Consider the following 144,179-nt stretch of genomic DNA (forward strand, 5'->3'; position numbering starts at 1 on the left):
AATTATGTACGGAAGCAAACGGTTGATAGGTTTCGCGGATGTGTTGAAAAAGTTAGTCATTTTGTGTAACCCAGTTGCCGGTATAGTTTGTGATAAAAAGTGGCCAAAACCGTCCAGGCACGAAGTGGGAAAACAAATAACAAGAGAAGAGCAAACTCTTTTCCAAGAAAAAAAAAATGCAAAACGTACACTTCTGTTAAACTATCACACTTTCCTATCATTGCCCTAATAATGAACCATTCCTACTTATGCAAGGCCATTCGCCAACGGCACCGAACGGTTGCCTTCTCCTGCGCAGTACTGTATGTGATTTAATGTTACGGGCCCATCTTCTACCCCGCCCCAGCTCTCGTGTCTCGTGTCCGCCTTCCTCCAGCAAAAGATGCAAATTGAAGGCTTGTGTATCGTGGCACCACCGCAATCGTATGTATGCATCAAAGTGTGCCGCCAAGCCAAACACCCCTCATAAACATCGCGATGGTGGCAATGATTGCATTACGTTGGACGGATTTAGCATGATTGACTTTCTGCGTCCCTCCGCTCCGAAAGGGCCACAAGACTGCCACGCGAAGGGAACAGCAAAGCAGAAGAAACGGGGAAACAGCCTTCTCTGCCGCAGGTTCAAGGCTGCCACAAGCGTGAATGCAAATGTTTTTCATTCTTGGCATTTTCACTTATCGGTCCCGCTGTGTGGCAAGTAATCAGTCCGGTGAGATCATGCTACGTGTGGGTACGGGACGGGATGGGATTGGCGGACGACCGGTGGAATGGGGCGGTGATGGTGCAGGAAGCAGGAAATCATACCGTTTGCAGTGCCATGGTGTCGGTGTCCTCCGTCCGTGTGCGCTCTGTGTGTGTGAAGGACGATCACAATTGTCATTTTCCGATTATGAACTATGGGTGATTGTGTTGGGAAGTTGTTTTTTTTAAGAAAAAGTTTGCCTGATTGTTTGAAATGCATTCGAAACGTTCACCATTCACACATTAAAACGACTAAAAGAAAAAAAAAGTTGTAATAAATCAGCAGTAAAAGAGACAGTTCATTGCAAAAGCTAATGAAGTTTAGCTTTCAAAGCAGTAAAAAAATGTAAGGAATACAAGATATGAAATGAGCATAACAGAATGAAGAGCAAAAAAATGGAAAACAGAAAGGAATTAAATGAAAAGATAACAAAATAAAGAGGTGAGCAATGTGAAATAAAAGAGAGAAATTGCAAATAAAAAGATAAGTTTATAAGAATGATTAAAAAATAAGAAAAATGCTAAGAAAAAAAATAAGAGCAAAAAACAGACTAATTGCGAAAAAACTGAAAAACAGCTAAAAAGATGAGAAAAAGAAGAAAAAATAAAATAACTATTTTATGAAGAAATAGAAGAGAAAAAAAACAAATAATGAAGATTTCTTTAATATATTTGATTCAATTGAACTTAATTCTTCATTACTTTTAATGGTATAAGTATCAGCTTGCACAGAGTGTTCGCATACCTTCAAGCACAAGATTACAGCAGAAGCTTCTGTCAACCGGAGAAGCGATAAACCATAACCAAGCCAAAGGCTTGACTTTGCTCCGTATGTTTTATGCCCTTGCGCGGGTACTTGAGCTCACTTTGCGTCCGCTGTCCGCTGCGAACGACGAGGCCCTTGGAAACAGTAAACGTATCGAGCCGACAGCACTCGCCCGGTACCATTGGTGTCGCACTCTTTTTCTCCCGTCGACTTCCCATCGGCACAATTAATTGTCTCTCAGTGTTTGTGCACTAAGGCGTTGTGAAATCAATTTCCCTTCGCTGCTTCTCGCTGTTTCTTGCGAGACCAACAAGCCGTACCAAGCCGTGTGTCCTTTCCATCGGTCAAGGAACTGGCCGGACCATCAGGGATGAGACACATCGTGGACGGACACAACCTATCACGAACCTATAAGCGCACGGAGCACATTATTAACGCTTGGCATTGATTGATTCCTTCGGAGGATAGGACGGGCACACTGGCCCCGTTCGCGCCCGAGCACCCGAGCTGCGGAGAAATTGTTCGTCCCGTCCGTCAGTGCCGTCGGTCACAGCACGTAACCGACTGGCCACTGGACTGGCAATGATGCCACTCGGGGTGTAATGAAATGAAAGTAAAATTACACCTCCCATTCCCGTAGCTTTTCTTCGGGCGTTCTGGCCACCTGGAGGTGTACGCCAGAAACGTATGGTTCCTTTGGACGAGGCTAAATAAAGTCCACATGATCATTTCACTCGCCACTGCTGCTAGCTTTGTCCGTTAATTTGAACCAGCACGCAAAAAGTGCACGCAATGAACATTTCCAGAAAAGCAGCCAAAGCCGTGTTGGCCGGCCAAAAGTCACACAGACCAGCGGTAAAGAAAAACAAAGTGCGGGCCAAAGTGCGTAGCTTGGAAAAATTCATGAATAGCATAACATATCGGCTACATTTTTGATGCGGCCCACGGTTACATTGCCAGACAGTAGGCGGGCGCGGTTGGCTTGCCGGGCAGCCTCATTGCCACCTTGAAGCGAAATAAGCTTTCCTCCAAGTCGACGCTTCTTGCCTGTGAAGTGCGTGGCTCTCACATTAGCTTACGTTTGGAATATTCCTGACTTTTCTCTGACCCACCGGCAGCTTCATCTTCAACAAAGAGGCGTGCAACACATACGTCCCCACCCCCTCCACCCTCCACCACACCCTCCCTTTGCCGAAGAGAAGCGTGATAAGAGATGAAAAGCATTTCCGACCACACGAGTAGGAAAAGATGCCACCCTCCCCCCGGGGGCTACGACGCCGTGCCGAAATGCCGGCGAAACAGAGTGGCAACATTTAAGCTTCCTGCGGGGTTGGGAGAGGGTTGGGGGAAGGGCGTGGAAGGGACAAGATACAGCAAATGGAAACCTCGCCCCGATCTGCCCCGAGGGTTTACCAGGCCGGGGTGAGAATGTCAACCGAATGGCGTAAAGGCGAGCTTGCGGAACACAATGCACAACGTTACGTGGGAAATGTGAGCATGGGAGTTGGGAGCAGCTTGCCCTGCATGATTGGGCTGGATTGTGTGTATGTGTGTGTGTGTGTGTGTTGTTGCCCGTAGCAACCTGCCAGATGCTGAGTAAAGTTGAAAAATGATCGGTGGAATTTTCGTGCGAACGCAAACGGTAGCACATATGTGTATGTGTGCGTGCGTGTGTTTGGCGCACTTTTCCTTGCGTATTCTTCATGTTTCATGCCACTGCCAGCCAAGTTCGTAATAAATGTAATTGCGCTCTATCGTACAAATATTGGAAACTTGTCTCCGTGATTGAATTATTTGTTCCTTTCCAGGAAAGAGGTAGCCAAATTATTTTAAAGGTCATAGATATCAGGACGATCATATTGCTCTGCTCGTCATAAGGGTAGCTATTTGGACTTCCCTATTGACACAATTTCGTAAAAATGATTTCGTACAAAAGATTGAGAACAGCAAAATATCAACTATACATTCGCAGCAAAGGAAAATGTGCATTTATTTAGTTATTCTTATACGATCATTTTCCTGAATTATACTAACACTTGTATTAAGTTTACTCATTTGTTTAGCTAAGTTTTGTATATATTTATTATTTCAGGATAATTGTTTACCACAAATAACACCAGAAAGCCTAATATGGTGTAAAATAAGTGAGCTAAAAGGCTGAGAAATCATTTCAATTATTTTCCTGATTTTTTAATTTACTAGTTAATTTGGCCCGGTTGCAGGTTTCGCAACAGAATTTAAGACGTGTATACTAACTGCAGGGCATATTTAAATGTTTGCATGCAAACATGTAGATAAGCATTCCTGCTCTCTTTTGATGTCTTTTTACTTATACTTGTTATGACCGTGTTGCTATCTTGGTACAGGTTTCCATCCAATCCTTATCCCGGTTTATAGCCCTTCCATAGTTTTGTCTTATTTACTTATTTAAATGTTTTATTTACAAATGTTAGTATTTCCATTACATTAGCAATCGTGGTCAACTTTCTTTTTCAGTATGTTTGACTATCGGCTGGACTCGTGGTGCAGTCGTCAACTCGTTCGACTTAATTAAACATGCCTATCATGGGTTTAAGTTCCAGTATGACTGCCATTTACCTGCTATAGGTTATCAAAAAGTCACTAAAAACCAAGCCCCGATGTGGCGCAGGCAGGCCTTGGCCGACAACGGTTGTTGTGGTAAAGAAGAAGATGTTTGACTATTCCGCTATCATTGACCATTTTTACAACCATATAAGACATACGAAAATTTAATTTAGTTATGCTGAACTTATGGAATAGCTTCTATTAAATGTCATGACATGTTCATATGACATATGGGTCATCCATCCACAGGGCTCACTGTCACGGCTTATTATTGACCCGTGCCCTATCTTCTGCAAGACTATTTGTGTACCAAGCAGCCATGGATATCAAGGAGTGCTAAATGCAAATAAAATCAATTAAACTAACTTCATTCAACTTTGTTGCTTCATCATGTGCTCATATAAAAAAAAACCCATGGCCCAGGAATGTCCTTATTCCGTGTTTATTATTATTGTATATTATTCCGTGGGAAATATAAACCCGTTCTATGCATGTTTTAAAGTTGTTCACTTAGTCCTAGTTATGCAGCTCCGATGGTTTCACTATTTTGCATGGTACCACGCATTTTTGGGTTAATGTACAATGGAAAATTGTAATAGTTAAACGTTCATATGGTACGATTTGGCAATCCTGTCAAGCAAGCATTTGACTGCATTTGGATGATGGTACAGGAAGCAAGTACATGATAGTTCGAAGCAAGTCTTTTTATTTAAACGTTTTGAACTACACAAAAAAAACACTACTACGCATGATAAAACGGATGGAGTGAGGTAGAATCTCCACCACATAATTATTTAGAATCACTGAAAATAATTTGATAATTATTGATAGGGGAAGGTAGGTAAAGACGGACACTGCGGGTAAGATGGACACTTCTCATAAATGCATCAAAATGGTAATTTTCGAAAAAATCAACAATGCAGCATCCTAACTTAAAGTTGAACAACACATTTGAGAACATTTTTGGCAATATATATACAAAATTGGTTAAATCAGCGAACAAAATAAACTTTCAATCATGAGCATCCTTGTGGATCTAATTTGACTACTACGGATCTTAAGCTCTACAACTTTTATTGTTTATATTTCCGGAAGTTTTATTTCATGAATGGGTTGTCGTAATCATTAATGAAAAACTGGCGAAAGAACGAGGGTAAAAACAATACAAATTATTGTTTTCTTGTGGTTTAAACATTCTGACACCAAAGCGGGAAAGACGGACACCTTGTTGTAGGGAAAGATGGACACCGAATTTATTGATTTTTTTACTTCTTATATCAATTGGTGATGAATATATTTCTTCAAATACCTTAAATAAGGCTATTCCGGTGCTATAAATCAATCAGTAACTAGAGAAAGTATTTAAATAATCGAGGAATGAAACACCGGTCAAAATAGTAGCCATCCGTTATGTTATTACTCGCTCAACGCTGATTAGGCGCTTCACGAAATCCAATATCTTCTCACGACTTGGACATCTTTAAGCAATAAAAAGATGATGTATTGATACGACATTGTTCATGAATAGATGAGAAATTCTATGGGATTACAAACATCAAATGTTGAATTTTGACATGGTGGAAATGGATTAAACTATTAACAAGTCCCTCAAAAAATACTGGGGTCGTGGTCTTTTCGCGTAGTAATTTCCTTAAAGGCAGTTCTAGACTGTTGTTCTGTAAGCTGGAGCAACGTCAGCTGTAAGTGCGCGATATTTCTATAATGCTTTAGATGCTGCATTCTACGATATATTAGAAGCGGTGCTTACAATTTCTAAAACCACAGCTGAATGAATCGTCGTTCCAATAGGCCAAAAATTGGTACCAGGACGTGGAAAGCGATAGAATTTGTTAAAATACTGTAAAACTCTTCACTTTCCAACGTTTTCTACAGGTGTCCATCTTACCCTTCATGGTGTCCATCTTTCCCATATCAGGTGTCCGTCTTACCCGAACATTTCAAAACCGCACGAAAAAAACCATGTTTTTCATTCATGAAAAAAACGCAAAAATCGATGGAAACTCAAAAGTTTTAAAATATTTTCTGATAAAACATGAGTGTAAGATAATGTATGCACATTTTCATGGTCGTTGCACTTATATATCCCTAGATTTTTACCATTTCCCTTAAGGTGTCCGTCTTTACCTACCTTCCCCTACACTTTCAACACGTGTGTAGAAGAAAACAATGATGTCTTTTGATCTGAATATGAATATATCAATGATTCAATCACTCTACCATTGCTTGTTGCCTCGGAGAATGGAAACACCGCAAAGAAATAAAAATCATCCAAGCATCCATAATTGGTTAGCAAAACCGTTCTATAGTGAGTAACTTTTTCGTGGAAGGAAGATCCTATAGTGAGCAATCGTTTCACCTATGAGCGTAACGTGAGCGTAACGTGAGCGTCACCTCTTACTTCGTTTTGTATAGGGAGATTAGTTATTATCTCATTTTCTTACAATAAAGTCAAACTAAGAAAGATAAACGAATGGAAAATGTATTCTAAGTTATTTTGAAATTCTATAAAATGTACGTAAATGAATAAACCATTTCTAACCTCATTTAATCGCAGTTGTATTGCAACAACTGTCAGAGAGCAGCTGCCAAAATGCTTCAAACATATTTAGCTAGTTCATAATTCACGCCAGTGCGAACGAACTTTGACTTTCGCCTAATCCTTGCACGATCCACCGCATCTCGCACGACATTATTGCGTGGTTCGCGATGACAACTCCCGGCAAGACGTAAGCCACCGTTTCGCCATACGCGATTTGGAACTGCTTCTTCATTTACTCTTCCGAATGTCTTCCCACCGCTGTTCCGCTCACCCGATCGTGTGTGTTTTGTTTAGGAGCTTTGAGAAATTTAACAAATTCATTTTCCATTTCCCACGCAAACCAAAACACGTGCGAGGAGGGGGGGACGTTTTGTTTTACCCCATTTCCGCTCCGCTCCTTCAGCAACTGCTGCCTCTCTAGCTGCCGGTTAAATTAATTCAAATTTTACACTCATTTACGCCAGCTTAGACGGCTTCCCTCAATGCATTGTCGCCCTCGACATTGTCGCCCCACCGTTCATCGAAACACGGAGAACAGTTTAATGGTTTTTTCCTGTTGTGCGAATTGTGTGCGAATGTTGTTGTTGTCTGCTCGTGGTTGGTGTGTAGCAACACGGATATGTTGCTCAAGAAAGATCCACTCCGCTAGCTGACTTTGCAGCTTCTAGAGGGTGGGTTATGTTGTCGTGGTTTTCCGTTCGTTGCTGCTTTTTTGTTTGTTGCTGCTCCATTTTGGAGTTGAAATGTACAAACCAGCACACAATCGGAAGCCGGCTGGCGCGGGTTGAATGTGGCGAGCAGCTGGTGAAATAAAGCGTATTATCTGGCAGATGACAAATGCAACGAAATGTTTCCCGCGTAACGCAACCGAGCGGCGTGGTGTAGCTACGGGATGTGAAGCAGGCAAGTGCAAAGAAATGTTAGCTATTCGTTGCTGCTTGCGAGGATTGCTTTTCCCAAGTCGTGTTTTGTGCTGGCAGTGTTGGTTGGTTGGTTGGTTGGTTGGACAGCGAAACTACAATGGATGTGGTAATGCTTTATTTTTTGTGAAATCGCGATTTCATTACCATTGCCGCTGGATGACAGCTAGAAGCCTGAGCCTGAACACAACGTTGAATTCCTTAAGTTTGAATTATCGTGTAGCTCTACGGAGCGGGAAGTGATTTGTTGTGCGTTTCTTTTCCCGGTACAACTATTACATCGTTTTCCACTGTCACTGCTAAAGGTGGGTTAGCAGGTGGGTTAGCGCTTGGTTGAAGTGAATAAAAATTAGTTAAAGTGCAGCTGGGGTACGTTTTTCTAGATGATTTTTCTACCTTTGACATTGTTGCTATTTTTTTTATGTTGAGATTGCATAATACCCTTAAAAGCTATTTAAATTATTAATCCTAAAATCAATATTTTCATCTGAGCCACAATGTACTGCCACAACCATTACACGCTGCTGTAATTGAATTACATAAAGGACAGACAAATACCACATCAAAGCTGAAAATATGTTATATTTACCTTTTAAACATATGCAAACCAAACATTTGTGTGCACAATAAAAGTGAAATCAATTGCGGCAGTTCCCTGCTTAATGTCATCCAAATCAGATTATCCATCGAGTGGCTTTCCCCCACTGGTACCACGTGTCATTTGTTGAGCTCTTTTGCACACAAGTTTTTTTTTTATTCCGTAAAGCTACCACTATAAACATCGAAATTATTAGCTTTGGTGGATTAAATTTGTGATGGAGATTTCAGGCGTGTCATCAACTACCGAAGCCGTAGGCACGTTTTTTTGTAAAGGTCAGTGGTTAAAGTAAACCTTTTCTAAAGAGTATACATTTCGTTAGAGATAAAAAAACGAATTAATCCCTCTGCTTATCCGATTAAACACAATGACTGCAACTGCTGACGTATCAGTCGACATTAGCTTTTTTCTCTCTCTCTCTCTTTCTCTCTCAGCTTCTCCTAGCCACTCACCAACGACAGACAATTAATTCTATTGACAGAACAGTACCGTAATCAACGCAACGCACGACACCGGGACCTACCGAGGTACGGGTACTCCATCAACCTTTAACACAGGGCCCATTAGCCGTTTAAAAAGGGGAACAATGAACAAATGCAAGCAAAATCACTGCAGTGAAGTAATAAATCATTGAACCGCCTATCGGAAGCTTAATTTTCGATGCACGATAAAAAACGCACCTGCTTCACGTGAGCGAGCTGGACAAAGGGCTGCTGATAAGCTGAACTCTGAACTTCAGAGTCGGTCAGACAGACCGAGCGCGCTGTCCAGTGGAATGTCACAGTCGGCATTGGGATTGAACCGATAGAGCTAATCGCGATGGCAGCAAAGAGGACTCGAGAGAACGGGTTGATAAGAAAAGGGTAGTGTCTATTTTTTGACGTTTCATTTGTTATCTGTCGTTGGCAATAGTGTGCGAATTGTGCGGCACTGTCACAAGGTGATGATAGGGTTTGTTCCAATTTTATCCAGTGACACAATAATCGAGATAGCAGTCCAGAACAAAGTGGAACAATTGTAGAATTAGTTCCGTTCGAATGTGTAGAACTTGATGAATCACAACCCACTGGTTGTTATCAATGTTTATGGCAATCAGGGACACCTCCAATTTGGAGAACTCCTTCTAATTACTCAAAATTTATTATCGCTTTTTACCCCTTAAAGCAAGCAGGAGCGATCAGTGAATCATGAACTAGTATATTTATGCATCGGTATCTTCTTGGTAGACATTGATAACAGTCATAAACAAATCAGTTGCACCTTTGGCTCTGTACAAGACTCTGTGCATGACACGGCGAGCTGGGTGAGTCAGAAAAGGTGTGCGAATGTTTGATTTATTGGAGCAATCCAAGCGCAGCGTCACGCGTGTGGTTTGCTTCTTCATGCGTGTGAGTAATTGGGCGACACCTTTCAAGTGACTCTAATAGTTTATTGGTCATCGGTGATAGGAAGAAACCGAGTAAGTATATTACAATTTAATAATTTTAGGCTCCAATGAACTCTTCATGATCGCCTATCTAGAAAGCGACAATGTTTCTCAAAGTTTGTTGAAACAAAATTGACGAAATACGAGCCGATCGTGCGCCTATTCGGGCAGTCCATTGCAATTCTGCACCTCCTAAAAGTGTGATAAATGCAACTACGTTGGCGGACAAATATACTTACGATGTGTACGACCGACATTTCCCCCATTTTTCTTTCCACACTATGTACAATCCTTCTACGAAGTGTAAAACATTGCGACACATATTACATTTTGCATAGCATTTGACTTTTATTACTTCAATTAGTGGTGTGTGATTTTTGTTTTTTTTTTCATATATTTTTATATCATGTTTTTTTTGCTTCAATATCTGTTTGTTTGTTTATTGAAATTTTCTTTTCATAACAGTTTCTTTTTTCCGAGCATAAAACTACTCAACATTTCGATTCTTTGATTTTAGTATCGCATTCTTTTTTTGTTTTTGTTTAGTCTCTGTCTCTTTTGCTCCTATCCTTTCTGCTTCCCCTTACCTTTTTTCTTGTATCGCACGTCCTTCACCTTCTGCACCTTCGTCTGCGCAGTACACCTAATAGAGCTTTATACACTTACAGTAACATCGCGCATTATCGCTTCACTAAACACTTATCTTGTTTGCTTAAACACGTAAAACAGTTTTGCTTTGTTAAGGTAATAAGAGTGTGTGTGTATGTAGCCAAACCTTAACCCACAGCAATGGTATACGCCGCTGGTGCCATGGTGCGTGTGGCCATGGTTTAGAACCCCTTTTCCTCTTTCTGTCTCGCTCTCTTTCTCTCTCTGTCACCTTCACACACACACATACATACACAAACACACATAATTTGCCTATCTTAGTGCATTCTTGTGGGGAGGGTTACTAGAGCTACTTAAATAAATAAAACTCTCCATTTCTTGTGAGATACCTATCAATTTGTCCCTCACACGACCCGAATTGGCTAATGTTTCGTCTTTGTAGTGTGTGTTATATGTGTGTGTGTGTGTAAGTGTGAACCCTGAATAAGGACTAAGGTGGAACCCGCAATGTGATTCGTTCAAATCGCTTCCTACATTGGAGTTCCCTGCCCGTTTGTGCGTCACAACAAGAACACAGCGTGCGTATTGTGAGCGCTGTATCAAGCGGTTGTTTCGTGCGGTGCCGTTCAGTCAGTTAAAATTCCTGTCAGCACCTTCAGCAGCACCATGCGCAATAGAGTTAAGTGCATGCAGCTGTGCTGTTGCTCTTCAGTTATGCTCCAGCGTACCCAACACTGCCCTGCGCTGGTGTTAGTAGCAGCTCGAACTAGTTTGAAACGATTTACTTTCCCTTTTCTAGTGCCCCACCTCCAACCCCCGCGGTTGCACACCCTCACGGACGACCTTCAGTGGGAGGTACGCGGGAGGGAGGGGTGGTACGATAGGTGGCAAAACATGCACACAAGTACTCGCGATGGCCGCGCTCTTGATGTTCACCGTGGCCCGCTTGTACTGCTTGTACGGTACATGTGTGTTGTGCCCTTCGTTCTAGTTGCATATTGGCAAAAGTCACACACACACACGTACGTAGAAGCAGCGCGATCACAGGAAAAAAACCTGTTCAGCAGCAACAATGGCAGGCATGCAGGCAGAAGCTGCACCGGTGTTGCAATGCATGTCCACATTGCGTCCTGCTCGGTTTGCATCGGCGGTTCGGGCGCGCTTGCAGCAGGCTTCTTCACAGCCACAGGTTCTGGGGATCGATTGGCATGTCGGTGGTTGGTTCGGCTAACCACCGCTGCTGCACCACACGGGGATACCCCCAAAGGGTCAATGGCACGCGAAAGGGATGGAGTAGAGTTGGACGGGTGGATAAAAACAAACCGATATCAACTGGTTAAGGGTTTCTTTGTTTTGTGAACTGATTTAATTGGGGCGGTGGTTGCAATTGCCCTGACATTGTGAGCGTGAAGTGAAGCGATTCATTTAATTTGGTCAATTGCTGTTCTTTTTTTCGTTTTTATAGTTTTACCCTAGCAGTGATACCAGCGATAACAGGGGTAGAGAGAAAGATAGATAGTAAGTGTACGTGTGTTTGGTGTCATTCTAATATCAATACTTCCAATATTCAATGGCACGGGCGAGTGTTTTTACACTCACCATTTCTTTTAAAGCCCAAACACACACACACACCTGACTGTCCCTGTGTGGTAAGCCCTCGTCATGTTTAAGCACACACTTCAAACATCGTTTCCCTTTGATTGAAGGTGTCTCGCCGCTCTGTCCACCCCTAAATAGCTCTAACTATGCGCAGTTGCTTCTCTCCATCTTCAGCGGCATGGGATTTTTGTGTGTGCTATGTAGCTGAGTGACTAACTCTTCTCCAAGCGAGCGTTTTAAGGTGAAAATCTATTTGAATGCCCTCGATTTTTGACTAATTGTTAGAATAACACCGTCCTCGCCGCGGGAAGCTATAGCAAGCTCAGCGTTTTGGAGTACTCGTGCTCTCGAGTAGGTTACAATGTAAGTGACACGCTTTGTGTGAGCACAAGGCTGCTTACTTTGTTTGTTTGATTTTTTTGTTTCGTGACTCATATGTGTGTGAGTGTGTGTGTGTATGCCTTATAAGCACTCCTACTAGGTAGAGAGTTGACTGGCGGTTCGTTTAAAATATTTGCAGCATTTGTTTTAGTTAGTTTAGAAATAGAATGTTTTGTAGCAAAAATAATTCTCTTCCGCCGTAGTTTTAAAAGATCCTTTTCGCTTTGACCCGACCTTGTGTTACCCTGTTATCATATTACGCACCTTTTTTGCTAGATCTTACACACATACACACGCAGATCGGAAACAAAAAGGCAGCAATAGTCACACTCCAACGCTGGAGGTGGAAATCATGGAAGAGCCATCATTATTTGGTAACTTTGTTAAATGGGCGTGCTCGAAAGGCGCGTGGCTCTTTTTGCTTTAGCTTTTGTCCTATGTTTTTTTTAAACTCTCTCTCTCTCTTGTGACCACACAAAGCACCAGTACGATTAATTGATTTTGCTCCTAGATTCTGCTGCTAAGGGATGCTTCCTGCTTTGCCCTTTCTGTCGCTTAATGCTTACCTCTTAGCTCGCTTGTTTGTTTTCTACCACAGTGAGTTGAGCGTTTGTCTAACTGCTCTCTTAGGCTAAAGAATAATTTCTACACCATTGTTTTTTTTTCTTCTTCTTCTTCTAGTGTTCATGTCGTGTAGGTTGCATGGGTTTAAAGCATTATTACCAGTCAGTTTGAAGTAAAAATAGGGATACGGTGTAGAAAACGGAAACTCTTTAGGTATCGGTCCTCCGATCCTCCTTCTATCATACAAACGCACAGACACACACAGAAACACATGTACATTCATATACACTTATACTTATTAACTAAAGGGATTTGTTTGTGTTTTGTTAGCTTCGACTAAATTTCCCGTCACGTTTACCTGTACATTCGGCCTTATCTTATGCTATATGCCATCCGCCCACTGCTAAACAGTAATAATTTAGAGCTTATGGTTTGGTTTGTTTTGCTTTCTTAGCCGACCCTTCTTAACCGAGCACTTGCGATGACTTGCAGCATGAAAACTGCAAGCTTTCTTTCTTACGTTAAAACCAATCTAATACCTAACACTCTGTCACTGAGAACTGGGAGAGGGCTTGTAGGATGAGGGATAGATGATGGGTGTACGGGAAGCGTCTTTCGGTGGGAAGTTATCATCGTTCCGGAGTCATCATATTGGTTGCGTCATGTATTGTTTAGAGAGTCATTTTGAAGATTGCATATGCAACAACGAAACGGCGTTGAAGTTGACCTTCGAACCACATTGTCAAGCATTGCGTCACCAGCGATCCGAACCAATGTAGGACAGAAATTAGATACATATTAAAGGCACATTAACCATGCTCCATCATAAATGGATCCAATAAAAAAAAAAAACAAAAACCTTGTCTCCAACTGTATGACGTTTGTGTGCGCGTATCCCAAAGCCGATCGATAATCGATTCTTGACTCTCGATCGAATGTGATGAATTATTATCTGCACACGAGTGTTTTCATTCCCGGCCGTGCCGCGTCAGCCCGACCAAAAATAGACATCCGACGAAAAGCCTACCCATCGCGGACATCCTTTCGCACGAGCTCCCCCACGCCCCCACCGGCACCGGGAGCGGAAAAGGGCAAGAGGATCAGCCGGAAACGACCCGAAACGACAGGACAATAAGGTTATCCTCTTCGACAACACCAGCGTGTGTTGGGTGTGCCGGTATGCGTTCGGCATAGAGTGGAGAGCAACCTGTCACCAGTAATCAAGATGCTAGATGGCACGCATGAACGACTCCAGCGCGAACCGGGCGCAACTGCGAGGTGGGTGGCGGGCTGGCTGGCGTTTAGCAATAGCGCCTTGAGCACCGGAATTGGAATTGCGGTGTCCACCCACGGGACGAAGACGAAGTTTTCCATTTAGCAGTTTTCGGTGTGGTGGGTAGCGGAAGTGTTGTGATTGGTGCGACCTGATGGACGGGGCAGTAAAGCACGAGTTTGAAAGGGAAGCGACACAACATTTCAGTTGAGACTGCGTGTAGTAAATGCTATTTTTAAAAGTCACCATTATGGAAAGGCACATTAAAAAAATGCGTTTAAAAATGAGGTACGATGTGCTCATACCACTACTACCAACTAACCAATCAATAAAATCTAAACGAACCTCTTTCGGGTAGCGATACTACTTTACGTATTTAGCCTCCGTGTGGCTACAAATAGCCACTCATCGATTTTGGATGGAAAAACGGCTCCTGAAACAAGTGCCGGTAGTCGTCGAACAAACCGGTCACTTTCGGTAATGAAATCAACTCGAATTCCACTTAGTGATACCAGCCACTAATTACCTGCTCTATTCACTAACCCCCACCCCAAAAAAGCGGGACAAAGAACTCATTACTTGCAATGGGGAAAATCGTAACCCCCCCTCGCTCTCTCGTGCGATGATCGCTGTGTGCTAATGAAGTCAGACCATTTATCGCAGGTTCGCCTTTGCTTTTATATGTTTATCATGCATGAGATAGAGTGTGGCCAGTCGAAAGGACTAAAAGCAGAGCACGGACTGGTTCAAAAAGGCTTTGGCATAAAGGAAACACACCGAATTACAATCGAAACAATCATCGTTCTAATTACATTCGCTGATGCCGTATTGTATTAACTCTAGTGATGGGCAAAACGGCTCCGAAGCCGGAGCCGGCTCCGACCGGCTCCAGACAATTTCGGAGCCGGCTCCGGAGCCGGCTCTGAGCCGGCTCCGCTCCGACGGCTCCGGAGCCGGCTCCGCACCAACGGCTCCGGAGCCGGCTCCGCACCAACGGCTCCGGAGCCGGCTCCGCACCACGGCTCCGGAGCCGGCTCCGCTCCAACGGCTCCGGAGCCGGCTCCGCTCCAACGGCTCCGGAGCCGGTTTTAACACAAAGGACCAAAATAACTTTTTCAATGAAGTTTCAATCGAGAAAATCCGTAAATAGCGGAGTAAGTCATGTATAAAAGAATTTATCAAAAAAAAAAACATCGATGTCTTTTGAATATTGTTAAGAAAGGCGAGACCAACGAATGCTACACAACGTCATGCATGTCAATACTGCAATCACATCGTGTATTGGTTTCCACACGTGCGAGAAGATATATTAGTTTTTTATTACGCTATCATACAATGATGTCTCTATTGAACCGTTAGTTCGGAGCCGTTGGTTTGGAGCCGTTGATTCGTCGCCGGCCCCGGAACGGTGGGCCTGAAGCCGGCTCCGCAGCCATTGGAACGGAGCCGTGAGTACCGTTAGTCCGGAGCCGACTACGGAGCCGTCGGTCCGGAGCCGACTACGGAGCCGTTGGCGCGGAGCAGGCTCCGGAGCCGTTGGTGCGGAGCCGGCTCCGGAGCCGTTGGTGCGGAGCCGGCTTCGGAGCCGTCGGAACGGAGCCGGCTCCGGAGCCGTCGGAGCGGAGCCGGCTCCAGAGCCGTCCGAGCGGAGCCGGCTCCGGAGCCGTCGGAGCGGAGCCGGCTCCGGAGCCGTCGGAGCGGAGACGGCCCCGGAGCCGTCGGAGCGGAGCCGGCTCCGGAGCCGTAGGAGCGGAGCCGGCTCCGGAGCCGTCGGAGCGGAGCCGGCTCCGGGAAAAAGTCGGAGCCGGCTCCGGAGCCGTTAGTCCGGAGCCGGCTCCGGAGCCGTTGGTGCGCACCGAAACGCCCATCACTAATTAACTCCCTTAAGCTTGCGATCGGTTCACCATTTAAATGCACGTCAGCAATTTGGGATGTGAGGAAATGGCACCATTTGATTCTCTCTATTTCCCTCGCTCTTTCTCTCTCTCTCTCTCTCACACTTTCTGTCTCAATCTCTCTGTCTCTTTAGGCTGGACGTGTAATATTTTCGGCTTTCCTGTTACGTGTAGTGTGGTGTCGCGCTGCGTCACCGAGCCCGCGCACCGGGTACGCAACGTGTGCGGGCTACTAAAAAGCATACGCTTCTAGCCGCACCGTTCTAATCGGGGTGTCCACGGCCCAATGTCCTATTTTAATCCCCACGTGTCGTGTGATGTGAGCTACGCGCTGGGAGCTACTACACATGGCCGTCCACCGGCGCCTACATTACGCCAGCCAGTGCCAGTGTGGTTTGACAACGTGAGAACTGGCCGGTTTCCAGCCCGAGGCCGGCGTCCGTACACACACACACACACACACACACACACACACGCACACACGGACTGTATCATTTTGTTTTGTGCCAGCCGTGCACATTACGTGCACGCGGTCAAACGCACCCCCTTGCGCCCCCTCTCCCTTGCGCGTCTGCAGCGCGTGGTGGATGAGTCGAATGACAGTGACGCTTGGCTTTGCAAAACGTTTGTGTTTGTTTGTTCTTCCAGCACACCAACAGGGCGTTATTTTAAAACAAGAAAAAGGACACCCAAACCGGGGTGTCCGCGCATGGCAAAAAATGGGAATCAAACCCAAGCCCACCCGTTTCCCCACGTGGTGTTGGAGCATTAGTGCCGTAAGGATTGTCTGTTGCCGTTGGTGCACCAGAAATGCACAAGAATGTCTCAGCATGATGGCCGGTCGGGTTCGTCGGGCAAACACGTCGTAGCACGTGCCGCCTAGAGACGTCAGCAGTTTTTTTTGTTTTGTCCAATGCAACCAATAAATAAGCTAATACGTATTGCAAAATAGTGTCATTGCTGTGCAGGTAAGTGGTCAAAGTTGGATTGGAAGGCAGTAAATAAATAATGTAATGATAAGGATGAAATGGAAAGGAACACTCCCGCCCAGGTTCTCAGCGGTTCACTTCCAGCGCTTTTTGGCTTTTTGGCACCGTGCGCCAGCAAAAACAAACCCTAACCCTAAAGGCCACCCCCGTGTCTGTCACTCTCGCCCTCCCATTCCCTTAGATCAGCAGTTCCGCTTACAGCTACACCTCCGTCTGCTCGTCGTTGCTGGTGCAGGAATTGGTGGCAAAGTTGCAGCCCCACTTACGCGAACTATCACAGACCCGTTTCAGTATCGATTTCTTCTGGATGCAGAGACTATTGAGCTCGTCGGAGGGGTACCGCTCGAACTCGACGATGTACCCGTTCGCCACGGCCACGGCCGCCGCGTGATTTGGCGTGAGATACTTGCACGAACTATTGCTGCGCGTCAGCCCGCCGGCGCCCTGGCTGCCGGCGATGCGCACCTTGTGCGCGGACTTGTGCGCGATCACCTCCGGCAGCTCCTCCTCCTGCCCGACGGCGTTGGCCAGCGTAATGTTGGCACCGTAGTTGCCGTGCTGCTGCTGCTGCGGCTGCGGCTGATGCTGCCCCGGCGGATGGTTGTTGTAGTGCGTGTTGCTCGTGGTCAGCTTCTGGAGCCGCTCGTTCGTCTTCTTGTCGATGCCGAGCAGGCGCTTCACGCCCCGCCGAACGCGCTTGTTCCGGTAGGCGAAGATGAACGGTGAGCTGAGGTTCGCGATCACCACGGTGAAGATCGCGAGCAGCGCCTGGTCGGACACGATGATCAGATCGACGTGGCCCTGCATCAGCACCAGTATGCCGTACGGCAGGTACGACACGAGAAACATGATGATCACCAGGATGCTGATGCGGGCGGCGCGCGACTCCTCCCGGTACTTGAACAGGGAGGACGCGTTCGACAGCCGGTGCCGGATCGAGGTCATGTAGCTGAGCGCCTTCGGCGGCACGTGCACGGCCGGCAGCGACAGGATGTGGTGCGTGCCGAGGCTCTCGAACTCGCCGCCACTGTACTTCTGGAAGTTGGGCGTCGAATGGACCTGCCGCAGGCCGGCGACCGGCAGCTCGGTCGGCTCCTCCTGGCAGAAGCTTACCAGCCGGCCGGCGCTGTGATTGCGCCGCACCTTCCCCAGCCCAGCCGATGCGGCCGGCGGCGGACTCGAGTGGGTGGGAATCGGCCCGCTCGCACTGCTCTCCGCCGGGAGCTGCTGGTGCATCAGAATACTGTTGTGGTTGCGGTCGGGCCGCAGCGGCGACTTGAGCACACTGGGCAGCGAGGCCGCCACACCGGACGTTGGCGTAGCAATCTGCACCACCTGCGGACTGCGATCGGGCCGCTCGAGGGACGCATCGAGCGGCTGTAGCTGCTGGATCGGTTTGTGCGTTGGCGTTGGTGCGGGCGACTGCTGCAGCAGCGGCTTTAAACACGAGTCGCGCGGCTGATGATGGTGCGGTATGCTGCTGATCGTGATCGTTTCGTCCTCGTAGTGGATCTGCTTGTCGATCTTCATCGTCAGCCCGTCGCAGCAATCGCCCCTGCTCTCGCCCGGCCGCTCCGGAATGCTCGGCATCGGTTGAATCGGCTGATGCAGCTGTTGAGTCGGCTGCTGCTGCTGCTCCAGCATCGACTGCTTGTCGGCCGCATGGCACTGCTTCTGGGCGGACACGAGATTCAGCGCGCTCTGCAGCAGCGGCGAGGAGCCGTTCTGCCGCATCCGCTGCCCGCTTTCGCGCGCCTCGGAAAAGATGCGCCAGTACATGGCGCACACGAGCGCAAACGGGATCAGTATGACGATCACGAAGTACGCGTACGAGAAGATCGTGTTGTACAGATCCTCCGAGATGTTCAGATGCTGGATGAACCGGTCGCCGGCGGGCAGGCCGCCCTCGCCCGGCCCGGCGCCGCTCTGGTTGCGGGCCAGCTGACTAGATTCGATGGCGGCCACCTCCTCCGCCGTGAGCCGGTTCTTGAACAGCGTCACGTACTTCTGGTCCCCCCGGAACCCGGACGCAATGCCGAACGCAATGCCGAGCGCCCAGCTTGCGATGATGAACGCCCACGCCTTCAGTTCGGAAATGCGCGAGTGGTAGCGCAGCGGATCGGTAATCGCGCACCAGGTGTCCCCGACGACGAGCAGGACGGAGAGGGCCCCCAGGGCCACCACCAGGTCCAGGCCCCAGCAGCGTATCTTCGTGAGCGTCAGGTTGGGATGCAGCGCATCCACGCCCGAGCCCGGGTGTATCCGGCTCGTCCGTATGAAGGGCGTTTCCTCTTCATCCTCATCATTCTGCTCCTCCTGTCTATCACAATTGGACGGCCCATCGTCCCCACTGCCCATGGTGCCATTTTTGAAGCACCGCACGATGCGCGTCCGATTCGGTTGGGCTACCGTGGAGCTGGGCTGCTGGTACGCCAGCGCGACGGTCGTAGTCGTGTACGCCGGACTGCCATACTCGCCACCTGTCGTCGGCTCGTACAGTATCGGTGTGGCCGCTGCTGCCGGCAGCTCAGCGGTCGGCAGTGGCGTCGGAACCGCCGCCTTGCCGGTGAACGCGTTCAGCAGCAGCGACGGCCCGAGAATGATGCAGCAGACGAGATTCACTATCAGCAGGTTGATCACGAACCGGTTGGCGGTGGTGCGCAGACTTGGCGTCACCCAGAACGCACCGAGCGCCAGTATGTTCACGCCGATCGAGCTGAGCAGCAGACCGCCAACCAGACAGTCTATGGCTAACATTGTGCACGGTGGTTGTTCGTTTCACTGCCCCTAGTAGTATGGCTGCAGGCTGGCAACGGGCACACGGTTGGCCACATGGTTGTTTGTCCGCGGTACCGCGGCTACATCGGTTTCCCCACCGGGCACATTCAAACACACCTCCCCAAATGGTTTATTATTTCAACGGTGCGAAACACACGGACACGGGAACTTCTTCAAGAAATTTGCAACTTCTAAACGACCGGTCTAACACACACACACGCACAAACAGACACGTGCACACGTAAAAGAATGTCGTTCGACAAGAATTAGTTGCACCACACACTGTTACATTAAACACAGCATACTAACAAACACACACATAGACACTCGTTGTTGGGGGGAGGTTTAAGCTTGGCCAAGCAAATAAGGTTTGGCTTATTTGTAATTGCTCCACGCGGGTTTGGGTGTTTGGAAATCAGCGTAGCAAACGAGGGCCAGTCGCGGTTGGAACCACTTCCCCTTTCCACTAATTTATTCCCTCACAAATGTGTGTGTGTGTGTGTATAGTAACCCGCAAGTATCGCACCACTTTGGCCCCGTTCGAAGCCTTTCCCACGCGCGACAACGAGCAGGAACAACAACGTCCACACACTGGTTCGTCGTCGCTGTTGGTCTAACTCTTAAATGCGCTCTTCTGCCACACTTCCTCCCGTTTTGCACCTTTACGTGAGTATGTCAGAAGACGGGATAGCAGAAAAATGCACACACACATTCACTTATTTATATTCGTGGATTTAAAATATGTTTTCCCCAAGCCACCGGAGGTTTTTCTTTTGCTGCGCTTGTCAAACGGCACACGTATAAATTCACTCGCACGCAACTCACACGGCTGGTCACAAGAAAAAAAGGGAGAGATGTGTATTTGTACGATCTCGCACTGTGGCTCATAAATTATCGTTATGAGACGTTCTGCTGCTCTTCGTTTCCTTTCTGCGGCTCACTTCAAACACTTGCAATGATCGCTCCCGGCGTGATTCGATCACTGTTTTTCCCTTTTTTTCACTACCACGAAAAATTCGTCACCGCACTGCACATGGACGCTTCTTTTCTGTGGTCTCTTTGCACGGTCACACACACACTTGAACGGTCACACATAAACACACACAAAAAACACGGCGACTATCCGTGCGATTGTTTTGTGCTGTGTGCTGGCCGCCCTTTTGGCTTTGCCCTTTTGTTTTCCTCGGTTGTCTGTGTTCTCGAGTACGCGAAACACCCTATCTCGCTGGTACGCCCCAATAGCTGGCATTTGCGTGTGCGAGCGCCAGTGCGAACTGGGTCTGTGAACCGCGTGCAAGCAACTTTCCGACTGGTCGGCTTCGGGCGAGTGCAGGCAAGTTTTGTTCGGGGCCACGGTGCCGCCGCGGTTCGTCGTGTACGCACGAAAGCCGAAGCGCTCCCGAACCGGTTCGGTGGCCGTTTCGTGACCGCCTGGTTGGTTGCACCGCCAACCCCCGCGCTGGGGTGCTGCTGCTCCGTGCAACACCCTGCCACACACAACTGGGGGTGGCTGTTGTGGGAAAGTTGGGGGTTGGTTTCGTTCGTGCGTTCGGCTGCCGATCGGAATTATTCTTGATGCTGTTTTTTTTTGTTTCTTGCTGCTTCTTGTACGGCGAAGACCCGGGTGCCGGGGGGGGGGGGCTTGATGGGGGCAGGCCTCCCGATGTGGGGATGTGCCGGCCGGCTGAGCAGCAGTGTGGGGTGCACCTGTACCAACAAGTCGTCTCCGACCTCCGTCGTCTGCACACGCTGTGTGTTCCGTGCCGATGCCGTGCGGGAGATTGTCGCGGGAGCGGGGGTTGGTTTGGCTTCTTCAGGCCAGTCTTGCGATGTCGTTGAGCTTCGTCTTTCCGCATTCGGCCAAGTGTCTCGGTTTGTTTGTTTGTGTCGCTGTGTGCGTGTGGCTGTGTGCATCCAAATTGATTGACTTCTCGGTTGGCGACGGCTAGCGGTTTTCCTGCCGCTTCTGGTCTCGGGTCCGTGTGCCGTCGACGCTGTTGGCGATTCGCTGCTCCGTCCTTTGCGCGGTTCTTTATTCTGGGCAGCGCGCGGCTTGTTAGTATGATCCCGCCGGTCCCGCCCCCTCGCCCGGTCCCGTCAGGTCGGCCAATTTAAAGCGACATAATGAAACACGAAAAAATAAAGAAACCCCCCACACCAACCACAATACGGAAAACACACAGCAGTTAATCCGTTCGCGATATTATACTCGATTGTTGTAAGGCTTCATTATCGCGCAAACTGTGCGTTTGGGGTTTTTGTTCGTTTTCTTTAACTTCAGAGACAGGTAGCCGGTTTCGTTAACCTTGTCTATTATAAAGTGAAGCGTGCGTGTGTATGCTTTTTTTAAGCAACGTGTCTTAACTTTCAGTTTTTGTTGTGGGTCAATTGACATTTCATTACGCTTCGATGCGCACTGCCTAACGTTCCGGGCGCTCGGGTTGGTCTGAAAAGGGAAAGGGAAGGGAAGAAGAAGAAACAGTGTGATCATTATTATACAATTATTGTAACAACATGCACGGCTAGAACTCAGGATCCCACCCACTCTCTGGTGGTGAGATTTCAAAATAATGTCACGAAATCTTTCGCCCTCCCTCAGGAGCGGTATAACTCACTCCATCCGGTTCGAAGGACCAAAGCACAAACACAGCCAAAGCGGTCACGGTGCGCTACAACACCGGAATTCGCAATGGGAGCAAGTTAGTGCACAGTTTGCATGGAGGAAGAGGAGGCGGAGAAGAAGAAGGATGCACCATCCCTTCATTTTTCTTATAACAACTGAAGCGGACATTGCTGCTCTGCGCTGCCCTGCGTCTCGCTTGCGCTTTAACGAATTTCGGAACGCTCTATTGATTATTCATCAAGCAAAAGTGTTGGCCATTTGGCGTACCGTGCCAAATGGCCACCCGTTTTGTCCACGGGGGTCGAGGAACAGAACACAAAAACAAATAGTAACCGGGCAGGCGAAATAGGCAAGCGAAATGGCCATTCATTTATTGCCCCACACACACACACACACACACAAACGTGCAGCGGACACCAACACACAGGGCCCCTCTGGGTGTAGGACACCCCCCATTTGGTGGAATTGTGTTGGGAAGCTTCTATTTGCCGGCTACGTGTAGTTATTTATGCATGTAACTTTGCACCTTTCTCTCGCTCTTGCACTCTCTCTCGCTAAACCATCCTCTGCCTAGTGGCTTTGGGGATGTAAAAGTTAAAGGTAAAAGACACAGCGCTAGAATCAACTCTTCACCCTGTAGGCGCTACTGAGGGCATGGCTCTAGAAAAGAAGCACCAAGTACTCGACGCGCGCGCCATAAAATCGATCCCAGGCACCAAAGGCGATTCACTCTTGGCCTCGTTATGCAACGACTTTTGACACCGATTACTCCCTCTCGGGTGCCGGTATGAGGCGGAGACGAGCTGATAACGTAATCAAAAGGCGGAGATTGACACCTTGTTAAAATTTCGTAGCAGCCAAGTAACGGTGTGAACGGCGGATGATGAAGGCGTATCGATTATGGCGGGCGCGATCGTGAGTTGTTTTATTGATGCGTTTCATTGGCTTGCGTCTTCACAGCGCAAGGACGCGCATGATCTTGGGTGGCGAGTGTTTGAGTTTCCCCACCATTGCTTTACTTCACTATCATTTCGATGCCTTCAAACACTCTTCTATTTATATCTACTAATTCTGCCTCTGTATTCGTGAATTCTGGTGGACATTAATCTGTTACGGCTCGAGTACTCGCCGGTCAAAAGTGTCCCCTTTAGTGATGGAAATTTATTCCCACCGAACGGTAGAAGAAAGAAGCGTAACCGCTCAACCAGGCACAGGCAGGCACAAAGACATCACAGCCTGAAAGGGCGCAAGCTTTTCGCTTCACCCGCTGCAAAACTGCGGGTCTCATTAAATATACATGCGTTTCTGCTTTGTTTTGTCCATTTCGTGCCCCTTTCGGATGGGAAGCGGGTCCCGCCGGCAACACAAAGGGACACCAGCTTAGTGCTTGCCTTTCCGTTTCCGTTCTGTATCCTTTTCCGATTAACTGTGTGTGTGTGTGCTGAGTGGGGTAGTTGAGATAGAAAGCAATTCGCTTGCTTACAGTGAAAACGGGATGGTCGTGGCCATTTCTCTGCCCATCATCTCAAAAACTGTCTCGGTAAACAATGATGCGGCGGAAAGATTGCGCCCGTCTGCTCATTGGATGGTTGCAATTAGTCAGCACCAACTGGAACTGTCAGCACGGCATTGTGGAAAAGGTTCCGAAGTGCTCGGGTAGATTAAGGTTTTTGGATTTTTCAACTACAATTCTACAACTATCGCAAATGCAAATATCGTTTCTCGGGCACGAGATCATGACAATGGGGCGCTACAACATCACAGCGCTTAGTGATGCGCAACAAAGTGGTTTAGTGTGCTAAAGACTAAACGGTACCCACCGCAGACGGTTGGTAATCTTCCATCCGATCGGACACAAAACAAAACCTTCCCACCGTGCTGACTCAGTAGCATCTCTGTGTGTGTGTGAGGGTGCGTGAGAGCAGTGTGTATATAAACACACAGTAAAGTTGCTGAATAATGGTTCGGGCGGCAGTTCACAGCCCTGCTCTGCGGAATTCCCACAATCGAAAGATCCAGAGAGTGACTGCCGCGCTAGTACACAGCAAAACCTAACACTCGTACCGTCAGCGATCGTTCCAAAACGCGCGGAAAGCGGTAGAACCGAAGGAAGCAAAAGCCATAACGGCAACAACACAACAACAAAAAACATCCAACTGATGAAGAAGGACGGCCCACCGAAACACCATGTTACCATGGTGCGGTACTGGCTGCTGCTGCTGCTGGAAAACAGCTGATCGGATGGTGAGGTCTCCGTTACGGTTCACCGAAAGCTCGCTAACGAAATCTTACGAAATGTTGGCCCACTGTTGAGTAAATTGGTGGTGGGAGCCGCACGGCAAGCGGGTCACGAATCGAGTCAGGGACGTCGGAATCCAGTTTCAACCACCAGAGGCCTGTACCGGCTCGACCATCCGATGACCTCGTTCGGGGTCACCGAGCGCAAGCACACATACACACAGGTTTTTGGAGTGATCGGTTTTGTGGTGCGGTTCGAAGCAAACTGCAATGGTCCGCTTCTTGCCCAGTGCTCTGTGAACCAAATCCTCCGACTAGACCGGCTGATACGGCGGGTGGAGCGCAATATTGGTAGACGGAGGCGGAAGCGATAGGTGAAACATAAAATCCAATGCAAACGAACGACGGTCGGGGCTTCCAAAAACTGATAAGGGCTCGTCAGCGCCTTACACATTCACACTGTACAGGGAGAGCCCACAGTCTGGTGGCTGTGGTTTGGGAAGATTTCGGAGGAGCGATATGGGAAAGCCTTGACACGGTAGCATGCTAGCGACTGGAATGACTAGAAGTGACAAAAATCGTAAAGTCATCGTTAAGATGTCCCCCAGAAAGAAGGCGCTTGTTGGCCGCCGAATTGAGTGCGGCTCATTGATAAAGAAAGCTTGCGTTTAGGTTCTTACACTGAACGAACGTGCTCGGCAATGGTGACTCAGAACAACGCGGAAGATGGGCAGCGGGCAAACAACGAGGCCAAAGGCCGGTTCGTACGAGTGTAGGCACCGGTGCTGGAGATAAATGATAATTAGATTCAACTTTGACAGGTTGAAAGGAAGCGTTTAACTAGCAGATTGCCTTTTTCGCTTAATTACTGCCTAACCGAGGTTCACCAGCAAGACGCCATGCCAGCTGCAATGTTTTTCCTGGTGTATAAATAATAATCTGTATCCGTAACTTCGAAGCTAATTCGCGATGGGAAAGCTACGCATCACGAGCTAAAAGACAGACAAGCAAGACGGTTGTCCAGACGCCACAGTAAATTGTGATCGAGTACAAAGATGCCCCCCCCCCACCATGGACATTGTGTCTTCGGGAAGAGCAATGATTAATTCCGCGCAATGTAAGTCCATATTAGTGATGCTAATGCTGCATGCAGCTTAATTAAATGTGAAATAATTAAACGCATTATGACAACAGGGAGAACGCATTACTCGCCCCATTTGCTCGTCAGTTTTGCACAACCACACACTCCTTGCAAGTGTCCGTAAATTCGCTGACTAAGTCCGGCGTTTGCTAGTTGCTAGTCAGCGGCCCTTTAGAACTGACGCCCAGGATCAGGTTCCGTGTCCGGTAACGCGCATTACATTGTTTATTGACCGAAGCCCGAATGATTAACCGTGTGGTGGGAAAGGGAGGCGCCTAGGGCACGGTGGTTCATCAAACCCATCAACCCCACCATTCTCATGAATCATTAGTCAGCGGAATGGAGCGGAGCGAGAGTCTTATTATGCTACCGCGTTGACAACAAAACAAACCACAGAACAGACCATCTTCTGCTGGTGTTCGTTTCGGGATCAAAGTTTCAGTGCTGCGTACGCGTGTGTGTTTAGATTAGCGATTGGCGCAGTTCACGGAACATGTTTTCGAGGCGTCTGTTGCGCACCAGCCTGTCACATGTTTGCGTCGCGCCAAAAGATCGTATCCAGCCGGGGGAGCTTATGTTGAAGTGTAAAGTTGATGTTTTTAAAAATCCCACAAACAGTGCCATCATGACATGAACGCTTCCTGGAAGTATTGGTACCAAAACTTTGTCGCTTATCGCGACTGCTGTTGGACGGCGCACGGGGCATATTTACCGTTCACGCTCACCACGGCGGCCCACAGAAGAGCATCAATATTTGCGCCCTGCCAGCAAGAGCCCTCAAGCCGCACGAGAGCATGCTGTCCGTTGATAGCTTTTTCGGTGGCCCAAACCTCCCCCCCTCCCCCGTTTGTACAGTGGCTCGAATTCGTTTGCTGGCGCGTGCCCTATCGCCATCCATCATCGTTTGGGCCGGCATGCGCCGAAAGCATGCGCCCTGCTCGTAGGGAGGAGAATACAAAATAGTCACATTCGACTTTGAAGTGTGTTTAGTGACTCTTGCGCCAGCGTTGTCGCACTGGTAACATCTCACACCGTGGTAGTTATTCCGTGGCACATATTCCCTGCTGCCTTGCTGGAAGAAGTCAATAAAACGCAGCAAATTGGAACCGGAAATCGAGCTCGCAAACTTCACACCCCGCTGCGAATTGGTTTATTTTGGAGAGGTTGTATTTTTTCTCGAATCTTCGGCATCTATTGCTTCTCCCCAGAAAAGGGCTTCCCGTCTGCTGGTAGAGCTCGTCAAGCAGGGAGAGCTTCGTCAAGTGCTTGGCGCGAGATGTGTAAACATCCTTTCCGCCGGGTTACGCCGTCGACTCGGATTACGACACCTGCTCGAAGGTTGCCGGAGGGAGCAAAGTTCACACAATCATCAATGGGGTTTGTTGTTTATCCATCGATCCCGTTATAGTGCATGATTGGCGCGCGAGCAACCGTGCGGTTGCCAGTCAGGCAGGCAAAACAGAATGTAAACGGTGGCCGGGTTAATAACGCCGGAAGTCTATCGTGCGGTCAAATTATACTAATCTCACAACCACCCTCTCTCACCGAAGCCCGATGTTTCGTTCACCCCCTTAATCATTGGGGAAGATGGGGGTATGTGGTCGATGGTGGAGCAGGCAGAAAGTGAGAGGTGATCATTGGGTGAACTATGATTACGAAATGTGATACACCTTCGCGAGCGCGAGTGGATCCATTCAACCCGCTTTGATTGGCGCTGGTCGCTGGTGCAATTTTTATGAATGAGAGGAATTTCTCGAACAGTTGGAGCTGGTTGCAGCAACTGCGTCTTGTTGAAATTGCATTCTTCCTGGTATCTGAAGTGAGGGATTTTTCACTCGCTCGGGGGGTTTTTGGCGTATGTGTTTTCCATTTTGAAGTAATGTTTGATTTCAATTGTTGGAATCTCGCCCTGAATAGCAAACCATGTCCGGTTTGCTATCGACCGAGCTGTCGATAGCTCCGTTCCGGCTAGTCTTGCAGTAGCAAATACAATGCAACATTTTGCTGTCAACTACGCACGCGTGTGTGTGTGTGTGTGTGTGTGTGTGTGTGTTTGCGCATTTTCAACATTCCTGGCACGTAATGGCTGAAGAGGGGGGTAAACTTTTTTCGACTGAAAACATCCCCGGCGTTTGGAGCTCACGCCCGCGAACCACTCGACCGGGACGACACCCTCGCACACTAACGCACGGAATTGTAGCACGGATTAATACGTTGTGTGCCACATTTTAATGATGGATATTCAGTGCGTTTCCGTGAAATTCCCCCGCACCATGCCCAACACAGTTTCCGGCAGAATGGGAGCAAATCAAAATGACATTACCGCCAGGAAGGGACCAAGGAAAATGGTGGGGAAAAATAGCGAAGAAAATTAATTCTTTACGAGGTGCTTACATTACACTTTAACTGTGCTTTGTTGTAAGCGCTCAAAGTTGGCGACAAATAATTTTGATTGCACTTGAATGTAGCAAATGCAGCGCTGCAGTGGCCACGTGGTTGCCAACTCGTTACACAATGCAAATGGCAATTGAAGCAAACTCATACACACACGTAGAAAGAAACATAGTGCTGCTGCTTTGCTGTCGTGTAACAGTAGCAAACTTTAGATTGTGTGAAAACTTTCGGCCAGTTCCCGAAGGCGTGGGTGAGCATGCTTCACAACACGACCAACTTTTCCCGAGCGCGGGCCAAGCACGGGCTAGGAACGAAGCGCCAGTAAATCGGAACGGAGCCCTGGTGGCCGGTTGAAAAATGAAATGGAAATGGTGTATTACGCCACTCGTGAACTCGCGAAACGGACGGAGCAGCAGCAGGATAGTTGGTTGGATAGTTTCACTGCCAAGGCCACCGGAAGGTGCACCACTATTTTAATCTCTCTCCGTAGCGTAGCGCAAAAAAAAAATCGCCGTACCGCGTGAGTCGAAAGTGGAGTCCGTGGAACCGTTGCGTGCAGTGGACAGTGTTTGGTAGGTGCTGCTGCTGCTGCGAATCTTGCCCATCCCCGGCAGCTACGTACGTGCGTCGGAAAAGTACCAGCAGCTAGCAGCAGCGCGTGCACGACCGCGCGTTGTTGTTCCTCCCGTTCTATTTATTGCACTCGCGCATCTACTGTTTCTTGTTCCAAGTGAGCGGGAGCTGGTGACGGCGACTAAGGTGTTTACAAACCGGATAACGTGCTACTGCAGCTGCAACTGCAGCTGTTTGTAGATGCACATACTTCAACACCCACCCCCCCCCTCCCCCTTGCCGTTTGTATCCGACTCGATCGTGAATCGGACTAGACGCGATTATATGATAATTAAGGTACGGTACTGGGTACGGCTCAACCCGCGGGTAGCTGTGTACCGCATCGAATATCTGGAACCACGTTTCCGCATGCACAGCTAGTTTCCCCTTCCCTCCCCCCCCTCTCCCGGGATGAGAAGGGAAAGGAGGGGCGAGTGCACTGCCCTGATGCATTCTGACGTGCGGTTAAGCATTCGCTCGCAGAGTGTGTGTGTACGCTGATTTGATCGTTTCATGGCTTACTGCTGGTTGGTTGTTTGGCTGCAAATGCTTGGCTCGATTACGTCCATTTTTATGGATTCCCCTGCGCGGGTTTCCCCATGTCTGACCCGGTGGTTCGATGCAGATGAAGATGCACCCTAGCGCCGTAGCGCCGTAGTCATCGAAGCTGGATGTTTACAGCGCCGTTTGCAAAGTGGTTGCGATGGAAAATTTCTTCTAAAACCCCTATGCTAGTCTGTTTCTACGCAGCGTTACGATGCAACGTTCCGTTCAAGATACTATTAGGTTGTACAGTTAGTTGCGGCTTTAGCAGCAATGTCATTTTTTAAATTATTTTTTATCTTTTTCAAGTTTGCTTTGAATGTACACGATTTGGGACGAAAAGGCAATTTTTTCCACAATCATTCTTGATATTAAGCGATTTTCGCGGTCATTATTGTGCCAATTTGTTGATTTTACGTTGATTATTAACGATGGAAACAATATGATAAACTATGAGCTGTGTACATCTAAATATTAAAATCGCTCTTAATAACTGCCGTCTAAACCTTACACATGTATATATCCTTTTGGTGAAACCAAAAATGTACCAAAACCCGAATGAATGACTCAAAAGACATCAAATAGTGAAATCAGAAATCATGAGAGTTCATGATCAACGACATCGTTTGTGCTATTGATTCATAAATCGAATGGAAAAATACGCTTCTTGCTTATTGAACATCTCAATAGGAAACCTATCTACCCCAAAAAACTTTTTTTGTGCAGGATGAGGTAACCTTTAATCGGAAATGCAACCGATGCGGTAAGCTCATCAGCGACTCAGCAAAGCGATCCGCAAAACATCATCAACCCTGCACCCGGGAAGATACTCGCCGCATCCTGGAAGATGTTGCGGTTACGATTTGTTTCAATTTATGTTCCATTTTTCCATCGTGAATCGTGTGCGCCAAGTATCGATGGCAAGCGCGGCACCAACCACATCGGAAAAGGTGGCTGAAAACTTTTTCTCCTTATTTGTTCTTTGCGCTAGCACGTCTGTTCGGTAAAGAATATTTACAATCATCACCGTAGCACGAGAATCAACGAGAATGAGGTTCTGGTTTGTGACAAGGGTGAAAATTAGATTGGAAAAGTAAGCTCATCGAAGGTAATTCGAACACAACGGATTAGAAAAGTTTGTGCTTGTTGGAGACCAAGGGGAACTGTAAGACAAATCGAAGGATTAGATAAAGAAACATCGGAATAGCTTGTACCCGAGCAAATCAATGGGGTTTCGAGATGAAATTAGTAATTTATTTGGATTTTGATACACCAGGAATTCCATTAAAACTTAAATTAAGAAACCCAAAAAGATTCATATAAGAACCATAAAATACACATCCGAATGGTAAAATGAAATCAAAAGCTATTTTTAGAGCCTCTTCAAAAGGTGGCTACTCCACAAAACTTATCGTACAATAACGATGCTAATGTATTCCACATCTCAATGAAGCTGTACAGAGCGTTGACGTTAATAGAATGGCTGACAGGATTCTTCCGCCAATACGTCAAACTCACGCCCTTCCCTCACCCTGCCTTGCAGCATTGATTATTAAAGCTTTAAAACGTTGTTTACATTTGCATGACTGCATGATTGAGATAAAAATACGCCGCGAGTGCCGTTGCAGCGGGCAGGCGCTAGCGCTGGTCTCGTGCTGCGGAAGGTGGTAAGGTTATTAACATGACTTAGGTTATTGCCTATCAACAGCGATCGCTGTCGACAAGGGCAAGGAAACCCCCGAAACGAGTGCGTCATCAAAGTGTGGACTGGAAAAAGGTTTTCCGAAGCCAATGGTGGCCAATGGTCTCGTGAGCTTATTCTCGTCCGTGCGCCATTCCACGCGACTGCATCACCCGTTGCTATGCAGTTTTGTGTGCACCTTCAAGCGCAGCCATTCGATCGGAATGCTGATTTTGAGATTGGAGGGGATATAATTTATTTTTATTAAAGTAATACCATTTCGATTTCCGCACAATACCACATGAACACATACACACACACACACACACACACAAAAGGGTCAATGAAACAATGTAGCTTGATTATATCCCGTTGAGTACAGCAAACAAAAAGTAACACACACAAACCAAAGGGACACTCCCTCATAAATCAAATGCCTGCACAATCAACGTTCCAATATTACGAACAGCTGGATCATTACGGGGCCCGGGGACACATGGCCTTGGGCATCGATTTGCCGAAAGACAGGTCCTTACGTCGTGGCTGGGAACTTTCGGTGGGGCGGTACACTGACATTCCTTAATTAAGGCCGCCACTTGATCCTGCGTGGGACTAATGACAAAATAAATGCATGGCCGACCAGCGGTCCGGGGACGTACAAACAAACGCATACACATACACAGGCAGATACTGTGTCCACTAATTACGCTCCAATAGCATCGTAAGCAGCAGAAAAACCACCCAAAAGAAGGATTTTTTCTCTCTTCTATTTAGAGGAGCTCCGCCTAAATCAACAACGCACACAACAGTGGTTCTCTCCAGCAAGAATGGCCGTTTTAATGAGGACAACGATGGCCAGCAACAGGATCCCGACGGTAACAAGTGAATAAGATTATCTGTCCTTCTTTTTGAGGGGAGTTCTTGTTTGCGAATCTGTATGTGTGGTACAACATGACGGGTGATGATTTCCATTTAAGTGACTCGAGTGTGTGGGGAGAAAAGTGCCGCATTGGGATGGTAATTCGTGTGACATGTTGGAATGTGCCGCTGCTCGGTGTGGAATGTTGAGTGGTATGTTAGTACAAGCTGGTTGAGCTTTGACGTGCTTTGGGAATGTGTATTGTTGTAGGGTTATGTTAGAGTAGGTGGCTGAGGGAATTACTCCAAAATAGTTACATGGCTTTTGAGGTTCTTTGCAAGTGGCATAACGAATGATCTCGCCTGAATAATGCTGATATATACTAGCCGAAGATAAGGTTACACTACGTCGTCTATTGATAGCCTTCATTGGAATAAGATCCTTTAGATGCATGCACATTGTATACTTACTATTCATCTATTAAAACCATATCATTCCGTAGAAGACTTCAATCATTTCTGTGTTTTAAACCAGAAGAAGACCTGTTTTGCAATTCTGAATGAACCTTGTCCTTATAATGCCGAGCTTATTATCTTCAGAAGAAATATTTAGAAAGAAGACACTTTCCATATCGTGTGGGTTGAAATTTTAGATTTAGTTAATACCCTCCGAAAGGATGAAATAGCAACACACGCTCCACAAGAATCTATTTAAATCCTTTCAACTGAACTCTTGCCTTACGCTCGAAGGCAAACACTTATCACCGTCAGTATCGTTTACGCTGTTCGACTATAAGCGTACTCAAGCTACGACAAAGTCACCAATTAAAAAGCCTTCCGGTGCTCAACATCACCCACAGAGAAGATCAAAACTTCTTCACAAAAGTCTTTCATCTTCATCAATCTGCTTGTGTGTGTGTGTCGCGGCATAACTTTAACATTTGCGAGACACGGAGAGTAATTCTTGAAGTTTAATTAAACAGTCAATCAAGTCGAGACTGCTTCATCTCACACTGGTAACAGTTTCATTCGTAATTTCATTACCGAAAAAACAGAACCATTTTCCCTTCGACAGTCTGCAAACAGAATCTGGGTCAAGGTATTTATCGCACTAATGATTACGATCAGATTTGCCGCGTATTTTATTGTTGTTTTGTTCATCCTACACTTTTGTGTGCGCAGGCAATGTTGTGCTCTGATTTTTACGCTTTCGCTCTGTCCCAAATTATGCTTCTCGTTGCTCTCGTTTTGTTGTTGCTGAGTTTACAGAGTAAATTTACTATCGAAACCACACCATACCATTACTAACCATTACACGCTCGCCCGAGCACAATTCTGATGATAGCACACAGCACGCGGAACAGTAAGCACAAAACAACAAACCATCGTTACGCGATAAAGTTCGCGTGCCGTTCGTGTGCGTGTTTCGGGGTGGAATTTAGCATCTTTTTGGCAGCGCGTACCGACGACTCGCGACAACCTTGAAATCAACCTCTGCCGTGGAGCGCTGCACTGCATGTAAGCCGCAGCCGAAACGGCCGACATGGGGCAGTTTTATTGGAATTTTAATTTATGACATAATTGTGGTCAATTTACCGCGACGAACCGGTCCCTACTGGTACAGCATCCGTCACGACAGGACGGGGCGGGCAGACCGTCAAAAATTATTCCTTTCAGTCTGGTTCGTTCCACAAAAATGCATGTCCCATTGTGACGCCCCATAGTTGAGTGAATAAAGTGAATAATTGTCATAAAATAAACGGAGAAACAATAAACCAGTCTGTTGAGATCAGCCAGCGGAGTTCGGTGAACGGTGAACAGGATGTGTGCCACACCACACACTCACAACCGCAGCATATTTTCGCAAATCTTTATACAAATTCTCCCGCACGACCTTTCGTTGATTCGCATCCGGCTGATCCGGTTAGATTAGCGAAATTAAATCAAAGAACAATCCCACCAAATCGATGCAGCGGATGGTTGGATGGAATGTAAATTGGCCTTTATACGCCCATTTGACGATTGGTTTCACCCCAATCCAATTACAACTGGGAAGGCGCGATTGTTCGCTTCCCAGCCTCCCTCCGGCAACGACTGGAGCTCCGTATAAGAATTCCGATGAGGGAAGAATTGAATAAAATTCTCACCAAATCCCGGCGGCGGCTGGGCGAGATTTTTCGTTCGTAAACGGTGCACCATTTCGGCTGTAATAGTGGATTAGCTCCCAAGCTTGATTAGCTCCCGGGTCCTGAGTGGCGAACTGTTTGCTCTACCGCTGTTTAGTATCTTAGTCGTTGCTGTGTATGGGTGAGTTTGTTGTTTACTGGGCTGCGTTTGTTTCTCACTCTGCTAGGGATTATAGGGTTGGCGACCGATGCTCCGCGGGAGAAGCAAATCCGTGAACCAATTAACCCTGAACCGCGTACGCTACGTGTTCCCTTAGCGGCTATGTAATTAAGGGCAAGTGTTTTGCTCCAGCGGGAACGTTCCGACATCACCGATATCGGTGTGGCTTGTTGGACGGGAGAACCGCGCCCAAGGTGAAGGTTGGGTGCGAAGAACTTTGCCGTCTCCATTTAGCCCTACTTATCTGTGTGTCATGGGGTTAAAGCGATTTGAACCAGATTTATACGCTGAACGGTGCACAGTAATGAAACAGTTTGCATTACTTCCATTAAAGCAATTGCCCAGATGCAGCCAAGAGTGTGTTCCAGAAATCGATGTGAAGTCATGCTGATCACCACATCACTGCACACCGTATCACACGCTCGATTGCTTCAAACCTATTTGACGGTGTCAACGGTGATGGACGCATGATTAGACGCTACGGTTCAACAGGAAACCCTTTTTCCGTCCGTGATCTCCCATCCTCTCTAGCTAGAATCGACATTCCGTTTGATCGATTCTGGTTCGTTTGCGCGGTATCCAAAAAAAAACTTTGCTCAACCCATTGCATTGCATTGTGCCAAGTGAACGGACCAGATTGACGAATATTATCGCACAGGTTTGCGTGCTTTAAAGTGAGGTTTAGACGGGCCCTCATTTTGAAGGGTCTCATTAGACACACGCCAGTCAGTTGGTGTGATTTTTGCGGTGTGCGTGTTTTATCGGTAAATGCCTTTTTGTCTTTTCGCATTTGCTCAACGCAACCTACGTGCTGTTGTCGGTCGTGGAAGGTTGGTTGCAGTGTTTTTAGCGAGTTAACAGTTGATGCAAGATAGAGTTGACGGTGTCAATTCATGCGAATGAAAATGCACCTTTGCTATTGCTTTCTTTTTTGCTTTGCAGTGGTTATGGCTACAGCATTCCTGGCATGTTTGAAAAGATTTCTTTATTCGGCAGATTCTTACATTTCTGGTCACAAAGATCTTGGTCGAAATACTTTTTTCCAAGTCCAAGTACAACTTTAAAAGCTATTTTAAGCTATTGTTTCTGAAGTGCAAATTCTATTTCTAATTGATCTCTTTCTTCGCCCTACATCTGATTCTTCTTACTCCGTCACCATTATTATTTCTTTTATTTCTTGTGCAATATCAATGCGCCTGTCCCAGAACTGGCTGTATTGAATGCATAAAGATAATCCATTACTAGACTCAAACAAATTTCCTACTCTTGTTATAGACAGGATTTTGTCCCAGCTACTGTTTTACTCTGTTGTTCTCCAATTCTCAAATTAAAACCATATTTTATCATCTCTTGTACTCAAACCTAGTTGTTGTCTTCTTGCATTATCTTCAAATGTAGATGTTTACATCTGTGATGTATCTCTTAAAAAACACACAGACTGCATGGTCACATTCACTGAACATAAGAAGAATAACAAAGGAAAAGAACAATCCATAGCTAATGCATCCAACCCTTAATTATCGTCCCGTTTCAGTTTATAATGTAAAGAACATGACCGTTATCTGTAAGCTGGTTTTCATCACTATTCACCAACAGGTTGTTAAACATAACAAAAGACGCCTGTTAGCTAGTGAAAATTTAATCACACGCCCTTTTGAGCCAACTGCCAGATCTCACAGCAACTGAGCGAGATTAATATTGGCAGATTAGGCAGTACTTACCGTGCTTATGACTGTTTGCAAAGATTGTTTGACGTTTACTTTTGAGCTCATCTACCGAGCTCTGGCCAGCAGAGTACTTTGACCTTGTTATGTATTCTTTCAAAACGTCTATTCCACCTCCCATCCACATCCCCCGGGAAGCGACACATACAAGGGTGCTGGGGACCATAATGTCACGCCAAGTACCCAAACGCTCCATCCCAAATCCTCCCTCTCGACCGGTAATCCTGTGGTGGTAGTGGTGGTGTAAATCTTACAGCACATTAAAGACGACATGTTTAGCGCTGCACGTTTCGCGCACGTTGGGAAGAAGGATTAGGTAAGGTTTCATTACCGCGGCACAAGAGACGGCGTGGCGGCCCTTATTTTTGTGCTTCGTTTTTGTTTGTTTTTTTTTTTTCTTCATTGTGGTTTGGCTTCCGGTATTCCTCTCGGTCCAACGGTTTCACCGGCCGGCTGACGAACGTAATAAAACCCTTATTTATTCCCCGCACAGCGTCGCCAAGGGAGCTGAGGAAATTGTTAAGCCGGTAACGTATATATACACTACCAGATTAGAGATTACAAAGAACGGAAACGGTTCGGGGAAAGAGGTGAACACAGCGACACACTTTGTACGAAAATAAACTCAATGCCACTGGTATTCTCAAGACAAAAAGACCTGTGCACAAATTCCGTGCGACACTCGTCCGCAAATTGACATCACCCCAAGAAAGAGAGAGAAAAAACCCCACACAGGGTGTAATAAAAATTTACACTCTGTTTGCTTCTCCACGCTCATCCCATTCCAAACTAAACTTTTTTAAAATGGGCCAAATTTTCTCGTAACCACCGATAACCGTACTAACCTCGGGTTGGCAGACAAAACATAAAAGGAGAACTAGGAGAATATTCCTGCACACAATGTGCAAACCGTCCTGCACTTCACCGCTCACAGGTCAACAGAACGATGGAAAAAAGCGGGCTTTGTCGAAAAATTATAGCCTTTTTGGAGTTTTTCTTACATCATCTCCAGGCCGAGCCCGTGTGTAGCCCGTGGGCTGATGTTTTATTTAAACGCTCTCCTGCTGCATCGTCCCACACTGGTAGTGAAACAGGTTTTAACACTTTTCTTGCCTCCCGTGCAGGAGTGCACCGGCGAGGGCAAAAAAAAAATGGGAAGCTTTTCCCCTAGTGTAAGGCTTACAGTAACCGTTGGGGTACGTTTGTTGATTACGTGTAAAGGAAAATCCGGAGCGATTTTTTCACTAATGCTAGCTACTTGGAAGAGAACTGTAATTCCATTCTACGATAAAAATGGTGGAATGCTTTTCCATCCTGCGCGGTGGCACACACACACTCATTAGCGAGCGGAAGAGTGGCAAAGTGGAGTAGTTACTATTACCAACTACATCAGCTTTGCGAAAATGGAGAAAAATACTCCTCAGAGAAGGTGTGTGTGTGTGTACATCGTGAGAAAACTTTATAATCCGCGGCTTTTACCTCAACCGGTAGGGTTCTATTTTTAGCGCGCTTAAATTGTGGAATTGGCTCACAACGGTTTCTGTTTTCAAACTTCAAGTTGGAGTGTGTAAAATTTCGTTCTCTTCTTTAAAAACGCTTACACCAAATCGCCTCACTCTTTTACATACGGAAATAATTGAATAAATTTAATTTATTTTATGGTTTTATGCTGTAAGGGCTTCATATTTATTGCCAAAGTTGGAATGCTTTTAGAGCCGTCCACTGTTGGGACGGATCGGTCCGGTCGGTTCGGTTAGGTTTTTGCAGATTAAATTGACCAACCCAGCAACCACCGCCGTTAGAACCTTTCGAGCGGAAAATTGTTTGCCATCCACTCCCGCCCGCTGTTTCATTTCCATTGACTCGCTCTCTCTCTCTCTCGCATTAACAATATTAAGCATCATCTGCAAATGTAGCTCGCGATGAGAGTCTTTCATCCCTTTCCAGCCGGTTGTAGAATTAGTTTCAAACTTTGCCTTGCCTGCCTTTAGCACCGGTAGAAGCCACTCTCCCTTTGACTCGTTTACGCTGTTCATATGTTGACAGGGGATCAGAGTTTTTCTATTGATTGCGTTTGTACGCGTGGTGCGGCTCATTTTACTCTCCCCCGGGGGCCGTTTGATACAGACAGAATGTGAGAATAATAGTTGGGTGGCCGTTGTTTGATGCATTGTATTCATGGGAAAACTTTTCCCGATTGTGGAGAGCCCCTGCTGTAGAAGCCCCGTCAGTGATGTGGTTAGAGTTTCGTCGAAAGGGTTTTGCGGCCGGATTGGGTAAGTTTAGTTTGTGTTTTCTAGCCCTAGACCGGAGAAATTTTGAACGTTATAGCCCTTAGAACAAGTTGAGTCGTAAAGCATAGTCAAAGAATTGCCACAAGATGTATTTGGGGATTTCTTTTGAGGACTGTGATAAAATTAAAAGTCATATTCCACAGCTATTTTGATACGCACTCCGGCTGGAAGTAGCTGCAAGATTCAGATTGCAAAGAAACGGCTTGACTCTAAAGAAAGAACCAGCGATCAGGTCGACGAAACACGATCTCTACCGAAAATGATTTAGGAATTAAAATGGCCTCGTGCGGCAGTGAATTAGCGAGCCCATTTCGTTCGGCTTCTTATTACATTCGCTTCCTGGGGCACCGAGAGTTCACACTTTTTGTTGAGAGACATTTTTAGATAGGCAAACACCATTTCCATGAAAACAAAAGTCATGCAAAAGCGGTTGATACATGATAAACACTCCAGCGTGAGTAGTTTGCCGGAAGAACTGTAATAAAAATCAATATTATGTCAAATCCTGCAAGTGAACACCAGCCTGCTCACGTTACGATCGCCCTTTTATGGACCCTTTCTTATCCACTACAGAGGCTCGAAAGTGCCGGACAATGGTTTGCTGAACCGCATTTACATCCCGAGAGTGGGAGCAACATGAACATGAACCACTCAGAAATAGCATCCCAATCTCCTTTGGGGAAGGGCGATTGGTTTGAATTTCTTATTGATCAGTATGGTCAAGTTCAGTGTCCATGTTCAAACTGAGCTGAGTTCGTTGGTTTGTTGCCCTCCTGGTCTACTGCTGGACAGGAGGAAACACACACACACACACTATCCTTTAATGGCCTGTTGGAAAGGCCGGTCAGTTAGAAGGAACATAAAAACGAGCAAGCTCCATTCTCCACTGTGACAGGCTCAGTGCACACACTGTAGGTCAGGATTAGTTTGCCGCTTTGTGTTGTACTCCCGTGAGATCATGTATCACTGAGTTGGTGTGGTTTGGTTGGGAAAATGGCATGGATTTAGCAGGATACCATATGTCCAAGTGTGACAGGGTATAGTTTTAACCGAACAGGGTTTTATAATGGACAACGGTAGAGTTCCGTTGAATATGTTTGAATTAATGATTTGAATGTAAGCACCATTTTGACCTGTCACACTGGTACCGTTCCTAATGAAGCTACATAAATTTAAAATCATACACACAAACGCAAGTTGCACACGACACACAAACAAAGGCCAGGATTAGAAGTCACCGAATATTGTAAATTACAATTTTATAACAGCCTCCGATGGGAATGAGCTTGCCCGATTTATGGGCTCCTATTGTTACTCACCCATAATGCCTTCCGAATCATTTGCACGGATATATTAATGTTGTGCTACATAATTACTGCCCGCGCAGTAGAACAACGCATCTGCATAAGAGACAAGGTGGCGGCAGCACGCTCCCACCATAACATGGCTGAACTTGCCATTAAATTTTAAAATTTATTACTCGGAACCCGGTGGTCCCTTTGTTGTTGGGGTCGGGCTCGATTCGTCAAGCTTTCGGGTCAGAGTTTTGGTGGTACAGCTTGTCCAACATTCCGGCTTCCGTCATCGATTTTGCATGGGTTTCCATACACACTCACGCCGCTGTGTAAGTCACGGGAAGCTTTGGAACGAAAAATGGTTTTATTTATTACGGCTTCCTTCCGATGGTACCGATGACGATGCTGGTCCTATACAGCAAAGTCCTACAGCGGTGCATCGTGCAAGCGTGCAAGTGTGGTGAAATTGTAGCGAGAGCGCCAACAACACCTACAGCCGAACGAAGGCGGCGATGCTGTGGCAGTCCTGGAATTCCAGCGAGACTACCTACCGGAAGCTTTCTAATATATTATGGGGGTATAACATCAGCCTTGCTAGTTGGAGGTTTACCGTGCACCCGATTTTGGGATGCCTGTTTTTATCCCCACCGCCTCTTAGTGTGTTGCTGAACGATGTAAAACTTTTATTGGCAAAGTTAGCATAAACTTCTGCGAAGGAGTTTCCTTTCCTCTATCATCCCATTCCCATTTTTAAGGCATTTATTTGATGGTTCCATTGCAGTAGAGAATAAATGATACGAATTTAAAATTGATGGGTAGCAGAGATTTAGATTGAGTTTTGAGCATGTAGCCAAGGCTTCATCATACAAAACTGATTGATAGTAACGGTTTCCTCTAGCCAGTACCCTTCTAGAAATACGCATACATTTTTAAATTTTCAGAAACAACGAGTTACTCATTCGAATGGTGCTGGAGTGATATGGGATTAATAATAAAACAGCATTGATGTAAGAATCACTTTCTCCCCTTCCAAGTAGGAGATCTTCTTGATCTTCGTTCCCGGAAACTCGTTTTTATTGGATAGTAGTAGCACTTCGGAAGAAACACTCGAAACAATTACATCTAACGTTATTGATTTGTTCGAGCTGAATCCCCTTCCCTTCACTTTTAGCGCAACAATGAAGGCACACTGGCACGGTGAGGTTCGTATCGCCCGTGCTCACTAAGCTTGTCATTTTCCAATTAAAATCTCATCGTGTAAGTGGTTTTTGTGGCTCTCCGTTGGTGGTAATACAGCACTCACTGATTTATTAACTTCCATCACGTTTCGAAGCACACGCACGGGCTGGCGATTTTCAAACCGGAAGCCGGGGACTGTGGTACACTTAAAACGTGATAAACGCTGCTTGGTTGCGAGTTTCAGGGAAAGATAGAGTGAAAAAAGCCAGCTTATTTCCTTCCGTACGGTTTCGTGCTGATTGCTGCCTGCCCTCAAGCCGGTTCTAGCCAGAAGAGGAGGAGACCAACATCGGTGGAACAACGGGTAAGCTAATGAGCGGCCAGTATGCGGCATGGTGTTAATAGGTTTGAATTGTCTCCAACACGCGTGTGTTGTGACCGATGGGTAGAAACGATTAGACGTGAACATGAGCATGGCGGTAAACGGTTTCACACTGGCAGGGCAGGCAGTTTGTTGTATTGTTAGAATCTGCCATTCCCACATTAGCATTTAATTAATTAGCTTGAAGATTTGCATGAAGCGAGCGTTTGAATAAATATCTAAAAATCGTTTGTTTCATCACGTGTAGAAATGAATTATGCAGGAATCTGTTAACAACTTGTTTTAAATTGAAGGCATTGCTCTGGTTTAAATCATAAAATACTTTGAATCAGATGCATTCCATTATTACACGACGAAGGCCAAGAAATTGAAATTTAATTTTTGCATTCCTTGTTCATGCAACACAAAACAGGGAAACAATGGAAAGAAAGGCTCGCAGAGCAGTGAAATAAAAACATTCAACAAATTGTATTGTCGAGAAAAAGTTCTACGAGATGCCACGTGCCTTGGTGTCTTGCGCACATCAAACGGGAAGCTGGCTCGAGTTTTATAATAAAAGACTCGAATGGGAAATAGAATAAAACATTGTACACAAACAATCGACCAGCGCAGCTGGGCGTACAAGAACTTGTTCCTTGTTACACCCACAGAAAGAGAGAAAGAGAGAGAGAGGATAAGAGAAGACAAATCCAAGCACCATAGTTGTGTTGTACCAGAACCAACTAAAAGTCAACCAACATCCTGCCTGATCGGGCAAACATTACATTTTATTTCGCCCTTCGGGGAGTCGCGGAAGAGACCTGCATTCGAAACATTTCCACGAACGAAACAGTGGTAAGAACATTAGCGGAAAACGACGAGTGCAAAGCAAAAACAAAAAACCCGACAGTTCGCATCTTTATGAGCAAATGTCGCTCTAGCAAAATCTCCAGCGAGCGTGCTTTTGTCGTTGGACCATCAGCATCACCTGTTACTGGCAGGGGGTATATGCAAAGCGGAGACGCGCGGATCCAAACATCCAATATGCGGTGAGGTACCACGGCAATATGGTACCGGCGGGCGAAATGTTTTATTAGCGTCTCCTTGCTGTCGCGTGCCCTGCCTTTCGGCTGCAGAACACATAACTACAAACAAAAACTTCGCTGAACAAAAACACCATCACACACACACAGGCACTCGCGAAGGCTGGTCGGTGGTCAAGTACAAAGCTGGCGGCGACGGCCAGTCCCTACCCGAAGGATCATGTTTGCATGCCAAGAAGGTACGAAGGAAAGTTTGCCATTTTGATTAGATTTTTCTCGCCTCCGCTGCTCGCCGCCACCGCTGGCACTGGGTGGGGCTCGTGTTACTTGGGAATGGAAATTTCATTTTCGTTTTGGAATATTTTTTGTTGTTGTGCTGTCGAATGTTTGGTTTTTCTGCCGTCTCACGTTGATTGACTGTGTTTTTGTTTCGTCCGGTTCGGTTTTCAGTTTTTGCTCGCAATCAATAACAAGCTCCATCGCTCCGCTCCGCACAGCTTCAATGCTGTAACACTATCCATGGCAATTGCTTGCCAACCAGTCGAATCGATTCAACGACAGTGTGGTTTTTCGGTGCAAGCAATGCCAGAGAGCTTGGCCGGTGCAGCTGGAAGTCACTTCAATCAGATGTACACCTTCCGGCCGCTTTACATAGGGATATCGCTTCCAGTGTTGTGTAGTAATGGAAATCGATAGCAAATGGAAACTTAAAAAAGCGTATTCCAGCGTACTTTAACATCCTTTTCCCGTTGCGCTCGAAGCGGCAACACGTCACGCTGGTATGCAATTGGTTGCAAAATTGCTGGAATCGATCTCAAACCCACTGCGTGTGTGAGCCTGCCGGTTTTTTGGGTTTGCAGTTTTTTTTTGCCTTCTGCGCCCAAGGACAGCCGTTCGAGGACGATGCCGAACCGGTTGCACAGTGGTCCGTTGTCCGTTTGGAAAATGTTCAATTCCCGGTACGGACACAGATGGAGCGTTGCGTCCTATAATGGAAGTGCCTTGCGAGTGTCCTTGTGCTTCCGGGAAGTTTAGCTACCGCACTGGAATGTTAAATGCGTGCAAAATGGAAAGACACATCTTTCCGGGCATTCCAGGAACCACAAGCGGACGACTAACTGGAGCTGCATGGCAGTACTAGGTAGATCTTTGTGTTACCAATGTCTCGTGGGACACCTAATGGAGATATTTGTTGCGTTTTGAGCGAATATCCATACACCAAGTGGAGCCAAACAGCAGGTAGATGGTAAAATACATCCATGGAAATGAAACATCCAAACGCTACTGAATGGCTACGTCAGCATTGACAGGAACAAGTTTATTTACTGCTACCTGTCTAGCGGTAATTAGCTCTTAACATTTGAGTTCTGAATAAGACACGGACCAAACTAGTCTTACAACCCATTCCTGCTTGCTTGAGAGCAAAACTCGAACAGTCTCAATTTATTGTCTCTGCCAAAAATGGCAACAGACACACAAACGCTCGCTGGGATGCTTGATAGAAGTTCGTCCGGGTGTGACATTGATGAATTAATCCTAGAATTAGATCCATCAGCTCTTCAGCCACGGCGAGCAAACCGTTGATGGATGACAGAGTGAATGCGGTACGTTGATCACCTGTCCGCGAAGTGGAGAAATTGTAACACTCGAATATTTGCTCCAAAAATAGCGACCTCTTCGTTGGATACTTTATCACAGCTCACTGAGAAGTAGGTTATCGTGCTATCTATTGTTTCCGACCCATGTTCGCAAGTCATGCGAAGTAATACCTTCCCAGAAGTAAACTTATATTGTACTTCAAAAAACCGATTCCACCAAAGACACACTTCAAGGTTGGACAGAACCAGCACTAGACACCCGGGTGCCAACGGGTAACGGATGAAGTACCGGTTAGCGTTGACTTCTTTCTTTCTTTGCTGCCTTCGCCAATGGGGGTTGCCACCAACGTGGCCATCTGATCGGTAACACCCATTTTTGGTAGACGGCCTGTCGTCGTCCATCATCGTGCTGGTGCGAGCACTGTCTCCAAGTGCTCGGAACGAAACCCGGGAAGCCATCTGCAAACCCGTTTTCGCGTGAATCATCACCGGGTCTAAAGCGAACCGCTGGGTTAACTTCTGGGTCGCATTTGGTTGGCAAGCTGCACCAGAGGACTGAAGGGAGGGGGGAGTGATATGTATCGGTCGTGAGTTGACATTTTCCCCTTCCCTTGGGTGTAATAAAGTGTATGCAAACGCGTTGGCGTAAAGAAAGTGTCAATGCTCGAAGATCTGACTGTTGGGAGCGGCGAGTATGACAGGAACTTTGAGATGAAAAAGACACAATCAACGGGTGTGTGTCGATTTATTTCGTTTTTTTCCTCAACAAACCACTTCGCAACAAGCTCTTCTTTTGTGGCTGCAAAGACATGTACAGCATCAAACCGGGAAGCAACAGTGGCAGCGACAAAAAAACTCTCCGTGCAGACACCTTTCTGACACTCAGCAAGGGGTGTGACAGTGACCACAGGATTGCTCGGGAGCACCCAACGGTGAGGTTGGGTGAGTTTTGAATTTCACCAGACTGGCTGACGACGCTGACGACAAAATCGAATAAAAAAATGTGAAAAAGAGATGTGTAACGAATAAGAGACTCGCGCTCGTTATTAGTTTTTGCCGGCGGAGTTTTGCTGCGTAATCTGACAGTGGCAAGATAGATGGCATTTTGGTCGTATTTAAATGATCGCTTTTTTGCGTACGATTACGACCGAAGCTGGTCACTTGATAGCTTGTCACCGGGACTGATCTCTCTGGTGGTATCGTCGTGTGTCATGTAAATGTTTGCAATGAAAAATTATACACTTTCGGTGGCTTGTGTTGTTTTTTTTTTATGAAAAAGCAAAATATATCGATACTGCGAAAGCTTTGCCCTTGTTGCTTGAGCTGTTTTGTTTAAATCTTTCCTCATCTTCACATTAAAGAGTGTGAGGGGACGTGGAGCAGTGTTTTGGGGTTCTCTCTATGTTGCTTGTGTGGAGTCGATCCTCCGCATGGTGCGTTGCCGTGGGTGGACGCTCGTGGCCAGCCCGATGGCAACGGGTATCAGCTGACCCGGGCCATGCTTTTGCGGTCAGCAACAGTACCACGCGCGCCCGACCAAAGAGCCATTAGTGTTAGGATTGTTCGAGAAGCAGCTTGTGACGGTTTGGGTTTTATTTTTATCGTACCATTCTTGGACCGCTGGACCGACCGATTATGTGTTATAAATTGGTTCGAACGATGATTCGTCAGGCCGTGCTCGAAAATGCTGCCATGGTAATGTGAAGAATAGCTCAAAAACCGGGACGAACGGAATCGGAAAAAGAACAATGTTATCAAGTGGTGAAGATTGAGCTTTTTTATCAAATTGTATAGTGCTGTAAAATAGAAACACAAAATGTGTTTTGGCGTTTTGTTTTATCCTAGAATTACGTCATCAAAGCATCGAAACAATGTTGCGAAATGGTTCTGAAAGCTTTAAAGTTACAGTCTGTTGCATTGGCATTTGCAGTTTTATTGCAGTTTTATCATTTCCCGACGATTGAAATCCATATCGTGAGTGCATTTTGTTGTTGCGAAAGAATATAACAGATTTTGCAGATGATGACAAATGATTGCTAATAAAGATGATAGTTAGGTACTGTGAAAAATAAAATTGATATTCACAAACATCCTGTTCAACGTTCTGGTACTATCTCAAATTGACAAGCTGACAAGGTCATAAAACGTTCTTAAGCTTTTGTTTCGCTTGTTTACGCTTAGTCGATGATGCACAGCGCTGCCTCCTAAAGCTATAGTTTACATCAACACATAGTACGAGTCTGGTTCGACCAGTCAGACTGGCACCGGAGATGAGAAGTTGTGACCTCGTCAGCGTTATGAATAGGTAGAGGAGTAAGCGAACCTAAGACATCTGTAACCGAGTATCTATGAATTATATGATAATTTTGACTTTATAGACTTTATAGACTTTATAGGTTGGATTCCTTATGAAGTCTTTGAAATAATAAGAAATACTTCGAAAAAAAAACTGACGGAACTAAGTTTTATAAAAATAAGAGAAGACAACCAATAAAAAAAATGAACTAAAGCTAATTACTACTAGCATAAAGCCCAACAAACAATTTTCCGTGAATAAAACGTTCCACAAGCATTGGGTCAATCATACAGCAAATCGTACAATATTTGCTTAATTCAAATGCACATGTTTCGCCACTACACATACGCTACTGCATTACATATTTGTCGAATGCCCAATGGTTCGATTACAACGAATGGCGACAGTTGTAGACATTTGTAGAACACCTATTTCACCATCGCACGATGAAACGGCGCGGTTTTACCCCAGCAAACGCACACCTCCAACGGGGAATTCATAAATTTCACCAAACTTTGAAACATTTGTCATCCCAGCCCAGGGGTGGCGTGTTTCCCGAACCATTCCCAACCCTGTACGCTCCAATCCAGCTCACCGGCCCATCTGCTGAAACCCGTAACTTCCCGCGAACCAGTCTATCCAAATACAGCGTACTGTTAAATTCCCGTCCAGGTCTCCCACCTCCCTCATAATCCTTTTTTGGCGAGAGGTGATCAGACAAATCTCCCGCACGCGGAGGCTGACTCACCAGCCGCGAGCCGGTTGGTGAATTCCGATGCTATGCTGCTGTGCATGAGTAAATTGGCTCATCCAGGCAGGAAGAGAAGAACAAAACCGACCACACCACAGACCGATTGGGACCACAACAAATCATAAAATTAGCATTTGCAAGCGTTTTCATTGATAGAACGAACACTCCCACTTCTAGCACGGTTTGACATTTTCGGGGCTCCAGATAGGGAGCTAGAAATCGATTTGCTCTCGTGCTGGACGATTGAATTGGCGATTGCAAAGCACCTGTTAGTATATTCGCACTGCTAAAAACGAAGAACAGCACATTCTAAAACGGCGTGTTGTTTCCTGCTTTGGTTGTCACGGTTTTATGTGAGCCGATGAAGATCGATCGACAGCCAATGCAAATTAGATCTCGATCGCAACCAACCGCTTTGCCACCGATCGTTAGTGATCGCAACCGGGAAAGTGATTCGTGGACGGGACGAAAATTTGCATATGAAACAAATTCGACCGCAGGATGAAACGTTTCGCATTTCGGTTCGTTCTGGCGGTGTGATAAATGTTGGCCGGTGTTTGTGCTTTTCGGTGCGATCAACACAGCGTCAGCTTAGCGTCGAACGCGTAAATTAGCACGACAGATGGACGACCGTGTTAGATATTTGGGTTCCACAAAAAAGCAACCATCAATCTTGCTTTGCTGCTCGGTATGCTTTTCCGGTTGGTACGACGGGAAAATGTTAATTTTGATAACGATGTGACCATGTTTGAAGTTGGCGCTGCACCGAGAACATTCGAGAACGTTTAGCGTGGAGGCGTTTAGCGACACGAAACAGTTTCTGAGAAAGGTTGCTCTCGGGTTTTGGCGGGAGCTTGCTTTGATGTTGCCGGTTATGGATTTATTGAAAAATTATTTAATTATTATTTAATCGATTTGTGACGCAAACAATCGAACGTTTCATATTAATGGTTGATTTCTTTACGAGCGGTGCTGTTCCACGCGACCATAAACAATTATTTATTAACACACGCCAGCCCCAAACACGTGGCAATGGTGATGGATTCAACCACTAATACATTCTGATGGAAAGCTAATCCTTTGGAAAAAGAAAAATCCATCCCCTTGCCACCGCCGTCCTGCAAGTTTTCGTGATCTGTTTCGTGCCGTGACGTTTTGACGCTTGCCTTTGACTTTCTTGTTTTCTGTTTCGGTTCAGCTTTCCATACCGCGCCCTTAGGCACACCATATTGACCAGCACCCTAGAACCGAGCCAGCAGTCACGTTCTGCGTTCAGCAGACTTTCCAGACGCTTCTTGAGCGGCACGGCTTCGCTAACGAACTTGGCTCGCATCGGTGTCGTACGACCGCTCTCGACGAAGCTCATCAGATGCGATCGGGTGCGGTGGGCAGGAAAATTGAATCTTTGAAACTTTTTGACGCACAAACACACATATATTTGCGGTTCGTGTTCATGGCTCGAGGGTTTTCTCTCTTTCCAAATACAGCACACCGTTAGAGGGCGTGGGACGGAACAGCATGGCCGAGGGGTACGCTGTTTACTGTGCCACTGCTGCGGGTGGTGGGCCGGTTTGGGCCACCGGTTGACCATAAAGCATGAGCAAACATCGGTCAAGACTACCCGGCAAGGGCAAAACTTTCCAGGGAAGGAGATTTGTTGTTTTCCTTCGAAAATGTTTGGTGTGTAGATTGTGTTATCTTCCTCGGAAAGTGTGGCTTACAGAGAAAATCTCCTCGTTAGCTCAAGTTTTAAACGCAAGACTGCAAAACAGATCGCAGACGTTCCAGTAAGTATGCGTTTATTGGAATAGGCAATCGTTGGTTTTCCAATAAATAATAACAATTTTTAACAAAATTCTAAATAGCTTGCAAAGTTATTATAAGAGAATGAAGTACATTTTACTTACAGTTTAACTTGTTTTCAGGTTCTATGTAATGTTCGAGCAGCCTTTCCGTACAGATGCAGCTCCCTGGTTGCTCTGCAAATTAAGACAGAAAAAGTTATTTTGAGTTGTACTTCAAAAGGCAATCAACGAAACCAATTTAGGAGCGAATTTTTGAACGAATAATTAGAAAGAATATAATTATTGTTTACAACAACTCTGTGTTCTTTTCTCTACCACATCACAATGAACGCCATGCTGACTAACAAGCACACACCCACCGCCTAACAGCAATGTTGCACTAGCTATCGACAGTGTCAATCCGATTAGCATCCCTCACGGGAACGACCCGCACCGTTTAACTTCCCGTCACTTGGTCCTTTTCTCTCCCTTTCTCTTTCACAAACACGCACAAGCAGCGGGATGACTTCCGGTGGACACCCATTTTGCAGCAACAGCCTATGAGACTATTAGATACCAAAGCCACGGTTTGTGTTTAGTAGCGATATTGTCTGGCGTGCACGAGCCTCCGGTAGGGCTCAGTACACAACAACCCACACTCCCGCCAGCATAATGCCCCGGACTCGCGCCGTCTTGCGCGCGATCAACGCGGTGAATAAATGTTTATATGCATATAAATTAAATTTGAATTAAACGCACCCCAAGCTCCGCTTTGCCTTTTATCGTCGTGGGGATGATGTTGGCCACGGTGCTTTTTGACGCAAATCGGATCAGACGCCGACGCCGGTGGTCTGTTACATCGACAAGTGACGACGATTTTAATCAGGATCGGTTAGGACCACAATCGTGGAGGTCAGTTGTTAGTTTAAAAAGATCAGCAACAATGTGCGTCAAAGGAGAGTTTACGTTTCTTTTCTATACCAAAGGTATATTCGACGGTCAGATCGAATCATTGACTTCTGGAAGCATCCATCTGCAACACGGAAAAGCATCATCCATCACAACCATTACCAACACCAATTAAATGTGCCAAATCCGGTAGGATGCAGATAACGCTACCTGGATGGAATTACAATCCCGTATTTTAAACAGACTCCCCAACCCTCGGCTGGAATTATTTATTTGTGCCTCATTATCGAACCCTGCAGCGCAGCTCGCGATCGGTAATCGTGCTGTTTTACCCGTTTTCCCAATTCCCGGCACAGAAAAAAAATTGGCTTTTACACTTTCAGATCTGTGTGTTTTTCCATTCACTGGTTTACGCATCAATTCGCATTGCGAATGTATGTTATTGTAGACAGAATGTAATTAGCAGCACTGAAAATTATACAGCGTGCCAGATTATCCATCTGGTTCGTATCAATCGTCAATTCGGAGCCAATCGCTACATGCATCATGCGCATGAAACCGAGGATCGGTTGGAGGATAATCCGGCGAAGGATTACGATGTTTCGAGAAGCTGTTTTTAATTTTTCACTTTTTGGAAAGCGTGCATGAGGTACACACATCGTCAGGGTGGATTAGTACGAACATTGCTCCAGAAAATTCCACCCAAACGGACGGTCTTGGTAAGACCGAACGCGTTAATCTTCTGCCTTTGTGCTTTCATGTCGCCGATTGCGACGAAACAATGAATGTCAACAGTCAAACAATCATCCCGAAGCTTTGCACTAATTACACCGGCATCCGGGTATGGTGGGTGTGTGCCGTGCAGGTGAGATCTGGTTATGCATAATGCATAACGTTTTCACAGAGGTTTGGCAACCAATTCGGAAGGAAAATTTACTTACAGCACAGCATCGCTGTGCCGTGTGGATGAAAAGCGTCAAGCGGCCGGGATGGAAATTGGTCGCCTGTTTGCAGGTTTTGCAACAAGGTTTATAATTAATGGGTTGTTACAAAGGTTCTTCTAGCCTATCGAGAGGTATTTGGTTATGAACCTAGGATATAGTGCAGATTTGATTCACAAATAAAGTGCTCGATTTGAACAGTCATAATAACTACAATTTGAATGTTACGCAATACTTGTGCCTCTTTGATAAGATACAAATCAACATTTGGTGACACATTTGGTGACAACACTAGCATAACGTATCGCATTGCCAGTGGGTCTAACGACGGTCCCATTAAAACGACGTAACGCAGTGCGGAAACAGTGCGAAACTTTCACACCCACCTTATACGAGTGCCAGACACTCTCATTCAAACGATTTCGTTACTACCCTCGCAACTGACGAAACAAGCGAACGCCACACCCGTTTGGTGATGGTGGCGGTGTGTAATTGCTGTTTTAATTAAATTTCAACTACCGAACGCTCCCCGATCGCCGACTGCCAAAAGCAGAAAACAGGAGGCAACCGCCCCCCAAAAAACACTGAAATGCAGCCTTCGTACCCGCATTGGTGCGACAATGCGAGATGTTAATACAATCATACCACCCGCCCCGACCTCCCATCCAGACCGTGGGCCGATTCCCGAGGTCATTATTGAAAAACGGAACCTGCGTCCGGCGAGGATACCGGCCACGGCCGGCAAATGGAACGTTCCCGAAAACCAATGCCAACGAGCGCGGGATACCGGGCCAGTTGAACGAATAATGCACGTCTGTGCGCGTGTTAATTGGAATCAAACCCCGATCATTTACGTGTACGACTCTGACAGCGGCATTCACAGGTAAGTTGACAAGTCATCGGCAATTAATGCTTCGGACGGTCTGGTCAGAGCATGGTCGGGGTGACGGGAGCTGGTATGACGCAAGAACATGACCGGGTACAAAATTACCCATTCCGCCTAGCGCCGCCGTTCGATTCGCTTCGTCTGGGGAGATTCCAACGTGCGCTCCTGGGATACGCCACGGTCAAAGGTTTGCGTTTCCGTGCTGTGTCCGGTGGGACAGCACGACTGGAGCACTGGAATCGAGATTAATTGGTCCACTTGTTTTATGCCTGCCTGTTTCATATCACCCCGCTCCACCAACAACAACAACAACAACAATAACAACACGCAGCACTATGCAAATTTATGTAAGAACTCGTTCGATACATCCGTTCTAATGAGCTAGAAGGCACCTTCCCTCGTGCGAGTTATGTCCAAGCCGCGTCTTATGTCATGGATCGGATGCAAACCCATCATCATGATTACAACCGGTAGACATTAAAATTAAAGCTTGGCAATGGCCGACAACGGAGTACACCGAACCGCAAACCTCACCTTCAGCCAGAGTGACACAACCAAATTATGGACTTTTGGAATGCCTCCGACATCTTCGTTGTGCGGTCTAATCTAATTAAAATCAATTTTCTTACCCCGAACCCACTGAGCACCGGTACAAGGTAAACTGGTCGTCTCAGAAATCACACACACACACTGTCTTACAGCATGCCCACAGTGCAGATGATGTTTCAAGCAGGAAATGCTGTTCACTTCTGAGACACCTGTCAATGGTGCATCGTCACTCGTCGTTTGCACACCCGAAAGGCATCTCCATCTCGCCCATAGGAATGACATTCACATGTACGGCAAATGTATGTCGTTCATCTCGTAGCTATCCTTTTTTCCCCGGAGAAGGGTTTTGCAAGTGAAAAGATTGCCGGAAACGGATGCACTCGCTTATCATCCGAAGCGTAACAACCTTCCACCTCTTGTGGCGCATCAACAACTCTGAGATGAAACGGAGCATACTTTGCAGAACTTCCATAAGGAACCTTTGGTACTGTTGGAGCGAGTTGGTGGTTGTTTTCGTCTTTAGATTCGCTTTGCAGCAAACGCAACCAAACCAAAGTACCCTAGGAATGCCGCTCGGAGGATTCCACCGGTGCCCGTGTCCTTGCGATGTTACAGTGCGCTACATGGCTCTAGTAGACCAGCATTGGCCGGCTTGCTACGGCTGCTGCTGCTGCAAACTGCAAAACTACGGTTCAACCTCGGCGAAGGGTATTTATAGAGCACGATTTTACCTTGGCCCCGCTCTCGGTGTCTGTCTGTCTCACACCCGTTCGTGCTGATGTAGTACCCGAAGTTGCGGTGCATTAATAATTCATTAAAGGTTATTTATCAAATAATTAGCAAGCAATTCATGCTGTATTGACTGCGAGCGGTCAGCACCACTACTACCACTGTTCGGAAGCAGTGTTACATGATCGGTGCTATCGTTGACGGTGGTCTGGGTGCTCCGGTAGCAAACCATCAACGTGCGGACCATTAAGCTGTACTCGATTCCATTTCAATCAATATCGTACAACCCCACCTGGCACGTACTGTGGATTCACCTGCCAAGCGACTGTTACAGGCAGGTACTGGCAGGTTTTGCTTCCGCAAGAGTGTACGAAATCGCGGGTACAACCGTTTTGCGTGCGGCGTACATGTGCCGAGTTGTAGGTAGGTAGGAGTGTATGTACCTTTGGCAGGTAGGTAGAAGAAGCAGGAGAAGGAAGCAGCATAATGGACCATTAGAAAAATGGGAACCTTGCGAAGGAGGGTCGATATCGATCGTTAAACAAGCCGTGCTCAATTATCCGATTGACTGTCAAGGTTAGCTGGGAAGGGATGGAAGACGACATGACGAATTTAAAGCATTTTGCCTTGTAAGGGAAAATAGTTTGCAGTGTGGGTGCGGTGTTCGATAGCTCTTGGAGGAAATTCAAGACTTCATAAACCTATCCTTCAATATGACGGAGACCATCCCATCCTATCGGTAGACAAACAGCTAATAGCACCAGTCTTGGTACCATCTGGATCCACTTCAAACCGTAGCTCGTCTTTCGTTTGATATTCTACCCAGCGCGTTCCACGAATTTCCTTATAGTGGCTTGCGATGGAAAGAAGGGTGTAAAAAACCTAAACAAATCAAATACAAACGCACGCTGTGTTCGGTCACAGATAGCCGTTCTAATTTTAACCCGTCCCGCGCGTACCGAATCAACCGTGGCAACCTTCGCCAACGCGCGCTTGATTCATCGGCGGATCGGCGTCTCTGCGTTAAATAGCCGCAAACCTCAACGCGGCTACCCCGGGCAGTGCCACCGCCTGTTCAATGGATCGGTTTCGGTTCATCACACTCCTCACCCGAGACGGAAGTGCCCTTGCGGTACAGCGCTTTTCCGGCCGAATGGATGAGATTGGCGCGAAAAAATCACTTCATCGTCACCCCGCGTCGTGCATTCGATCGTGCGCAGACACAAGCACCGACACAACAGACAGATCGAAGTTCAGCATTTTCTTCCGAGTGTATTTGTGGGATGGGGAAAAGGGTGGAAGGTGAGAGATGCATAGGGAGACTACAAAACTGTAGCCCGTGTGCGAAGATCATTTAGGCCAAGTTTAGCCGCAAGCAAGCGCGATCGGCAATGAATGGAGCGTCGTAGGAACGCGTCGTGACGCTTAGGATCGCGCACACACACGAACAAAGGAAAACAAAGAGTGCTGAGTGTTGAGTTTTTCTTCCGCCGGTTGGGTTCGTTTTGTCGTGGCTGGGGGTGAGGTGGCCGCGAGTGGTGTACTGTTCTTGAGCGGTCACATTTTGCACGCATCACTCATCACTCGATCCTCGCCGACGGTTGTTTGCAAGCGCGTTGCGTATACGCACCGAGTACGCGCGCGCGTCGGGTGATTTGGCTTTTTGTTTCCTCCGCTCGGTTGAGATGTTGCCAGAGCAAGCTGAACGTTAAATGTCAGTGAGAAGTTGTGCGCGGATGTGGAGATGTGGTCTTTATCGGAGATCGTTGTACATTAAATGGGTTTGCGTACAGCTTTATTTATGAGCAGCGTGAACATGTGCGTAGGATGATGTATTAATTTCTGAAGCATGTAAAGAAGATAAAGAACGTTGCTTTGCAACGCGTGTTTTTGTGAGGAATAATCGTTTGTTGCGAAAGATGGTGGAACAGATCAAATGATAGACTACAAAAAAACGTTCGTATAAAAAACGTGATAGCAGGCATCGGAAGAATTTATGAAGAATTGAAGATCAATTGAATCTATTCAATCGAAGGTCTATTTCAGTGTTTTAATGACAATTTAGATTAAAACAAAAAAGGTTATCAAATCAATATTCGAGTGGAGTTGCATCAAAAATAGCTAGGTGATACTAAGAAGAACATATTTTGTTTATTACTTCCAAATTCCACAACAAATTGAAATGTGGTTACTTGTCGTCTATCATCTCAATCCTCTGTAGCTCGGCATGGCGGTCGTCGCGTATGCGAAACTAGAACCATCCCACCAACAACCAAACAGCGCTCTAGATCTCGAAAACCGCCAGTGGCGCACATTTCGGTGGCAGCTGACGCCAGATCTCGTCCATCTTCGCCCCGTCAGTTCGTCTGTCAAACCGTTAGCCAGCTCCAAAAAGTCATTCCTGGGGTATGATTGTTTCTTCCGCACACCCTACGACGCCACCATCAACACACATACAGAAAGAGCGACCGGTACCGTTCACAGGCACCCGCCAGGTGTTGATTAATAGCCTTTGTCTTTGGCCGTTGTTGTACGCCCGTCGGGGGTAGGTTTCGACGAGAAAGAGTGTGAGCCGTCACCGTTTGAAACATCTCGCGGCAAATGACGACCACGCACCACCACGGTGACGGTGACGGTTGATGAGAAAGATCGACGCGTGTTTTGTTGCGTTGTTGGGAACGTTAGGGAGGTTTGAAAATTTGATTCCACCGCAGAAAGCAACCAAGTGCCTGCGACGGAGTGTTTGTGAGCATGACTGCGGTGGTTTTACGCCAGTAGTTACTGGAGCGGATGGCACGGTTTTCCTTTGTTTGTTTGATGGGAACTAAATACGTTCCACGAACTGAGCGTACTGCGGAAAGTTTGCAATTGCTATGCAGTCGAGCAATAAAGTGTTTATTTTAGCGGCAAATGCGATGCAATTGCAAGCAAAACGATGCCGTTCTTAGGAATGACAAATAAGGAAAGCGCTGCTGGAACTGCTCGGTTTTCCATACAAGCGACGGTAATGGGGACGATAAATTGTCGGATTTAGTGGGGACCAACTGTGTCGCAGATCTACTTTGTTTGCTTTTGTTCAATGCTTTAGAACTATTTGCAGGTATCGATAGTTCGTACTTCTGAGCTACTGCTTGCCATAAAACATTCAACAAAGCGACTTTTATTTACTCATCGATTGGAACCTTCTTTTGAAGCGGAAGAGTCACAAACGAAACGAAGATTTATGCACCAGGAGATCAGTCCATTTTGCACCTCATCCAGTGTCATAAACTGTGCTGCTAGTTTAAATTTATATCCTTCCAGTGTGCGGACGGGATGAGGATCTCTTCACAACTCAAACCACAAACAACAGGTGTCGACAGGCAAGATAAACACATTCCAGAGACAGTTAGTATCTCTTTCTCTCTATCTGTTTATAGCATTTTCATTCTTTCTCGTTTTTCTCAATCAAAACGAAGGACGACCGGGTGTTGTTCAGAATTACGATATAACGTCAACGAGAAGAAACTCTTCCCGCTTTAAACGAAATAAACCATGCTGTAATTGTGCAGCAGCAGCAGAAAAGATCAATGATCTCCGATGCTATGCTAGAAGCTCCCTCTTCCCGATACGATGGCACCCGCTCGCCCATCCCCCTCCAGTGTGCTGCATCAACGTCGCAGTAAGCAGGCAGCTATTTATAAAAATAATTTCACATAATACCCCTTCGTTCAGGGCAACAGCGAACCGTAGCGAACGAGGAGGACACGACGTTCGCTTGTTTTTTCTTCCACTCCATTTTGCAAACTCAGTGTAAATGGCGGTGGTGTAGTACGTCGTCGCTCCGTTCCACCACCCATGGCCAACTTCTATCGGCGCGTCAGCATCATCAGCACGGCCATCGGAACATCATCATCATCAGCAGCAGCAGCAACATCATTTGCCGTCCCAACGCCATGAACTGGCACGAGGATTTAGGCCATCGTTTGCGAGCGGGCGGAAAATTGCACACCGACCCACGATGGCTGCACTACGGCACGGCTAACGAAGGACCTTTGCGGAGTTTTCGGTACACACTCGGAGTTTCTGTCTCTCTGTGTGTGTGTTTGTGTACTTATATATTCTATCCATTGGCCATCGGCAGCATCAGTCTCGGGCCCGGGAGCTTACCATCGGACAAACTATTTGCCCGGCAGCAGCAACAGCAAACAGCGTCCCCACGCTTTTGTGCGATGTAACGAAAACGGGTGGTGCGCTGTTTCTGCGCGTAAAACATCGCGCGTACCGTACGCAAGGAGCGGCCGGATGGGAAGGACCGCTTAAAGGCGTAGCGCAAACAGGCCGCACAGTTAAGCCGCAAGAATGAGGCTACCATGGCGCGGTTAAACACTGCTGCCCGGCGGTGTTTGCGCTTGTCGAGCGAAGCTCATTAGAATTCGGCGAGCGAAGATTACGGATTTTGCATTATCCTGATGAAAACCCCGGCTGATGTGCGGTTCTGGTGGCCTGGCGCCAAAGATCAGCACAAGCCGTCGTAGCGGTGGCATCATTTTCAAAGTTCGTTAAGCGGGGAGGGGTTTGACGCTTTGCTCTTGTTTGCGTGCTCCGTCACCGTGAACAGAAGATTGAGAATTAATGATACACTATATTAGGCAACGGCTGATGGATGCTTCTTACGGCGATACACGCTACGATACCGCGTCACTTATTCTTCATCAACCAATTACGCGAAGATGACGTCGAAAAATGCGTTCCTTGCCCGTATTTCAACCCCCAGAGGCACAGCACAGAACAGTACAGAAGCTTTGAAGTTTGGTACTGACGTTGAATGTTGTGCAGTGCACGTCACCGACAACCTCGACGTACCAAGTCAGCAGTTTGATGTCGTAATCCATTCCCTTCGGAGGGTGTATTATTCATTCAGGGGAAGGAATACATTCTCGAGTAAGTCCCAAAATAGACACCAAATACGAAGGGCCAAAACAAACTTAAAATGATTGCTCGTGATACGTGTGGTACAGAGAGGGTGAGGGTCGGTTACGGCCGTATTGATATGCTCGTAACAACAATCAATATGTTTTGATGTTGACTCCAGAATGGTTGGCAATACTACAAAGATTGAAGAATTGTTGACATGCAATATTGAAATGATATTTACGGGAAGGAGCAATGGATTCTAAAGAACAAATCACTTTGACTCTTTTTCTAGTGCGTCGTTGGAATGTGACGCAGTATAAGCACAATTCCAAGGACTCGATCACGCTATCATGAACACCTGAACATGAAGCGCGCTACTCGAATTCCATAATATGTATTCCTTGGAAATTACTAACCGTAACTGATGTCTCAGGGCGCAGGTGATTGCATTCAATCACCCCAAAAAACAAAGAAAAACGCCTGATCCTATTAAATCGAAATACTCCCGAAAGGATGACGTTTCGCATAACGATCGGTGATGGTTTGTTGTTTTTCGTGATTTATTTGCTTCCCACATTCGTATTGCTGTTTCGTGGTAGATAAAACCAGGAAACAAATATCATCATTGTTGGAGAGGGTAGTAAAAAGCTCGAAACATAACGGAAACGATCTAATCGTGTGTCTTTTCGGCGCTCGAGTATAGTTATGTTTGATTTTTTTCTCTAGTGGATAAGGAAAAAACCAATTATTATGTCACTGATCTTGGACAAATACATTCAGCTCAATGCGCCCCAGTCGGTCTGTGTACGAACGACTCTCACGAGTCTTCATAAAACCCTGTAATGATTTTTCTTCACGCTCTCTGTGTTACACAGTGGAAGGCAACAATAAAAAAATGGAGCAAAAAACGGTCCGTTTGTATATTTGGTGCTATTTTTAGCCTGCCGCACGGTATCGTAGCGCGAACGAACGAAACGCCAAAACAATCATATTTTATCGTTGCCGATTTTCCCGCGCGCGTTTGAGCTTTTCTCACGAAAAACGACTCAGCAAAGACACTCTTCCGTTTCCGAGTCTGATCGTACCGAACAACGTCGAAATGGGTTTTTGTGGTAGAGCGCTTTTTTTTCTTTCTCTACCACAATCTTGTGAGAGGGTAAAAGAAAGAAAAACAGTTGAAAAAACCAGAGGAAAACAAAGAATGGGGAAGGTGATCGTAGGAGAATAATAAATATGGGTCTGAATCACTGTAATGGATGATACGGTATGATACGGAAAGGAAGAAAGAGGGTCGTGCGAAAAGAAAAAAAACAAACATACACACACACGCAATAAAACGCCCAAATTAATACCAATCTAGTAGAGAGGTATTCGAGCGGATGATGAACGGATCTCGAACAGCAAAAATGAAACCACACGCAAAAAGCTTATCGGATTGTGGGGCTCCCGTGTTATAAACCAAAAGGCATGGAACAGTACGGTTACACCGAAAAGGTTGCGTTTGGTGGGTAGTTTCCCAATGTGAGAAAATTGGCCCAAAAAACAACGATAAAGATTTACGAGTTGCTTATAACGCAATGTGTTTTGACACTAAACTATCTTAAGACATATTTGTCTCAACAAAGCATGAGTCATGTACGCAGGAAATAACAGTGAAGTTTGTGTTGCAACATAAATTGAGCTATGTACCTAATTTTGTTCAACAAAATGTGTACATTAAGGTGCTTGGCTTCATGGTTAGCATACTGTACAGCCATTGTTTTCAAAACCGCCTAAAAGTAGGCAATGTCATTACAAAAGCTACCTTGTAACCATGCAACGATGATCATGTTACCGTGTTTGAGACAGAGGCAAACGAAACGCCCTGAAAAGCTGCTTAGTTTATTTAACCAGCTCCCTTAATGGCACGAAAGGGAGCTACCACGCTTGGGAGCGAGCTTACCCAATGACAGTTCATTCGTTGCTCGGCTGTCCGACAATCTCCAAGGATAGCATCATCCGTTGCTTCGGATGTGGTTAGCAAAGTTTGCCGATTTTTGTAAAACCTTCTGCATTCTCCCAGCTGCATGCAGCTGCAGCCACACTGCCCTGCAATGGTAGCATACAAATTACCCACTAACTATGAGTAATGACTATGGGTTCAATTAGTGGTGACCCGTCGGGAGGGTTTTTCCTTCAGCTTCTCTCACACCTTCTCTCAAAAACTGCAAGTAGAAAGAAGCAGTAGTGGTTGTAAAAAAAATGATGCGAAAAAGCTTGTAGAAAAGTAGATTGCAGTCCAGCGCGGTGGTTGCGCTGTAAAAAGCTAAAATGGTCTCACACAGCCTGACAGTAAGGAATGTTAGGACGTGATGGGGTTGTACAAAAGAGTAACCGTGCTGATGCTCTGTGGTTGCCATTTGCTCGGTGACTGAGTTAGTTGCTTTTTTTTCTTGCACAAAACGTATCCCATACATGTGTATCTGTGTCTGTGCCGCTAGAAGTGTGTGAGAGTGTGCGCATCATTCCTATCAAGATTCGCCGACCCGATCCTGATGAGACTGTCCGCACAGGACATAAATCATTCTGATAAAACAGCTTGATTTTTTTCCGAGCAAGCTTTGTTGCTGGCTTTTCTTTCGCTACCCTTTCACTGGTGCCATCTTGTTTTGCGCTTTTCTCTCGCAGCGGCAACAAAGAAGCGAGTCCGGACGGGCCCCGGAAGTGACGAATAATTATCACAAAATCTAATAAGCACCATTGCGATGCGGTCCGTCCGGCATGAAGTGTTGATGAATGGGGCTGGTGCGCCTTTTGTGCGGCATGTGCGGCATCGCACGTGCTGAATGGTGCTCATTAGGGTATATTTTATGGTGGTGCAAATACATGAACAGACACAGCAAGCTATCTACAATGATGGTCTGCCCTACTTAGATGGTTGCATCTGAAAAGAGCATTCAAATCACTGCAGTAAGTTGGACAGTTTCGTTTCACCGTCAATGGGAGTACCGCTGCTGTGTAGCATGTTGCAAATTGGATGTGTACGTGTTTGTGTGTGTGAGAGTGTTTTTTTTATCTTAACTGCACTTGCAGCCACGGGACGCAGGCAACACAGTCCGGAAACATCATTGACCACGAAGCATTTGACCGGAATAACGTGTATATGTGTCAACGATCTCGTGCCGTATGCAATATCATCTCCATTCCCCCATCCCGGGTTTGGGTGCGTTGAAATGTGGAACGCTTTCGATGAGTGTCCTGGATTCGATTGCCACCTCCCACCCTAGGGACAAGCTCATTTGGAGCGTGCTCTAGAAAAGAAGGAAGCTGTGCACTGTCGATTGCAATTCCTGTTTCCTCCAGTTTAGCCCCATGCCCCTGGTATGCCGGCTCGGGAAATACGATCAAGGTTAGGTATTGCAGGGTGGTGGTAGTTTCCGGTCAGTGGTGTTTGTCGCAAACGTTCGCTTACTGCCAGGATGGAGCATGTGGATCGATGGTTTATTAGCTTGTATGGCACTGTCAATCCCTGGCGTTACGGTTCTCATTATTACCACGCGGATATACATGACGCTTTCCACGGATTGATTAAGAACCGTAAGCATCGTATCCTTTTGCGATGGTGACCTCAAACATGTGACCGGAGCAGTGCGAGCGTGTCATTAACCGACCAACCGACCAGCAGAGTGATCCTTTTCATTTAGCGACCAACGGGTGCTTTTGGGTGCAATAAACTGATACGGTGCCTTTTGGGTTGTAAAGTATCGTGCAATTTCCGTTTTAATGAGATTTGGAGTAGTCGACCTTCTGCACAATGAGCTGTTTTTTTGTTTTTCATTCCGTTAAGCTCGTCGTTAAGATTAGCTTGTGAGGTTTATAAAATTCAGAGAATGATCTTTCTCGCTCTTAGCTCTTGTGTTGGGGTTTGCTTCGGTTAGTTTAGATTGGAGATTAAAACAATTATATAAAGAGGGTTTAGTTAGTGTGTGAACTACGGAGCACCTTGGCTGCTCAACAACAGCCATCTAAAATAACATCTAAAATATCTACTAATCGTCAATTAAAATGCAATGCAACAACACCTTTTTCCTTCATCAGTACCCAAAGTACTGAAAGTACCCATTCCAGGTGCAACGTATTTCAGCTCAAAAGCTGCATCCTTCCATGTTATCATATTTCAACCACCTACACTGGTACAGTATCGATAAGTGAATCAGTGGTTGTGGTGAGTTGTTTACTAGTGTCAGTGATGGCAGTTTGATAGTAGTCGCAACGGCACCACATGGCAACTAGTTTGCTGTCGTCAATTATGTAAATTGTGCTATCCATTAAAGCTCCAATCGATACAGCAAAGCCACTGACCACAGAAGTGGGACGCATAGCAGAGCCTAGCACAAATAGCAATCACTGGAAGTAAGGATAATGTTACTAATGGTTTTAATTGGGCAAGCCAATATAAACGATCCTTGTTGGCGGTGGCATCGAGAGAGCCTGTTGATGCATGGATGTATATTTAATATAATTTACAGCGGAACAAATTGAAATTGCATATTGAAATACATCAAACGAAGCTTCAAACAGTTCGCTGTAAATGAAGGATCATAATCGAGCCGGTTTCGTTATGAACTCCAAACAGTAATTCCTGATAAATGATCTCATTTTTTTTAACATTGACTATATTTAGCTCATGTAACTGTAACCTTCTCATCATTCCAACAACGAGGAGCACATTTTCACCCTTTCTCCATCCAGCTCAACTCTACATTAACAATCCACACACAGCACCAACCATCCTCACACACGCGTCGCTAAGTGAAGCCGTGCGCTTGTAAGGATTAAATTAAAGATTACATACACATCCAACCCGGATTTCATCTCCCCCGCCACCTGCGGGGCAAGGGAGCAACTCTCGTAGCCTCGTTTTGCAAGCACGTGTTTCAAAACGGTTCCCTAATACATCTACGCCCTGCCTAGAGTCACAGACCCTTGGAGCCCCTGGCCTTTGTTTCCGGGACGGAGTGAACCATTTCCCTCGCAATCACGCCACATTATCGCCGCTGGTGGTGCGTTGTTTGGGTGTATTTTTATCATGTTCACCCACCTATCGGGGTAGAAATCAAACCACCCCTCCACCATCAACCCCGGCGCGTGCATACGCGTGTGTCTGTTTGCCGATGCGTAGAACCAATTTTCTCTGGGCGCATTCCGACGCCACGGAAAACATTCCAGGGCGCATCGGGTTGTGAGCGGTCGTGCCTGGTACACGTGTGCGCGATGATTTCACGGTTGGCGATGGGGGTTAGGGGAAGAGCTGCCACCGCCATCGTCATCGGGCTTGTCTGTCGCCCTGAGTTTTTCACACGCCGATACGCCGGCCGGGAAGTTTGCTTGCGCCGTATAAAGTTTCGATTGAGCTTTCAGGCAAAAGGCCACCCTCACGAGCGTAGAAGGGAAAGCGCTTAGAAGCACATGCGACTCCCAGCGGGAGGCCGATTGTTTGCTGGAAGTGCAGTAGTAGCAGCAGCAGCAGCAGCAGCCGGGAGCACCCAATAATTGGTTTGTGCGAAACTCGACCTCGAGCCATTTTGTCCCGGATCGAGGGTGGGATGGAGAAAATGAGGTAAATTCCTGGGTGCAGGTTGGAATACTCTGTGTGCTCTTGTTTGATTGCATGTGGGTGATGCGTTTGTTTGCGCCTGTACGAGCACGCACAGTGGCCACAGACGGGGTGATAGCCCCTTTCCCCTTCCATATTCACCCTGATTGTTGGATGCTAAGAATAGCATTAAAACATGACGCTTCAAGTGTTTAGGGTGGCGAGTGTACAGACACATGTTTTAGAACAATTACTGTGAGCCTGAAAGGGTGGATCTTGATTAGGGTTTTGGTTTTGTCTATCACGCAGCCAATTATGGAAATCAGTTCAACGCGTTGGCTGTAAAGCTATTTCGTTTGCGACAGTGCAAGATTTGCATTATAACAGCGAGCAGAAATTCCTTTAGACACAATTTTAAAACAAAGAACATTCAAATACTTCTTTACCGAGAATTTGAGTTATGTAGAAGCCGAGCGAGATTGTTCGATTACGCTCCGATTGTAGGCATAACGATTAATTCGTCCAATATTTACCTAACGATTTACAGCAGCCCAAATTCAATCGTTCCTTTCTCCAAATATCTGTCACAGCATTTATTGAGCTTTCGTAACAAATTCTCCTCCACCCCTGTTGCATAAAACCCATTACACCATTATGCCACCGGAACTGTTTATGTCCTCAAATCCCCCATTAAATCACCCACGGCATGGAAAGGAAAGTAAATCAGGCCTATTTTGTGCGTGCGATCGTTTGGACGATGACGCACACAGCACATGATTGTATGATAACGCTCCCTCCCTCCCCCCCCCCCTTTGCTCCGTCGCCACAAACACAATGTAATGAAACGGAGGAATTTTCCGCTAAACGCAAACGTTCTGCGGTATGTTTTCATTGTGCTGCTAGAGATGTTTCATTTTCCGGGCGGTGGGAATGTTGCCCCATTGTAAAGGCGGGGCTTGGTCGCAACACAAGACAGGCGGACGGGGTTTCTCGGATCGCTTTTAATCAATATTGATGGATGCATAAATTGCGATCTGTACGATAAGACGGAACGATGACGGTTTCCGCTACAGCCTGCGTAACGACGATGGCTCGGTAATCGTTTCGGTGCGGTTTAGTGCATGCTTTGTCTGTTGGCATTATGTACATCTGTTAAGCATGACGCAATATTAATAATAATTTTGAAGCAAATTTACAAAAAAGATTGATAGTAAAAACCCGTTTCAGTAATCTAGAAATCCGTATCGTAATTATCTTAAACAATTTAATCTGTTTCTATTCAGCACCACTAAGAGAAAAATTACCCTCAAAACCACACTTCTCACCCGGCATACGGGTGAGAATTAAATGCAACCCGTTTCAGTTTCATCTTTCCACTTCCAATCGCACTTTGTGTTTTTCCTTTCTTTTCCTCCAACCGAATGTACGGTTTTTCTGCAATCTCGGGCAAACCTTTAACCAACGGCAAATTCCCCGGTAGGAAGGAAATGAAATAAATGTCGGCGTTATTTGAAGTGATGCCCTTGATTAATCGTGCGGTACATTGGTGGTTGGAAATTGATTTTCTTGCATGCCAAGTACACCAACCGTGTGCCAAGTGGGCAGTGCAAGGAATGGAGATCTTCGATTGCTTTTGGCCGCAACGTAGCAAGCACCATCATCAGACAACTGCACTGTGAAGGAGTTTAGTGTTGGTTAAAAGCAACATATTTTGTAGGAAATAATAACTTTCAGAAAGTTTGCAATTATTATATGATTTGCACTCTTTTACTATCTTACTTATCTCCTCGCCAAAGTCTTCAAACATTGGATTTCCCCACAAATTAGGGAAACACAAGTCTTCGGCGCGTAATTTCAAGATGAACTCACCTACGCAGTAGCTATTTCAAGAACCACAACAAAAAAACTGCGCACATGTGACCATTCCGTGCCGTGTATTCTTTACACGCGTGCGACAAAGGTGTGGTAGTGGGGAGGTGTGACTGGAAAGAAATGCTTCCCCTAAACAACACCGGAGAGGCAAGAATCAGGAAACAAGTTTGGGCGTTTTGTGGGCCCGATTGACCAACCGATTGACGCAATTTTGTGCCGACCCGCAAAGAGCGACCGATCGCTTTCGGCCGGCTTAATGACTCACGCCGCAAAGGAAAGGTGTCAGAGAAGAGCAACTTCAAACACAAGACAGACAAAGTGTGCGGAGAATGTGGATAATTTAGTGAAACATTGAAGCTTCATTATCTTTAAAACAACGTTTAGAAGCTGATTCTGTTTTAGTTTCAAAGAATCATAAAGAAAAAATATCAATAATTAGCTAAATCGATCAATCTTGATGATAAAAGCTAACGAACTTTAGTGCCTCCGAAACCTTCCGATGCTTCCACCGGAATGTGGACCCTGCACGAGCCAAAACCGTGCCTCGTTAAGCTCAACCTCCAGGCGAGTCATGTGACTTTGGGTTCGTCTTTCCCTGCCGCTTTCGTTCCGGGAGAACGCGCGCCTGGAAGAACAGGTTTCGTTCCTTCTTCCCAGCAGGTTTTACGGTTAAGGGGTCAACGTCGGACGAATTTTTGGTGGACGGATTTCGTATGCCGTCTTTCCCATGCAAAAAAAACCCCGCGGCACACCTACCACACACACCCAACCAGGGGATTGGTCCGAGTGGCGAATGACGCTCGCAGACCCCGGCCACAGTCACATGACTTCGCTGCGATTGGGGCAACTGGTTGGTGTGAAGCACAGCACGAACCATTAAGCTGGATCACATGATTTCGACCGCGAGGGAATCCGATCCGCGATGAGTCACCGTGGAATCGAACGGAGGGAACGCATCACCAATGTCATCGTTCGGTGTGAAGCATAACGATCCACCACCCGTGCACGGGTGAGACAGCAAACCGGTCCGTCCGATAGGGTGGACGAGAGCTTTCGGTTGAATGTGATGAATAAATTGATTGTAAAAATGGTATTATTATTATTCTTCTTCGCTCTTCTCCCGTCGATCATTTACGGCGTGCCAAAAATATCCGATCGATTGGTACGATCCGCTGCGAGAGGCACGTGTAAGCTATTTGGTGGGGGGAGTCGTAGTCAGAGGGATTGTCAATATCATTATCTTCTGCGTGGTCTCGTCCCGTGGTCTCGCTGCATAAATGCATATCATTTCAAAACCGACGGCTTGATGGTGGGAAATTGAGAATAACGTTTCAGGGGGGGGGGGGGGGAGGGGGTGATTGGGAATTTATGATGATCACTTTGGGCCACCGGAGCTTAACCTAAAATGGAAAGGGAACTATATCGATGCAAATCTTCTTCGTAAAATTGAATCCGTTTGCTTTGTTTTGTTTCCGGGCAATATGTTATTCTTATGGTCATTAAGGGTACATGTTTTTGCATTTAAAATCAAGATTTAAAACAATTCAGTAGATGCTTACAGATGACTCAAACTCAAACAAACTCCTTTTGAACATTTCCATTATATTAGATCAACAGTACTGCCAAAATACAAACCGAAAAACAAAGCTCTATGATCTTTTTACCATCTATCCGATGTTAAATGGTATGAATAATGAATAATTTCGAATAACCCAAAGGCATTTAACACCATCAAGATAATGTTTGCATTTCGGGTTCACTGTTTTCTCTTTGCAAACACTTTTAAGAAATATTATTGAGTAAGGTAAGTAAGTTTCGCAGGGTGATCAATCCAAAATGACGCAATAACAAGGTTGAAAAATCATTTCCTGTTCAATTTCAATGTATTATTTTAATAAATTCGCGCTTCCGTTGGAAAGATTAGATGAAAGACCGAAAAACTTATCCTCTTATATTACTGCACAAATATCTCTATTTTGTGTATTTTGTTCACTGGCCTCACAGAAACAACCCAACTCACAGCAATAAAATAGTTTTACAAACAATATATTTACCATAATGTTCAATGCAAAGAATCCACTCCATTTTATGTTTACAATAATTGATAAAGATATTCTTAGCTCAAGCTTTTTGACGTAAAAGCGGCACCCAAGTTCATGCTGTACCTCACATCACCCAAACAAACCGCGCTGGTTAACTAATTGTGCACTTAGAAGTGTCTGACGCTTTCTGACTACCTCTCCACATTCAATTTCTTCAGCCAGCCACAGGCATGACGTGCTCCGGCCGACACAAGACTGACTCGACTGATCGGCTGATTCAACAAGGTATTTTTTTTTTATTCTTCCACGAAACTCCCTTCGCAAATGTTTATCTACTCCCATCTGACAACGTTCACAATGCCTAACCATTGATAAATAGTGCTACAAACTCCGAACAAGCAATGTTCACCACCATCATCATTTCCGCTCCGCAGTGATGCGTACGGGGTGCTGCAAAAACATAAACCACCCACCGCATGGTTGCGCTGCATCTGGCTTTCATCAAAGGATTGACAGCGTGGTCGTACAAAAATTGAAGTACCCAGAGTACAGCAGCCAGTCCGACGGGCCGGTGCTGGAGTCGGGCGCTAAAGCATGCGTATATTTCATGCTTCGGCGAGCGGCACGAGTCAATTAGATGCTAATTTGTTTATTTACGCAAAGATTTGCAGCATTTGCACATCTGCCGCAAGGCCGGCTGTGGTGCGGTGGGCGGAACAATTTGTCTGATTTTTGTATATTTCGCACCGGTGATGATGATGATATGCGCACCAAGCACCCCTACCGCCCGTTAGCCTCCCCTTGCTTCCTCCACCCCTTCACACCTTCGCATGGAAGGATGCTGGGGGGTAGTTATTTTAAGCCACAACTACCTGGGTTGGAATTTCCATACCCATTTAGGCACTTCAAAGCGAGGGTTTAATTTAACTTCATGACTCATAGATTTTGATGGCAGCATGTGCGAGAGAGTTTCGAGGTAATGGGCAATCTGGGGAGAAATTTAAACACCACTTCACTACCAGTTGGGCCAGACTTTCTTGGGCGATCGGATGAAAGGTAATCGTGAAGTTGTGATGTTGAAGTAGCGCAAGATGTAATTGAGTTTGCTTTAAATTGATAACTTCTCCAAACAGAGCTAACCATCAAAGTGGAACACTAGAGAGGTTTCAAATTTCCACAATTTTTACTCTACTCCACAATACGTGCTTTACTATACCATGAAGGCCAGCTTGGTCACATCGAGCATCGCCCGGTACAATAATTCAACCATCTTCAAAGTCCCCCGTCCGATCATTTCATTCCTACCGACACACGAAACGATCTCGCACCGTTCGTCCATACTCTCGGTAACCTTCCCTGTTGACTAATGAAGTGCGAACAAAGTCAACGCTGTTGGCGTTATCCGACCCGTGCAACTCTCCATCCAGCAAGAGGGAAGAAGACGGACAAAAAAAACGCGTCACGTATCGCCCATCCCACGAGCCTTCCAATCGTCGAGCGACGAGAAAAAGCGCCCCCAAGGTTCGGGGAGGCGAAAAGTGTGAAAATTTAACTTTTCATCAAATTCATCCAACCAATCGCAAACTTCTGCTGCGGCGGTAGGTACGGGGGTTTGAACGGGGAGCAACGAAAGGACAAGGAAACGATTGATTTGTGGCGGCGACGTTGTGTGAATCTTGGCAAAGTTAAATAAACTGTGAATAAATTTGTGGCTATATTATGTTATTCTTTCCATCGTTGTGTTGTTTTTTTTTTCGTTGAATATTCCGAATTCCTGCCAACTGGTCTGGGGCTGAATATTGGTAAATAAGCAAACTAATTTGGACCGGTTTCTTTCGCATTCGAGGACGCTCTTGAGGTCGGTGGAAAGTGATAGCGAAATTATGGTTTCTCTTATTAACAGCCGCATGCGCGTGGTAGCAGAATGTTTGAATGTATTGTTGAATGTTTTAAATTTTTGAAATATATTTTCAATTTTCCCTGTAAAATAGGATAACTGAAAGCTATTGTAAGGCAACAGTGTTACAAAAACTGTTCTGACGCAAGCTGCAATTGCATTTTGCGCAAGATCTTTCTTGTGCTCAAAGTTTTAAACCAATAGAAAACGGATTTTATTGAAAAGAAACACTGAGTCATAGTTGTTACTAGTAGCTTGAAACCACAAGTTTCTACTATATCACATCCACAAATCACAGACAGTTGCAGGTATGATGATAACATGTTTGCTATGACCATTTTAGTAGTTTTTAAATTAGTCCATTCACCCATCGGAACCAGTGACATTTACCGACCAATCACCATCACCTAACCTTAAAGACGGTAAAGCAAGCGACAAACGGCAAATTACCCAAAACAAAAACTAGGTTACCTTGCCATCCCGCACCCATTCGGTTTGCGAAATCACACGACCCTCGGGAAGCGTGATCCAGCGGTCATCCGTAAATGGAAATTTGTCATTCGATCACAACCGCCCTCACTTGCTCACAGGATTTAAGGCCGGCTGTGTGGTGTTCGCCATGCACAGTGTTCGCCTGCATCCCGTGCAGCCGGGACAAGCGTAATGCTACGCACGTAAAGCCATAAATCAGTTTACTGCCAGCGTGCGCTTCGCGCATGATCACCCCCCGAAGTGTTTCGGGACTTGCTTTCTCACGCCACGCTCGGTACACACTCTCTCAAACTAACACTGCAAAAGAAACAAAAACCAATCGTGTACATGGTTTAAATGGATTACAACAGCTCCACGGTAGCATTCATCATACGATTGCACCACAATCCCAGGTGGGTCGAAGAAATAAATCTTGTTGGTTGCTTCGCGCATCCTTGCGATCAGAATTTCCCATCGGAAGTAGAGCGGGGAGAGCGCGCACACACACACACACACACACACACACATTCGAAAAACACAGACCCATTTTCTATCCGGTCATTAGGCCGAAATGGCGTCACGGTGAATGAGAGTTAGCCGTCCACCCCAAACCATGTTCCCCAAAAAGAAAGGCCGCATAATGAAATTGGCTACCGATTGCGCAGATTTTCCAGATCGTTAGCGTGTTTTTTTTGTTATTCGCTTGTTTTCACAAGGGTGTTTCCGGCCGCACACACGCACACGCACTACCCGTGTCATCGGGTGTCGCCCGTCCGTGGGTAAATCCTTCGTGACACCCTCCAGCTCATATTTATAAATAAACTTTGCTATTTATTTTGCTGGGCGCGGAACGATCAACAGCAATTTCCGTTCTCTTCGTGGTGGTTTTGTTTGTGCGTGCTCCTCACTCAACCGTCGATGGACACTTTCGCTCTTCCAGATTTGGGGCCTGAAGGGGTCACCGAGTGTACAGCCAATATAGACGCACCATTCATTGCACAATTTGCACAATGTTTTAACTGTTTTTTTTTGGTTCGTTTCTTGCCTTCCAATATCGCTAATATCAACAAAGGGAGAGGAAAAAACGCCGATAAGCTGCCCAGTAGCGCGAGTAAGTGGCCCGCGCTGGGTAAACAAACCGGAAAGCTGGTGGAGGAGGTGGAGAACAACAACAAAAAATTACGTTCATTTATGCAAACTCACCCTCCCTCCCTGTACGATCAGCCTATCAGCGGCCTAGGGTGATAGACCGGAACTCACGCAATAGCCCGTTGCCGGGCTTGTTTACACACAACACCTCGATCGAACCATTCCGTTTCACCATTTGAATTCCACCGGCCAAACCCTTCCGGCTGCGGCGTTGAACCCCTTGCGAAGGTGAACGAAGCAAATCGAAGATGGCACTGGCCGTCAACCAGCTCGATTGGGCGTGTGAGGGGCGATCGGGGCAGGTTGGAAGAAACACGGTAGCACTCGCGCTACGTTCATTCATGGAAAGATGTTGTGGGTTGTCGTCGGCGATTGTTTTTAGCATCATGACGCCTGTAACGCACCCGAAAGTGTAATGCTACCCCCTCGTCCATCTGCTTCCGTTGGTGCCTGAACTGTGCAGTGATGGCGCACATTCGTCCACTGATGTCAGCTGTCAGCTATCGGGGTGCCGTTGTTTTTTTTTGCTCACTGTCACTCTTGCGTCTCAAACGGTCACAAATCATCGCGACGCGTTGGTGCAGCTGACGCTGATGTTTACTTTCGCATTCCCGATAAGAAGGGGGAGAGGGGGAGCAAAACATGTCCAGTTCCAGTGTTCCCGGCAAAGGCTTCAGTTAGCATCCTTTTTTGGGAAGGCAAGGGCTTCGCCAGAAAACGCCGGAGTAATGACGCATACAGGCGTGCATACGTCAGCTACAGCTCCAAAAGCTCGGCGCTGTTGACATTTGTAGCACCCGGAATCCGTGGTCGCGAAGGTCAACGTGAGACCGAACGTGCTATTGTACGTAGTGCGTGGGCCAAGAGTGGCTGGAATGTTGATAAACAGAAATCAATTCATTGGCACGACACCACACCATTGGTGGAGACGCAATGCTTTCTCATCGCATCAATTGAACGACAAATCGGGCCCAAGTCGGGTTGAATGAATCCTACCGGGTCGTGCGATAGTTTGGCAGTATTTTTGGCTTCAAAGTAAACTCGTTTATGGTATGACGGGGATGCATGACGTACTCGCAGCGGCACAGAGATGAACCAAAAATAACAATTAGCACTCGTATGCCAGTAGGCGACATTTTGGTGGGGACGACATCCATTTATCAAGAAGCATGAGCATAAGATACTCGATAAGTACTTTGATTAACACCACTTGACGTAAAGAGGAAATTGGAAGTCAATTTGCTTTTGAAACTTTGGGAATTTCTTGGGAATTAATCATCCAGACATGTCATCTGAAGTTGGATAATTTGTTCGACTTTAGCACCCTTAAAGCGTAGCATCGGTGACTATCTTTCTCGAGTGAAGTGCAGTTATGACAGGACATGATGATGATGATGATGATGCGAATATTGCTCTGCATTCACTCGTCAACTCATTATCCTTTTCCGACCGTCAGCTTGGCATTCATTAGGTAGAGACCAACCTCAGGAAACCTCCCTAACACTCCTCCAACGGGGAATAAGAAAAATAATTGTTCATTTTCCCAGTTTGCCGCACACGGCCGCGTGCTTTTCCGTTTTCCGTGTCATCTGTCATATTTTTCATCCACATCGGTTCAGCAGCGTTTTATTTGCTCACTTTTGTTACCGCTGGGTGGTCGGATGTGTTTTTTCGGGCATTTTATTTCACACAGCAAGACAGAAACATGTGCCACTGTCTGTCATTCGCATTTGCGCTCATGCAAAGGGGGTCGAACATTTCAGCACGACACACTTTGGCACACGCTTATAAATAGACACTACAAATTGTAATAATTTCTTATCGCTTTAAGACAGTAAGCGATTTGTTTTTTTCAACGCTTGGGCCAATGGTGTAAATTGGATCTTTTCGTTGTAGAATGAAACACAAACAAGAGGTGCGCATTTATTCTGCCGTGGTGATACGATTTCAAGCCTCTCGGGGCTGTTTTACATAAATTGACACTTTCCGATTCAAGATCACGATTCTACAATCATCAGAGCTCCAGCAGTGCCTGCACAGATGGACAGCCTTGAGGATGCCTTGAGCAGACAGCTGGCTGGCAAATTAATTCAATCTTTCCAGCTGGCCTTTTTTTATATTCAGAACGACGACAGCAAACAACCAACCCGGTCGGTTTGCTAGCACTTGCACTTGTTATCAGTTTCGTTCGTTTCAATTTGCAGTACCGGGAAAGTGTAAATTAATTACCTCGCTCAGGCTCAATTAGGATTTAGAGACGGCCATTCGATTCCAGCGCAGGTTGCGCCGTGGGATGTGGTCCGGGATCGTGATCCGAGCGACCGCGTGATGATTTTGACTTTCAAGGTTTTCCCCGTGCTTGGCTGAATCACGCCGAGGAGTTCAAGGTCCAATCGTCCAATATCTTGCTGGGACGCGTGCCGGCTAAGGTTGGCTCGTAAATCTCACCGAACACCTACGGGGTATGCGCACTGCCGGTGGCGTTCGCTTTATTTGGTTAAGAGAAGAAATGCGCCAAGGAGTGGCGGGTTGCGGGCCAGTTAGTTGCCGGCCCGCCAGCCTGTCTGTGTCCTTGGTTATCACTAACCGGACGGGGTGAAAAGTTTTATTTGATAACTCTATTCCACACCTTTTCTAAAGGGGACAGGAGTGTAGAGGGCGGATTTAGTGACGATTTGTTACACCTTTCACATCGCGGCCAGCTCGCGACCTCTACGCCTTACCCGGTGCCAATTGACGCTCGAGAGAATGGAGCACTTTTCCGACAGAAGAAGGTAAAAGTTTTCCTCAGAAGCTATGGAGCAACCAAATCGATGAACTTGTGCCTTTGAAAGATGGTTTAACTTTTCTTTTACCATTCAATAAATCTCTCGTAGACAAAAATGAACATACACACATACATTTTAAGGTTTGAAGCTATTTTCTGTGCGCACAAAAAGACTTTCCCCAATTCTTCTATTAAAGAGAAAAACAAAAAACATTCACATAATAGAACACACCTTTTGCTTTCGGTCCGCTTTGTCCTACGATTTTCTCACCTGTCGTTGGGTTTGTGTGTCTGTGTATGTGCACGATGAAAATGGAGCCTGTCGGTGAAATTATTCACTTATCGTCGGTGTTCGGCAGCGACCGAAAATGGCACCTTTTTGGGGGTTTTTTGTCGTTCTGTCAAATCCTTATTTTTGTCGCAGATATTCTTCGTTTTGGTTAACCGCCGGGGAAGCGGGCCGTTTAAGAAGATTAGGAAATGAGCTTTTGAATGATTGATACTAAAAATAGCGTTGGAATCCTTTAAAGGACTCGTCGAGAAGTTATTCTTAGCTTTCTTGAGTGTGGTCTCGGGTTACGTGGAAGTCTTTCACAAACACCTTTTTTATCATTCTGGCTTTGCCTTTTATTTCATGTTGGGAAAAGGAAGCAGTAGGTTTCACCACAGACTCCGGCGCCTAGACATAGAAGCCCCCAGAAAAAGGGATTGAAAAGATTTTCTAAGAACGTCTCATGTTTTAAATATTTTTTGAAGCATTGCAGGTGCTTTTTACACCACAAGAAAGACAACTGTGTTGCACGTGTGTTGAAAGTATCATTCGGTGATTTCAACACTTACAACACTTCAACAGCAGTTAACTGTATTTTACTTGTCCTAAGACTAAGACTTGTACTAAGACATATCGAGCTCAATCATTTTAATTAATGATCTCTTTTGATGAATAAACTCACCATATTCATTCATATTTCAGATAAATGGTAATTTACTCCTGCCCCTTACGGTTCCATCAATCTTTTCGTGCTTACTGACCTTGAGCTCAGCTGATTGCTGCTGCCCAACCGTGCCATACAGCTGCCTACAACATTGCCAGTTTAGCGTCGACTCCACTAAATTTGGCCAGTCAACCAATTGGCACTCAAACTTGCTCGCCATTGTTTTGGCCATCCCCAGCAAGATACAAGATCTCACCCTCCGGCCATTGCTGTACCTTGTGCGCGTGTACAGCCAGATCCAGGCAGACCGATAGTGCGAGCGCACATAACTTTGCAACCACGCCTGCCTGAGGTAAATAGAAAAAAAAGAAACAAGAAGAAGAAAAAACACCCTGAAACTGCAACATGACAGCGCACTTTAAATAGCGCCCACTGGACGACCTTGGGCGAAGTTGCCCAAGCACTCCAGCAACACCGTCCAACATAACCATGGAGCCATCCTACCCCGCAGAAAAGGTAGTGTGATAGCAAACGAAAACGAAAACAAAAATATTAGTGCACCAGATTAGTTGCCCAGCTTCAATGCTCGAGATGCTTTAGATCGGCCTGCTTTAGTTCTGGTTCCTGAAAGAGCGAGCTTTTGAACCATCAGAGCCTGTCAATAGTTTGACATTTCTTTAGCCTGCATGACGTACGGCATCCATCAATGCGGCGGGGGGAAGCATTTGGAAGGCGACTCACTGCCACAGCCAGAGTAATTCAACAACGAACGTACGCGCAGTACACGACACTGTACACTGACTGATGGACAATCATTTCCCGTTTGTACAGGTTTGTGTGTAAGTGTATTTTGCGCAACAACAAACACAAAAAGCCGTAAGTGTTCTGCCGCTTAAGCCAACTCTTTCAAGCCAATTGATGGATGGATGTCAATCAGCTGTTGAGTTGTTTGAGGGTTGAGGGAAGCGAGCGAGAGAGCAGTATGGTTAAACCAGTTCTCACCGTACCCGGGCGTTCGATGATACATTGCGATTCAAAGTGCGAGGGATGCGAAGTTGAATGCTTACCCGACCCAAGTCAACAGCGTTCTGCGTGAATCGATTGCGATTGATCGGTTCGATCGGTACGACATAATTTATGATTGACTTCATTCGCTGTCGAACGCAACACTTGCCCCAGTAATGGAGACGTAAACGGCGATCATCTAAATCAAGGTTTCGGTGCGCAGGCCGTTTAACGTTTTTTTTATCACGCCATTCATCGCGGGATTCGATTAGCTAATTAAAGCGCAGATTAGTACCTTATCGTAACGTGGTTTGGTGATGCTATTTTAGTGTTGTTGTGTAGTTTGGATGGAAGTTTTTTCAGTTTAAACACACATACCACGTGCAATGTAAACAAATCGCCCTACCTGCACCACTGTGTGTGTGGTAAAAAATCCAGGTGTATCTTTTTGCCATCTACTCCCATTAATTAAACTTGCTGAGTTTCCCATACATCATCAATTTTGTTGCGTAAAAGTGCACCTGTACGACGCGTGTGCACGTACTACGATGCATTACACGGTGCACATTGTAGCACACATCGTGAGGGAAGGTGTGAAATTTGGGTCTCGGGGTGTGCATGTAAACGCACCTTACCAGTGGGTGAGAGCGTAGATTGGAAAATTCGTCCATCCGTACCTTATTCGTTCATTCACACCGTGGACTTCCGTCGTGACCGGCGCACCGTACGTGATCGAGTTAGGCAAATTAAAGCAACGAGCACTCTTTTTTTTTTTTTTTTTTAAAGAGCAAAAAATGATTGTGTTTATTCATACACTAGAATACATCGATTGATTCAGTTCAGTTGACGAAATCTTAACTAGGTTTCCTGCCTGGTGGTGTTTACGCTAGGGGTTTGAACTTACAGCTCAAGCTTTTCTTTTGTTTGAGGAAGAAAATGAATGTTTTCCTTAATAACAGCACAGAGTGGCTATGTAAATGAAGCGTTTAGCTACTGTGAGGATAAAATCCATAATGAAATTGATAGGAGAAGAATATTTACAAAAGCTTACTACACTAACTACCCTAGCTTAACCTAACTTAATTGCGAACTAGAGTACTAAAATAAGTTCCTTATACTATCCGAATCCGAATTTATACAGGTCTGTCGAAGTCGATCTAGGATATCCTGGATCTTCTCCGTTAAAATGGGCAAACCAGTTTGTGCATGCAGATCTGTGGTGGGGTACCGATTTGGAAAGTTCATTATTAATTTCAAAAACCTGTTTTGAATGGTTTGTAACGATTTAAAATTGGAATTTGAACATTTATGCCAAACGTTACATGCATAGGTTATCGATGGCAAAACAATCTGACTGTAAATAATCTTTTGTTTTCCAGTGACAAACTTGATTTGCGCTTGATGAGAGGGTATAGACTCTTTAGCATCCAGGTTGCCTTGACTTTGATGTTTTGGACATGATGTTTAAAACAGAGCCGCTGATCAAAAACTACACCTAGATATCGTGCGGTGCTTGTCCATGGAATGTTAATGGGACCCATTTTAATATTTCCAGCCTTACGCTCTATTGTGGAAGTTCTAGTGCCAGTTCTGTATGGGACTAATAGCATTTGAGTTTTGTTGGAGTTTATGTTAATTTTCCAGTCGTTCAGATACTTGACAAACGTGTCAAGGCCTCTCTGAAGTCCGGTACCAACGTGTCGTAAGGTCCTGCTTGAGCACAAGATGGCAGTGTCATCCGCGTACAAGGCCAGATCCGTGCCTGACCTCAGTGAAGGAACATCGGCCGTGTAGCAATTGTACAACAGAGGACCGATAACACTCCCCTGTGGTACACCCGCACAATTGGAATATGATTCGGATTTTTCCGAATTCACGTAAACAGCCGATGTTCGTTCACTGAGGTAGTTTTGGACCAAATGAACCAAGTAGGAAGGAAAACCCTGCAGTCTGAGTTTGTAAATGAGACCATTATGCCAAACGCTATCGAACGCCTTCTCCACGTCTAGAAGGGCTATGCCAGTGGATTTTCCACTTGTTTTGGCATTGCTAACAATCTGCATCACTCGCTGTAACTGCATGGCAGCCGACCGCTGCCTCCTGAACCCAAACTGTACGTCCGGTAGGATGTTGTTAGCAGACACGTGGGTCTCCAACCTCGTGTGAATTATCCTTTCGAATATTTTGCTAATGGCACTCAATAAAGAAATAGGACGATAACTCGATCCCGAGCATGGGTCCTTTCCAGGTTTCAGCACTGGCACTACTTTAGCAAGTTTCCACACTTTTGGAAAATATCCCAATTCAAGGCACCTGTTAAACACCAACGAGCACTCTCAAAAACGAAAACAGGCCACAGATAGGATGCCGTCAGCAAAGCTAGGCACAAAATCCACATTGTTTGCAAAATATGTCCCGAAATTGTTTTCGCTGGCGTGAGAGTTGTGCCGAATTTTACACAATTAAAATCAATTAAACGGAACGGTTCTGGTCAGGGCATCGTTCATCGTTCGGAAAGGGGATGGGGGGCAATAAAACGTGCCGGATTGGAAAATTGCACAGGAAATCACAAAATTGAGCAAAAGTGAAAACTAACAGCATGATCGAAACTTTGTCCGCGCCAACGAATAATAAATCATTACGATTAGACTGTAGAGCAAATTTCCCGCAGCTTAATTTTGGAAGAAAAAGTATTTGTAAGTATCTTGATGTTCCCAAAATATCTACATAAACCTCGTAATGTTGTGCGAGCAAAGTGGAAATATATATTTTCAACTGAAAACACTCCTAATCGTACACGTCCTCCTTCACATCCTTCCGGTCGATTAAGACCATTCGATGTGCCGCTGTACGGTTGGATTGATTTTACGGTTTAGTTTCGCACAAACTCTTAATTGCTTTCCCCCTGCCGGATGCTTTGCGGCGGAGAGTAATGGCTCGTATCGAAACCACAACGTACAAAACTATTCGTAAAAAAAGAACAAACTTGTCATCAAATAACGTCCACTGTATGCATCCGGCAATGAAATCTACAACCCTGGAGAGCTTCCTTCCCCGTCTTCATACAAAGGACCAGCTTTATTGCTATCGAGCATAGGTAACTACTACTCAAATGCTCTCGTTTCGCTGCAAAGAAGATCAGCATGACATCATGCTGCATAATGCGTTTTGCTTGTATACTGGTACTTACCCAGCTGCGGAGGAAGCCGGTAGAGGAAGCTGACACACGACACCACGACAAGGATGCAAAGGATTTTCGCGCGTAGGTGTGCGCTTACGGGTTTCACTTCCGTTCGCTTTCAAGCGGAAGCAAACGAAATGCACCGTACGTTCGCGGGCGGTTCCATTGTGAATATTTCTTTTTTTTGCTTCTTTCGTTCGTTTGCTTGCTTGTTAAAAAGTTAACTTTTCGGAGAAATATCTTCAAACAGGAGATGGTGTAATGTACGGCACACTACGATAAGCTTGCAGCAAATCCCCCACGGCACTGAGTGTTTTTATCTCCAAAGAAAGGATAATGCTTGGAAAACTTCTTTCAACGTGTGAGATACACTTCAACACATTCACTTTGCACGTGTAGCACTTTAACACTGTTTAACTGATAATAACACAAACATAGATATTATAATACATCTAAACCTCGTTAAAAAAACAGGAACACTTTAAACATTCTTCCACTGCCCAACACCAACGTTTGGTCAGGAAAACCGTTCCAACCGTACACAACCAAACTCTGCATCGATCTGTGCGAGCTCGGGCCAGTAACATTCTTAAGCAATTTCACACCTTCAGCCATCACGTTGCCAGGGACAACGCGGACTCGATTGCTGGGGACGTTGATTGCGGTTGGTGTTTCAATTTTTCCACCCCAAATGATGTTGCAACCAATCGCACCTACGCCTGTCCCGTATGCACAACATCACCCATGCCGAGCATAACGCAAGCCGGCACACACATACACACACTGTCCTATTCAGCGTTTAATATCCACCCCGTCGAGTGACATATTTCGGTCGTTCATTCCAGACCGGCGAGGAAAAATCCCATCCCGTCCTACACGGTGTGCGGTCACTATTTTTAGCCTGCACACACTTGCACCGGCCACTAAAAACTGTCGTTGGACCGGTACCGGACCCTAGGAAGAGCAGTGAATATCGTGAAAGGTTGTCGATGTTTCAAGGTGGAACCTCCCACAAAAAAAAACACACACACACACTCACAACCGTTCGGCTCGACCGTTCAACGATCAACGAAGCGCCAACAACGCAAGAGGTGTGCGCGGGAAGGTCACTTAAATTGGAAGAGTTTTCTCCCGTTTCGTCTGTGACCTCCTGCATCCTGAAGAGTGGAGGGGGGAGGCTGACCTCTGGCACGTCGGTTTTATCGGTTGCAAAAGTTTGTGAGCGTTCGGTGTGTGTGTGTGCTTGGTTTGGTGCGCCATCCGATCGAAGTTTGAGTGATTGATGAAGGTACTGGGCAACAAGCACCAGCGGCCATGGCAAAGTTTGATTGGATTTTGCATGCAAATGTGGTGCAAGTTTGGTCAGTGTGTGCAGGTTTATTTTTAGCTAGGCGCAAACACGAGTGAGATGCATTTTTTTGTTTGTTTTCTTGTGCTGCTGTTGAGCTGTACTGGTCAGCGCTTTGCGTGGTTGCGATAGCTGAAGCGGACAAAAGTCACATCGTTAAGCAAGCCGACCACGTTTTGCATACTCCCGTTGCATTCCGGAGGGGGGGGGGGGAGAGGAGCAGGGAGTGTGCATAAATATGCAAACATGCTCAACGTGCGCCGAAAAAAGCACGCAAAGCAGGCGAAAAGAACTGCCATAGAAGAGTGGTTTTTGTTTTCAAACAAAACCCAACCCCTCCCCCCTCTTTGCTCTTGACCAGCCTGCTCGCGCACAAGAAAACTCACTGTGAAGGTTACTGTGAGGGCTGGCTGTGGGGCCTACATTTGGAAGGCGCGCATCAGCGCAGTGGCCTTTATTTGTCGAATTTACCAACAAAACACACTCAGACATACAGACACGCGCACGCACAGATACGGCACTTGGTTGGGCAAGGTTGGTGGAAAAGGGGGATCAACACACACACACACATACACCCCTAGCAATCGAATAGATAATCTAAGCGGCCCCATTTCGCGATCACTGCTGGTAGGTTAACCGTTTGTTTATTTTTGGCACACTCATTCACTCGCAGCTCTCCCTTTCTCTCTCACACTGCCTCACGCACAACAGCTAGGCACGTTTATCACGAGCTGCAACGGTATTGCTGGAACTGCAGCAGCACACTCCCAGCAAACGCAAACCTAAATTCATCTGCCGCCACCAACAGTAAACTGGGCCGAACGAGTGACACTGCCCAGCTCAAGACAACAAAAACACCCTCACGAGTGTGTGCACGATTTCTTTAAAATTAATCGACAAAGCAGAGCAAACTCACTGCACGGGCAAGTCACAAGATGAACATATCTCACAGCTTCTCATCCTCTCATCTCACGCAGCCCAACACACTTGGAGCGACCGTTGAGAGCGCTCGCGCACGCGTTCGCTCTTTAACGCACACTATGCCGATGCAAAACCTTGCCCGGCCACGATCGTGTCACGATGTCCACAATCACGCGCTGATCTCCGCAAAAAAAAAAACAAAAACAAAAAACCACGCATCCAAAATGGGAGAAACGCTTCTTCCCCGGTTGCGTCCACTGGGCAGACTGAGCGCTATGGAGCTTTTCTTTCTACCGCTGCGTGCTGCGTTCATGAACGAAAAAATGCCCCTTCCTTTACGGAAGGTTTTGCCCGTTTGGTGGATAGCGAAGAAAACGACAACAGAGAAACACACTCACAGCCACATGAACGATCGTGCACCACGTGTGAAAAACCACGAACCCCTTTCTCTACCCCTTTCCTTTCATACAATCAGCTCTGACGGTTGTGGTGGTGGTGGAGATTCCACTCTTCTTCCATCCCCAGTGGCGGATCCAACCTGCCAACCGCCCGGCAGGAGGCCAACGAGAGAAAGAGAGCAAAGGAGAGCTGCGTGCGTTTGGTTGTTTTGAGATTCGGCGTGAAGCACTCGAACTCGATCAACTTGAGCTACACGATACACGGCGGTGCGTTTTGTGTGTTGGCTCGGGTCGGGTGAAAGGGACCTTACCTTTCACGATATGCGGGTGAATTTTCGAGCGAGTGAGTGAGAATGCTGATGCAATCGGGAGGAGATAGACGGAGGGTACAAAATAGGGGAAAGGAGAGCAACTGTGTTGTGCAGAAACGTGAACGCTGCACGAGGTCATCATTCGTCTCCACTGAGTTCCAGTGGAGAGGTCACAGTTTGGAAGATGTCACTGGTACCTACAGATGCACGAAAATAGTTTGCTACTCAACAACACACACACCAAACACCACTTAGCTCGGGCGGGGAAGCCCCACGGGGAGAGTACTTTGTTGATGCAAGTGTGTTTCTTCAGCGTGACATCGACCCATTGGGGGAGTTCCGTTGCACCACCAGAGCCGCCAGACAGTCCGTGGAGCGGTTTTGATTTTATTCCTCCGGGTCATTCCTATTATCGGGGGAAGGAGACCACTTTTCTGCTAGTTGTGCCAGAAAATATAAGAGAAGAGAAGCAGCAACAAAAAATCCCATACCGGTTTGTTGGTATGATGTAGCAATTTCGTTTACCCAAAAGGTAGGGGGAGGCCGTCCATGTCTTGTCCAACGCGAGGAAAACGAAATTAAGAAAGAGAGCAAGAGAGAGCAAGAGCGAGCGCGTGCTCACTATGCTTGAGGGTTATTTTGAGCCACACATATGCTCACCCGATGCACCGCAAACTGGCCCGACCGGGCGGGCAGCAGGGTGGAAAACAGGGGCCAAAATAGGCCACCGTATACTGTGGTGACCTACTTGTTTCGAGTCTCGGCTGACGCGCACCAGTGACGAGCACGAGCTGCCGTACACCGCACTGTACAGTGCGCTGGCACTCTTCAAAGAGCGTTGTAGATGAGATGAGAATTTCGATTATGAATATTGTGCTTCGATGTACCCCTTTGCTTTGCCTTCACAAGTCATGTCTGCTAAGTGCCAAAAAAGTTTCCCTACCAAGCCCATTGGGTTGCTACCAACCAAGAGGGGGTTGTCGTTCACGCCTTCTGACACATGCAATTACACTGCACCGGCGCTGCCAACGATCGCTCCCCGAGCTGTCACACACATGGTGCAGTCGGGCGCGCTCCGACTCTCTGGTGTGTTTACATTAATTTTCATCAACCGAGCCGGACAGGTTTCCACAAACTCCCGGAAGGCCCAAACCGGGAAGGTTGGATGCTGCTGCTCCTCCGATCGTGACTTATGCTTTTTGCACAGAGCCGTTTTTGCGCCCTCCCTTTGCATCTCCAAGCTGGAAATGACATCCGAAGCACCGATCTGAGCCACCAACCGATGTGTGTGTGTGTGTCCTTCGGGTGCAGCAGAACCGACACAGCGTGGCACGTGTGCAGGACTTTCCTTGACTTGTGTGCAAAGCGTTTGTGTGTGTGGCTTGTCGTGTGTTGTCTGATTGCAAGCGGCACATGCACTGATACGATACATCTGACGCTGGAAGGAGAGCGTTTTTTTCTTCATTCCCTTCCTTGGGACGCTGGATCCCGGCGGACGGTGAAAAAAACACACAAGGAAATCAAAACCAAACGCCGCCCTCGACGGCGCTTCGCCCTACTGCGGCCTCGGGAGCCTCTTCGGAGCTCATTCGGTTGGTTGCCTTTTTTGTGGGTCAAGTTCAACCGCTTTCTCGAACGGTGGCCGGTTGCCCAACGCCGGGGATCCTCTCTGGAGGCGGTGTAGACTATGCGCTTCATTTCTGTCTGGATGAAATACCGCCGGCCGTGTTTCCTTATTGCCACTTGAACTGCTTCAGCAGTTTTTTTGTGTCAGTCTTCCGATGCAATTGAACCAACTCTTATTGCAAGCAGTGTGGACCATTGGCAGAGTAAATTTAGTACATTTTTTATGAAACAATAACATGGCCCCAAGTTCCTTCGTGAACAGCGTTCAATAGCGTACAGATTCCATCATCCTTACATCACCCTTCGCGTGGTATCAACATTGGTATGTCGCGCCGATTGCACGGTGCCAATTGCCGCGGGACGATCGACACATTGCAAAAGATCGTCCAGCTAATTGGTACGCGCAATGGTCGCGTGGTGGAGAAATAGTTTCACCGCAAGCCGTCGCTGAGTCAACGCAACGCGAGCGAAAAGGTGACAGCGAATGCCGTTGCCGTTGATGTAATGATGGACCAGCTCGTTGGAATTAGATTAACGTTCGACATTGACTAGGTGGAGGATGGTTCTGCGGGCGTGTTTTGCGGTGCGTAATCGGTGTGCTTCATGTCTGAGCAATCCGTGTCCGTCAGCGGAGACATTGTTAGCATCCAGGGTGTCCTTTAGCTGTTGTGTTCTTGTTTGATAATGCGAATGGCATCCACAGACCCTTCAGTAGACTGCATTTGAAAGTGAGATGAAATCGATCCTCATTAATATAGATGAATGTTTGTGCTTGTAGTAGCTAAGTACATCCCGTTCTAAAAAAAACCTCAGACGGGAGTTCTTTTTCATTCTGTGTGTGCAACTGCACTACAACTGCAATGCTTTGTGTATTAGAATGGAATGTTATTAAAGCTAAAAAAGCATCGAAGAACAATTATGCAGGAATTATCACATTATGAGGGCGAAAATAGAGCCAAATTGAATCGGGTTATTTCTTAAATTTATTTATTTATTTTTTGGAAAATGGCAAGGCACGGCCTAAACATTTGCTAGCCGATATTTTATTAGGAACTGAGACATCCTTTAAAATGCATAATTATCTTAAACTTATCTCTATTAAATTAATGCGTCAGTAACTGAGATTATTCCGTTTCATTGCGTGTTTACGTTGTTGCACTACTCAACAATCCCCTTTCAAGAATATTCGAATCAAATGCTCAATGCTCAAAACCACTTATCCACATTACATAAACTGCTCGATTAGAATGGCATGACTAAAATCAATTGATATCACGTCCCTTTCATCCCTTTTACTCTGTTCATACAATCTTAATCCTGTTAACAAACCTTTCACAAGCGACACCAGCATGAGATAATCAATCGCTTACAGATGAACGTTCAATACAGCCTGTACTATATCCGCCCCATTACCTCGTACTAATGACCGTTTAAGATGCAATTGTGTACCTTGTTACTTAACCACAAGTGCGCCTTACTCTCTCTCGTTTGCAAGCCTTCCCATTTACCCATTTACTGCACTTCACTTTTCACTTCCGGCGGAAGACGACGGCGCCAAAACAAACCACCGCGCAGCAATGCAGTGAGTGCAGCTTTGGGATGAGAAAGGCGGTACAAAACGACACCCAATCGAGCAAACAACAATTAACACCGAAACAAGCAAGAAATTCCCACTTAATCACGTCCCACTTCGGTACCCTCTCGGTTTGGACAGAAAAAAACATGTAGGGGAAGTGGAAAAAAGAGAAACACCACTCGCAACAACGTGTAAAACTAACACTCTCGCTCTCTCTTTCTCTCTCCCTCCAGTGCCGTCCTATAGTGCAATGTCGAACCAACCGATAATAATAAAAAATGAGCAATCGTTGTTGATGTTTTTCTTTCATAACTCTGAAGAAAGCACACACACTCACACACCAACAAAACATCCGTGGAGTCCCCGGAATGCGCTTCGAAGCGTGTCAATGTCCAGAGGTTAACCCGGGGGCCGTTCGGTGATGGAGCGAACACGCAAAAAAAGCGAAAACTGAACCGTATCGATACGTTCAATTACTTACGCCAGGGCAAGTTGAGCAAACACTTGCACCGCCTCGTCGTTGTCGTCGTCGTCGATCACCCCAAGGCAAGACCTTCCCGGCAGATACACACACGGCTGTACAAAAGTGTAAACAGTGGAGTAGTGAGCAGTCCAACCAACCAGACCGGGGACGGCCTGATGCAACATGGCACAAAGTTGAAGTGTTGTTGATAAAGAAGGAAGTGTCTGCCAACATTGCAGGCAAGATGTAGAAGGAGAGAGAGAGAGAGAGAGATAGAGAGAGAGAGAAAAAATGCTTCCAAGGGGCTTTTATAAATATGTTTCCAACCGTGTCTGCTTTTAATTTTGAAAAGAAAAGCAAAACCATTCATATTGCATACGCAGCTAGGCTGACATCTGCCGTGACCTTGCAACGGTAAGCGAAGGACAGTTTGTGTTTCCCGACCCTGAAACGATCGTCCCCAATGACACTGGCACACACACACGCGCGCCTGCACCGATACAGGCCACCATGTTTGTGTTTACCTTTCATCGAGGAGCGATCGGTGACTTTCTCACAAGCACCCACCCTCCCATACGCGCACTCCCATATCCAATGCAGCCGGTTGGCCGGCTGTAACTCAGCAGTAATGTCAGCAACTTTGAAGCGAATTTTCCTTCAAATCACACGTGCCGAAGCTTGCGCTTTTGTTCGATTTGTTTTCATCCAACGCAGCACACAACGAACACAGGATTGCCGGCGACAGTGTTTTGGGCTGGTCCGATGACGAAAGGGGCCAGAAGGGGCAGTGTGTAAAACTACATTTTTCCCCAATAACATCCGACGGGTCGATTTTTGCTTGTTGCTGTGCCCGTTCCTTCGTCTGCCGGCAAAGACAGTCCGGCACCGGTCGGATTCTGCGCAACTACGCTTCTCGCCGAACTATCTCGAAACTATTGGCTGGCTGGCGGGTTGCTTTCTGCGCTGGTTTGACGGCAGCATCGATCGCCCGGAAGGAAGGGGTGAAAAAGACGAAAAACACCCAACCCACCTAGCTCGGGCAAACCGATTGATTAATTCGCCGGGGTTACATAAAGTCCCACCTAGTCCCCTCTCGAACGCTCATTTTGTGCTTCTTCCGGACTTTTTTTGTTTTTCATCTTCAAACTCCACACTGCTTCCCCGCCAGGTCCCCTTTCTGAACAGGTCGTCAATCTGTTGTGAAGATAATTTGTGGCCTCTTGTGGCGATAAGAGCAAGCGAGCACGGTTTGGAAATTTGCTTCAAAGCGTTTTCTTGTGGGATGGTTGCAATTGTTCAAACGGGGGGCTGGGTGGGTGCAATGGTGGTGCAATTATGTAACGTGATTACATTGGTTGCCTTTTCAGTACGCCCACAGACCGCGCTGGTCTTTGGCCCTTGGAACGCGAGTGCGATTGTTGATTTTTTTTTCGTTTCGTTCGATTTCGGGCGTACCTAAAGCACGTTTTTGAAAGCCATACATACTGGCGTGCTGCTTTAAGATTAGCGTGAATCCGCCCGGCAGCCAATCTTCACCGGGCTTCAACCTACACCACCAATGCCGGAAGCTTAAGATTGAGTGGCTACGTTCCGGCACCTGTTATGTTTCTGTGTTCGATTTTCGGGCCTGAGCCCATTTCACCGATGCCGGCATGCAGTTGACATTCAAACGGGCGTGTTGCTCTCGTCGCAAGCGCATCGACGGGTGGAACCGGTTTTATCATCATCTTCCTTCACCCCATCCATGTGAGGTTAGATTACAAAATATTGCACCCTTCCCCCCACTGCTCCCGATGCTCGGTTCCGATTTGGGCAGCTTCGTCCCGCGCTCACCGCGTGCGTTACGTCTGCCCTGTTCGGCATGATTATGTGGAAACGTGCATAATAAATTGGATATTATGTGAATCAACTGCGTTGTTGGATGTTTCGATTTTGTGGTTTTTTCTCTCTCTTCTCTATTTGCTCTTCTCTGCAAAACCATACCGTCTAGGCGATGTCAAATTCAGCAGTACTGGTAGGCAGGGGAGTTCTTCGAACGATGAATGTTTGTGGCTTTAACCTTGTTTTATCGATATTCGAGTTGATGCGATGCAAATGATGCGTTTGATAACGAACCCGCGACAAGACATGCAAACGACAGACAAATTGGGTCAGTGTTTTAATGATGTGTAGTGGTTTTTAACATGATAATTATCTTATGTGCCATCTTTTGCATGAAGCAGGTGTAGTTTTATTGTGAAAATGTAAAGCTTGCTTCAGATAGAATTGGAACATAGACAATTGCCTGTATGTCAGTTATTTATTATTGAAATTAAGATCTTTTATGCAAATGTAGTGTTTTCTTCATACTTTTAAGGAAAAATACGGATAAAATTATTCTTCACGGTTTCGAAGGAATTCTCGATTTTTTCCTGTAACACGGCTCATTAGGCGGCGCACATCTTCTTCGTCCATCGTTTTAGTTATCTTAATCCACCAGGTCGTCATATGATTCATGTCTTTGACAACCTTTCCCTTTGCCTTGAGTCTCCTCTTCATGATTGCCCAGTATTTCGCAATAGGGCGGAACTGAGGGCAGTTGGGTGGGTTAAGGTTTTTCGGAACAAACTGGACCCCGTTCTCTGCATACCATTCTCGAACGACTTTACTGTAATGACAGCTTGCCAAATCTGGCCAAAACATTACGGGATGGTCGTGGGATCGATTGAATGACAAAATTCGTTTTTGGAAACACTCTTTTTGATATAGTTCCGACGTCATTGTCTTGTTTGTAACGAATACTTTCGTTTTTTTGCCACAGCTACAAATGCCCTGCCAAATCATAAATTTTCTTGCAAATTTGTCGGCAAAAAGAAATTTAAATTTGGTGGGAACATCCCCCCGACCCATTGCCAAGTAAAATTTTTGACCTGGGATTTGCCCGAAGTCAGCCTTAACATAGGTTTCATCATCCATCAGAAGACACCCGTCGAACTTGGTCAGCGCCTGATCGTATAGCTTCTGGGCATGAGTTTTGATCAAACTATTCTGTTTTATGGTGCGATTTGGCTGTTTGCTAGCTCGATACGACTTGATTCCTTCCCGGAGTCGAGTTCTCCTGACGGTACTATGGGCAGCACCGAATTTTCTGGCCAAATCGCGGTCCGACAGATTAGGATTCCTCTTAATCGTCTTAAAAATCTTACTACGCAGATTCCGGTCGACAGTTCCGCTCCGACGATTGGCTTGAGGCTTCCGAATCGTCGTCAATGTTTCCTTATACCTTTTGATAACGCGCCATACGGTATTTCTGGGAAATTTCAGCTTTTTAGCTAGCCTAGATGCAGACCACAAAGGATTTTCCAAATAACTGTGCACAATTTTTTCCCTTCTTTCGGCTTCCATGTTGATTGTTTACTAATTATAGTCGATTTGCGGAATGTCAAAAATACATACGTCAAGCTGACAAAATGCAAACAAATGTATGCGCCTTAAGGTATGCAGTGTTGTTGTACACGACGTAGCTAAAAATCATTCACAATAGTGTTTCAGGGTCTTTCACTGCACATACCTCACTTATGTCACATACATGAGTTTCATAATTTAACGTTCAAAATATGTATTTAGACCAATGCTAGATATGTTAACCGTCTCAAACTATTGTTTGATCCATACAATATCATTTTCAGCACATCACGAGACTATACTACAGTTCAGGGATGCGCGATCATTTAGTATTTCTATGAATATGATCACAAATTTATTTATTTAAAAAATAAGAAATATGATATAAAGTTTTAAAACAGAACAAAATACTATTTGACCAAAAATACCAGCCCTAAATTTATTAAATGTATTACAATGTATGTACGATTTATTTTAATTTTTTGACTTGAAGTACGTATATGAAACGTTTGGTGTTACAAATGAAACAAGAAGAAAAAACAAAAGATGAAGTTTTTTTTTAAAAAACACACTTCCTGAACGACAGCTCACATCAGAAATTGTTTGAGCACGATATATCTACAAACATTGCCAGCTCTCGGTACGAATCGTGGTAGTGCTATGCGGTAAATAACCGTATTTCAATCACAGAACATTTAATTAATCAACAACAATGCATTATCAACGTGTATCATAAGAAGGAACAAAATGGTAGCATCATTATACAGTACCTCAAATCATACCTCTCAAGTGCATGTGCACTCATCCAAACTGCATTCTACGGCGTCCTGAAACGAGGAATATAATGCAACGACTGCAACAATATTATTTTTCAATCATCAGCATCGTTACATGGTCGCTTCATTGCGGAATAATGTACGGAAGCACACTCAAAACAAAACAGCATACCAAATGAATTGCAAGCAGCTACCGATATGTGGTATGTCACCAACCGCTCGTTTTCGCTTCATCATTATATAAAAGAAAACATTATCATGTAATTTGTTTAAAATAAAATACCTTTTCCGCTCCACATAATTCGTCCCTGTGCAGGAAAGCACCAACGCGGCGCGGGTTTTTATTCCACTCCATTTCATCCGTGCGTCGCTCCCACTAATGGTAGCATCAATTTTGCACATACGTACACAGTGCAACACTCTACCGGGCGCACCTAATCACACCATTAGCTCGGGGTTAATGGATAGCGTAATGGAATGTCGTGTCAGTGCGGTGCGACAGGCCGTGGCCACATTTTGTCATCTGTCGAAACTTAATCCCACGTACTCGTCTTGCACGGAGCCTGGAAATGCGCCCTGGCGACGCGCTAATGTTTTACCTTCCGATTTTGAGAAAATGCTTCCGAAGCACCGTTCCGTAGACGGGGATTACACGGTCGCCCACGATATGACACGACACACGGTTCCCCGGTAATGGCGCCCAACGGAAAAGTGTGCTCTTTCACTCTCAGACACTCGCACACACATTGTGGTTGTATGAAGGGGAAAATGATTTTCAATAATCCGCCCTAAATGCGAGGTTTTGCTAAGATGCGTCCGGGACGGGGGTTTGAGGCTGCTTTGTTCATGGTTACGTTTTTCAGTTCATTTCTAGTTTTGTTATCTAAAAAATCGATAGATCATTGGTAGCAAGTCGATATCCTGTCCGTTCCGTTCCATTTGCTCCGTTTGCTGTGGTTCATTTTTAGCACTGATTCACTGGCACTGGGTGGACTGTGTCGTTTACTACGGGCGAGCTAAAAATACTGCCAAGACAGGTAAATCGTAGGTGGTGGAGTTTGATGTACACACCCCCAGCATCCCGCACCGTTTGGTCATTGTGCTGTGAACTGATTTATGGTGTAATGTTTCATCTCTTCTCCCGACCAGAGACACACTAATACCCAGAGACGGAGGAGAGTCTTTAAATATAATTTTCCCCTGAATTACGTTTGCACAAGAATTGGTCTTAAACTTTCCGACAAATACCTATTGTGCTTCACTCCCAGCTCCACTCACTGTGTCAGAAACCCAGTGCAAAGCTCGCTCGCTTTCCCACTGGATCCGCCTAATTGCTTCGTGCTTCACGCTCCAACAACCACACCCCGCTCGTCACCGTCGTTGACGCAGACGTATCTCCGCTTCCGTCCCAGTCTTGCGGTTTCAAGTGCCGACCAAACAACAACCTACCCCAACGGCGCAGATAAAGCTATTGAGCACAATCTAATTACACCTCCTCCTCCTGCTCCTCCCTCCACTCCCATTTCCCACTGTCTGCGTTCAGTTGTGTCGTATGCGCGCCTGCAGTCGTTGGATGCAGGTCACACAGTAAACAGGTCATTTCCTTTGCCGAGAAGTTTATCTCACTTTTCGGGATCAACCGTACTGGCAGTTTGCAAGCGCTATCATCCCGATTGCATCCCGTACCCTCGATTTGCTTACACATTTCTCTCGAGCAGTGAAGCTATCGAGGACAGTACCGTGTGTAGGGGGAACTAAATCTTGTCACGACACGAAATCCTGACACTAAGACACATTCCCCGCTCGGACGTGGGTAGAATTTGTGTCTTTGCATTGAATGCAAGGGCAAGCGGTGGAGGCGAGTTGAATAGCGAATGTTTAGCGAAAGCTGACCGGGGAGAAATGGGGGCCAGTCAGCCATTTAGGGAAGTGTGTGTGTATGGAATGGTGTAATCAAGGCGGCACCGGCAGTGAATTATCTGATTAGATCAAGATGCTGAGAACAATCCAATCAACCTGTTGCTGGTGTGACACGGTGCTTAATAAGTCTTGTCATGGGGGTAAAGGGGACAATGGTTAGTTGATCGTGCCGGTTCTGACAAATGCAGTATCGATTCAGTGGAAGCAATTTAATGAATGTTTCTTCGTGGAAAACTACGTACTACGCTACGCAATACGCTAGTTTGGTTGGTTTTTAAGAGGAAGTAGATCGTCATGTAGCTATAATTCATTTCATTAATGTCCATAGTTTCAATTGCGTTACCATGTGTCATGCTTTTTTGGTTGATTACTAACGCAATTATGATTTAAGTATAATAATGAAATGTTAAACAGTTCAATATCCACATAAAGCTCCTTCAAGAAAATACATAAATAATTCAATTTCCAATCGTTGGAATGCTATATTCTCGCGTGGCTTTCCCTTCGAGAAGCGCTTGTTTGCGCTTTGGCTGAAACGAACCTAACCGCAATGTCCTTGCTCAAAGGCAATTGATTCAACTAAGAAAAAAAAGCATAGAATGTCACATACCGCTGCCTCAGTGCCAGTGAACGTGAAATCGCACAAGCATAAACCTGCACAAAGTACAAACCACCAGGCGCCTCCTTGAAAATTCATAATAATCTCAACCGCAACGAACGCTACACTATACCGAACGAAACAAAAAATGCATACAGCCAACTGCCTAGTATGCCAGAACTTCCAGATACATACAACGGCGAAAGTTGAAATGTGTCTGCCCTTCAATTGTTTCCGTTCCATGCGCACTGGAACATTCCTCATCCTCTCTACCAGGCGTCTCCATGACCTTTCGTGCGTTTCTTTTTTCCTGTAGTGAAAGAGAAGGGAGAAAATCGTGCAGGAAATGGGGAGAAAGTTTTACAGCGTAAAAATGAAACTTTCGTAGTTAAACTTTAATGTAACAATCGTAACTGGAGGGTACGGGCTGGAGGCCTGATTACTCGGTAAACGGTTTGCGCTAAGTTTTACGGCCCCGTTTGGGGAGGAAATTAAACACAAAAGCGATGGGAAGTGCTCTTGTTTTCAATGCTGTTTGAACCACTTTGTGCGACGGTAGATGATTATTGGAAGCTTTAGTGAAAATTGCTTTTTAAAGCGGTTCTGTTTGCAGAGCACACACCCAAACACATACGTTCACATCGTTCGCCGCTTCAGTTCGTTTGCTACAATTTATTACAACCCGTACCAGTGAGCCGGCGTGTGTTGGAAGGGTGTTGGAATCCGAAATTCGTATTCGAAATGTATAATGCATAATGCTCATAATGTAGCTTTATTAGCTTCCCGCCACCATATTCACGCGCACGTATACATGCACCCCCATGTTCAACCCTCTTTTCGGGAGCATCAAACGAGCGTGATGACGACGTGAGCGTGATAAAATCGGTGTCATGTTACAAATGGGTAATGCAATTACAACCATTCCTCCTCTGCCTGTTCTTTTTCCTGCCGTGTCACACAAACACACACACACGCGCGCGTATAATGCCACTACATCAAAGGATACCAAGAAGGCAAGCGTCAATTTGTTTCCACTTCAGCTGCTCGTAAGCAGCTGCTTGAAATACACACGACCATATGAACAGACACACACACATACAAATCTGACTCCCAACCGTACGAGAGAGTACCATTTGCTTGTTTGTTTCGTGCGCAGTTAAGCTGTGCCTTTTGGCTCTTGTGCACAGCAAATGGCAACCCGGGGCGAAAAAGGGATCAATTTTCATGTTGCGAAATCAAAATCGAACCCTTTACTGTCGAATGCCCGGTCGGTGGGAATTGTGGTGGTGAGCAAACAGAAGAAAAGCAGTGCAAAATCCCATACACGATCAATCTCGTGATTTGACAATAAAGATTGTTCCATGCCCGGCCAGCCCATGCTGGGAAATGGACAATCAAAGCTTTGATGACCCGTCGGGTGCGTTTCCTCTAACCCTTCGCGCTACCATGTGTGATTGGATTTGGAGTCCTTATTTTTGTTTTGCTCCCCCCAAACGAATCATCAACCCACTCAAAGGGTGTGAGGAATGTTTGCCCTGCGCCACAAACAAATGGCATCAAATTGTCCAAAGGGGGGAGAAGTTTGAATTGAAAAATTCCTACCCTGCCCAAAAGTATCCATTTTGTTGTGTCCACTTTTCACGCTACATATTCTAGGCGGTATTCGGCATCTGTGACATACGCATCAGAGAAACCGGAACAAACTGCCCCAGTGGAATACTAATGATGAGTGTGTGACGCTCGCATGCTACACACACTGTGGAATTTCGAGAAATGGTTTTGACAGCATTCTCAAACCTATACTACGCAGCTAATCAAGCGAATCGTGTGTGTGAGTGTGCGGAAGGATCGTTAAAGCCTTTAAGCTACTGCAACAAAAGCTCACCGCCATTCACCAGATGAGTGGGTGAACCAGTACGGAGAAATAAAATTATGATTGTAACTATCTCCCTTTTAATTCACATTATGCCGCTGATTCGTTATGCTGCCCAGTCCAATTTATCATCCAGCATGCTCAGCATGTCTGTGCCGGTCCGAGTCGGTCTTCTTTTTTCCGTGATGAACGTAATGGACCTTTCCCACATTCGATTGCACCATAACGAAGAGGTCTACTTCGTTACGCAAAAACCGTCAGCGAGAAGAACGCAAGTGAGGATCGAGCTTCCCCCCAAAAAAAAAACGATGGAGTAGCATTAACATAACGCCATACCTCTGCCACCACAACGAGAGGAGAGGATGTTTCACATGCCGGGTCTGACCTTTTCACAAACACAGCCAAACGCAGCAACGGACCCCGCTGGTAGCGCTGCGTCGTGGTTGCGCAATCATTTGTTGCTGAATCGTATGTGGATTGCTGATGCTGTAATGAATGCAGTTTTTTTCTGTCTTTCTATGCTGTTGGCTTTGCTAAAAGTAACACCACCGATACACACATAGAATGGAGTAATTTATGGTGCAATAGAAAGGGAAAGGTTATATGGTAGGTGAGAATTTACGATGGTGGTAAAGGATATTTATATGAATTAATTCGGGCACCTAGGTACCAATTTTGTATCACCTGTTACTAGAGCTGCATGCGTGTGGGAAGGATTATTGACGATGGCAGGTTTTAATTATCCAGGAAGGACACAGGACACTCAGACAGGACACAATCACTATTATTACAATCACTAAAATGCTGCTCAAACTCTAAATATTTGCTGCTAAAGAACCGTTAAGAGTTATCCGATTGAAGACTTCAGGTCATCACATGGTATTGTAGCTGAAGCCTATCAGCAATGTAATGTTTCCTAACCTAAAATGTCTAATAATTGTGAGATTTTGGACCATTTTTTTTATTTTAATCATCTCTGTTGAAGCAGTTAAAATTGACAAACAACAGTAGAAATAGTTTTTTAATGCATCGTTTAATATTTGTATCCATTACTTTGTCCACATCAATTAAGTAAATCATAGAATAAATATTGGTACCAAAACCAGCATTGATTGCTTGCAACAATCCTCAATCGATTTAAATAATCTCTTCCAGGAATGAATGAAGAAATGTATTTAAAAAAAGGAAACAATCTTCCATTTCATTCATTTCTCTCCCACGGTAGCACAAAATCTTATTACAAAAAACGAGAAAAAACACCCCTAACCACAAAACCAATTCAATTCGTAACCATAAACAGATCATCACCACCACACACCGATGGTGTACCGATTTGCCGATCCGATTCGCGGTGACGCGCTCTTCGTAAATCTTGTCCAGCATTCGAAAACCCACCAAGTGATTGCATTTTATGTTTTGCTCTTCTTGCGCCGGCCTTTCCTCTTCTGCTTCGTCTGACTCATCGCATCAACACATCGCAAGCCAGCATGCCAATGGATGTGGAGAGGGAACATTCCTGTGCAGCGTTTCCGGTGCATAGAAAATAATATTTACACCGCACACGAGTGCACACGATCGAAGCCGGAAGGGACGAAGCATTTGCAACGTACCAAGCAATCGCATGCCCACCCTTAGGGGCTGTGCTGTAGTATGCAAATACCGGCTACTGAGCTGGCGTATATGTGTGTGTGTGTAAAGGAATAGCAAATTTTCGAATTAGATAACTATGATTCGCTTCCAATGTAAAGGCATTCGTTTGCGTGCGGCGTTGATTGCGACCGGGTGCGAAGGCGACAAGAGGATGCAATTGCTATTTGTGTTGATGCACATTCCGGGCGGGAGTAAAAATAGTTTCAATTTCAAATCGATCCATTACCTCCCCACAGCACACAACACTTCCATTTGCAAGGGTTTGGAGAAAATAAAAGTGCAAAATATTCATCATTCCCGAGCGGGAGTCCAGTCTAGTCCAGGCTATCGCCCGACTTCAAAACAGGTCGATGAAACTGGTCGAGTTGAATGTGATGGAATGGAATACCTGTGGGAATGTGTTTCTCCGCACCGGCCAGCGAGTTCAACGTAACATGTATCACACGGTTTGCCCGGAACCGGCCTTTGAAGAAAGCCTACAGCTACCGTCCAGCATGATCTAGCACTCGTACCGTCGTACCGTAGCAGTGTTGCAGAGTTATTTGCAATTTGAAATGGTTTTTTTTAAAGAGGCGGTAGTAAAAAAACATTTAAAATAAGTCTTCTAGTGACGTTCTAGGATGTTTTACTCAGATAATAGCAAGGTAATGGTTTTTTTGTATGCTTATTGCATACTTTCAGGAGGAATTTGTTTCATCCTTAAGTTATGCAATTCCCCACTAAAAAGCAATGTATTTAAGGTATTAAAATGATATTTTTTGTCGGAAATCATTCGTATTTTATGGTTTTATGAATCAAATTCTTCTCTAAAATAAAAAAATTCTTCTGAATTTGCTATTATAAGGACTGCAACCTGTCATTACATTGTAACTTTTCGCGAAAAACAAATCCAAGAATCCAAAAAACTTCCTCGTGGAACTTTTCGTTCTTGGCTCTTTTTCCGTCCCTTTCCATCCCTATTAAAATAAACATTTTCTGACCTCCGCGCAGGTCCTCTGCCTCCATGACAGTAGGTGCCGTCCGTGCGCGCTACAACCCAGACCTAACCTCATCCATCATTCAAATGTGAACTTCGTCATGTCCGACGAGGCGGTGCGAATTTCCCCGGTGTGTCGTCCCACCCGAAGGTCGGCTTTGATGGCCGCCCCTGTACACACCTTGGCGGGTGGTTCGTTCGGTTCTACTGTACAGAGAAGGAAGGAGAGAGTGCGAGAAAGAAAGCTTGCTACGAATCTGAACCACCGGCTATGGTGTGTGTGTGTGTGTGTGTGTGTGTGTGTGTGTGTGAGTGGGGGAGGTCATTGAATTAATAATTTAACACCATAACGACCTTCGTCTCACCATTTGTCTTGGAAATGAGTTTCTGCAATGAGACCATTCGCAATTGCAATTGTTTTGTAATTGGAAAATGTTTGAGGGAAGCGAACGGATTCAAACTTTTCACTTACTAATGATTGAAAACGCGGCTTGCACTCCAAAAAGGATCTTTTTTCTCATCCACGGCTCTTCTCAACTTCGTCGAAAGGTGGCTATTGAATATGCGCCGATCGTTACAACAAATTGTTGTTAATTTATCACTCTTCCATCAGCAAGTGCCATTTTACCCGTAAAAATACGTTCTACCGGGGCAAAACGAAAGTCAAAAAGCCGTCACAACAAGTACACGGTAAAGTCAACAGTCAGCCCTTATCGGTTGGTTTGCACCTTTTGCAGAATGTCGGAAGAAACAGCCGCGATTATTGTGCGAAAGGTCACCAGACGTAACTGATGCCGTACGATTACTGTTGACGGCGGTGCGTCTGACGGGACGACGTACAATTTGTTTGGCAGCACAAACACATTTGTTTTGCGCGAGCTCGCATATCCTTCATCACTCTTCGCATGTGAGAAAGGGTGAAAGTTGAGGCAGACAGTAAGGGAGAAAATAAAACGGAGCGATGCGAGTTGATTGATCGTTCACAGGAAAACGCTCTGTGAAGGGAAATGCAGACACGCAGAATTTGTACTGAGTGTGCTGTTGCGATGATGCGTAGGGAGCAGGGAGTATTACGTTCTACCTTTTTGCTCAAAAACATCACCTGGTGACGTTGTCAGCTTCAGTTTCGGTTGCCTTTTGTCCATTTCATTACATTGGTTGTCGGCAAAACAAAAGGAATGGAAATGTGTCGGATGTATGTACCAATTCAACGATTAATTCCATTCGCACTTGTTCTCTCAATTACAGTTCTCCGCAAACCCGTATGCTACTTGAATCCTTACAGGAGGTGGAATTAATATTTAATTTTTCTCTCAATGAACGCAAACCCTGGGCATACCGGTGCAGATCGATGGTATTGAAAATGGATTAAAATGAACGCAAGCGCGGCGTACAGCAGAGCAGAAGTTATTGTTGCGTTATCCCGTGCTGCAATTCTGTAATGGAATTTTCTATTTAAATGCAATTGTAACACTTTTTAAGGAGAAGCACATTAATACCTTTCGGATGTAGCGTTCAGTAACTCAACGTTCATGCCATTTTGTCTTTTTTGTTTGGATTTAAACTTTATTTGTAACATTATACGATACGTTCAATATGTCCGTAGCATGGTATGTTTGCTATTAATAGTGGTATCTGCCGAACGTTCTGTCACATGCATTAACTATATACCGTTTACAACAAATCTAGGCTCTTTTTTATGCATGTTTTTGTGTGTATTTTAAACTAACAATTATAAATTAAAATTTGGGATGAAATAAAAAAAAGGATAAAAACACAGCAACCAGGTGAATTCTGTGCTTGTTGTTCGTGTTTTTCAGTGCAACATTATCACATCGAGCTGATCACAAGCTGCGCGAGCACAGGTGATCATGACACTGGCTGCGCACCACGTATGGCCCCCAAACAACATCGAACACCACTGTCAAACCACAGCCGCTCCCTGCCACATTTACTAGCGGGGCCTTCCGGTTCTTTGGAAGAAGACGCCTCAAACCACAGACTGATTAGTGAGACTGATCTCATGACTGACAAAATGGGTCCAAATTCCATCGCCGTCGTCGAGAAGATACGAAAACCACAAACATTTGATTATGATGAGCATCGATGAGCAAGGCCACACAACACCCTCGAACCATTGGGAAGTTACTAATAGCCGCCCAAGTCGCTCGATAAGGCGCCCTAAGCCGATCAGACCCTATTACACGCACCCCAACTGTGCGACAAACACACTTCAGAAACCAGGTGATAAATCTGTCACGAAATTTGATATGTTTATCGTGTTCCTCTGTTTGGGAAGCCTCTCTGTTCCGCTCCAAACCGGGTCGGGTCAGGTTGCGAGCGCGCCGTAAAGCGGATGTCGCTGCGTACCCATGCCCGATTTGGTACCGCCAAAGGCTGCTGCTACCGTGTGGTGTTGAGATGATTGAATTTGTGCGCCTCATTTGCATAGCTCTTCGGCGCTCGGAGGTGTTTAAGTGTTGGTAGGTAGCAAAGCTAGGTGTGCAAGAAGCATTTTAACCCAAACCGACAACCCCGTGTTCTTTACGTGCAATTGGTTTGGAGTTTTATTGCGTTTAAATTATATACTATCCGATCGCGCTTAATAGCATTAAAGTGAGCAGCTTTATCTGTTATTATTGTTCACTGAGCGCAGGAAACAATGGGCTGCTCACCGAGGCGTGCCCTAATTTGCATTGTTACTGATAAGCGAGCTCCGTGGCTACAGAACGTTCCCATTAAACCCTTTGCGTTCCTGTTGAGTTTTGAGCCCATTTTTTCTACCCTTCCCTGTTCCACCACCAGCTTCTGGGTATCCTTTCAGCACTACCGGGAAAGAAGAATAAAGCAGATTTATCTCCACTTTTACACATCGCTGGTTAAATTAATTCCTGTCGTAATTCGTTTCATCATTGTTCATTTTATCCTGATGCTACCTACTAGCTGGCCTTGTCTGCCTTCCGTCTACCAAACCCCTGTGCAGCCATTGCGACAAAACGGAACAGGATGTCTCACACCGTCGTCCGTCAAGGAACGACAAGCTACGCCCACTAATGATCGGCATCTGCCCCCCCCCCCCCCGAATGATGGACAGGGACAGGATTAATGAATATTCAAACGTCCACCTCAGTTGCAGTAATGCTGTCCTTTCCAGATCAAGATCGCGAACGGAGTACTGTTTACTGTCTACTCTGGACCGGCACGAACCGGAAGTGACCGCCGCGGGAGGTGCTCTAGCTACACCAACCGACACAAAACAACGGATTCGAACGGTGTCATTTCGCATTTCAGCGTTCTTGTGGTATGATTGCTGCAAAGAACGATTGTGGAGCGCACTGTACTCCAAACAAAGAGTCACTTTCATTTCACAATTCCCTCGTTGAGATTCCCTCGCCGGGGAGGGTATGGGCTTCAGGGTATCGAGTGCAACCCCATTTATTGGATTCTCGGCCACTCGGGGAAGCACGCTCACTGTTCAATTTGCATTCAATTACAACCTCAAAGACGAACGCTAATAGCTTTGCGATGGGATCAGGACCAGCTTCATGTCAATTACTAGTACACCCGGGGGTACGGGGACGTGTCTGCGGACTAATTGAAATCGAGCAGTGTGAATATGTGTATCTGATTTTTGGTTCTACTATTCTCGCCCGCCATGCCCGGGTGTGGGCATGATTTATGAACATTCCGAACAAGACCGAAGAGCTTCTATAAATGGTTCAAAGAGGAGGGATTGATCACGATTTGACACATGTAAATGTATATTAGAGCTACACTAATATGCGGTCTTTAATTTGCATCACAATGGTTAAACATTGGAAAGAGTTAAACAACAACTCCAGAACTCCAAATCCAAACCTAGAACGCATCTCGAAACGTTCCAGATACAGGGGACCTTGAAATATATTGGCGCCACTGTGTGACATTAATACATAGGGAAACTGTGCTTGCTTGTTTTAAGCCAAAAAACGTTACCTCATTGACGCACATGTCTGAGATTGGTTCTTTTAAAACCCTTTAATTCATACGCAAAATAAAACCAAGAAATGGTTAGGAAGCGGGTGTGTGATTGATAAGCTTCCTTTCCATCAACATCAAACAAAGCAAAAAAACACTTAAAAAATATCAATTCCACAAAGCCAGCAGCCTGTTTTTCCACTAATTTTCTTAAACCCTTGCAACAAAACAACACCACATGAGGGCGCCCTGACGGATGGTTGGCTCATCCCCGGGCGCCAAACAATATTAATGTCCTGAGCTGCCCCCAAAAACACCAAAACGATTCCAAGTAAAAGTGTATGTGGGTAGTACAGGACGGTGCGGTTTCTCGGAATCCGTCCTTCACCCGCCCATCGATTGATCGATTGATCGATTCACTTAAATTGCTTAATTACTGCTAATAAAACACGAACACACACATTCCTTTACGGTGCCGAAAACACAGCCCCGGTAACAAATGCATCCGAGAACCTGCGGGGAGCTTGCGCGGGAACAAAGCTAATGACCTTCTACTACTACCGAAGTATACACTGTATAGCATTCGTTTGCGAGCATTTGGATTTGTATCCGGCCGCCTTCGCTCTATATTGTGGTAATGGTAATGTAAACTTCAAACTCGTACCCATTCCAGCAGGGGAGGCGGTGTAGTATGGATTTTTAATGGCTACAACCACGCTGGCCTTGAACTTGACACAAGACAACAGAAGCTATCGAAACACGTTGTGTCGGTTTTTACCCCACCTTTAAATAAATCTAATATTTAGTAGCTCGCTCGCTTCGAACCGAGACCGAGAATGGAGAACCGTTACCGAGAACGGAACTGTTGCCAAACGGTTTCCCAGCACCCCCAAAAAGGAATATCTAACCGCACACAGCGGAGACCCGGTGTGCCAAGGCGGCGTCGGAACAAACGATGTGGTTTAATTAGTGCGGGCTGCCGCCCTGGCATGTTTTGGGGGGGTTTTGGAAAAGTTAGCTTTTCCCACTGCTCACTCCGAGAGTGTCTTACCATAACAAGAACTACCGGTGGCCCAAGAACGGCGATGATTAATGAGCGGTTGGTTGGTCGGTCGGTCGTTCTCGGCTGGTGTCTGTGTACCATTTCCACACCCAAAAATAGGAAGCAAACGAGCCGAAGCTCACAACATATCCCGGAGCTGGGTTGCGACAGTGTTACTGTAACATCGTTTGCTAAAGAAAAGCCTTACTCCGGGCAAAGGAAAACCTTAACCCCCGTAGGGTGGTTGTACAGCTGCTTCCGAAATAATGTTGAAACAACTTGCTACACCACTTGCAATACTGGGAATTGGGGAAGGATTGGAGCGCCCGGCTCTTGTTGTTACCGTGTTGAACACACTTCATCCGTTGTCCTTACAGGGTTCTACCCACACACAGACAGAAAAAAAACATTCTTTCTCTTTGCGGCAGGCATGAGGCACAAAAATACATCCCTTGTGCTGTGTACTTCCTCCCTAACACGCTGTGTTATCGTTTGTCATCATCATCATCGTCGTCGTCTTCACCATTATCATCGTCACCATTACCGACGTACATTGAATTATCGCAGGCTCTGCCGTCTTGACAGTGGGGAGGAGAGTCCACACTTTTGGAGACACTTTTGATTGCCCGCCCACCCATCACTCAATCCACTTGTCGGTCGTCTATTATGGAGGGCGAGAGCAGGAGGTATGGCGATGGTAAACATACACCGCGAGCCAGTAAACGCGACGCGCGGTTTATAAATTAATTGCCATCATTGCTAACGATCATCACTTTCGGTTCGTGGTTCGAGCACCACCACCGACAGGTAGGCCACAATCACATTAAGACGGGCCCGGTTCCTAACACAGGCAAAATGGAATGGTGCCTTTTTTCCTGCCTTCCTTCGACGTCTACGGCGGTGAAATGTAAATATTTCTCCAGCGTTACAATTAGAAAGCCATTGTATACTGTGTGAGACAGGCTGGGTTGGATGGGCCACACGGCAGCGCGGTTTGCTGCCAATTTATAACAATCAACCGAGAAGCACTTTCATTTTTAGCTCCACTCCTCGGTTCCCTTCCCGGTCCGGTGCGGGGTGCCGATCGTTTTAAACTTCTTGAATGGAATTTGATGCGAATCTATTTACACGCCAGTGGTGAAGGGAGATAATCTGAAGAGCGGTTTATGCTAAACGGCAACAGTCATAATAAATAGGGGAGATATTATTTACACTCAAACGGGGGCTACTGTAGATGCTGAAGAAAAAATGGATTAATTCTAGCAGCATTTGGATCATTGTTGTTAGTGTGGTAGGTGTAGTAGAGATTTGCAGTAGAAACGTGCTTCTATTCGTGCAAGTCTGTTCTGGAGGCCCTATGCTTACTCATTTTGTCCACAAAATAGAACAGTTTTGGAAGCTTTTCACTAAATTTGATAATAGTCAAATAAAATCATATTAGATGCCTGGAAGGATTCTACAAAATAATAAAATTAGTAGATAAAATCACTATCACTAACCAAAATTAACCATGTTTTGTGGAAATTTTGACCTTAAAACGGGATATCTGCCTCAAGTAGGTATTCGAGTTGTGCTGATAGCTTACACAATACCACGAACACAATAACCTTGTTTGTTAACTCTGCTCCCGAGTAAAAAAATCCAAGACTTATGAGGATTCTATGTTAGACAGTTTCCCAATTTTAAATATCTCTTTGAGAAACTGTCCTCGTTTGACTCATCAGTTGTCAAATGCAAATAAATTGCTCCAAAATAACAAAAAATCATTAGAAAGGAATATAAATGCCAGCTTTTTGCATGAATTGTGTGTACTAATGTAGCACTTAAGATATCAAATCTAGTCAACATTACTCATTTATAAAATCGACACTTATTATACGTCTTCCGAAAGCATTATAAGCGGAATAAGCGGTCCCGAGCACATAACTGTTTACCGCCTTAACAGTTGAGATTGAAAACTTTGTTTGAAAGGTATGAGATCATATTTGCAGTTCAAACAGTTCGAAACTATATCTTAATTAGAAAAATATTACTCTCTAAAGTTGAGCCCACCTAAACAACTGGAGCAATTTGACGGTTTTATCATATGTCTATCGTTAGGATTCCTTTCCCTATCGATTTATCATAATATTGGTAACATCGATTGCATGATTTAAAAAAACAAATAGTGAAATACTCTCTCCCTAGTAAAACTTACAAACTAAAAAAAAGCAGTAAACAAACACAGAAAAGCAGCTAGAAGAAAAGGAAAGAAAACAAAATAAAGCAAATTCCATGCATCCGCTCGCCGCAACCGAGCGCGCATGCCGTGCGTTTTCGTTGCGGTCTACGAGGCGGTTCTCTTCAGGCAAACGAATTTATTTCATCAACACTTTTACTTTCCAATGGCTACACGGTCTTCTTCTTCTTATTCTTCTTCTTTCCGTTTGCTTAGTGACTTTGAACGGGCTGCAGCAGCTCGCTCGAGGACTATCCCCTCTTCCCTGCTGTGCCGGGCGCGTGGTGTTGTGTTCGAATTTATTGGTTTGCTTTTATTATTTGCGGGATCCAATTTATTTACTTTTACGTTTAATATAACATCACGCCCAGCATGGAGGGTGTCCCCCGCGACGCTACGCGAGATGGCTGGCACACACACACACCCTGCACGGTACTGGATGAGGGATCAGGGGTTTGAAATCAATCGGTTGCGTTGTTTTGCCGGTTGTAATTGATTACAACCCAAAACCTCCAAATCCCCCTTGTACTCCCCGCAGGGTGGGTGTGTCCGCAGGCCCACTGATTAAAAACATACCACATACTATAATGTTAACACATCGACACATATGATTAGGAACAATTGAGGCGTGTACTGTTACGTACTATTTAAACGGATACTGTATTACTAGAAAACGTTAAACACACTTTTAGGGAGGGGAAACAGTTAAAAAAGTAACAGTTTTGTTGCGTTTTTTAAATGTACAAATTAACAAACGAGACTCATATCAATATAAAACACAACGTTAAAAAGAAAACCATTCAACAACTCCATCTAAGTGTTTATGTACGTGTCCTGTGTGTGTTTTGTTTTTTTGGTGATATGTGTAAAAAACGAATTGACGAAGAATTGAATCCTCCCGACGTAAGGATCCACCGATAGTGTTTGTGTGTGTTTGAGACGACAAAAGTGTCCTGCACGGTTCGCTTCAAATATTGAGTCCCTCGTTCTCTCTCCAATCTCTACGCTCCCTCTCTCTCTCTCTCTCATTTGCTGGAATGCCGATGATCGTTTTCACTAAAGCTAGCTTATCCGTTGAGTGTCCGCGCGGTTGTCGGAGTGTTGCTGCGCGTGCCATCCATGCTTCTCGGTCGCGTGGGGTGTCGGGCGAGAACTGGGTCGGGTGAGCATACGCAGCAAGAGAGAGGGGTAGGCCTTCTTTTCTCTCCCTCTCTAGTAAGCGTGGGACTTCACGAACAAGCTAGCGTTTGCGGCGTACGAGGGAATCGAACCGGGGACATACTTTGCCTGTGCAGCCAATCCGTTTGCCTGTGAAGATGGGTTTTGCGAAGGGCAAGGTGCAGTTTTTGGGGGTTTTGTTTCAATTAGAAAAAGTGTATCATTGTTGTACAGTGTAAGTGAGTAAGTATAAAGTGCAGAAGCAGCTACGGTGTTAGTGTTAGTGTTAGTTAACCGATCACACAGAGCGATACAGAAGGGTTAAGAGCACAAAAAACAGAAAGCGCATGCAGAAACAGCAACACAAACAACATGATTTCGCTCCCAACCGTTTGGGTCGCGGTTTGTGATCACCATCTAAAGCTGCCTGATGCTGTCCCTATTCCACTGTCATGCCGATTCCACCCGGCTGCCGATAAATCAGACCACATCAAAACGCCTCCACAGCAACCGCCGACGGCAACCTCGACCACCACAGTCCACATTCTTAAGCTGATTGGCAAGCGGCAGAGCGGACCGAGCCGCCGTACGTGTACGCAGACGGGTGTGTGCTTGCGTATGTGTACGATATCCAACGAAGGCGAAGGTCGCCACCGACCCGTGCTTCGTATTAGGAAGGACGTTTCGTAGGTGCCCCAGATGACGAGCACCACTAAATAGCGATGATGATGATGATGATGATGACTGCATTGCTCCACAACCGCGATCGGCCGCGAGTCAGGTAACGTGAGACCGCCGAACAATGACCACCACCAGCCAACCAGCAACCACACAATGGCACAATTCGTCGTGACGGCACTATTAAGTGTGGCTGTGCCATTGAACTTCACCGCGGCGGCATGACATCAGGCACATGTCCATATTATGTCACAGCCATCCGGCAGTCCCGATTGAAAGTTGTCCTAGCTTTCTTTGGCGCAAACTATCATTTGTCCGAGCGAGCGACACGGGGTCGTTGATTGGCACTGACTTTTCGGCAAAGGGCTATTGAACTTGACCACCAAAGTGTGCTGTTGGACAACGCTATATGCAGGACACAGCGCACAGGTTCAAGGGTACGGGGGCTTCGCTTTCCCGTGGGTTTAGTAGCAATGCTGGCAGCTTCCAAGGCTTCGGTACAGGTGCACGAAGCCGGCGGAAACACCCGATGAGGTCACCCCGTTTCCGTGAGTGGGTGGCAAGAATGCATTACTTTTGCGCATAGCATACGAAGACGGCAGTGGGTGGTGCCACCAGCAGCCGGCAAGCTTATTATGGGCAATTTGAAGCGACATTAAAAATGAAATAAGTGAAGCCATTCAACGGAATGTTGCGAAAGTGGTCCGCGCGCGCGCCGTGGGTCGATTAATTCGCCTTTTGCCTACGCGCGCGTTGATTCTTTCCCACAAACGGGCGGGAGGAAATGTGCATGCCAAACCAGACCAAGACGATTTGCTAGACGATGGCTACTACTACTACTTCCCTTTCTAAAACGGAGATTCTACACTGTTCTTTATGCGATCTTACACTCTTCGCTGCGGACGACAGTGCGGGGCGAAGCTAGACTAGAAATGCAGCAAACTGCATTTTTTTCCTTTCCCTTTGCCAGCACAACGTCGACCGGGTGGTTGAGTATAATGATGGATAAATTATGACAAGCGAGCTCACCCCGCCGTCATAAGGGAAATAAACGGGACGTCGTCTAATCGCTGCCACCCTACGCTTTTATTCGCTTGCGATGCGCCACATACAAAAAAACAGCCGGCAATGGCAGGGAGAGAAAACCCATAGAAAGCAAATCGATAGTGGCGTCTGCCAACCAAAACCCCAGACAACGTCCGGGGCTGAGGTGGTCGCGAGCGGGCGCACCTCATCGTCGTATGACATCAACCGAGGCGTGTCGTAAATAAATGATGAGCCCGCGTGAAGCAACAACAAAAAAGCGCCATCGCACGGTGTTTGTTACAGAAATATATATATCATCGATTGACAGGGAAAGCGATCCTATCGATCGATCCGACTGTGAAGCGGAAATGGGTGAGTGGGTGAGCGAGTAACACATACACACAAAACCAAACCAACATTCCGACAAATAAACAACAAGTACGATGCAAACATCCATTTGATTGATTGCGCGTTACCGTTACCGGGACCGCCGGACACTGCCAAACGGTTTGGGAAATTGCCAACCCACGGTGCATGGCAATAAGTAATTAATAGCTCTACGGTTGCAATCACTTTCCGTTCCTGTCTCAGTTAAGATGAACCCTTTTGGAATTGGGAAACCTGTTCCATTCCCTCGTGAAAACAACACTTTTTGGGGGAGATGGGGACAAACATAACAGGACATTCACGACAAACCACCCCCCCTGGGGACGATACAATCACCATCGATGCAGTTTGTTTCCCGTGCTATCCCGTCACCATTATGGTACCATTGTATATAATGGGGAAAAAAAACCCCGAACACCAAGCTTACCTTAGCGCGCTTGATCAGCTCCTCCTGGGCGGCCTTCACGTTCTCCTTCTTGCCGCCCCAGGCGCGCAGCACCGAGGCCTGCAGGGCGCGACCGTACGAGAAGGTCAGGGCCCACGGTCTCAGCAGCGGCACCTGGTTGATGGCGCTCAGGTTCACGGACGCCTCCTCCTCGGACTGGCCGCCCGACAGGAAGGTGACGCCGGGCACGGCGGCCGGCACGGTGCGGCGCAGTGCGGTCACGGTGGCGAGCGCAATCTCCTGGGCGGTCGGCTTCTTGGCGCAGCTCTGGCCGGCCGTCACCATGTTCGGCTTCAGCAGCGTACCCTCCAGGTAGACGTGATGGTCGTTCAGCGCCTTGTAGACGGCGGCCAGCACCGTTTCGGTCACCTTCTGGCAACGCTCCAGATCGTGATCACCGTCCGGGAGGATCTGGGAGAATGGAACCGAATCGAATCCGTTAGTGGGAAAGATCTAACAAGGGGATCTAGTGGGAAAGATCTGTACCTCCGGCTCGACGATCGGGACGATGCGCTGCGACTGGCAGATGGAGGCGTAGCGGGCCAGCACGTTCGCGTTCTCCAGGATGGACTGGTAGCTCGGCGTGTTCTTGCCGATCTTCAGCACGCAACGCCACTTGGCGAAGTCGCAACCGTCCTTCTTGTACTGGGCGCAACGGGCCGCGAGATCGTCCAGACCTGCAAATGGAACCGAGTTGAAACAAAGCAACGAAGAAGTGATTAGTGCGCGTGTTGGTTGGGAAAAGATAACGAATTCAATTTGTTTCCATTTTACTGCACTTAACCGTTCCCCACCAGTGAGTGTGACATAATCCGATAAGTAAGAGTAAGCGAGTTGGACTGCAAGGACCAATCTTGGAAGCACTCTTCCTTGCTCCAAAGGCCATTTCGAGGTCTATTCTTTCCACTGCTGCTTTCTGTACAGTAATCCGATTTGCCATCTCCACTAGCAGGATTCCGTGTCCAATGCAACCACATTCGCAAACAACAGCCCTCTGCAATGGGCACTCGCTGAAGGCAGAAGTGTATCGCTTTTATTTCCTCCAATGAAAATGAAAAGAAGAATCTGTACGGAGTGGAAATTCAGGGACATAAAAATGCTCATCCATCCCATTCGAACTCAACCAGCTGTCTGTCGTCGTTTGATTGCGCGAAAATAAACGATGACTTTCAACACGCTTCCCTCGGCAAAAACCATCCTCGGGGGACTTGAGAAAAAAACCCCAATAAAAAATGCACCCAACAAACAGAGTGCGAGAAGATTTTACTGTCATAAAAATCCTACCCTCATTTCCACAGAAGCGAATGAGGACTGCCATCAGTGTGTTGCATTGACCCAGTTAGCCAAACGGGTCTGCCCTGCGCCAGTGGGATTAATTGTTTGTGCGAGCGAGGCAGAGTAAATAAACTTGAGGGGAAATAAAATAAGTCGAAAGAGGTACAAATTTCCTCGCTACAGTAAAGCGTTCCGGCAGTTCGCACCATCAACAGCAGCTGAGCGGCTCTCGTCGCTTCTTAATTGAAATTTGGCCCAACACTCCAGTTGGAGTACACTGTCTACTACAGTTGCACTATCCAGTTTTAATCCTTTTTCTCAACGCGTGCGATGCATTTCGTCCCTTTCTACGGTCTGTCCAGTTCCAGGACTTGCAGGAAAAGTAAACCTCTTCACTCTTTGCGAGTGGTTCAAGGAAATAAAGGGGATTCATGTCGTAAGCAGCAGCGGCGCAACAGTTAAAGACGGGAAAGAAACAGGCAAGAAACAACTTCAGCAAGCTTGCTTTGCAACTCCTCAAGCCCTTAGCTCCTAACTTCCCCTCACCGAAGCAACAAACGTGACACGGTGTGGTCCACTTTTCTTCACAAAACTGTTACACCAATCCATTGCTCGATTGGTGACGCTTGAGACGCAATTTTCCCGCTCACCGCGCAACCAACCAACCAGGGCAGTGCATCAAGAAATTCCCCTTTAATTAACCCATTTCCACTTCCACTTGGCGCAATTGCGCTCCAGCGGAAAAACGGGGACCGATGGAACGTGTCTCTGGTGGGAGTCGACGCACCCGCCCAGTTGCTTGCACAACACACCCTGACCTAAATCAAGCCCGGAGGTTTCCTTCTTCAGATAGTTGCCTTCCCCTTTGGGGCGCACTGTTGATTTAGCGCGCGCACACACCCTTCGCGATGGTCAGCGAACCGGAAAAACAAGGATTCTCAGTTCGCAGTAAAGTAAGGGTGGGGTAAAGGACGCTTCCATTTGCACGTTTTCTCGGTCTTTTTAGCGTTTTTTCTTTTTCTTCCTTTCATTAAACGCACCTACACGTTTTCCACTCAAGTGGAAACTAGCGCAGGGCGGAAGTGGGATGGCTACTCTCTTATTTACTCACTTAGTGGATGTTTTGTTTTGCCCGCTGTTTCAACACAGAATCTCCCTCCATGAGGACGCGAGGAGCTTGTTGGTGTGTGTGTGTGTGTGTGTGTGTGTGTCACTATCAAAACAACTTCCTTCCAGGCGAGTGTGGGCTTGCGACAAACTGCCACCCATTCATCTTAATTAAATACAACTACACCCGGACCGGGCACATGCCACTATGTCCGTTCGCCACGTGGACCAGCCCGCGAGGACGGCATGGTCGGCGACGCAACACAGTGGAAAGGATGCCTTAATTAACTCTTTCTCACTGCGCACAACTGCATCTTACTCTGGTCTGGTGGCAAGCCGTATAATCACTACCACAAACGACAAACAAGGGACAAACGTTGCACCGTGTCTCGTCCAAGGGGAATCCCACCCCACCTGACATTGGCACTTTTTTTTACTTCCCAACTTACCCTGGGTGGTGCATTCGCCCTCCGAGCCCATCAGATCGACGACACCCTTGTCGACCTTGATGCCGGCCAGAATGCCCTTGCTCGCCAGCAGCTTGGCCAGCGGAGTGCCATCGTCACCCTTCTGGTAGAGGGTTTCGTGGAACAGGATCACGCCGGAGATGTGTTCCTGCAGGCGCTGGTCAGCGGTGAACAGCAGCTGGCGGTACTGGCGGCGGTTGTCTTCGTTGTTCTCAACGCCGATATCCTGCAAATAACAGTGGTAAAAACAGCCCCAACAAAGGATTAGTACTGCGCCGCGGGAACCCTTGCACTGCATCACTACTTACAGCGAAACGCTTGCCACAGGTGGCCGTGGACTCGTCGGCGGCCAAAATACCCTTACCGGGGGCAACAATCTGCTTGGCGATGCGGGCCAGCTCCTCCTGAATCTCCTTTGGTGGGTAGTTGAAGTAGGTGGTCATGATGCTTGAGGTAAGTTTGGTGGCGGTAGTGTTCAAGCTGCAATGGGCAAAGCGTGATAAATAATTAACGTGTGTTTTTAACGAACGTTTTAAATTGTATCTCTTTGTTTGCAGGTAAGAGTGCTAAGGAGAGAGCGAAACAGAGTGACGATGCAAAATATTAGAACGAGAGAAAGTGAACTTTGTATCGAAGCAGAAGCGCCCTCTATGGGTAAATTTTTTAATCATTGCATCATTTCCTGCAGATGGCGCTATCGCCCGTTAAGCGAAGACATCAACCTGACAGAATGAAGCGCCACCTGTACTCTCTCATTCCAACCACACACTCCGTTCGGTACACATTACGCTGCATGCGACTATCATTTCGTCATTGTTGACTTGGCTTCTCATGTTCGTTCTTCCTTCTGCCGGATTCTTTGCTTCAGATAATTGTGCCCCCCCCCCTCCTATCGACAGCTTTTACTATCGACTGGCGTGCCCTCCACAAGCATGATAAGGCGGACCGTGTCGATCGGGGCTTAGAATCGTTTGTTTTGTTGCCAACGGCAACATCACACACTCACGAAGGGGAGAATAGGATTATCATCACTGTCTTCGGAATAGGGCCCTTGATGGTCATACAGACGAGCCTCCGCTCTGTGCGCATCAAACGCACGTAACTGGAAACCATTTGACTGATAATTAAGTAAGTGAAGCGCCTTGTTTTGTGGACCCAGGAAACATGCCCGTCTACAAAAGGTCACCCCGGAGGTCATTATCAGGGGCAACGAGAACGACACAACACGGACGAGACGCTTGTTGGTATGAGTGTTCGCTTGCCAGCGCAATGCGCATTGATTTTTATTATTTCACAGCGTTAAATAACAAATTAATGATATATTTCACAAAGCATCAAAGCTATTTACAAATGACTGATAGAACTCCTAACAACTGAGCAGGGTAGTAGTATACTGAGCTTGAAAGTGAATTCATTCATTGATGTGAAAAGGCAATGTCTCGCCTCGCGTACTAAATTAATTCTTCTAAAATAAAATGCTATTTTCGATCATGTTCACAGCACGAGCTCACCACAAAAAGGGAAAACAAATCGTCCCCGCTATAATCAGCTGACAGATCGTCACTCGAGTGCCATCAACAAAGCAAGAGGGGCAGGGAAAAACGAAATGAAAATCTTCACGCACGCATCGGTCACAGCGCACTTACGTAACGCGTGCAGCAATTGTAAACATAAGGAAAAGTGAAAGTCGTCCTTGAACTTGTGCCAAGGATGAAAGCGATCTTATCAAGCACCAGGCCCCGCTACTCCCTGGGGCAAGGATGTTGTATGTCTCGGTCTCGGGGTTCAACCGTTCGGCGCGTGTTTTTACTACGCCACAAGGAGGGGAAGGAAGTGCAATTTCCACGTGATAATCTATACGGCCATGTGGCCCCTCTCCAGATACAAGGTACACTTGATTATTACTACTTCCGATAGGGCAGGGTTTATCACTTTCGAAACACTCAGCACAGCACAGCACCGCAGAGTGCGCAGTTGCGCGAGTGTGATGGGGTCGTGGGGAGTGGATGAGCGAATTAATGTACGCCCCAAGTGTGTGTGTAGGGAGGAGGCCACTTCGGGTGACACGCGAATGACCTTCAAAATTAAATTCTGCAGGCCAGGGCAGGGTCGAACGGGCCGAAAAATTCGACTCGATGGTCGCACACAGAGATCAAGTTCGCCTGCACGCGAAAAGCCATTGCAAATTAGGTCTTTGCTTTGTGTATGTTTATGCACAGTGAAAAGTCCAAGTTCGTGTGCACCTCACTGTACAACTATGTAGTAAGAGCGCACTTGATCTTATTTTTGGCCCCATCGATCGCGATCGTGATCAAACCGTGTGCGCCATTGCATTCCGATCGATGACAGTGCTCGTCACAGTGCATGTGGTTTCGGTTGCATGTGCAACCAGCACTACCAACAACAACAACAACAACAGCGAGACCACACAGGAGTTGGTGTGGTCGTCCAGTTCTCCGCTATTGCATGATAAGGGTCGAACCCGAAAAAAAAACATTCACCGTCATGCGCAGTGGTGAACCAATTGGGTGTACATGAGAGAGACACTAGCTCTGGGTCGAAAAAGCAAAACGGGAACCACTTTGAATGGAGTTTGATTCCCTTTGCCCACAGCTTCACAAAAACAGGTGTGTTCCGATGTGGGAATGTGGCACCTGCGGCCATCGTTATCAGCGGGAAAGGAGGAAGATGGCTGTGGAGTCCATCTTCCCGCCACTCCCGCGGTTCCTCAAGGTCATTTCAAAGGTGCGAGGGCAACGACACTTTCACTCGTGTGGGAAGAACTGTGTTTCTTGTCCAACACCCTCCCCCGCGGCATTCTTCGGGAGTAGCATCTCCGCCAAGAGAAAATTGTTCTCCCCCCCCCCAGCCGAAGGTTATTTCAAAGTCGTGCCGGGACGTCGTCGTTGTTGTGCAACCCTCTTTGCCACCCTTTTTTGCACGCCCAAGTAGCGCTCCACAACGTACCAATCATCGCTTGCCGAGGGAAAGTTTTTGGGAACTGTCCTCAACACCGCTGTTGCAAACCCCACCAATGAGGGTGACAATATATTTATCACAAACTGCCCCAGCTTTGCATCATTCCACGTATTCACGGGCGAAACGAGCGGCGAACTGGATTGGCCGCTCCATTCCGCACCCTTTCCCTTCCCCCCTTACCAAACCGGATTGGCCAATCAGAAAGAACACAGCACTTTTAAACACGCTTAAAACTCTTACTTTAGCACCTTTTGCACTCTGTGAGGGGGGTGGTGAAAAATACTCACTGGAAAACCGGCGTCGACGAAAACACGCACACTTATCGGGCTCTGCCAAATATAAATAACATTTCTCTCGGTCACAACATATTTATATCAAAGTCAAAAGAAATATAAACGTGCCGGGCTGGGCCATTGCCATCCTGCCGCGTTGCTCAACTGACAGAAGGTTACGCAGATGACGGTTAATACAGCAGCTGTCGGGTAGAAAAGGGATAAATTAAGGGAAATACATACTCTTTTGGGAAGTTTTGAGTTGTTGAATTGCCAACCTTTTATTTCTTAATGACCAAACATATCAAACAGCTTTCTACGTACCTCGATTGCTGTGACTCTTTTTTATTATTTCGTTAGTGTATGCGGTAACTTTCATTACAAAATATTTACATGATCATACCTGGTCCACGTGGTCTGTAACTTTCCGATTTTGCTTGCAAAAATCGCATGCTGTTTAGATTTTCTTGATGTAACCTGTTTCACACTGTGCCAAGCGATGGAATAAATCATTGCTTCTCGTTCCTTTTTTCAAGCCTTCTCCTTCCGCCCTACAGCAATTTTGTTGAGCAGCTTGTCAAGTCCCTCAGTCTCTCTCTCTCTCGTTAGTGCCATCTCTTTTTCGCGTGTGGTCTGACATCTGGTTAGAGTTTTTAGGCGAGGTGTTGGAACAAGGGCAAGAGATGGGCAGCTCGACAAGCTGCTCGACAAAATCTCTGTAAAGCAGATGGAGAAGGTCTGATAAAATGAGCGAGAAGCAATGATTTTTCCGTCGCTTTGCACAATGGGCAGGCAATGATTTTAGAATATCATATATTTTTCTATTCAAATTTTATTTTTATTTTATTTGAAAAAAGCTTCTAGAATGCTTTAAAATAGCATTCGATTATTCAATTTGACCTATATACTAACCAAATTTCATCATTATTCCGTTCAACATCCACCTAGGGATGATGAAATATGTTCGCAATATTCGAGTTGCAATGTTGCTTTGCTTTGCTAAAACAATTACTTAGGCGAATCATCCAATTTTTGGAAACAAGGGAACTGTAAATTAACATCACGTGGTGTTGAAAACATATCTGGTGAAGTAAACCTTTCGGTGGAATTCTGATAATAAACTGATTTAAAGCAAATCTTCTTTTGTTGCATCATTACTGTTCAACGGCTTTTGTCTGAGTGACGAACGAGGTGATGCCATTGACTTCTCACATAAGCTTCAAAAGGTACGTGATTCAAGGCATGATGAGCGATGACTAATTGAGCGATTCGAGTTTCGTCGCAAGATGGTAGCAAAAGACATATAAACACATCCATTTATTGTTCCATTATGCTACCCTTCTGCAGGGTAGATACTTTTATTTTATTTTTCAACTAACATTGCTTGATTCATTATTCGATAACAGTGTGTTGCCGTCGTTCAGTCCATTCTTAGCCCCTTTGCCGCCATTCGTTCACGAGTAGCCTCATTCGCTCTTTTACGTCTAACGATAATTTGGCCAATTTTGATATATTTTTTTACAGTTTTACAGCTGTACCGCATTAAACATGATCAAATGATAGCTAGAGTAATGCTTTCTTCTTGTTATTTTGTGGATTTTTGTTTTTGGCTGAGGATGGTTTACTCACGATATCACTTTCTAGGGCTGGTTAGAATTTGTACACATACCCAGGCACCTTCCAGAAGAGGAGCGTTGAGGCATGTGTTATTTATTTGGAATAAAACTCAAGACAGTAGCTTGTAACGAATTATTTTGTCTGTTAGTTAATAATCACACACTACTGTTTGCTTTCCTACAGTCAATGATACACCAAACTACAACCTGTACAGCTATAGTAGTGCAGAGTACCTCATCATGTTTAAGTCGGTTTACACCTGAACCATAACTCGCTTAACAACACTGTCCATTAACGAGCTAACTAATCGAGCTAACAACGAAACATGCACGACTACTGCCCACCGTCCTACGGCGGCACTAAGTAACCTTAACAAATCAGCTAACGCTCTGATTCAGTCGCACGGCAGCTAACGGAACTACTACGCATCGAACGCTTCTAACAACAACTCGGTAACTTCGGAAGCATCTTTTGCAAACCCATCGTCCAAAGCAATCACACTCGTTCTATTACTGCACAAAAACAAAGCTGCAAAGCCACAATGGTGCACTGTCGAACACATGTCAAATGCAAAAACACTCACACGTACAAACATACATACACACACGCACACACACACAGCTTGGCTTATACATACATGGCCACTAATACGCATCTACTACTGCTACTACGGCAAAAGGGTTTTTTTCTACGTGCCGCCGAAATATCCAGGTGCCCAAACAGAAGCACCCGCGCCCACCCATGTAAATGGTAATGGTAACCGTTATTGTCTATCGCTTTTGAAATCACGTAAAAATCGTGTGGGTCCTTTTTTGTATGTACACACCGGGGAGCGTAAAACATGTCGTCTACTAGTCGATGATGACGATAATGATAACGGTGATTGGATTGGTTTGGCTAACTCGGATGGCTAGTGTTGTGGTTCCTATTGGCGGCTGCCCAATACATTGAGGTTAGGTGTGCTGTGTGTAACTGTGTGCTATAATATCCTTGATATATCCGTCTACATCGGCTGGTCTACTACCTGGTTTGTTTTAGTACACTTTGTTAATTACAGTTTTTCAAACGACATCTCCTCTACAAAGTAAAAAGGTTTTTGCTTTTAATCCGTTGGAGTTGGTGGATGGTTTTTGATGGGGAAATAGGCTTTACTTCCGATTCTGTTCAAAACGCTTCATTGACCCTGCCACTTTCATGCACACACATGTATCTGAGGGAGAAAAAGGGGACAATAGTATACATCGCAAAAAAATAAATCAATCCGCAATAAGAGGCATTAGAGTCGGTGGAAATGTCGCCGTGTGGAGTAGGTCATTCCTGGCTGGACGAAGTTTGCTGGACGCCTGAGACTGGTCACCTTCCAATTGGCGGGAACCGTTGCTTTGAAGCTGCAAGCCAAGCGCATGGATGGATTTAGCCGTATGCCTTTTTGCCGGGGTTACCCGCTTCCATTAGCTGCAATCGTGAGGCGTGTTGGAGGAAACCTCCAGTTCAGCTACTACTAGAGTATTGTGCAACGATTTTTTGAACCAATAGATTGCGAGAACTCTAGCTTCGGTGCCGTGCCGCCCACCGGGTATCCCATCATCTCCTTGAAAATGTCTCCAATTTTGTAGTTGTGTCTGGGTAAATAGGAGGAGAGGGGTGAAAGAAGTGAAAATGTTTAGTACGTTTTTCGGGAAAAGTAGAACCATCCCACCCTGCTACTAGCTTACTTTGCCGAACATTCAACGTAGCCACAGCGCCAGTGCTTCCGGACGAGGGTGGAAATGTCCTTCAGTTCCTGTTAAAATTTAAATCAATTAAATACCGAATAAAGGTAATAACGAACATCGAGTTTTCCAATAACTTGCCTGAGTATGAGGGTTTGATACCATGTCAACCTTGTTGCCCACAACCATTATCTTAAAATCACGATGATTGAAACTTTCTAAAATTTGATCACGCATATTGCGGCAGTACTGTAGAGAAAAGAGATAGAAAATTGAGAAACCAAAGAGTGAAACATGTTTCCCAAAGAAAATCCCAATTGCAGATCCAATTGCATACTTTTAGGCGCAATGTTCCTCGCATCACCCTAAATGTATGCAATTGACAACACAAAATTGCATGCTCAACGTTTTGCCACACCCAATCGAATCGATACACTACCTGGAAGGTGTCCAGATTCCCCATGTCGTACACCAGCACGTACGTGTGAACCGTGCGCAGCCCTAGCGGGTTGCCATTGTTCCACTCGGCCAGATTATCGATCGGGAAGTACTTCTGCGGTGGCACATCCAGTACCATCAGCTCCCGTATGCAGGTATCACAGACCAGACAGCTCCGGTAGACGGTCCGCTTGCTGGTGCGGATGTGGTCCTTCGGAAAGTCGTGCTTGAAAAATTGCTACAAAATAAAAGCGCAATCGAGGTAAGAAATGAGTCCCGTTTCGCGCAGCACACACACACGCGCGGTCCGGTGCCTCGTTCCGACATACCTGTAGGATGCTGGTGCGTCCAACGCCGGAGGCCCCCAGAAACGCAACCTTGAGGGGGCCTTGCATCCAGGGCGGATCCGGGCCTTCCAGAGTGATACGCTATGCTGAAATACACTTATTCTGTATTCGAATTTCCATATCGATGGACAGGATCTTGTTAAGCTTATTGCTAGCAGTGGTGCCCTTGGTGGTGGTGGTGGTGGTGGAGAAGGGTTTAATTTTGGTGGTGGTGGTTTTGGTGGTGATGGAAGAGTTGGAAAAAAGAGATGAAACTCTAGCAGCGCCGGTTGCAGCGGGACTGCTAGCGGAAGTAGTAGTAGTAGTACCAGTAGTAGCAGTAGTAGTAGTAGCAGTATAAGTATTAGTAGTAGAAGTAGTAGAGAAGGAAGTAGAGCTAGCAGTGGTGATAGTATTGGTGATGATGTTGATGGTAGTAGAGGTTGGTTTGGTGTTGCAAGTTTGGGAAGGTTTCCGGGTTGTTGGACAGGGACGGACCGGCTGCGAGCTTGCTTTGGTCGGTTTGGGCGGACGGGCCTGCTCCGAGCACTTACTGTTATGGCTGTGTTTGGGAGGGTTATTGCAATGATCTTTACCATTATCGTGCAACAGTCTATTGGAATTGGTCGGCGAGAGGCGGTTCCACATTTTGACGGCAAGCTTGAGCAGGCTGACGGCAAACACTGTTCCGTTCCCGGGTCGTAGTGCCGGGGTCCCCGTACGGCTGCGATACAGCTCTGTCCCCACCGCTGCTATTGCGAGCAATTGCTGATGTGTTGGTTTTTCTTCCCACTTTCCCAAGCTGTACCAACGACTGCTGGGTTTTGCTAGCACACTCGCTGCACCAGCTTGACTTATGGTAATGCTTTTATTCAGATTTACAGCGTAACGATGCTCCCGGGAGTAGCTGACAGTGCTGAGACTTGCCGTTCGGTAGCATACTCCTTGAGCGCAACCAATCTCGCAATCGAGCAGCACATTGTAAGCAGACGAAACACTTTGGGTTGGGTGGACTTCACTCCCTTAGGACCGGTTGCGAACTGAAAAACCGTTGGTGAAGCTGCAAACACCGGCACACCGCTACTCTAATTATCACTAGTCCACTTCGAACACGTTATTGTCCGCCAGTACCATTACTATAGCAGCAAGCTGTCGCTTCGTGTCGGTGGGTGCGTCAGCCTGCGTCTGGACCGACCAAAGCTGCCCATCGTGCTGCACATCGTGTGGTGAATCAACTGGCTGACAGGGCCGTTCCAGCGGGGTTAGCATTGTAATGGCGGACAGAAAGAAACACAACAAGAAGAAATTAAATTTGAAATACGAGACAGAACAATTTTTCTAATGGATCTAGGAACAGAAAGAGTTAGACGGCAGTGGGAGGGTGGGATGTAAGCAGGACGAAAGCACATATAGACAGAACGATGTACGGAATGCAAACTAACTGTATCCGGTTGTATGGCTGAATCAATAAAAAAGAAGATAATCCTTTAAGTAGCATACTCGCAGCAACAACATGTTTGCATACCAGGTGCACTATATCTCTCTTTCTCTCTTTCTCTTTCTCTCTGTCTAATGCAATTGGACCTTTTAGGGAATCCATAAATCACACCGATAAGTTCATTCATACATTAACTAATTGATTTGCAGAGTCTATCCTTCGAAGGCGCTCGCCCACCAAGTCCCCCCATTATGACAAGTATTTCCACTCTTCCCGGTAAATCTGAATTGCACTAAAAGCTGCTCGAAGCTAGAAGTGCATCTCCCATCCCCTGCACGCTCTTTAATACCGGCTCTTCCTTCCGAGCGAAGACGTCCCGGCATACGTGTGTGCCAACGGTCGGATATTCGTATCCTATTGCCACTCGTTTCCGCCTATCCACACCCGCTCGGGCATCGGCACCGGTTGACGAGCATAAATATGTTTACGTGCCTGAACGAACCACCAGACACACACCTACCCTACCTCTCTTTTGACTCTCGCCAGCGTAGCAGCATATTGCAGTACGGAACCTTTTGGGGCAGCTCTGTACGTTCTCTGCTGTGCACAAGTAGCCCGTATGCAACCGGGCTTGGCCTAAAAATACACCCACTCTTGTGTCGGTTGGCTTTGCTGTTGTCGTTGCGCGTTGCGGTTTGGAGAGTTCGTTTCCAGGACTGTCTCCCACCACACGCGGTCGGCCAGCAATGGATAACAAACCCTCCCCCTCCCACCCCTCATCCCGACGGTGAATGGCGAAATGGTCAAGTTGAATGTCGAGCACGAAGCTCTGCAGCAGCAGCTCGAGTACCACTGCCCGCTAATGGTCGAGTTGAGATCGTAATAGGCTTTTGTGGAAAGTGAAAGTAGGCCAATGGTGTGTCAACTGTAGCGTTGGCAGTTGCACACCTGTACACGAGGGGGTGTAGCTCAGATGGTAGAGCGCTCGCTTAGCATGTGAGAGGTACCGGGATCGATACCCGGCATCTCCAGACGGAAACAATATTTTTGTGTATAATCCAGAAAACAAAGGAATTTTAGTGTTGAAATATCATAAGGACTCTTCTGCTTTGTAGACGACTTGCTGTGTTTCTTAAACATATTAGTCTTAAGCTCGATTTATTGTGATTTCTGTCATTTTTAACCCAATTTTGTTATCACAAAAGTAAAACGTAATGAATACGTGCGAGTGCGGTAAGTATCTTGTAAAATCTGGGAAAAGATATGCTTGTTTACTATCTTCAACTGAATCCGTAACAAAACTGATCCCCAAAGTCTCCCATCAATGATTTCTATAATATTCTTCCGTTCAGTATGGACGTGATTTTCTCTCTCCGATTTGCTCATGGTGGCTGATTAGAAGATGATGATTTATTATGATGCAAATTGTTTGGAAGAATTGGAAACAACACCCCAACACTGCCAACCAACTGTCACCGACTCATTGTCCCTTTGCATCCATGCGAAGCGGTAAAGATAACTGCGGCAAGGACATTTCCCACCCTAGTGTCTAGAATTAAGTTAATTAACATCCCGCGCTACCTCTTAATCCGAACATGTTCCGGAAACGAGTTCTTTCATACGGAAGGGCTTTGTTTTTTTGTTCGCCCAAGTCGTGTGTCAACAAAGTGGAAAGGTCTAGGGGCTGTTTTTATGTTTTGGGCTTTTCACGTCGCGCAAAACGATAAATAAACGCGGTCGGCGGATTGACGGCAGCAAACAGATAGATAAAATGGCTTCATAAAGCAAAAACTTCTCCTCCTGCTCTTCACGGCTCTTCAAATCCCCTGAGTTAATAGCACCATCCATGTTTTGTGTATTTTTTTTTCTTCGCCCATTTTGGTCCACCAAAAAGCTAGCAATGGCGGTCGATGAAGTACTAGCAGCATCGAAAGCAAATAAATTCTCGACGCATGGTGCCCCATTTTTGGGACGTGTTATTACGCACGTAAAGCTGAGTGCATGGGGAAGCCGTACAGAGGAAAGATAAAAGTTGTTTGGATTGGAGTTTGGATGATCAATACGGCGTAGCCGTAGAATGTTCATAGTTTTGTCAAAGTAAGCGAAAGTTTCAGCGCGGAAGCGCTCGTTAAAGGACAGGAGCAAGTTGTACACAAAGAAATTACTTTTGCGTCACGTAAATCACACTAACGCTGGGGTGTGGGACGGTGGATTGCGGATTGCATATCTTGTCGGGGGCGTTTGGAAGAAGGAAACGCCTTAAAGTAGGCTACTTTTGGGACAACGATGTCATTTTAGTTATCCGTTGATCTTTCTTCATGCCGTTTTGTCGTAATGCGTCGGAAAAATACAAAAATTCTGTTAAAAAAACAGCCAAACACAAGAATGGTTACATAAAAACTGTGACTTTTCATGAACATTGCAATTTAGTATATTGCATTCACTGTCTTTAAATTTTTTTTATGGGTTATTTTCCAGTCACTATCTCAAACTACAAAAAGCGTCCTTCATTTAACTAGCATGGTAGTTGTCTATCTATTAAGTTTTTAAGAACCCTTGGAATCGATCGCACAGCCTTTCACGACGATGGCATTGAGCTTAACCATCAGCTTTGTTGACTTTGCCTCATCCTTTGTATGTGTATGTCGTACATTAAACGATTAAGATTATTGTTTGGTCAACATCAGTTGATAGTCAATCGATCAACTCGATATGCACTGTAAACTGGCCACCACCCGAGAAGCCCTGGAAGCGTGCAGCAAAGCGCCCTCAAGATGACCGTACGAGTGTGTGTGTGTGTGGGGCAAACATTTCCCTTACGTGGCTACGGGAAGGGAAAACCGTGGAGAAACCGAGTGGGTTTTGTCTGGTAATCAGTACGGTACACAGCGCCTGATTGCAAAATCCATCCAAACGATGATTAGATGAAAGGATTTCCGGACCTTCGGCAGGCCAAACTGTCCGGTCCCGGCTACATCTGCACGGCGTCATTCAGTCCCGTACCGATGGCCGAGCACGCCGGTACGGACGGTGTGCTAACTTTTCTGTCCATCGACGAACTATCCACTTAGCCCAAAACATCCCTTCGTGGTGTGCCATGTCATCGAGCAACGGTTGGAATCGGATGGAAACGCCATCGAACGTAAGTAGATCAGAAAGCCGAAACCCTGCGCAACTTACTCATACTGGCTGCTAGCTGTTGTGCATGTGTGTGTGATGTTAATGGGGATGAAATCCTACAAAGGTGAATCCATCTTTCCTGCAGGCACCATGCGAAGTAATGCAGCGTCGATACTTCTGTGCACCATCCATGGTACTCTACCTCTGCTTTGATCTATTAGATGCCTCTGCTTGTAGTGTGTCTAATACGCGCACGATCTGTCTGTTTAAAATGCAATATTCTACCACCACCACCACCACCACCACCACCACCAGCCACCGACAGCACAGCTTCATGTTCCTGCTGCCTTCACAGTTTATCGTACGTTCGTTCGTTTGCATTTGATAAACGATACGTGCCATTTCATATCCATTACGGTAATGAGATAAAGTCGTTACCGGCACCGGGCGTTCAATAGAAATACCCGTTCGAACAGCAATCTCCGCCTACCTACTGGTGCAGCCGCGATTCGGAATGCAGCTGCGGAATGCATAATCGGGAAATTTATGGCTCAATTTACAACGGCCGCACTGATTATGCTGGCATAATCTAATAAATGCCTATCGGGGGTAAAATGTATTTCTAATCGTTGAATTGAGGGCTGTTTGCTGCAGTAGATGTGAGCTAATTTGGTAAAAAAATAGAGCTTCGAGAGACTTGTTTTCAAATAGCAATCAAACCACGAACCACATTTTCCGACACATTTATATTCCACACCAAGCACAAATCGTTCCTTGGCTAAACATCACTGCACAAGCATCAGCTCCCTTGTGTTCGCACAGTGCGACCAACCGTCAAGCTGTCTTTTTATAGAATGCTATTAGATCGTGGCGCAGTGCTTCCACCCCTTCCCGAAGCCCGTACGCAACTCGACTCGTTGCTGACACTGTGCCCGGCAATATGTGCCCGACAAACAACGCGTCTGTTGACAGCTATTTTGGGGCTTCACATACAACACCGGCCTAAGAGACACTGGAAACGAACCCGCCTTTTTGCTCTAGAACAAAGTCCATCAGCATCAAGTGGTATTCAGCCCATTTCATTGATTATTAAAATCACTATCTGCACGGAGACAGCGCGTGGTATTAAAATGCGAAACCACACGCACAAACAACGTAGCAGCGTTTGCCTTATTGCGTTCGCATCGAAGCTTACGGACCGACCGCACAGGCAACGAATGCTTCATCCTTTAACTTGAACCGCTGAGTGAAAAGATAATGAACCATGAAATATTAACCATTTATTACAATCGTTCCATTTCCGCTGTAAATCAATCAATGCATAAACCGTGCTTCGCTTTAATGGGCAGCACCCTGTCCCCTCCGTTAAAGCCACTTGGTTGAGCTAAAGTCCCTGCGTGCGTGTGCGTGTGTGTATAATATCCTCCGCAAAGCTTAATCCACCCCAGCCATGTGTGCACTGGCGCTGTTTGCACAGCATAGACGCCTTTCGAAATTTGTTTTGAATATAAATATCGTAAAGCAATCCGTGCCTTTGATGAAGCAGAGTACGACCTCTCGTCTGTGCCATTCAAAACTCTGCTCTGCATTTTATCTTTTGGTTGTGCCGCGAAGGGAAGGGCGAGCGAAAAAGAAAAAAAAAACAACAAGAACACGTTAGCGATGAAGTAAATCCATCACCCATCGGAAGCATCGAAGGGCAGGAAAAGAACGCCAACTTAGCTAGCCTCGGCCTGCTAGAGCCAGCCGAGTGCCGATACGCAGGCCAGGCTCGTGATTGCATAACACAGCCTCGTGATGCTTCCTTTGTGTGGGAGCATGTTGTGCCGTGGGGGAAGCGGCCGATGGATGCGGGAAGATTGTCCCTTTCCCTAGTTTGTCTCGCGTGTGTGTCCTGCCCCGGTGAGTGACTCACTGCTCGTCGTGGCGTTCGTCGTCTATCGTCGTCTGAGCGACTGTATGGGCGAGTCGGCGTCTCTCACCCTTTGGCCGTGGCGAACGCAGACAAATTTGTAACCAGCCACCCTTCCATTCTGCCACTTCTTTCTGCCACTTCCCCTTGTCTTCTGTACCGGGAGCAAGTTGCTGTTGGTGGAAGAAATTTCTTCGAACGTTTCTCCCTTGGAGCTTGGGTTTCCGATGTCTTCCGACACTTATCCATCCATACGCATACGCCAACCCGCTCAGCCTTATTTGGCGTGCATTCGGGTAGTGCAAACCGGCCAGGCATCAAATATGATATCGCAAAAACCCATTGGCATTCCACCACGTGCTCAGCCGCCCGGACACGATTGGCTTGCGACATAAGCCGATTACCGGAGATGGTTTTGGTGCTCATATTTCGTACAAGGTGTAATTCCCGCCGACATCACCATAGGCCGTCGTTTGTTTGATTAATTAGATTGTTATTTCTGTGCTTTCCACTCTTCCCCATTTTTCACCGCGTTTCCTGGAACTCGATAATATTATCACCCTGACGAGCCCGGCGAGGGCACAAAAGTAGGCACAGGAAAAAAAAAAAACAATACAAAAGGAAAGGGATATGTCACTAACGCTATGTTTATTTACTTTGTGTCTTTACACTCGGCTGGGTCTGTATTCCAAAGGGTTTAGCAGGGTTTTGGAGGAAGATTTTTCTCAAGGTAGAGCAGCTTCGACACGAATTTCACTTTGTATTTTTTTATCGTTTTCTACACTCGCAATTAGCTTTCACAAGGCTGGTGGTTAACACGTTTTTTAGTATTATTTCTTTAAAATAAAAAGCACACACTCCACCACCATTAACCGTTTACTTGTTGATAACGCCTACCCAAACAAAGCACCTTTCGGGGCTGTCGAGACAAAAACACGTGAGCTTATCAGAGCAGGGGGAAAAACGGAACCGAACGAAACACTAAACGGTTCGAGCGACCATGCGCCTCCACCAGTCCACCAAAAACGCTTCTTTTATTTACACACCACGCTCTGCGTTCATTTTCAAAGCCAACGCCAATCGCTACGCATTCAACACAACACTCTTTATTGCTCAGACCACTATCATGGGAATGGGACACAAATAGAACGCGTCATCAAAGGGGATACAACAAAAAAGGGGGATAAAACAACCATTTCCAAAAGTGGAAGGAAAAAAGTTGCTAAACGCACAGTAATAAAAAAAAGAACACTCTGTCACACCGGGACGCTTCACAAAATATTCGTGGATAGGTGATGTAAATGTGTGCGTGTGTGTTCGCTCCCTGTGTGCGTGTGTGTGTGTGTGCTTGTGTGTATGCGCGTAATAGGAAGATGCCGTTTTCGCAAAACCGTACCACAACCGTACAGACACACACGCACGCACGCACACACCGTCGGTCTAGTGCGTCCGCGTGAAAGCAAGGTTCATCTGCGACTAGCTCATCTCGTGTGCCTCGATGACGGTGGCACTGGCCCCACAGCTTTTCACGCTGGTAGGAGTAGGAGCGCAAGGATGAAGAACGCACACAGAACGTCGTCGTGTTTCGTCGACCCCCGGAGCCGAGAGCAGCTCCCCCGGAAACGGAACTTTATCTCACCCTTATCAGGACGGCCAACGTGTGCCGCGTTCGTGAGAAAGAGAGTGAGAGCAACCGACAAGCAACGAACGTGAGTGCGCTGGAGAGTGAGCAGCTCCCGAACGGAACTCACGCGTTGAAGGGAGAGCGTGTTTCGTTTTCTTTCATTTTATTTTGTATTTTTTGCAAAACATTGTAAATATTCGCACAGCATTTTGCTACAACAACATCAACGGCAGCAACAAAAAAAGTTGGGTGAAATTTGCTCGGACAGTTTTCCGTGAAAACAGCTGAGTACGGCACGGCACGATTGATAGACACAGCGTCCGGAGACCATTCGCAGAGGGTTGCGTTCATGTGCGACCTCTGCGATTTTCGTACGCAAAGCCCGCCAGCCGTGTGAACGAGTTAATTGATTTTTAACGCTGTGTATCGGTTTTGTAATCCTGTCCCTTGCACACGTGTCTTTTTGTGTAAACGGTTGAGCAAGCCATTTTAAGGCGCTTTTTATGAGCCATAAAGAGCGCTTCTGTGTGATTTTTTATTTTTCTATTTCGACCATTATACTTCGCCGTCACACATGCTATGAGTGTGTGGTTTTTGTTTTCACCCCCTAAGATTATAGCCTTCCGAGAGCAATGAATTTGAAATCAACCATCCGGCGCCGCTTTTCGCTTCCTTTGCCACTCACACCGAGCAGCCCCCATGCTAGTGTGCTGAGTGATCGCTCAGCATGTTTAGCGACAGTCCTTTTTTTTCGCAAACAACTTCCACTTAACAAACCCTACCAAAGCATGTTTTAAACATCGTTATTATGATTTTATCTCCCAACCGGTGACATGCTGGGCGCAAAACAACGCCTTCCGCTTGATTAATGGGTGCGACGGAGAGCAGTGTGATGGACTGCAATGAGCGAAGGGAGGCAACGAAATCAATTAAGGGTTTAATTAAAATGGCGTTCCCGCTAACGCCGACGCGTCACGGCTTCACGCCAAACGATTCATCTTTCGAGACGATTCAACATATTTCTGCCCCTACAGTCTTATGATCGACATTCCTGGCGCAGCGAGCCAGAGAGAGTAAAATGATGTGCCATTAACCGCCCGGGACGGGTTGACGGATTGGCGAACAGAGCACACACACACACACGCAGAGTTCCGGATTTCCTCGAAGTAGGGTTTGGTCTGGAGCGCTCACCGCCCAAGAGACTCGAGACGAAGAGCGATGAAAGAATAATATGTGCCGAACGTAGACTCCACGCGGAGGTTAACATGAAACGATGATCGCTTCCCGCTAGACATAGACACAGATTCTTTGCCTCCCTCAGCACGTCAGCACATTTGCACAGGATATGGACCCCCCTTCCCCCTCCTCTACAGAACTTTCCAACCTTCTTGGGTGTGATAGTTACGGTTAGCTTCAAGTGTCTCGTAAAACTAACGTGCTGTCGCCCGCATCTATCTCTATCTCAAGCCGGAATCGGCCGCCATGAAAGCGGCTGTGGAAAGTGAAAGTTACACAGCACACCGAAGGGGCCCTTCATCATGCTTTTCTCGTTCTCCATCATCCTCGTAGAACAATGTCCCGGATGAGTTTCTGTTCTTTCTTTCTTACTCTCATGGCAGCCCATGGTGATGGTAAATGCAGGGAAAAAAACAAGGGAAGCCGAGAGTTCCGTTTTGCCATCACCAAACCCAACTGGAGGTGTATAAAATATGCCTATTTAAGCACTGGCAGACATCCACACCGACCGACCGAAAGGCGACCAAGTGTGAAGGTCCTAAATTGTGTCCTCCGCTCTGTCCGCTTTCCCGCTTCCTCCGAAACGGCCCTTCTGGAGCACGTCGACACACGAAACGACACTCTGGGACTGGGGATAGCGATAAGCGTTCCGTTAAACACAGCACATTTTGTGTGATGATCATGGTGGAGGTGCCTTCTGCCTATGACCAACCCGTGCCTTCATCTTCACCGATAAGCGGGCTGGTAGGCTCGTGTTTTCATCACAAGTCGTGCAGGAGCGTGTGCCGCTCAAGGTAAAGGTCGTTCCTTTTGGGGCCGAGTTTTAATTTTAAACCCTCATTTGCGTCACACCTCGTCACATGGACCTCTTTTCAAATTGGAAAAAGGCAAGTGGTTGAGCAAAAAGGAAGGATGAGGCAGGAAGGATTGCACTATGTGAGGACAATCAAATGGAAAGCCCAAAACACACATTAGTTTTACTTTCCCTTTTTGTTTGATAAGACAAGCAATAAGACAAACACACTTACTCTCACATACACACTCGTATATATATAATTTCACACAGACACACTAGAACGAGTCCTTCCGTCGTAGTTGACAGCGCTAAATATTTAATCGTGGGATCAGCGTCCGGTGAGAAACGAGGGACAAATACGCCTTGGAGGGAGATCGCTCAAGACGACAAGCTACGCGTCTTCGCTTCAGTTTCTTTCGTTTTTGTAGCATATTTTTTTTAAATAATTATTTTTCACAAAATAAAAGACCCCGATAAGCAATTAATATTTACCAGTCTAACCTTCTTCGCTCAGGTACAATGTCAATCACCAATACATACAAGCCGTCCTCATAAAGACCTCTATTTTACGCTTCCGATCGATGCTGCACGCCGTAAACGGAAAGTGTGGCATCGAGTGGTTGTTAGCATAAAAGATTAACGCACTTAAAACTCTTCCACCCTCATTCTCGATTCTATAAACCAGCGTGGGGAGCATCCAACCACACACTCACACACACACACACACACACACACACACACACACACACACACACACACACACACACACACACACACACACACACACACACACACACACACACACACACACACACACACACACACACACACACACACACACACACACACACACACACACACACACACACACACACACACACACACACACACACACACACACACACACACGCATCCACATATTAGTCGTAAGTGATGGCGGTGGGAAAATGCGGCCATTAGCTGCCCAGGCGGAACAGATGTTGCGCTGGGAAAGTTGGACTCCTCAAGCCACCAGCAAGATCGGGTCGGGTACACATGTACCGAGAACGCACACTCGCGGCATTGGTTGATGTCACGGGACGCTCGGTAAGCGTATTCCTAGCGGCCACGTAAGCCACCCTCAAGGACAAACCCAACTTCTCTGTACCGGATGATGCCAATAGCGTCGACACTTCTTACATTCGATTGATACGTCGAGCGGAAAGGACGTATCAAGTCGATTCGTCTATCAGTGTCGGAACGATAGTGATAGAAATCTACAGGCGCCAATCATAAACCGTTTACTGCTCGCGATAGGACACGCTTTGCTAACGTCTTGTGCATCGCGAAAACTAGTGATTGCAGTGTGGTTTTGTAGCTGTTTGTCGTTCTGTGCTTCACGTTGACTCTCTGTGTGTGTGTGTGCGCTGAATTCAACAAGACTTTTCTGCAACAGCAGCATTTGCAAAGAATAACCGGCGCGACTTACGCGGTTTGACTTGCTGGTGCGCTGCTTTGTACGGCAAACGGCTACACAAGCGAATCGAACTATTTTCCTATCACGCTGCGCTTACCAGCGCCTGCTGGTAGGCAAAGAATGTGCAAAGTTTCATTTGGCTTGGTTCGTCTGCTTTGCTGTGAACGTGTGCACGGTTGCATCGGTAAGGTTTCGGTGTGAGCCGAGAAGTTGCAGATCGAAATCTCTTTCTGTGTGTGTGTGCCGTGGGAAGCATTGTGTTTAGTGAGAAGTGAAAAGAAAAGTGCTGAAAAGTAAGTATTCGATGTCGCTTCAACCTTTACACTTGACAAGGCGAAGATCTCAACCATTTTTCTCGTTCAAATGTTAAACAGAACATTTGATCCTTTCAAACATGTGTGACTGTGTGTGTGTGTATGTGCAATCGCCCCCCATGTATTCCAAATATTTGCTTCTCGCAAATCAGGTCACAAAACTGTGCTCAATGTTGGCACAATCAAAGCTTTCCCCATTCGTCTGCCCCAGCCTAGCTCAATTGTTTGTACGAGAGATTTTACCGTTTGGCTTCAACCATTTGCAATTGTCCTTTCCTGTACGTTTGATGCCGCTTCACTGCGCCATTCAAAGTACACAGAGCACACACAGCTTAACTCTTCCCTGTAGCTTTACGGCTTTGTGTCTGTTACCTAAAAATCGATAAATCAATTAGTCTCTTGCCGACCACACCAAACGTAGCTACAAACGAGCCCGACTCAACCCGTTCACTTCCCGTTCACAGATGCAAGTCCAGCCGACCAAGTACGTCGGCCTGGTCGCCGACCTGATGCCGAACATTCGGCTGATGCAGGCCAGCGGTCACTTTCTGTTCCGCTACGTCACCGGCCCGATACTGATCCGCAAGGTGTACTCCTGGTGGACGCTCGCCATGGTGCTGATCCAGTTCTTCGCCATCCTCGGCAACCTGGCGACGAACGCGGACGACGTGAACGAGCTGACCGCCAACACAATCACGACCCTGTTCTTCACGCACTCGGTCACCAAGTTCATCTACTTTGCGGTCAACTCAGAGAACTTCTACCGGACGCTCGCCATCTGGAACCAGACCAACACGCACCCGCTGTTTGCCGAATCGGACGCCCGGTACCATTCGATTGCGCTCGCCAAGATGCGGAAGCTGCTGGTGCTGGTGATGGCCACCACCGTCCTATCGGTTGTCGGTATGTGTGTATGTGTGTGGCCGTTTGGGAAAGTGTCTTTGCGGCAGAACCCCAATCTACTGTTACGCTTGACTGGGTTTTTGTTTTCTCTCGATGGAGGGACGGGATAAAATATCTGAAAGAATAATTGAGTCAACCCACAGGGGGATGCAAGACATCGCAGGCAGAGAGTTTGGGTTTGATTTATCGCCGCACACCGAATATCTTCACGGTTCATAAGCTTCACCGGGGTGAAAAGGGAACTCCCCATTTTCCTGTTTTCTTTTTTTTTCTTCCTCTCGATAAATTACTCATCGCTTTTCGTTTATGTTTTTTGTTGCTTCTTTCTTCTTTCATCCGTACTAGCCTGGGTTACGATAACATTTTTCGGCGAGAGCGTCAAGACTGTGCTCGATAAGGCAACCAACGAGACGTACACGGTGGATATACCCCGGCTGCCCATCAAGTCCTGGTATCCGTGGAATGCAATGAGCGGACCGGCGTACATTTTCTCTTTCATCTACCAGGTACGTTGGCGGAATGTCCCGCGCGTCACAGTTGGCAGTCAGTGAGCGGCAACGCGGCGAAAAAATGGGACTAAAAACGGTCTTCACAGAGCCAACACATTCTTACAGCAATTGCATACCGTCGGGAGGTCGGGACTGGGCAATGCAGCTACAACATCCTCGCCTAAAGTTATGCAATTCGAGCGACAAATGTTGCCGTGTTCGGGCTTTTTGTGATAATAGCCTTTTTTTCGCCCTCCCGCTTATCAAACTCCATCAACGGAGGAAATCCATTTTCGCTACAATGCCTACAGCTCAAGTTTCAAGGTCAATCGAGCGGGTGGGGATCAACGTTTTTATTCATTTTGCTAACGCCCCACCAACAAATTCTATGTTCTCAATGGCAAAGATTACTGCCCGCACCAATCGTCCAGCGAAACGGCAAAAGAAAAGCGACGATTATGAAGATGTCCAAACCATTTCCCGCCCGACGCTTTATCTGATGATTTGCGGGATGGCTTTTACTTGTCTGCTACTTTCAGGCACAAAAGGAAATGAAACCAGCGCAGGCTCGTTTGCCGGCTTGCGGAGGTTCTTCAGGCACTGAGGCTGAGTACTTAAATCGAACGATTTATACGATTCTGGATCCAGTTTTATGATGTGGCCCGCATTACAGTGGCAATTATACCCTGATGTTCATTTCATTGCATTTTGTAAGTTTGTGCTGGTGCCGCACACCGTTCCGCCCGTAACGTTTAATTCTTTTCAAAGAGATGCAAAACGTGTGTAACGAATGCTAACGAATGGACCGTACTTGGAGGGTTGCGGAAAGTAACGTTTAAAATATTCATCACAATCCTCTGCAAACTTGTGCTTAATTAATTGGTGCACAATAAGTTTAAACTGTGGCGGCAGATGTGTCGCTGTCCGCTTGCTTCCTTCCCAGCAAGCTCGTGCAAAATAATTTATTCCATCATTTTAATACAGCCGTTTGTGCATTTTAATTAGCAAAGCAATATAAAAAGCAGCGAACCATCCCCATTAAAACAAAGTGCTTCCGGGCCCAATTGTTATGGCGGTGGAAGTAATGGTTTTACCAGTGGAAGTTTCCTTTCCCATCGTGGGTACTTCGCAATATGACTTGTCTTATAACAAGTGCATACAGAAAAAAAGAACAAATCCTCCTTGCTATGGTCTAAGGGCCAGCTTCGGTACCGTTTCCGCTTCGGGATGTCATAAAGTTTGATGGGTGTTTTTAACATTACTTCCGCTCTTAACCACCTAATGGACTTTTCATGCTTGAGCTAAAGCTAAACCAGCCACCAGCGGTACGCACCGAGTCACGGTTGATTTCGGCGGCGGCCTCATCCCCAGTTTTGCGCCACCAATATTGCCTTCATTAATCTGTACCCTCGGAGCGTTAGGGCCCGCGGACGAGTCCTCGTTGTAATGCACCGCCATGCCACGGGACGGGATAATCCGTTGGGACGGCGCGAAAGCGACTATCGCGGACGGATTGGTTCGACCGTACTACAACACATTTTATGCTTCACAGATTTACTTCCTGCTGTTTTCGATGGTCCAGAGCAACCTCGCGGATGTCATGTTCTGCTCCTGGTTACTGCTAGCCTGCGAGCAGCTGCAACATTTGAAGGTAGGTACGGTAGCAAACGTGGTTGTCGTTACATCCGCTTGCAGCATTATCCTTATCGACGTGTAGTGTTAAAGGTAAAAGAGGAAGCGATAAAAAAGCAACATTCTCTCACGCCCGAGTTCTCTCTTTATTTTCTCTCTCTCTCTCCGTCTCCCTCGGGCAGGGTATTATGCGATCGCTGATGGAGCTTTCGGCCTCGCTGGACACCTACCGGCCCAACTCTTCGCAACTGTTCCGAGCAATTTCAGCCGGTTCCAAATCGGAGCTGATCATCAACGAAGGTATGTGAAACGTGTACTCGTCGCAGACGGACTCAAAGAGAGCATAACACAATCCCCTGGTAGTTCATTTCAATGACCTTAACACTCGGCAAGCTAAGCGAGACAGTGGGGACAGTGAGAAAGGGAAAACAAGAAAAAAACCATCATCCGTACGACATCATCGCTACGTACCGGTATTTCAGGATGAGGAAATAAAAGGCTAGGGGAATGAAAGTGCGACAGAATGATAAAACAATCCCCACCCAGGCCCCCAGCCTGGGCGAACGGATGTAGTGTGCGAAGCGAGCAAAAAAAGTCAAATAAATTGAAGTTTAAAAATAGATTTTCCCCGTCCATCCGTGGTGGAGCGTAAAGCCCGGCGGACGACTTCGAGCACGGCGACCGTGTACAGTACTGTGCCACAGTTGTAGGGACGGATAAGCTCCGTTCCTTTTTTATCCTTTTTTTCTGGAGATTTGTTTGCGTTCACATCGTTAGACGAGCTTAGTTCCGTGTTGCTCTAATTGCTATTTATTATAAAGCGCTTCCAAATAGAAGATCGGTGCTCTCCATTTCATCTATCGCGCCTGTACGCCTGAAACTATGCACTGTGCTGTGAAACCGTAAAGCTCGAGCACGACGAATGGCCACCGTACCACGCCCGTGGTGCCCAAAGCGCAACGCGAATTGCATGTTAACAAACCTTTGCCTACCATCCAATCCGTGCGAAATTGCCCGCGCTCTTTCTCTCTTTTGCGTTTTCGGTGTATCGAACGGTGTTTGCAGCGGTGCTCCTTTTTTATTTTGCTCTTGATCTCTTGCTGTGCTCACTTTCATCTCATGTTTTGCCTGACGGTGGTGGGATTTCGAAAAAAAGAGCGATTTCTTCTGCGTGTGTGTGTGTGGTTTTTTTAAATACCCGCTCCAGGTCGTGTTGAGCGCTGCAGGTCCGATCGGAGCTAGTTTATTATCAGCTTTAGTGTTTATCCCACCCATGCCCCACATCACGTCTGTGGAGAGTGGGGGAAGCTTAAGTCCAATGTAATTTACCGTGTTTCTGTCGTTCGTCACCTTCTTCGTCGATGAAGATTGGTGCGGTTGCCACGATAAAAGCCCACTGCACGTTACGGACCGAGCGAAAGGTCTTTTTGTAGGCCTAGCAACGGTCCTCACTCACCGCATGGGGGTGTAGCTCAGATGGTAGAGCGCTCGCTTAGCATGTGAGAGGTACCGGGATCGATGCCCGGCATCTCCAACCCACACAAAACGTTTTTTAAGAAGATTTTTAGGGAAGATATTAACGCGGTACTGTGTTTCTGTAGGTTGGAAGAGGCGAAGATGATGACAAGGGAGAAGGAACATGTGTACGTGTTTGATAGCAAACACACAAACAACAATATCATCTCTGATAATAATCTGATGTGTGTGATGTGTGTGTATTGTTGTTATGCTGCCTTTGCCATTTTGTGTCTCCCTCTCTCTCCTGTTCAACTCCCAAAAGAATTGTTTGGAGTCCTCTCAGTTCCTCGTAAAGATCCTTTCGAGATTCTTCTTTCCTTTTTATTATTTATTCCACGAGCCTCTGACATAAGTAGCCTTCCGCTTATTTCCTTCTCCTTACACTTGTCAGTTCCGTGTAGAGCGTCATTTTGAGGTTTACACATTTCCCACCGACGCCTGATTGTTACATTATCATCTACATTGCTTTCCGTTTACCGTTCCGCCCTTTTTTTTACGCTACCACAGAAAAGGATCCGGACGTGAAGGACTTTGATCTGAGCGGCATCTACAGCTCGAAGGCGGACTGGGGCGCCCAGTTCCGTGCGCCGTCGACGCTGCAAACGTTCGACGAGAATGGCAGGAACGGAAATCCGAACGGGCTTACCCGGAAGCAGGAAATGATGGTGCGCAGCGCCATCAAGTACTGGGTCGAGCGGCACAAGCACGTTGTACGGTAGGTATGGTAATTTCTAAGGTGTGGTGTAAAGCCTCCAGGTTCCATGAAAAAGGGATACTTTACCACAGTAAGAGCTTGTTTTGCTGGACTTACATTCTTGGGAGTATTGCTTGGTGTTGTGCTGAAACCGGTTGCAATATCGTTTTGCGAAGAAATTCTGTGTAAAGCGTATTACAATCTCATTCCTACGTTAATCTGTACCAATTGTGACAGCACCGACCCAAAACAGGCCTAATTCGTACCAGAAAAACCACAAGCTGTTTGTAAGCATCGATACGCCCGAAGCTTTCAATCCAGCCAAGGCGCCACTACTGTTGACGTGACTTTTTGCACGTTCACACTCTCCCTCTCCCGTTCTTTCCTAACCAATCGTCGCTCAGCCAGCATCGCCCGGAGTGAAGTTTTTATTTGAACGATTTCACCCGTATCGATTTTCCACTAAACATGCTTAAATCGTTTCACAAAGCTCCCCCAAAATCCCATTTCACCAATCCACCAATTTGAAGTCCGTCGTCCTTTGTGTCCTTGTGTTTGTGTGTTTGTGGGAGCTAGAGACATGGGGGAGTGAGAAACCGAACAACCTCTTGCCACTGCCACGATATCGAACAGCACCAAGATAAGCATCCCTTTTTCCCTGGCCGATGTCTCCGATATCTCGAACCCGCTTACGGCGAGGCAAGAAAAAAAAAGGCGAACTGGAAACTGGCTGACCTCACCCGGGGCGAGGAAAAAGCGTAGGGATTACGTCGAGCAGCACGAGTTGTGATTTCTTCCTCCTCTGGTTCCATAAATCGCTGACGGTTTCCATTACCGCCTGCGGAGTGCACACACGTGAAGGGAAAGCGAAAACGTTTAGATTCCAGCAGCAACGGCAGCACCAGAAGCAGCAGCAGCGCGGCAAATTGAATCATCCTGACGCGATGAGTTGTCTGGGTTTCGGGTCGATGGCTTACAGCACCACACCATCTGCTGCAGCTAATACAGCTGTAAATTTCGTTAGACATAGACTTGATTTTACAATATTACACACACAGCTATAGATTTGTCGCTCGGCGTATGGCTGTGTACGGCGTGCCGTACATGCCGCGAGCCGTGTTGCTGCTGGTTGCGATACGGATCACGTCCGATTCGATTCAGCCTGCGTGGTTTTGGTGAAGATCCTTATCGATGACCCACTTTCGGTGTGTTGAGAGCGAGTGTCACTATGGCGTCAGTCAGTTGGAAAGCTAGGCTCGGTTCAAAGGGCCATTGTGCCAGTGTTCATTGTAAGAATGCGATAAACTTTTGATCGAAATAGTAAATCAAACATTATTTATTTTTTTCTATTCCCAACTATTGCCAACCTCATTGTTTTTTTAGTTGGTGTACGGTAAATTGCATACTTTCAGGCGTGATTTTCAAATGTAGCGTTCTGTATGAAGAAACGCCTTAGATTATGCAATTTAAACAAAACTGCTTCTTTAACATTGTCATATCGGCTTATTAAGGAACATTTTGTTTTTTAACAGCAAATATTTAGCTCAGAACGATCACATTTTGTAATGATTCAGCAGAGAACCCTTTTAAACACACAATTCGTTATGTCATTCCCTCGAGAAAGTTTCTTGTCAGTCCTCCTCTGCATCACAGCAACAACCAAACCTGCTCATGTTTCCTGCTCGTTTCCTAGCTGTTTTGAACGTTATTTCCGATTTCTGTGCTTGCCCGCTTTTCTTACAATCAACCACAATGGTTCAGATTTCGCTCTTATTTTATTGACCCACTGCTTTCGTGCTAAAGCCCGTGGAAACAATGCGCCAAGCTCAGCATCCAGCCATGCATGTAAAATGAGCCACGCGACAGATTTTAGACATCGCTTTCGCTCTGCACCGGAGGTGGTTTTATTCTTGTTTCCGATTCCCACGTCCATTCGTCCTGGGTCCTGGGCCCGAAACCGTAAGCCGTGCGGGGAATTACGCAATCGAAACGAGCCAGAAAATGAGCACGCCAAATGCAAAGAAAATCCCCTTTTGAGTGGTGCTCCTGCCACCACCCATCTCCCCAACTGGTGGGTGAAAAACCTTGTGCGCCCCTTCCCTTTCCAGAAAAAAACGCCTCGCTCGCACAAAAACATGCTCGCCCGGTGGAGCTGCGTATGTCGCAGAAGCTCAAACCAACGCCGCCAGCAAGCATCAACAATTTCTATTCAAACACCCAACGCAGCGCCCAAACCGGGTGCACTGTACACAGTATGGGAAGTAGCGAAGATGCTCAGATTGTCCCGTGCGCTGCTTTCGATGCCCGTTTCGGAGCGGGAAGCCTTCGCTTGCCAACGTTGGCGATGTCTTTTACCCGTGGATTTGAATTTTCTGAATATTACAGGCGGGCGCGATTTGCCTGCAAGGTTGTTGCTTCCCACACGCGCATTCCTTTCCGTATCGCGGTGGTGCGAGTTTTCAACGCAACCTTCTACAAGCAACGCCACAACGCCTGGGAGCGATATTTAACAGAAACAAGAACATCCCGAACCTCAGTACATGCCGTGATTTGCCTGCTGGGAAAGCTTTTGTGAGCGTATGACTTGAGCGAGCTCTATTTTCCCAGCGATGGGTGGCATTTGTGTGGCATGCTATCGTCAGCTTTTTCTTGAATCTTTACCTCTCCATCCGCCTCCATTAGCACACGCGTATGGAAAATGGGTGCAACGGATCAGAACGGATTTTCCGCGACAGACTTAATAAAGCGAAAGCAACGGGTTTTTTTTTGCATGTGTAGTGTTTATGAGTTTTATGCCGTTACTTTGCAATTAAAATATATAGCAAATAGCAAAAAAGTACAGTTTTTTTTAAAGCGATTACAAAGAATGTATCAGAATATTACGTGAAACATTCATTTCATGCTGTTCATGCTCAAATAGAATTGTTTTGTAACACGGATTGCATACCTTGCCGGTATCGGTTACATTTTCGCCTAACAGTATGCAATCTGTTTAGCTTTGTTGTTTAATGAGTACGTTGGTAGTACAATATTTATTTAAACCTCGTAATTTATCTCACAAATTGCAAAAAAAAAATCGATTTGCTTCGATTTTTCACACAAAACAGATCTCAGAACCAGTGTAGCCCAATGTGCTCTTTATTGAATTACCACGAACAAATCAACCTGATGCCCGGGTCCGTTTGCAAACAGCTTGCGCCGAAGCCGCTCAGTGTTTCGTGCACTACCGTGCTGCCATTTTGCTGCCCTCATCGAACAGATAAACAGCAGGGCAACTCTTGTGGGCATCGCAGTGCCCGTCTGAAGTTCCGTCGAAAATGGGCCAAAATTCAATTTGACGCTTTTACCCGCGAACAATTGCGCGAAGGCTGTCAAGTGTGTTCCACGAACTGCGACAACATACAAACTCACAAACACAAATGTTATCGTTTCGGCCTGTTTCGCGGTACAAAGCGTGTGGCGCTATGTGGCATGCCGATTCCCAGACAGAGTGATCGATAGTAAATGTAGCCTATCCGGTAGCATTCAATTTCCTTTTCTATCCTCGCAAACAAAGCCCATTCTGGGGAGGCGTGGTGAAGCTTTCAAAGGCATTGTGAAACAAATGTCCTGGTTCGGAGGGATGCTGGGGAAAGCAAACACGGCGCCGCCACCGCTGCTACCGTCAATCGATCATGCATGATGTGATTAATATTTGTGTTATTCACCTGCGTATCTATGCGTCCGTCGTGTCGTTCGATTTCCGGAGTCAAGGAAAAAGCGACTCCATTTGGGATTGGTTTTTGCAGCGAAAAATCAAAACATTCGCACAAAAACGTCCTTCATTTCAAATGCCTACACTCTCTCTCTCTCTCTCTCTCTCTCGTTTTGCTCCGTTGCAGTCTCGTTTCAGCAATCGGAGATACGTACGGTCCTGCCCTGCTGCTGCACATGCTGACCTCCACCATCAAGCTGACGCTGCTCGCCTACCAGGCAACGAAAATCGACGGTGTCAACGTGTACGGATTGACCGTAATCGGATATTTGTGCTACGCGCTGGCTCAGGTTTTCCTGTTTTGCATCTTTGGCAATCGGCTCATCGAGGAGGTACGTGCGCTCGGCGTGTTGCCGTGGGAAAGCATTCTCCCTGCCAATATCGCTTCATTCTCCCAGATCACAGATTTGCATCACAAAGCCAGCACACTTTTGCAACGCCGCTGCCATCTCGGCTTATGTATGTTTTCACTCTTCCATACCTCTTCCGTACAGAGCTCATCCGTGATGGAGGCGGCCTATTCCTGCCACTGGTACGACGGGTCCGAGGAGGCAAAAACCTTCGTCCAGATCGTTTGTCAGCAGTGCCAGAAGGCGATGACTATTTCCGGAGCCAAGTTTTTCACCGTTTCGCTCGATCTGTTTGCTTCGGTAAGTGTAGCCTGGTGACTGGCACAGAACAGGCTGGCAAAACAGGGAGTTTGGCTCTAACCTGATGGGTGGTATGTTTGTGTCTATTTTTTGCTACCATTCTCGTATCCCTTCCATTCCAGGTTCTTGGAGCCGTTGTCACCTACTTCATGGTGCTGGTGCAGCTGAAGTAAACAGCCGTGGTCCGGAAGGATATGTTTTTCTTCGCTTCGGTTCGGTTGTTTGTTTGTGCACACTTTCTCTTGGACACTCTCTCTACTGCAAAGGTTTAACAAACGGCAAAAGCAAAAAATCCCTAGTTTTTTTTTACAAGTCTTTGCAAAATGATTAGACTTTAATAGATTAACAGTGCTTGAATATCTGCCTGGTAGCAACCGGGGCTGAAGAACGTTGATTTGGTAAAAGTACAAAAGGGACGTTAGAGATTGAAACAACAGAAGAGTGATATTTATGCAAAGCTCACCTAGGTATATCTATGTATGTGTGATTTGCGCTCATCAAGCACTGTATGTGCCTTTCAACTAGTGCAGCAATAGAGAGTACAAATGTTTCTTAGCGCACCGTACATTGACGTTTCGGCGATTTAACCGTTGTTGATAATACACAAAAAATGATGAAAAATTAAAATGGTAATATGAGTAAGTACTAAACATACACATCATTTTCTTCCTTCGTCTATTAGTTTGACTTCAGCTGTTTGATTTTAGCTCAAATTAAACCGATATTTTTATTTCTTATAATTGCGGAAGAACTTAATGGAAATATAATTCAATTGTTTTCTAACTTTATGCGTTTTTCAATTCACGAACGCAGGTCTTCAAACATCGCTTCCGAAGTATTATAACCACATTATTCATTTACTTATAGTTATATTTATTGCCTCTTCTTCTCACCATAGCCAGAACTACTGCTGAAAAGCTTGTGTTTTGCTCGCTTGCCGATGGTTGGTTGGACGAAGTTGGTAACAAACGGCAAGCAATTAGCATAAACTATTTTCGCATCGAGATGGAAATGAACCCACCACTAGAACCGAGTGAAATGAATTACTTTTCAACTTGCACGCCAAAGCCATTATCTAAAGTACGCACAACTTAAAAACAAATCCCAAATTGTCGCCCACCCTTCATTCCACTTTCTTGCTACACTTTTCGACCGAGTTCTGTAGCACCAGCAGCAAAAAAAATGTATAAAACCTTCATCACTCAAGCTCCAAGCTGTATCGAGCCAGCGTGGGTTGTGTTTGACTGTGCTGTGAAAGAAGAAGAAAAAAACACTTCCACGGGAAGCTAGCAATTGGAAATGCATAAATTAACCGGAAGAAAGTCGCAAAACCTCGCACCGACGTACCGCACCGCATCCGTACCGATACCGGAACAAACGGTGTGCGCGAAAGAATCCGCTAACAGCCCCACTGGCACGGTTATTTGTTTTTGTGTCTGTGTTTTTCTTCCACTGTTTGGGGTGCCTGTGCGCGGGCTTGCTCGGCTACTTTCCCGGGGCCCAATTTTCTGCAGCCCAAGGCGGCGTGCTCGTGGGCCAAAAGAAGTGAACTCTTCTGCCAATTGCCAAATTTGGGCACCCCGCCCAAATCGCAGACCCAGAAGGAAATGTAATTGTGAAATGCAACTTTCGGATGCGTATGTGGGTTTGTGTACGTGTGTGTGTGTGTGTGTGTAGCAGAGGAGGAATAAAAGATGGGATGGAATGAAATTAAAGTAGCTGCCAATTGCATTCGCGAAAAATCGGTGTGCACCACTGCGCGTCACCATCACGCCATCACGTCCGACATCAATATCGTGGACGTGTTTTCTCCGGAATTAATGGCTTTTCCTTTGTTTCATTACTTGCTACTTCATTATTTTCTGTTTCACTCGACGGATGGCTATCACTCCACAATCCATTGTAATTCAATTCGGAAAAGATTGCCGGTTCCCTGAACTTTCGGGGCGGAATTTCTTCACTGTACGAGATAACGATCACTCGGGGCATAGTTATTGCATTATGAATTTATTGAATTTGCTCTTCAGAACTCACCCCTATCTGTTCCTCGAATAAAATTCCAGCATTTAGGTAGTGTTAGTCTCGTATCAGCAGGAAAATGTTGTACAAAGTGCATAACTTTAGGCGTTTTGCTTGAATAGATACATCCATTTACACATCAATCGAATTGATTTAACCTTTTCGTTCTTCTAGCAGAAAAGGCGATTGATTGCGTAGCGTGTAATCCAGCTAATCGAATAATCGGATCACAATAAAGATATAAATTCATCGCATACTAACTGCCTCCTACACTATTTCACCGACAATTCTGCGAACGAATTCTATTCTCGTAGCGCAGGTTTTTGGCAGGCGTAGCTTACTACGAACCACCCGCCCGAAATAACTGTTTTATCGATCGCAATTATTCTACCACCACACTCTCAGCCGCAGCTCCCAGCCGCTAGGCAGGCACCTACCGATGGAAAACTAATCCTCCCCCCAAACCGAGTAGGAAAAGCGTTTGATCGGGAAACGGAAACAAAAAAATGCCCTGTTAAGAGGAACAAAGGCTTGCCTGCGCTCACCGCACACACGCTGGCAAAACTGTCCAAATGACGTAAAACTTAAACCCACCCGTACCGCCTCCGTCTTTTCCTCCTCGCACCGATTGCGTCAGCTCACCCCGCATGACCGAACGGCTACAGTTAGTCGATTGGGCGATTTTGTTTCCTGCCGCACGCGGGGCCACACGCGGACAAACAAACCTTTCTTTGCATGCATGAAACCCGTGGCTTCTCCGTGGCTTCGGCGCCACTGCGCACGAATAATGAACAAATCATAAACATGTGTTATATCAGGAGTGCCGGCCGAACGTCGAACCATAACGCACGGCACGGTATCACCGTGGTAGGAAGCTGTTCATGCTTGGAAGAAACGCTACCCACCAGCCACCAGCCGAACAGTCTTACTGATTTGATTCGTCCAAGGTTTTATGCTTTTCGGATGGCCTGCGGATTGGAGTTTGCTTCGCCGAAGGGAAGCTGCACAGCTGTTCGGCCATCGTGGCCACGCATCATCATCAACATGGGCACGCACACACGTGCGCGCGAGTATAACAGACCCACGGCGGTACGGAGTCGTTTAAGGTGCGATCGCGCCAGACCGTAACCAATGTTCCAGTATCGGGGTATAATTATCTCGTTAGCAGGCGGTGCAAGAGGATGTGGAAGAGGAACGAAACGTGCACGCCGGGAAGTGCAAATAATAAATCATCTCAACCAAGCCGAAACTGTCTCTACGGCGGGTAGAAAAATGTGTCTCCTCGGTGCCATTTTCGGTGCTGAAGCAAGACACCCAAATCAGGAAGGAAGCAAAAGTCACAACCGTGCAGAAAATGGTGCACGAATGGTGCGCCATTGTTATTGGATTTTTAATGCTGCCACCGTGTTAAAATTACGATTATTATAGCCACCTGCTTTCATCAACAGCATAACGCACCGCAACGCCCGCGTGTGTAGCAGCGCTTCCTGAAGGGCGGGCATGCATTGCTATCGACCTGTAATGCACCTTGCAATACACACATACACACACACTCATCGGAAATGATAACTTTGCCGCAATGCCCTGTTTCTGTTTCGTGCTGGTTGCTCCGTTGCACCATTTTCTTTTGCCTTTTTCCGTTTTTTTTGTTTTGTTAATGCAAACGTCTTACATTACCATTACGAGCGTAGCCTTTATTGCACCCACTTGGGTTCGGAAATGCAAACCGCACAACCCTACCCCTACCCCTGGGTGGTGGTGGGGTTCATGATAGCGCTTCCGTTACGCATCATGGTTCTATTTTTCGCGAGATCTACTACACCCAAGCGTCGGTCGGGCCAATACTTCGAACGAGCCGATGTGCGCTCGTTTTGCGCAAAGATGTTTCAACGCGCCGTGACCTTCGCTGCAGCAGCAGCAGTGCCTTGCGTTCGGTTTCGCTCTCGCTAGGGGATTGTGTGCGAGAGGGCCAGAAGGGTTAGAGTGCTGTCTACTCGGCGGGCTATCACAGTACAAAGGGTTTCGCAAGAACGCGAATCGATTGCTCTACTGAGAATCATTTCTAAAGGTTGCAGAGAACTAAAAATTCCTTTATCGGCAAAAGGATCATAAAGTAACATCAGGAACATTCTGTTTTACCGATGCTTTTGTGATGCTTTAAAATTTAAGTTTAAGGTTTTGTTTCAATATTTTTTAAATACAAATTATGATATTACTACCGCTGCATATTTGTAAAAGCTCGGCAAATATTAAATCTGCAATCTGCAGTACCCACACACTGTTATTGCTACGCTTGCTCCCACTCTTTTTCAACAAATCAATAAGCATCCTTTAATAAATAATAGGACTTTGATGAATAAACCAACTATTGAACTGAATCCATTGAAATGAAATGCAGCTCAGAATACTGCAAGGCGCAAAAGATCGTACATCGAAATAATTGAACGGATTTTTGCAACCTGCCCATTGCTCCAATTGCAACGACGCATCAAAACGGGGTACGAAAAACCGTTCGTTTTATGTTCAAAAATCAATAGCATCAAAAAGTAATCAAATACCACTGCCAAAGTAGAACGGTGCTCCATTGCAAACTCCAATCAAACGCAAACTCACCTCGGTCGGCGCTGTCGGCAGTCAATTTCGCACATAATCACCGATTCCTTCCGCCTGAGCAATTATCACCCGGTAGCGCTCAGCCCAGCCTGCGCCAGAGGTTAATCCCTGATTCGTTAATAACTTGGGGATCATAAACCGGCGTGCCCGAGGAACCGCCAAACCCGGCCCACGCGAGAGGCTCGCTAAAGTAAAGCACCCGTGACAAATCCGGCCGCCCTTGCCAGCCCTGCCAGACCCAAGCGACCACTGATGGCGTTTGAGCGTGATCGAGCTGGAAAACTGGAGGCACAAAGCAACAAATGCAAGGAATGAAGCCGCCTAGACACGGACGGGTGTCAAAAGCTGAGTGAAACGAAGGTGAAAAAGAAAGCAGCGAGCAGTTTTTCGGACCAGCTGAATCAAAAGCGGCTGCAAATAAATGTAATAAAACGCGTACACGCAGTCAGACGAGATGGGGTTGGCGGAGGGGGGGGAAGTGTGCATGCAAGCGCAGACAGGCGCAGGGAGTGCAGGCAAAAATACGGCACACACACACACACACACACACGCGCGTGGGGATCGGATCGGGTTGAAAATGATACTGGAATTTTAATTGATAGCGTACAGCCAGCATAAAGCTTTCAGCCGTAATTACCAATCGATGCACACAAGGGGCAAATAATAATAACGAATTCCGGTCCGTTGCGTGACTGCTGGGGTGGGTGTGCAGGAGGACCGAGGGGGTGCTGTGTGGGAGAGCGGTTGATGAAATTGAAAATCAAATGCTGAACAGGCACGAAAATCCACCGCAACGCCGGGCAGCGGGCTCATCATTATTGGGCCGGCGCTTTCGTTT

General features: G+C 46.3%; 4 protein-coding genes and 2 non-coding genes across 8 annotated transcripts; 3 read left to right on the forward strand and 3 right to left on the reverse strand.

The window, feature by feature from the left end:
• Positions 1–15,824: 15,824 nt before the first annotated feature.
• Positions 15,825–78,681, reverse strand: LOC120908651. The gene is made up of 3 exons (XM_040319873.1): positions 78,260–78,681; positions 48,570–48,641; positions 15,825–22,131 (listed from the first exon to the last, which is right to left on the reverse strand). Exon 3 carries the CDS (start codon positions 19,662–19,664, stop codon positions 17,109–17,111), a length of 2,556 nt encoding a protein of 851 aa, XP_040175807.1. The 5' UTR covers positions 19,665–22,131; positions 48,570–48,641; positions 78,260–78,681; the 3' UTR covers positions 15,825–17,108.
• A 24,725-nt stretch (positions 78,682–103,406) lies between these two features.
• On the reverse strand, positions 103,407–113,228 carry LOC120906875 (fructose-bisphosphate aldolase). The gene is made up of 6 exons (XM_040318996.1): positions 113,097–113,228; positions 110,139–110,310; positions 109,813–110,056; positions 107,468–107,658; positions 106,964–107,392; positions 103,407–104,595 (listed from the first exon to the last, which is right to left on the reverse strand). The coding sequence occupies exons 2-6, from the start codon at positions 110,271–110,273 to the stop codon at positions 104,500–104,502; spliced, it is 1,095 nt and encodes a 364-aa protein (XP_040174930.1). The 5' UTR covers positions 110,274–110,310; positions 113,097–113,228; the 3' UTR covers positions 103,407–104,499.
• Positions 113,229–114,404: 1,176 nt separating this feature from the next.
• On the reverse strand, positions 114,405–125,132 carry LOC120894211 (ras-like protein family member 10B). Of its 2 annotated transcripts, none has more exons than XM_040296661.1 (7): positions 124,301–125,132; positions 117,771–118,413; positions 117,178–117,281; positions 116,850–117,086; positions 116,552–116,659; positions 116,414–116,481; positions 114,405–116,320 (listed from the first exon to the last, which is right to left on the reverse strand). In XM_040296661.1, exons 3-7 carry the CDS (start codon positions 117,241–117,243, stop codon positions 116,200–116,202), a joined length of 600 nt encoding a protein of 199 aa, XP_040152595.1. In that variant the 5' UTR covers positions 117,244–117,281; positions 117,771–118,413; positions 124,301–125,132; the 3' UTR covers positions 114,405–116,199. The 2 variants fall into 2 exon arrangements, with proteins under 2 accessions (XP_040152595.1, XP_040152596.1); XM_040296662.1 differs by having other exon boundaries at positions 117,729–118,413.
• On the forward strand, positions 119,571–119,643 carry Trnaa-agc. Its single transcript has one exon. It is a non-coding gene; the product is annotated as a tRNA-Ala (tRNA).
• LOC120894209 (odorant receptor coreceptor) lies at positions 121,622–139,274 on the forward strand. 2 transcript variants are annotated; one of them, XM_040296659.1, is made up of 9 exons: positions 121,622–121,754; positions 129,535–129,973; positions 130,319–130,479; positions 132,014–132,112; positions 132,276–132,393; positions 134,119–134,326; positions 138,187–138,391; positions 138,554–138,709; positions 138,832–139,274. In XM_040296659.1, exons 1-9 carry the CDS (start codon positions 121,710–121,712, stop codon positions 138,880–138,882), a joined length of 1,482 nt encoding a protein of 493 aa, XP_040152593.1. In that variant the 5' UTR covers positions 121,622–121,709; the 3' UTR covers positions 138,883–139,274. The 2 variants fall into 2 exon arrangements, with proteins under 2 accessions (XP_040152593.1, XP_040152594.1); XM_040296660.1 differs by lacking the exon at positions 121,622–121,754 and adding an exon at positions 128,467–129,049.
• On the forward strand, positions 133,555–133,627 carry Trnaa-agc. The gene has a single exon. It is a non-coding gene; the product is annotated as a tRNA-Ala (tRNA).
• Positions 139,275–144,179: the final 4,905 nt, after the last annotated feature.

This window comes from Anopheles arabiensis, chromosome 2, assembly GCF_016920715.1.
Source record: "Anopheles arabiensis isolate DONGOLA chromosome 2, AaraD3, whole genome shotgun sequence".
NCBI lineage: Eukaryota > Metazoa > Arthropoda > Insecta > Diptera > Culicidae > Anopheles > Anopheles arabiensis.

Excerpts from the sequence above, each read along its gene's own strand:
- LOC120908651 (XM_040319873.1), bottom strand. The coding sequence starts at position 19,664 with ATGTTAGCCATAGACTGTCTGGTTGGCGGTCTGCTGCTCAGCTCGATC.
- LOC120906875 (XM_040318996.1), bottom strand. The coding sequence starts at position 110,273 with ATGACCACCTACTTCAACTACCCACCAAAGGAGATTCAGGAGGAGCTG. Across the intron at positions 110,057-110,138 it reads CCTGTGGCAAGCGTTTCGCT|GATATCGGCGTTGAGAACAA; the intron begins GTAAGTAGTGAT and ends TGTTATTTGCAG. Across the intron at positions 104,596-106,963 it reads AGCTGATCAAGCGCGCTAAG|GCAAACGGATTGGCTGCACA; the intron begins GTAAGCTTGGTG and ends CCATCTTCACAG.
- LOC120894211 (XM_040296661.1), bottom strand. The coding sequence starts at position 117,243 with ATGCAAGGCCCCCTCAAGGTTGCGTTTCTGGGGGCCTCCGGCGTTGGA. Across the intron at positions 116,482-116,551 it reads TATCAAACCCTCATACTCAG|GAACTGAAGGACATTTCCAC; the intron begins GCAAGTTATTGG and ends AAATTTTAACAG. Across the intron at positions 116,321-116,413 it reads TACGTTGAATGTTCGGCAAA|ACACAACTACAAAATTGGAG; the intron begins GTAAGCTAGTAG and ends CTATTTACCCAG.
- LOC120894209 (XM_040296659.1), top strand. The coding sequence starts at position 121,710 with ATGTCATCGAGCAACGGTTGGAATCGGATGGAAACGCCATCGAAC. Across the intron at positions 129,974-130,318 it reads CACCGTCCTATCGGTTGTCG|CCTGGGTTACGATAACATTT; the intron begins GTATGTGTGTAT and ends CATCCGTACTAG. Across the intron at positions 130,480-132,013 it reads TTTTCTCTTTCATCTACCAG|ATTTACTTCCTGCTGTTTTC; the intron begins GTACGTTGGCGG and ends TATGCTTCACAG.